Here is a 144,179-nt window from a genome sequence, read left to right on the forward strand (position 1 = left end):
AGTCTCCACCTTGCCTCACATTTATGTTCCTTTATCGAGTTGATTTATCCAGTGGTTCTTGCAGAGTAGTTCTATCAGTGCTGTGTTATGGGGTTGGATTGCTCCTCCCAAAGATGTGCTGACCTCCTAAGCCCCGCAGTGCTGTGAACATGACCTTACTTGGAAGTAGGGTCTGTGCAGATGATATAGTTAAGCTGAGGTCATTACTCTGGGTCCCTTATCCAGTAGGTCTGGTGTCCCCAAGAGAATGGGAAATCTGGGTGCAGACATATGCATGGGGAGGATGTCATGCAAAGATTGGAGCTCGGCAGCCACGAGTCAGGGGACCCCACGGGTGGCCAGCAACCCAGCAGAAGCCAGAGTGGGGACAGGTCCTCACAGAGCCTTCAGCCCGCACGGCCTGTGGGCACCCTGACCTGGGACTGTGGCCCCTAGAACTACGAGAGGATAAGCTTATGTGGGACTTGTTAACAACCCCCCAGGAAACAACTGTCACCCTGCTTGAGAAAACTCACTTCCGGCATTAGACGGCTTCGCCCTGTGAGGACAGGGTCCATGGGACACCCCGGCTGCTTTGGCCTGCTGACTGTGATCTGCGCCCAGGATGGGAGCGGAAACTCAATGGGCTGATCGACCCTGTCCTGGGGCGTGTGCTCAGTCACTTTAGTTGTGTCCAACTCTTTGCGGCCCTGTGGACAGTAGCCTGCCAGGCTCCTCTGTCCACAGGATTCTCCAGGCACGAATACTGGAGTGGGTCGCCATGCCCTCCTCCACGCGGTCTTGGGATCACTGGTCAAACCCCTCAATTTCCCAGAAAGTCTGTATTGGACAGAATCCAGAAAGAGCTCTTAATGGCCTCAGCATCCTTCACCTTCCAAGCGCCGGGGGCACCAGCCTCTTGAGAAACTCAGTCCCCCCATTAGATCCTAAGAGAAGGAGGGCTTCCATTTGCTGAAAAGTACTGCCAGCTTGTGAAAGGTCACTGTTCCTCTGTCACCTTCAACGGGTGGTCGAGTGTCATAAGCAGCGAGGACACTGGTTGGGGGCCGGTTCTCGGGGAGCTGCAGGACTTTCACCGCGGGGGCTTTTCTTAAACTTCAGGATGCACGCACGGCATTCCTTCTGGCAGGGAATTTGCCAACAATGTCTGTGACAGGCAAGCTGGGAGGTCTCGCCTCATTCATAATTGAGGGTTGCTTGACTGTAAAGTCATGTTTGAGACTCACACACGAGAGGCTGGGTTCCAAAGCTCTGAGTCCCATTAGGGCGCCATCTCTGACTGTCGTGAGCCGGGGAGCTGCGTGGGACGTCTGTAAACTTGGGGGTGCACAGGTGTCCATTCACAGGAATGTCAGGGTGTGGGACGCTCTCGCTGCCCCATAATCAGGGCTTGTCAACCAGGCCCTTACTCCGTGGGGTCTTGTACGTAGGGAGGGAATCAGAGATGAGGAGAATAAATTCCAGGGCTTTCTGTGTAAGAACAATATAGATTTTGTTAAAAAAATTACCTTTAAAGGCAGAATGTGAGTCTCTTGCATTTTGCAAATAAGATGTCACGCCCATGTAACAGTAGCTAAGAAGCCCTCCTGGCGGGGTAGCTCAGATGGAAAATCGGCCTCGCTGATTGCTCTTGCAGCTACCTAGCCGAAAGAACTAAATTCAATTTTCTTAAAACCTACTGTCTGGGGTTGATCACCTCTCTCATATTTTAAAAATGTTCATGAACTCAAACACTGGGTTCAAGTGAATCTGATCTCACACCACGGAAGGCTGGCTGAGAAGCCAAGATGAGAACATTTCTCCTCCGCCAGCTGTTAGGTGAGACCTGAATAATGAAGGATGAGGTTGGGGCAATGGAGGGCCCCAAGGGGCCAGGTCCTGGCCAGCCCGATGCCGGGTTCACTCTACTGCCTGCAGTTCCTCTCCCCCTTCTCTGTCTGTTATCCGTCCCACCCAGTCTGTCTTTCTAGATCACCTGCATGGTGCTGAAAAGGGAGAATGCTAGTCACCCAGTGTTGTCTGACTCCTTGTGACCCCATGAACTGTAGCTACCAGGCTCCTCTGTCCATGGGATTCTGCAAGTAAGACTACTGGAGTGGGTGGCCATGCCCTTCTCTGGGGGATCTTTCTGACCCAGGGTTCCAGCCCAGGTCTCTTGCACTGCAGGCAGACTTTTTTTTTAACCATCTGAGCCACCAGGGAAGCCTGCATGAGGCAAAGACACCTCATCAATTCCAAGGACGCTTCCAGAGGATGGAAGGTATTGGCATGACATTCACTGGTTGGTCCGGCATTGCAGGATTCAGTCCTTAAACACTTGGGACTACGTGGCCATCATCCAAATATGCTTCTCTCATCACGTTGACCATTGTGCAGCTCCTATTCTATTTCCAAACCATCCCCTGTGTTGATCTGACTCTGTTGTTCCAAGAAGCAAACGATGAGCTTGGAGAAGCAAAAATCCACCCCACTTTGCAAGATACACACAGTCCCAGGAAGATGGTCTGCAGATGACCAGTTGCCTGTATGGGTTCCACATCCACAAGATGACTCTTGTTTGAAGACAATCTGCATGGGTATCGAGAAGGTCTGGCTTATATGCTTCTCTACTTTTAAAATATTTAACCAAGTGTCCTCTTTTTTTTTTCTTTTGTAAAGTATAAAAAATACACTATTGAAAATGAAAGTCGCTCAGTCATGTCCTACTCTTAGAGATCCCATGGACTGTATGGGATTCTCCATGCCAGAATACTGGAGTGAGTAGCTGCTCACTTCTCCAGGGGATCTTCCCAACCCAGGGATCGAACTGGTGACTCCTGCATTGCAGGTGGATCCTTTCCCATCTGAGCACCAGGGAAGCCTATGTAGTATTAAGTCTATGTATGAATAACTGCCACTTGGTGCCTCTCTTAGTGGAGTCCAGTTAAGTTGCTAAATTAGTAAATTCTTTCCAATTTTGCTTGAAAACAATGCATATTTAAACAAATTTGTAATACATCGTATGTGGGAAACTGCATTTTTTTCTCTTTTCTTGTGTGTCTCCCATTTTCCTTCTCCTCTCCCTTCATTTTTTTCCCTCTAACTAAAGCATTTGTATTATTTTCCTTTACTGTGTAAAAGATAGCACAGAATTTAACTTAGGACTTCCCTTGTGGCTCAGAGGGTAAAGCGTCTGCCTACAACGCGGAAGACCCAGGTTCGATCCCTGGGTGGGGAAGATCCTTTGGAGAAGGAAATGGCAACCCCCTCCACTATTCTTGCCTGGAAAATCCCATGGATGGAGGAGCGTGGTGGGCTACAGTCCATGGGGCCTCAAAGAGTCGGACACGACTGAGCGACTTCACTTCATAGTTTCCATGGGTCAGAAGTCTAGGCATGGCTCAGCTGAGCTCTCTGCTGAGGAAGTGAAGTGAAGTTGCTCAGTCGTGTCTGACTCTTTGCGACCCCGTGGACTGTAGCCTGCCAGGCTTCTCCATCCATAGGACTTTCCAGGCAAGAGTACTAGGGTGGGTTACGATTTCCTTTTCCAGGGGATGTTCCTGACCCAGGAATCAAAGCCAGGTCTTCCTCATTGCAGGCAGATGCTTTACCATCTGCTGAGGAATGTCTCCCAAAATTAGAATCCAGGTGCTGGCTGGGCTGCATTCTCATCCAGAGGCTTGACTAGGGAAGGATCTCCCTCTAAGACCCTCAGGTTCCTGGCAGGGTCCACTTATTTTTGGCTGTAGCATTCATGACAGATGCTTCTTCTAAGCCAGGGAAGGAAAGTCTTCATGGTTTCAAATCTCTCACCTCTGGACCTGCCATAAAAGGATGTATCTGATTAGGCCTGGTCCTCCCGGAATGATCACCTTTTGATTAACATCAAGTCAAAACCAGGGACCTTAATTATGATGCAAACATCCCTTCAGTTGTATCACTGTTGTTGTTGGTCAGTTGCTAATTCATGCCCAACTCTTTGCAGCACCATGGACTTCAGCACAGCAGGCTCCCTTGTCCTTCACTATTTTCCAGAATTGGCTCAAATTCATGTCCATTGAATCAATGATGCTATCTAACCCTCTCATCCTCTACACCCCCCTTCTCCTTTTGCCTTTGATCTTTCCCAGCATCAGGGTCTTCTTCAATGAGTCAGCTCTTCGTATCAGGTGGCCAAATTATCAGAGCTTCAGCCTCAGCATCAGTCCCTTCAATGAATATTCTGGATTGATTTCCTTTAGGATTGACTGGTTTGATCTCCTTTCCATCTAAGGGACTCTCAAGAGTCTTCTCTAGCACTACAGTTTGAAAGAATCAATTCTTTGGCACTGAGCTTTCTTTACAATGCCACTCTCACATCCATATATGACGACTGTAAAAACCATAGTTTTGAATAGATGGACCTTTGTCAGTGAAGTGCTGTCTCTGTTATTTAATGCACTGTCTAGTTTTATCATATGATGTAACATCATCCGGCATGGTAGTCGATTGCTTTGCCATATTTTGTCAGTTAGAAGTGGGTTTGGGGCCCATGCTCACTCAGAGAAAAGGGGTCTCACGAAGACGTGGGACCACCTGCCACATGTGGACTTCTTCCACGTGTCCCGTGTGTTGACCAAATCCCCCGTGCACAGACGTGTAGGCTCATGCACAGGCAACACGCTGGTCAGTCACCAGTGGCAACCACACAACTCAAGGGCTTTTCACTGAAGCACCCATAAACCTTGCCTGAGGACTCGACCCCCAGGCAGGCAGCCAGAAGGGAAGGGGCTTAGGGTTGGCCAGTGCTGACAGGAGCTGGCGGGTGGGTGACCCGGTGCTCGGCACCCCGCCTTTGTTGGCGATGGCACAGGCTTATTCCTCTGTTGTCCAGCTCCCAGCAGGGCCGCGCCCTGTTTCCCAGACGCAGCATCCTTGGCCTTGGTCTTCACTGGCCCTCCCCACCGCTGTGTCACTGCCGTCATGACCGTCTCCCGAATAAGATGCTGCCTCACAGTCCTAACTCAGCTCTGCATCTGGAGCCCGTGCAACACACCTGTTACCTCTCTGCAGCTGGTGCCCAAAGTACACCCTTGGCGTGGGAGTATCGCCTTTCTAGGACTGCCGTAACACGTCACAGACCCGGGCTCAAAGCAGAAACACGTCATCAAACAGCTCGAGAGCCCAGGAGGCCAGGAAGAAGTGCAGGTTCCCTCTGACCCGGCCCAGGAGGCTCTGCTCCGGCCCCTCGGCCAGCAACCTCGGGGTCCAGGCAATCCGCGTGTAGATGCACCTCTGCTTTCGGCTTCGCAGGTATTCTCCCTGTGTGTCTGTGCTCAGATTTCAGTCTCTAAAGCAAAGACAAAACAGCTTACTCAACAAATAGATTGAAAGAAAACTTAGCAAACGTGGCGTCTCCTGACTCTGGCGGTGACGAAGTAACTCAGGCCAAGAGAGCCCTCCCTCAGGAAGCAAGTAGAAAACAGGACAAAATACTTTCCCGCCTTCCTGCCCCTGGAAAATCCCAGTTCTCCAGGTCACCAACAAAGTTACTCCTTTTTTCTTCAAATGTAGGTGCCCAGCCATCCCAGAAGCAAACACCAACCACCCACTAACAGCGGAGCTACCAGAAACAGTCAAGGTTCTCTTTGCTCAGCTTTTGCAAGAAAAGCCACGCTTCTGTGTTTTCCAACCGCTTCATATGATGGTTCAGTCGCTAAGTCATGTCTGACTCTTGTGATCCCGTGGACTGTAGCCCGCCAGGCTCCTCTATCCATAGTGTTTTCCAGGCAGGAATACTGGGGTGGGTTACCATTTCCCTCCCTAGCCACTTCATATGATAGTTTCTCTGTTTTTTGCTGTGCCACCAACTATATACACAGCTGAGTTAGATCTTTGCTCTTTCTTTTGCTTTCTAGGAATTGCTTTATCATTTTGTGAAATATGTTCACGGTTGCGAAGTTGTCTCTAAACAAACATGCCCCTTTCCTCTTCACATTGTGTTTTCACTCACTTTAAACTAACCCTGTGTACTGATTATGATTTACCAGTTCATTATTTTAACATAACAGGTGGATGCATGTATGTGTATTCATACACTATATATAATTTAAGGGAAGCCCAACAATACTGGAGTGGGTAGCCTATTCCTTCTCCAGCGGATCTTCCCAATTCAGGAATCAAACCCAGGTCTCCTGTATTGCAGGCGGATTCTTTACCAGCTGAGTCACAAGGAAAGCCCAAGAATACTGGGGTGGGTAGCCTGTCCCTTCCCCAGCAGATTTTCCTGACCCAGGGATCAAACCGGGGTCTCCTGCATTGCAGGCAGATTCTTTACCAACTGAGCTATCAGGGAAGCCCCATATAATGTATAAAAGTCTACATATTTTTATCAATCTCTCACCTGTCAATAATCTATCTCTGTTTGTTTATCATCTATTATATATCAGTCTACTCCTATCTACCTCTATTATCTATCCATTTGTCTATTGTCTCTCTATAGACAAGGGTTGGTAGTGTAGGAACATTGCTGGACAATACCTGATGTTTCTCCCAGGAGCTGCACCATTTTGCGTTGAATTGGTAATAACTGAAAGTGCCTGTTTCCATAACATTATCATCTGAGCTTGCTGTCAAATTTCTGGAGGCTTGCCAATGTCATAGTGCTAAAGATTTCCACTGCAGTTTTGATTTATGTTTCTCTAATTATGAGTGAAGTTAATGTCTCTCCATAGTACTAAACGCTACCTGCATTCTTTCACTATGATCTGTCTGTTCCTTTTTATAGTCCATTTCTCCAGAGATATTTTTCACACATTTAAGAAGCTCTGTACATATTAGAGTATTCTTGCCCGGAGAATTCCATGGAGAGAGGAGTCTGGCAAGCCCAGAGTCAGGCATGACCATGAATGAGCCTGCACACACAATGCTCACAAATTATTTTCTCCTTTTTAATTTTTTTTCTTTTTACTCTATTCATATATTTTCTACACAGATGTTTTTGCAAGATTTTTTTCTTAATGTCACCAAATATATCAATCATCCACTTTCAAGTTTTATAGAAATTAACCTATTTTTTTTCCCTATTTATATGTTTTATTTTTCTTCATAGATCTCTGGTACATTTAGAATTTATCCTGCTGTATGATGAAGCTGCTGCTATGCTCCTTGGAGGTAAAGCTATGTCAAACCTAGACAGCAAATTAAAAACAGAGACATCACTTTGCCAACAATGCTCTGTATAGTTAAGGCTATGGTTTTGCCACCAGTCATGTATAGATGTCAGAGCTGGACCACAAAGAAGGCTGAGTACTGGGGCACTTACACTTTCAAACTGGGGTGCTTGAGAAGACTGGGGAGTCCCTTGGATTGTAAGGAGATCAAACCAGTCCATCCTAAAGGAAATCAACCCTGCGTATTTATTGGAGGGACTAAAGCTGAAGCTGAAGCTGATACTTTGGTCACCTGATGTGAAGAGCTGACTCATGGGAAAATAACCTGACACTGGGAAAGATTGAAGGCAAAAGGAGAAGGGCACAACAGAGGATGTGATGGTTATGTAGCATCACTGACTCAACAGACATGAGTTTGAGCAAACTCTGGGAGATGGTGAAAGATGTGGAAGCCTGGTGTGCTGCAGTCCATGGGGTCTCAAACAGTTGGACAGGACTTAGCTCCTGATCACCTACAGCTTAATGAGATAAACTGGTCCAATAGAATCTTTTTCAATATGATGGTTTATCCCACTACTATAGTGCCAGTTATGAAAAAGTTCAATTTTTCCTACCAATTTAAAATGACAGCTATACCATATAATTTATTTTGCCACACAATTGTACCCATTTTTGGACATTCCATTATCTTTCATTCATGTGTTTATACATCCATGTGCAGCATCCCTTTTGTTCTCATGTACTGAGGATTTTTCTTTTAATAGGAGTAAGTTGGTTTACAATGTCTCAGGTATACAGAAAAGTGATCCAGTTTTATATATATATATATATATACACATATATGTATATATACATATACATATATGTGTATTCTTTTTCATATTTTTTCCATTTAAGTTATTACAAGATGTTGAATACAGTTTCTTGTGCTATAAAGTAGGTTCTTGTTGATTATCTATTATATATGCATATAATATTTTATATATATATATATATATATATATATATATCCTAATCCCAAATTCTCAAGTTATCCCTCCCTGCTTCCCCCTTTGCCAACCATATGCTGGTTTTCTTCGTCTTTGAGTCTGTTTCTGTTTTATAAACAAGCTCATTTGTATCACTTTAAATTTCTGCATATAAGTGATATCAGATGATCCTTGTCTTTGTCTGACATTTCATTTCAGCATGATAATTTCTAGGCCCATTCATGCAGGTGCAAAGGGTGTCACTTCACTCTTTTCGTGGCTGTGTGGTACTCCACTGTGTATATGTGCATCTTATCCATCACCTGTTGATACACTAGGTTGCCGAGTTTCTGAACGTCTACGCTGTATTATAAAAATCATTGCTCTTATTTAATATTGTTTTCCTGGCTCTTCTTTTTTTCTTCTAAATGAACTTTAAAATCAACTTGCTTCCTTCTAGAAGAATGAAACACTTGATATCATAGTTGCAATTAGGTTAAATTCACAAATTCATCTGGAGAGAACCAATACATATGTCTCCGAGATTTCCCAGGTGGAACATGATGTGATGTCAGGTTACTCTAGGTGTCCTTTCCTGTTTTTTTGTTTTTTTTTTTTAATTTTAGTACACTTCTCTTCTTGTCTAATTTCAGCATAGAAGGCAAAGTGAACATTTCAAATATGAATTATGTCTTGGTGTCTCTCTGCTCAAAACTTTCCAATAATAAATTACTCATCTCACTCAGAACAAATGCAAACTCCCCCAGGAGCTCCACGACCATAGTGATTAGTCTGACCACCCCATAAGTTCTAGAACCTCCTTTTGTCCCACCCCCACTGCCTTCCATGTCCCCACCTCAAGCTTCGGGCTTCCCTCTCATTTTCTCAGCATCACCACCCCCCAGCCAGGTACCCACCTCTGAGCCTTGCCAACTGCTGTCTGCTCATGAGGTCTCCCTGCCCATCTGTGTCCAAGGGGAGTCTTCCTCACTCTGAACCACCTGTCTTCCGTCCATGACCTAGTATTTTCTATAACTGATGTCACCTGATAAGTATGTAATTTCACATTTACTGATGAGTCGGTGCTTTATGTTGAATTGAAGTTGTTCTCACTGGTGAACCCCCTGCAGCAGAGCTTCACCTAACACATAGTAAGCGCTCCACCAACGTCCATCACGCCACCAAGCGGACAACTAACCTGGAAGACAGCAACTCTCTGTTCACTTAATCTTTTCTGAGAATCTACTGGAAATACAAAATACCTCTTTGTGGCTCCCTGATGAACACAGGAGGACTTGGCCACTCGAAGGCTGCCGGGGCCTCATGTGTGACTTCTGTTTTCTCTCTCGCTTCTCCCCCACTGCCTCTCCCCAACCTGGGTGTGGAAATTTACGGAAGCTTTAGAGAATAGCATTTCTAAGTTGTTACGTGGAGAATCCCATGCCCTTTGGTCTTGGGCCAGCCCAGGACTGAGAAATGTCACTGTTTAATCTGATAAATGGCAACTCATTCTGGAAATAAATCCAGAATCAGACAAAATAATCAGACCTCCGAGGTGAATTAAAAGTATCTTAATGCTAAGGAAGGCAGATTCAATCTCACTGAAGTTTTTCTTTTGTACTGTGAGAAGGCCATCTACACTCGCCCTCCACTCATGCACACTACACACACCCCACACACATGTGCACACATGTCAGAGACACAGACACCGCATGGACACATAGCACACAGACCCTCACCGTGCCGGCCCGAGCCCCTGCAAGGTGGGACGCGTCCTGTTTGCCTGTTCACCCCACCATCCTCCATGCCCCTTAAAACAATTAGTGTCCTGTTTGAAGAAATCAACTCCACTTACTACTTACTCAGAATCTGAAACATCTGAGCATCATTTGAGTGTGTGCTGTTAAAATTTTATTCCTACAATACAAGGAACTTGTCAGTTTTATGGACACCATTAACTACACAGGAAACAAACAGACGAAGTCCGTTTAGGCAATAGAAAAAGTGCAGATTTATAAACTCCCTGATTTTCTTAGAGAATATCAAAGAAGTTGAAAATCACAGATTGGCGGAGGTTGCAAAGAAAGATCACAGTTATCAGAGATATGTTTTCTGTGCGTGGGGCTCTGACGTCAATGAGAAATACATGTGCTGGCTCCTATTGTTCAACACAAGCTTCTCTGGTTGAAAGGATCAAGTTGGTTCACTTCAAAGCCTCAGATCCTGTCTCCATAACCAAAATCAGAGACAGAAGTTCACATAGGAAGCCATATATTCTCCTTATCATAAATTCTAGTATAAGATATAAAGACCACAAGGCACAATGTGCTTGACCTCTTCATCATCTGCGTCTCACCCACAACTCAAGGTTCTCATGAACCAAACCCGAAGATGATCCTAGGATCACAGAGCATCTCTCTGCTGCCTTTCCCCAACCGCGTACCTGGCATCCTTCCCTGTGCGGAGAGAGAAGGAGGCTGCAGGTGGCCAGAATAACGTGTCTTAGTTCAGCTTCCTCGGTTCTCTCTTCCAGCCTCTTTGAAGAGGGTTTCACGAGATGCATGGCGTTGTCACATGTTCTGATTTTGCTTGTGGCCGTCTGCATATTCAAACCCAGTTCAGGAACTCTTGTATTGACAACCAGGGCCTTGTACTTTGTTCATATCATGGAACCCTGGGGTCCCACGCTCTATGATGTAACATATATTTTCATCTTCTCATGTGCCTTTTCTTGCCAAGACAAGAAAAGCACGTTTCTACTTCCAACTCCAATCCACTCTCTGCCTTGTACTCAATAGAGAGACTGGCATTTAAGACCGGGAATAAATAATAGACCTTCAAGGGAGAGGATTTGCACAAAGCAGCGATGACCTAGCTAACTGACTGGCCTCAGCTGACCAGAACTCACTACACATGTTTGGAGCCGGGTTGGAGGAGGATGGGGGGGGGTGGTCCACTCTATCCCATCTGGAAATGTTAGCTGTGTAGTCTTTGGGTAGCTCTCAGGTTGCCCACATTTCTGCTTTCATAAGAGAGAGGAAGAGAAGTATCCTAAAGATATTGTTGGTCTCGATTTCCAGCTCGAGATTTAGGAGCAACTGTATATTGATGGGGCAGAAATGTGGCAACCTGAGAGCTACCCCAGGACTACACAGCTAACATTTCCAGATGGGATAGAGTGGACCACTCCCCCATCCTCCCCCGACCCAGCTCCAAACATGTGCAGTTGGGTGCCGGGTTCTGAAGCCTTCCTATTCTTATAGCTTTATGCTCTTTTGAAAAGAACGCGTTTGCCATTTACAATAGCCAGCTGCTTAGAGCAGGTCGTCTGTTTGGGGAAGTGCTATTTCAAAGTGAGTCTTAGTTTTGTGTCCACAGTCCTGATGCCCCAGCTAGTGGTGGTCCAGGCGCTTTAATGGAGACCTGATAAGGCTTCCTTCCTAACATGCTTCAGAACAAAAATTAAGATCATGGCATCTGGTCCCATCACTTCATGGAAAATAGATGGGGAACAAATGGAAACAGTGACAGACTTTATTTTCTTGGGCTCCAAAATCACCACAGACAACAATTGCAGCCATGTAATTAAAAAACGCTTGCTCCTTGGAAGATAAATTATGACAAACCCAGACAGCATAATAAAGAGCAGAGACATCACTTTGCCAACAAATGTCTGTCAAAGCTATGATTTTTCCAGTGGTCATGCATGGATGTGAGAGTTGGACCATAAAGAAGGCTGACTGCTGAAGAATTAATGCTTTTGAACTGTGGTGTTGAAGAAGACTCTTGAAAGTCCCTTGGACAGAAAGGGGATCAAGCCAGTCAATCCCAAAGGAAATTAACCCTGAATATTCACTGGAAGGACTGATGCAGAAGCTGAAGCTCCAAAACTTTGGCCACCTGATGTGAAAAGCACACTCATTGGAAAAGACCCTGATGCTGGGAAAGATTGAGGACAGGAAGAGCAGGGGATGACAGAGGATGAGATGTTGGATGCCATCACTGACTCAATGGGCGTGAATCTGAGTAAACTCTAGGAGACAGTGAAGGACCGGGAAGTCTGGTGTGGTACAGTCCATGGGGCCACAAAGAGTCAGAAGTAACCTAGTGACTGAACAACAGAGGCTGGCGCTGCTTGCAGGGCAGCCAAGAACTCCTTGGAGGAGAGAGTCTCCCCAGTCCCCTGCTTCCTTCGTTCAGGATTCTACGGCTGGACTGGTGGTCTGTGGTGTCTGTGCAGGCTTCCCTTGTGGCTCAAATGGTAAAGAATCCACCTGCAATGCAGGAGACCCAGGTTCAAATCCCTGGGTCTGGAAGATCTCCTGGAAAAGGAAATGGCAATCCCCGCCAGTATTCTGGCCTGGGGAATCCCATGGACAGTGGAGACTGGCAGGACACAGTCCATGGGGTCACAGAGATGGACACAACTGAATGACTAACATAATTTCTGGTGACCTGTGAAGGTGCGGTTGGGACTATATTTCAAGAAAGGCCTCCAGTCCTGGAGCTTCCCAGTGGAACCTGATCTGCTGACTTGGACTCACTACGAACCTGGATGGTGAGGAGGTGACCCCAGCTGGGTGGTGCCCCCTCTCCCCTCTACTCCTGGGGTTATGACCTGGGGGGCACCCACTGGCTCTATCTGGAAACTGAGTGTGGTGCCCACAAGGCCCTATCCAGGGTCCTGAAAACCCGACCAGCGTGAGTCAGTGGCCAGCAGAGACCCCACTAGGCGGGTCAGCTGAGGACTCAGGGAGAGCCTGTGTTGCAGGCAATGTGCCTGCTGCACCCAAATACTGCGAGCATGCTGTTCCTTCAGACTGAGCAGATCCCCCAGACCTCCACACCTTCTGAAGCAGAATGTGACCCCCTCCTTGGAGAGTGGTATTACCCGCCCCCTCTAATCCACCAGTGACACCGAACATCCAGTTACAGCCCATTTGCCAGATCGCTAGCCTGAGTCTCAGCCCCCTCCTCCCAGTACACATGTCAACCTGTCTTGCAATTTCTGAGTTCCTAATGGGAATCATGTTTTCAAAGAGCACCCCTCAATCATTCCTTCCTGGTTTTCTACAGAGTGGTCAGCACATGTGTCTCCCATTTTCCTGTTTGTGTTTCTGACAGGGGTCCTCTCTGCTGTGAGGTGAGCCCCCAAGGGAAAGCACACAGGTGACCCAGATAACTCAGGGGCCTGTGGAGCGGATGGGAGCTTCCAGATCCTGCAAGACGAGCAGAATTTCCCACAAGTGGGCGATGCCCTGGAGCATTTTTGATTGATTCTTTTGCCTACTCACGGCCCTAGAGCTGGCTGCAGAATTTGTCTTATGAGGCTGGCATTAATGTGCTATTAGGTGTATTTCATCACCTCTAATAGAAAGTGACCACCCAGTGACTCTACACCACACCAGCCTGACACAGGCGCACGTTGATTTTGATGTGTTTTCTTACAAACACCTGGTTTTCATGAATGAATGGATATAATGGTGGCCAGGAGGCCTGGTGTGGGGGACTGCCTGCCCTTGCAGCTCTGTGAACACGTGTCTCCTGCCGGGAGGTCAGACCCCTTCAGGTGAGGGCGCCCTACCTGTCAGCACAGACACAATTCATCTTTTTTCAAGGGCTATCCAGAATTAGGTGATTTGACTTTTTTTAAAGCACAAAATGGAACCGTCACAGATTTAGGGTAGAGAGGACCTGATCGTTTCCTTATGAAGACTGGTCGGTGCTATCAACGCAGGTAAGATGAAGTCAGATCAAAGGAGCTCAGGGTTTTGCTATTTGTTATGCCCTCCTACACCCGCAGGCTGTGAGCCTTGGGCCTCTTCAAATGCTCCTGTCAGTAGGGCGTCACAGCCAGTGTGGTGCAGACATGGTGGACTTTCTGCTCTGTTTTGCTTCTTCTTCTTTTCCCCTTTGCTTACAGATGCCTCGTTTGTAGGTTTCCATCCCTCTTGGGGGAACACGGTGCATACCAGCAGACCCCAGAGAGACTGAACCAGGCCTGCCTGTGAGTGCTGGTCTCATGTGGAGGCACGGGTCAGCAGTGGCCTGCTGCAGGGACAGGGGCTCTGGGTGTAGCAGACCTGGGTGTGGCAGAAGCCTTCTTGGATGTGGTCGTCATTAACCCCACCATAGAGCTGCCAGAACTTACAAAGTACTGGGGAAACAGACTCTTGCAGGGCACAAAAAATAAAACGCTGTGCGACCAGGACCCAGGAGAAAGGAGCAGCGACCCCACAAGACTGATCCAGACTTGCCTGTGAGTGTCCAGGAGTCTCCTGTGGAGGTGTGGGTCAGTGGTGGCCAGCTGCAGGGTTGGGGGCCCTGAGTTGGGGGCTCTGCATGCATGGGACCTTCTGAAGGAGGTTGCCATTTTTTTCATTACCTTCACCATATTTGCACTCAGGTCAAAAAACAGGGAGGGAACACAGCCCTGCCCATCAATAGAAAATTGGATTAAAGATTTACTGAGCATGGCCCCACCCATCAGAACAAGATCCAGTTTCCTCCAGTCAGTCTGTCCCATCAGAAAACTTCTATAAGCCTCTTACCCATATATGTCAGAAGGCAGACAGAATGAAAACCACAATCACAGCAAACTAATCAAACTGATCACATGGGACACAGCCTTGTCTAACTCAATGAAAATATGAGCCATGTTGTGTAGGGCCACCCAAGATGGATGGGTCATGGTGGAGAGTTCTGACAAAAGGTGGTCCACTGGAGAAGGGACTGGCAAACCACTTCAGTATTCTTGCTTTGAGAACCCCACGAACAATATGAAAAGGCAAAAGGACAGGACACTGAAAGAGGAACTCCTCAGGTCGGTAGGTGCTCAATATGCTACTGGAGAAGAGTGGAGAAGTAATTGCAGAAAGAATGGAGAGACAGAGCCAAAGCAAAAACAATGTTCAGTTGTTGATGTGACTAGTGATGGAAGTAAAGTCTGATGCTCTAAAGAACAATACTGCATAGGAACCAGGAATGTTAGGTCTATGAATCAAGGTAAATTAGAAGTGGTCAAACAGGAGATGGCAAGAGATAACATGGACATTTTAGGAATCAGTGAACTAAAATGGACTGGAAAGGGCGAATTTAACTCAGATGGCCATTACATAGATGACCATTATATCTACTACCGTGGGGAGGAATCATTTGCAGAAATGGAGTAGCCCTCATACTCAACAAAAGCATCTGAAATGCAGTTCTTGGGTGTAATCTCAAAAATGGCAGGATGATCTCTATTAGTTTCCAAAGGAAACCATTCAATATCACGGTAACCCAAGTCTATGCCCCAACCAGTAATGCTGAAGAAGTTGAAGTTGAATTGTTCTATGAAGACCTACAAAACCTTCTAGAAATAACACCCCCAAAAAATGTCCTTTTCACCATAGGGGACTGAAATGCAAAAGTAGGAAGTCAAAAGATATATGGAGTAACAGGCAAATTTGGCCTTGGAGTACAGAATGAAGCAGGGCAAAAGCTAACAGAGTGTTGCCGAGAGTGTGAACTGGTCATAGCAAACACGCTTTTCCAACAACACAAGAGAAGACTCTACACATAGAGTCATCAGATGGTCAATACCAAAATCAGATTGGTTATATTCTTTGCAGCCAAAGATGGAGAAGCTCTATACAGTCAGCAAAAACAAGACTGGGAGCTGACTGTGGCTCAGATCATGAACTCTTTAATGCCAAATTCAGACTTAAACTGAAGAAAGTAGGGGAAATCACTAGACCATTCAGGTGTGACCTAAATCAAATCCCTTATGATTATACAGTGGAAATGGCAAATAGATTCAAGGGATTAGATTAGATCTGATAGACAGAGTGCTAGGTGAACTATGGACAGAGGCTCATGTCATTGTACAGGAGTCAGTGATCAAGACCATCCTCAAGAAAAAGAAATACAAAAAAGCAAAATGGTTATCTGATGAGGGCTTACAAATACCTGAGAAAAGAAGAAAAGCTAAAGGAAAAGGAGAAAAGCAAAGTTATATTCAGTTGAATGCAGATTCCAAAGAATCACAAGGAGGGATAAAAGAGCCTTCCTCAGTGATCAGTTCAAAGAAATAGAAGAAAACAATAGAATGGAAAAGAATAGAGATATCTTCAGGAAAATTTGAGATAACAAGGGAACATTTCATGCAAAGATGGGCACAATAAAGGTCAGAAAATGTATGGACCTAAGAGAAGCAGAAGATATTAAGAAGAGGTGGCAAGAATACACAGAAGAACTAACTATACAGAAAAAATCTTCATGACCCAGATAACCACAACAGTGTGATCACCCACCTAGGGCCAGATATCCTGGAGTGCGAAGTCAAGTGGGCCTTAGGAAGCATCACTGTGAACAAAGCTACGGGAGGTGATGGAATTCCAGTTGAGTTATTTCAAATCGTAGAAGATGATGCTGTGAAAGTGCTGCGGTCAATACCCCAGCAAATTTGGAAAACTCAGCAAGTGGCCACAGGACTGGAAAAGGTCAGTTCTAATTTCCAATCCCAAAGAAAGGCAATGCCAAAGAATGTTCAAACTACTGCACAATTGCACTCATCTCGTAAGCTAGCAAAATAATTCTCAAGATTCTCCAAGTCAGGTTTCAACAGTACATGAACCATGAACTTCCAGATGTTCAAGTTGGACTTAGAAAAGGCAGAGGAACAAGAGATCAAATTGCCAACATCCGTTAGATCATCAAGAAAGCAAGAGAGTTCCAGAAAAACACCCACTTCTGTTTTATTGACTATGCCAAAGCCTTTGACTGTGTGGATCACAATAAACTGTGGAAAATTCTGAAAGAGATGGGAATACCAGACCATCTGACCTGCCTCCTGAGAAATCTGTATGCAGGTATAGAAGAACCAGACCTGGACATGGAACAACATTCTGCTTCCAAATAGGGAAAGGATACGTTAAGTCTGTATATTGTCACCTTGCTTATTTAACTTATATGCAGAGTGCATTAGGCAAAAAACCAGGCTGGATGAAGCATAAGCTGGAATCAAGTTTTCCTGGAAAAATATCAATAACCTCAGATATGCAGATGGCACCACCCTTATGGCAGAAAGTGAAGAGGAACTAAAGAGCCTCTTAATGAGAGTGAAAGAGAAGAGTGAAAAAGTTGGCTTAAAACTCAACATTCAGAAAACTAAAATCATGACATCTGGTGCCATCACTTCATGGCAAATAGATGGGGGAACAGTGGAAACAGTGGCTGACTTTATTTTTGGGGGGCTCCAAAATCACTGCAGATAGTGACTGCAGCAATGAAACTAAAAGAGACTTGCTCCATGGAAGAAAAACTATGACAAAGCTAGAGAGTGTATAAAAAACCAGAGACATTATTTTGCTGACAAAGGTCTGTCTGGTCAAAGCTATGGTTTTCCATTAGTCATGTATGGATGTGAGAGTTGGACCTTCAAGAAACCTGAGCCCCTCAAAATTAATACTTTTGAACTGTGGTGCTGGAGAAGACTCTTGAGAGTCCCTTGGACTGCAAGGAGATCAAACAAATTCATCCTAAAGGAAATCAGTACTGAACATTCATTGGAAGGACTGAAGCTGAAACTTCAATACTTTGGCCACCTGATGTGAAGAACTGATTCATTTGAAAAGATCCTGATGCTGGGAAAGATTGAAGGTGGGAGGAGAAGGGGATGACAGAGGATGAGATGGTTAGATAGCATCACTAATTCAATGGACATGAGTTTGAGCAAGCTCCAGGAGTTGGTGATCAACAGGGAGGCCTGGAGTCCTGCAGTCCATAGGGTTACAAAGAGTCAGACACGACTGAGTAACTGAACTGAGCTGAAAATATCACAGGCTTTCTTGGGGCCCAGGTCCTGCCTCTATGGTCATGTGTTCAGTGAACGGAGAAAGATGAGCCTAATGAAGGGTTTTCATGATTGAACTAACAACTTAGACTCCTTAATCTCACTTATGTTTTACAACAACTAGTTATCCTAGCAAGCACCAACCATTGTGCATGTTTCAAAGTCTAAACCTGCTATTTGGAAGATGACTATTCGAATAATTGAATAGTCTGGAAGAATTAGAGCCCAGATAACTGTCATTCTGGCGGCTTTGCTTGTGAACCTGCCATGAAATCCCCCTTGCTTCTTGCTGAGGGCAGACCATGCAGTAGGCATGGGCACGTGATCTGAATTCTGATTCCAGATTTTCCTGTATTTGTGGAGGTGGGTCAGTCATTAACTTGTTCACTTTCTCAATATGTTGACCTTTAAATTGGGTAATAAAATGTTTGGCTATAGGTTACCTGTGTGAACTAAATGGAGAAGAAATATAAAACTCTTAGCACAATTCCTGGTGTCTGCAGGATAAATGGTAACTGCTACTGTGATAATCATAATTGCTGTGTTAATCTTGGGATTTTTTTCTTCCTTTTCCTTTCCTCTTGTTTCCAGTATGCAGAGTAGAATCTGGAAAGAGTGAGGGGGAAGGACTTTTCCCATTTGATTTGGAACCCAGAATGCCATACGATCTTCATTTTACCTCTGCTCAACCGTTACAGAAAAGTGTTCTCGTTCAGCAGAGTCTAAAGGAAGAAAGTAACCTTTCTATAGAAGAGATGAGAGTCTGATGTTAGGTCAAAGGTGCTGGAGAAAAGGAGTTTCTCCTACTTATTTCCTGAAATAAAAGAGTGTGGACTTGCAGGTAACAATTAAAGGTCAACATCATTCCTTTTCAGTATAAGAACATGTTTAACTTGAAGGTCTCCAGGTGCTTCTGAGTGAGCACTTAGGGACCCCTGCCCAGCCCGTGGGGATGACCGGGTGCCACGTCCACCTGGCTGGATTCTGCTGGGTCAGGGTAGCCTCAAGTAGCTCGGCCTTAGCAGGGGCCCTGAGCCTGCCACACGCAGGTCCCCGGATTCACACCAAGGTCCAGCGGAGGCTGGAAAAATCTTAGGAGAGTCTTCGTTTTCCTCTTCGTTGACCTTGAGCATCTCATGCCCACCCAGCACTTCTGATATTTCGTGGGAGAATGTCGGACTATCTTTTCTGCAGTTTCTTGGAGAGCATGAACTTAGAGCAAATTGGAGGATTTTTTGCTCTTCATGTCAACACTTGTTTGACTCTTTTAATACGCTTTGTGGTGAAGTCTCATGTTCCCAGTCCCTGCAACATTTTATATCTCTGGACCCAGAGAAAAGCCATGATCTAGAATTTAGTTCATTGTATGTTTAATTTATAATAAGGGTAGGGGATAGCCCTGATGTTCTTCCATCCCTTTTTCTTTTTTTGTAAATATGCTTTTATTTTTGGCTGTGCTGGGTCTTTGCTGCTCACAGGTTTTCCTACCTGCAGTGAGTGGGGGCTGCTCTTCACTGTGGTGTGCAGGCTTAGTTGTGCAGAAGCTTGTGGCATCTTCCCAGACCAGGGCTCCAGTCTGTGTCCCCTGCGTTTGCAAGCAGATTCTTAACCACTGGACTGCCATGGAAGTCCGCATCACTTTTCTTCGACAGACGTTCTCTGTCATAGTCTGGAGCACAAGTCCATGCAGGCACGAGGCCGTGCTTTTCAGTCCTCTGCACAGAGGGCGTGGGCCAGAGCACTGCACCATGACCCAGCTCGCAGCCTGCAGGGCGTTGCCTTGCTTCTGCATCTGAGCTTCTGCTCCAGGCTGGGTGAGCAAAGACAGACATGGAAGGCCTTTTGAAGAGGCCACCGTGGCCACATTTGAGTCCATCTATGATTCCAGATTGCCTCTTGGCTATGACAAACCTAAACAACATACTAAAAGGCAGAGATATCACTTTGCTGACAAAGATCCATCTTGTCCAAGTTATGGTTTTTCCAGTCGTCATGTACGGATGTGAGAGCAGGACCATAAAGAAGGCAGAGCATCAGAGAATTGATGCTTTTGAACTGTGGTGTTGGAGAAGACTCTTGAGAGTCCGCTGAATTGCAAGGAGATCCAACCAGTCAATCTTAAGGGAAATCAATCCTGAATATTCCTTGAGAGGATTGATGCTGATGTTCCAATACTTCGGCCACCTGATGCAAAGAGCTGACTCTTTGGAAAGACCCTGATGCTGGGAGAGATTGAAGGCAGGATGAGAAGGGGGTGACAGAGAATGAGATGGTTAGATAGCATCACCGATTCAATGGACATGAACTTGGGCAAATTCTGGGAGCCAGTGAGGGACAGGGAAGCCTGGCTTGCTGCAGTTCATGGGTCACAAAGAGTCAATCATGACTTGGCAACTGGACAACAACAAATGATTCCAGAAACCGGTGTAAAGAAAATATCCTGTCTTATTGAAAGATGAAGATAATGATCAATTAGCAAATATGCAGTAAATTAAAATAATTGTTAGGATATCTCAGAAAACCAATACCTCATCAGGGCAAAAAGGAAGACATTACCAATGTCTCCAAACTCCAGCCTGTGGGTCTGACCTCCATTCCTTCTGCTCACTCAGTGGAGAGATGATCAAGACAACTGCTCTTGAGTCGGAGACCAAGGATGCTGCTGCCGAGGCCTCAGCCAGGGAACCTGGCGGCTGAAGAGTTCTTGCAAAGTGGTGGCAGCAGCCTCCTGTTGTCCCTGGGTCCTTGTGCCGCAGAAGCTGCTTGTTTGGCTTGAAGGTGGCAGAGCTATAGGCCACAAAGATCTTGGGACCTTTGTTCTGGGTGCCAAACAGCACATAGCTAACCAGTGGTCTGTGGAGTTGAAGATGTCCCTGACCTCTGTCTGTCGAGTAGGTGTCTTTCTCTCCTTCATTATGGATCTTCATTTGCATCAGAAAGACACAGGCAGACAGAAAAACCTGAAGCACTGAGGAAGTTAAAGGCATTCAGTCGTGTCTGAATCTTTGAGACCTGATGGGCTGTAGCACTCCATGCTCCTCTATCCTTTGGATTCTTCCAGGGAAGAATATTATAGAGTGGGTAACCATTCCTTTCTCCAGTGCATCTTCCTGACCCATTGATCAAACCCTGGTCTCCTGCAATGCAGGCAGATTCTTTACCATCTAAGCTACTGGGTAAGCCCAACATTGTTCAAATTCAAGAATTTCACCCTTTAATTTAGGGTCATCTGAGGAGGACATGAGGACATTTCGGATCTCACATCTGTACAAGCGCAGGGCATGCATTGGAGCTTCTTATTTAACTGCTGGCATGATTTAAAACGTGGGTCTTTTTGAACCACCTTCTTTCTGCTGCATCCTGCTTTGGTGTGTGTGTTTTCCCATATAAAGCAGGTTTGTCCGGCTCCAGCTCAAGTTGTCAGGGATGACACAAAGTGAGGGGAGGCTGGAGCAGTCCTGTGCTACTTCCTGCAAAAGCCCTTATACATATATATGTATAAGAGCTTTATTGCTTTAATTGATCAGGCTTCAATGTCTAAAAACAACTCTGCACTTAAAAACATCCATTGTATAAAATACATTCATCCTTTTCTATTGTATTGGCATTTCTCTTGAATTGGTCATCCAGACCCACTTGCCTTGCTGGGCTTCTCCTGACCAATTCTGAGTAGCAATTCTGCTTACCAACTTCTTCTGCACATAGGGTCTTAGAGAAGACACCCTGAAATTAATAAGAGAGACACACAGACAGATGAAAACTCTAAAGCACTGAACCTTGCTATAAATTAGCTCTGAGTTCCAAACCAGCTCTTGGTTTTCCTGTACTCATCCTGGAGTGCCAGTTTCCTATGAAAGAAAAGAATCAAATCACTACCTTCCTATTTTCAATGGACTCGGAAGCTAGCAATGTCTTCTAATTTCTGGGGAAATTGACATGCTGGCATTTGGAGGGCTTTGCATATAGGACGAACTTGGTCTAGAGATGTCTACAGATGACTCATCATTACCTGAGCTCCGGACTCATTATCCTGGCTTTAATCACCCCCCCACCCAATTCTGAGAGTACAATAATAACAGTCATAATTATCTCATAGGCTTAACTGAAATGGTCTACATACACTGCTGAGCACAATGCCCGTCTTGTAGAAAACACCCTAAACGTAAGGGTAAAAATAAAATGAATCTTAAAAGACATGACTTATTACTTTCCTTAATCCAGTTAAATCTGGCTCAAGCTGCATTCTCCAGGGTGGCCCTGAACCTGGTTTTTCTCCTGAGAGCATCCTCCCCTTTTTAAGGTGACACAGGAGGTCTTGAGATGCATGGAATATTCCAGAAGGAGGCCCCTCTCCCACTGTTTCTCTGCTTTGTGAGCACATCATGCCTCTGATGGACTCCAAGAGGAGTCAGGAAGTAGAACCTCTGCTCCCTTACATGAAAGGACAGCCAGGCTCTCATGAGTGAAGATCAGCCAGTGATCCTGAGTCTGAAGCCTGGCTTGTGGCCAACACCACAAGCCTGCAGACAGTGGATGTTGGATGTTGGATTTTGGATTGAAGAGAGAAGGCAGTGGTGCATTTGACTGGCTGGAGTCTCTTGATGGACAGAGTGGGAAACTTAACGTACTTTTTCTATTAGAAAGATGAGAAAGGTAAGGACTCAGAAGAGTTTGATATTCTTGACACCAGTTGAGTGATGGTTCTGCTCTGCACGTCACCTGCTGTTTTGCTAAACCTGCCCTCTATGAGATCATGTGAACCATTCATTGAGATGTTGAGGGGTTGGGGACAGGAAAGAAACTTTAGGTTGGGAAGAGCTCAGACTAGATGTTGGGAGGCAAATGTGGGGTCAGGAACAGGTGAGGTGTTGACTTTGAATAAAGGGAAAGCCCCAGAGGCCAAAAATTTCTGTTCAGCCAGAAAGACATTTCTCTTGAGGCCTGGATCTGGAAGCATTTACTTCCCCTCTGACACCCCCTCCAAGCTTCTCAGAAGGAACAGCTTTGTGCAGCCCAGCAGGGCCAGAAGAATGGAAAGAAACGCCGCCAGGAGGAACAGGCAGACCCCACGCGAGCCCCTGTCCTTGCTGGGAGATATCCGCGGGGTCTGTCGCCACAGCTGCAGGAGCAAGTCACAGGGAGCAGGGGCCAGGGCCGCCTTGGGAGAAGTCTCTGCGTAAGAAGCGAATGCTGGCTGGGGCGCGTCCCTGAGACACCCAGGACGCTTCGCTGCTGGAAAACCAGCCACCGGCGTGTGGATGAATGCTGACGCTCGGGAAGCCAGGGCAAGGAGGCGAAAGGAGAGGACACAGGCAGACCTAGAGCAGAAACTTTCTTCTCGCCTGAGTGCCTCTTCGTGGAGAGTTGTGCTGATTTCTAAGAGAAAAGACGCTTACAGCTTTTATCGCTGCTTCCCTGTGGCTGAGGATTTCCGTGTACTAGTCTTCGAGCCCCTGAGAGTGAGCACCCTTCTCCCAGCTTTGGTTTCAGCCCACCCTTTAACATGCTCGACTCTGATCCATTCTGCAGATAAGCCTGAGCATCCTCAAATATACTTTTTAAGAAGCTTGCTGAAGCGTGGTTGATTCAAACATACTTTTTATTATTGGCGTCTCCTCTAACCCTGTCTGTTAGAGCTGGTACTCAAGAAGCTGCCTAGGTTTTCTGAGCAGACGCCTGTACGGAGCGGGTACTGTATGTGTGGTCCTGGGGCAGACTCGGAGATGCCCCCCGTTGCCCTGGGGTGGCTCCAGGTCCACGGCACTGGCAGCACCGCCCCCCCCACCCCAGCTCTGGAGCTGTTCGTTGCCCAGTGTGCTGGTCTGGACTCCTGTTGCCCAATCACATCTGCCTTTCCTGAAGAGTGAAAGTGTTAGTCAGTCAGTCGTGTCCAACTCTTTGCAACCCCATAGACTGTAGCCTGCCAGGCTCCTCTGTCCATGGGATTCTCCAGGCAAGAATATGAGAGTGGGCTGCCATTGCCTTCTCTTCGGGAACTTCTTGACCCTGGAGAGATTGACCCTGGGTCTCCTAAATTGCAGATTTTTTTTTTTTTTTTTTTTTACTATCTGTGCCACCAGGGAAACCCTCCTTCCATTAAAAATATCCTTCTGTACTTCCAGTAAAAAAGAAAAAAAAAAGCCGCTCACTAAATAGGTGAGTAGTGTTTATATTTCAGAGCTAAAACACAGACTATGGCTAAAATATGAGGAAACAACACACCCCAGCTCTAAAAGGCTGGGTACCAAAAGGAGAACTTAGTGAAAGTATCTACTGGATGAAAAGATGGATGTAAGGCAGCAGCGCCGTGTGTGCAAAGCATACAGTGCAGTGTTTGCACATGAAGTGTGCAGAGCTTCTATACCGAGTGTATGTTCTACGTTGGAAGAAAAGCACTGCAGCCCATGAGGAATATAAGAGATTTGGGGTGAAACAACCAGGGTCACACAGGGGCCACGACAAAGACAAACACACAGGGAAGCCCTTTCTGACGTGTATCCCGGCTGGCCAGTGGCCCAGGGGGCCCTTGATCTCCATTTTGGTCACACAGAGTCACCTTGGACTCAGCTGGCCAAGAGAAACATACCACGCTTCACTCTCTCGTAGATGTCCAGGTGAGTCCTCACCAAGACTCCCCGTCCAGCTGCCGGTTGTTCACATGCGCTTCCTTCTCTCCACCTTCTCTCCCCGTTTACTGCCCAAGTTCAGCTTCCTCCCATCCTTTAGCCGGGTTCATAGCACCAGCCTCTCTGGTCTTCCTGACTCCAGCCTTGCTCCTCCCTGCACCCGCCAGTGTGGCCAAGGTGATATTTACCTGCAACAATATCCCTGCCCTGCTGATGTCCTCACATGGACCACCCTCACCTGCCGGGGTTTGAAGTCTCCCACTTGGGTTACAGGACCCTTCATTATCTGAACTGAACTTGCTTTCCCAATCTCAACTCTGAACTCTGACTGCTGACCCCTCCCTAGTCCCTACACTCGGCTGGCCATCTCCTCCCCATCCTTAGATGCCCAGCTTCTCTGGTCCTTACCCACACCTGTGTGCTCCATGCACATGCGTGTATCCCAGCCCCTCACGTCTCACCAAGTGACGACTCTCCATTCATTCCAACCCCACCAGACACCAGTCCTGGAGAACGGGGGATGTGTGTTGCTGATGACCTAAACAGGGAGAAAAGCAGATGTGGACAGCTATGCAGGGTTGGGTCCAGTTGGAAAGCTCGTCATCAAGGGAGGACTAAGTCTGGAAGGGAGACCGAGAGTCCTAGGGGAAGGTGGATGCAGACCGTCTCCACATCCAGGATGGATCAGGAACGACGAGCAAAGCCCCCAACGGGAGCAGCAGCAACAACGGAAAGACCGTGAGGATCTTCTCAGCCTAAACTTCCCCGAGTGAAGTGCCATTGGGTCTTATCACAAAGAATCGAGTAGACCTAAACTTTCTGGGTTGAGATCCTTAACACACGTTTTCTCTTCCCAAAGCAGCACACACATGTGTAAATGCACACATGTGCATTCACACATAAACACACAGACGCTTATGTACAAACATCACATGCTTACGTGTGCATGAGTGTCCTCAGTCGTGTCTGACTCTTTGCGACCCCATGGACTGCAGCTGCCAGGCTCCTCTGTCCATGGGCTTCTCCAGGCAAGAACACTGGAGTGCATTGCCATTCCTCCTCCAGGGGATCTTCTCAACCCAGGGATCGAACCCGGGTCGCCTGCATTTGAAGGCAGACTCTTTACCACTGAGCAACCAGGGAAGCCCGCAGGCTCACACACAATTGCCCTAATAGTAGAGAGATGTCACTACTGGAAACAAAGCTTCACATTCTGAAAGAAAGAGCTCGCTAGCCTCACAGTTCCCCACATAGAGACCTTGTCTACACGGCTACTTATGGGCTGAAGTCCTCTGCCCGTGTGCTCTGAGCTCAGTTGAAGTGACATCCATGTGATCTCATTGAATACCGCGGTGATCTTATATTTCTGATATTATCATCCAGTTTTCAAATGACACATTGCCAATTGGGAAGCATGCAATACCCTCAAGCACGGAAGTTCACCCTGCAAATTCCAGTGACCTATTAAAAGGCATATTCTAGGGGAGCTGGTTCTCAGAGCAATTCAACAGTGAGTGTGTCCCTCACATGGCACAGGTGTGATGTAACAGGTTCAGGTGTCCGCTTGCAGAGAAAGGCAGGTTGAATCACAGAAGCACAATGTCCACTCTGCACTGGACACAGCCTCTCCTGAAGCCTGGAGCTCAGTTTTCTGCACCAGAACACGAGCAGTGATGAATGAGTTGGCAAGGGTTCTAAGAGGGGGTGGGGGAAGCCGGGCCTGCTTATTACAAGGGCGAGATGCTGAGAATGATGCTCAGGGCTGCAAGCCTGCTCCTCTGAGGACGAGGGCAGCTGCTCCTGTCTTCAGGGGGTGAAAGGGAGACAGCGGCGGAAATGGGCTTTAACTCCATCATAAGGTAATAATTTGAGATATAAAGCACTTCCGCAGCTGGAAGGGGTTACCAAGGAAAGGGATAGAATCTTCTTTCCTCAAGGTCTTTAGAAATAAGTTCTGTCCAACTTTGTTAAGGTTTGGGTGTTTCTCTGAGCTCAGAGCAGAGGATCTAGCCCAGAAATTCACCTTGTCCATTTCCATGAATGTCAATCTGAATTCTCACATAGTATTTTCTTTTTCTTCCCCTTCCTCTCCCACATCCTTCCTTGTTTTTTTCACTTTTTATTTACAAAACTAAAATATATTCTTTCAGTGTAGAGCTCTGTGTCCTGACAAATGTATTCAATCATGTAACTGCTATCACAACAGGACTATGGAACATCTCTCCTTCTGATTTTACATTATTTTCCCTACTAATACTGGTTTCCACTTCCTCTATACAGACATGCAAAGGTTTAATAAAATCTGTAAGAGATTATCACCAAATTGCCTTCTCCAACCCTATTTTTCAAATAAACAATATACCGTGTAACACTATTGTTGTTTCTCAGTCACTAAATCATATCTGACTCTTTGTGACCCCATGGGCTGCAATATGCCAGCCTTCCCTGTCCTTCACTGTCTCTTGGAGCTTGCTCAAGAGACACCATCGAGTCGATGATGCCATCTAGCCACCTCATCCTCCATCACCTTTTTCTCCTCTTGCTTTCACTCTTTCCTAGCATCAGGTTCTTTTCTTATGAGTCAGCTCTTTGAATAAGGTGGCCAAAGTATTGGATCTTCAGTTTCAGTGCTTGCGATGTATATTCAGGGTTGATTTCCTTTAGACTGACTAGTTTGATCTCCTTTCTATGCAAATATAATATAATATAATATAATATAAAAATCAAATATATATATATATGATATCTACTTATGATTTATTGACTATGCTAAAGGCTTTGACTGTGTGGATCACAACAAACTGGAAAATTCTGAGAGATGGGAATAACAGACCACCTGAGCTGCCTCCTGAGAAATCTGTATGCAGGTCAAGAAACAACAGTTAAAACTGGACATGGAACAACAGACTGGTTCCAAATTGGGGAAGGAGTACATCAAGGCTGTATGTTGTCACCCTGCTTATTTGACTTATATGCAGATTACATCATAAGAAATGCTGGACTGGATGAAACACAAACTGGAATCAAGATTGCCAGGAAAAATATCAATAATCTCAGATACACAGATGACACCACACTTGTGGCAGAAAGTGAAGAAGAACTAAAGAGCCTCTTGATGAAAGTGAAAGAGGAGAGTGAAAAGCTTGGCTTAAGACTCAACATTCAGAAAACTAAGATCATGGCATCTGGTCCCATCACTTCATGGAAAATAGATGGGGAAACAGTGGAAACAGGGACAGACTTTAGTTTTTTGGGTTCCAAAATCACTGATGATGGTTACTGCAGCCATGAAATTAAAAGATGCTTGCTCCATGGAAGAAAATCTATGACAAAGCTAGGCAGCATAATAAAAAGCAGAGACATTACTTTGCCAACAAAGGTCCATCTAGTCAAGGCTGCAGTTTTTCCTGTAGTCATGTATGGATGTGAGAGTTGGACTATAAAGAAAGTTGAATGCAGAAGAATTGATGCTTTTGAACTGTGGTGTTGGAGAAGACTCTTGAGAGTCCCTTGGACTGCAGGGAGATCCAACCAGTCCATCCTAAAGGAAATCAGTCCTGTGTGTTCATTGGAAGTAGTGATGCTGAAGCTGAAACTCTAATACTTTGGCCACCTGATGCAAAGAAATGACTCATTTGAAAAGACCCTGATGCTGGGAAAGATTGAAGGTAGGAGGAGAAGGGGACACCAGGGGATGAGATGGTTGGGTGGCATCACCGCCTCAATGGATATGAGTTTGAGTAAACTCTGGGAGTTGGTGATGGACAGGGAAGCTTGGCGTGCTGCAGTCCATGGGGTTGCAAAGAGTCAGACATGACTGAGCAACTGAACTGAACTGAAATATACAAAATATATGTATATCTTATATATATTTATAGAGAATTTATTTTTGTATATCTGTATACAGAGAGAGAGCTTCCCTGATAGTTCAGTTGATAAAGAATCTGCCTTCAATGCAAGAGACCCGGTTCAATTCCTGGATTGGGAAGATTCACTGGAGAAGGGACAGGCAACCCACTCCAGTATTCCTGGGCTTCCCTGGTGGCTCAGCTGGTAAAGAATCTGCCTGCAGTGAGGGAGACCTGGGTTCGATCCCTGGGTTGGGAAGATCCCCTGGCCTGGAGAATTCCATGGATAGTCCATGGGTTCCAAAGAGTTGAACATGAATGAGCGACTTTCACTATATATAAAGAGAAAGAGACAAAGACATACAGAGACAGAGAGATGCTTCCATTGGTCTCATTTTCTCTGGATTTGAGGTGCAAAGCAATAATTTAGAACGAAGCTGGTAAGTCTGCTTTGCTCACGTTCTGTGACAGAAAATACTAAGCTGACTTGACTGGGAAAGATAGGGATGGGAAATGAAAAAGAATCCTGGAGGAACCACCTTCCAAATGGAATGCATTCAGATTAGAATGCTAAAGGTGTAGGGCAGTGACCACAGAGACAGCAGACCCCTGCGGCCATCTGAGACTCAAGGCATTTTTTTTTTAAGCACACTTTCTCCATCTCCCCTGCCCCAGTGAGTGGGAAGCCCTTCTTGACTTATGAGAATGGTGGTTACAGCCTGGAATGATGACAACCTCTGACTCCAGGAGTAGACTTTGAGAATTGTGTGTCTTTGAGGGTGAGGCTTTGTGTTGTTGGAATCAGGAACTCACAGATGAATTCCAAGGAGCTTGAGTTCACACAATGAGAAAGTGTGCAGTGTGGGTTCCCAGGAGGACGGACCCCTGTTTGGTCAAAGGCTGGGGCTCAGAGAGACAGGAAGGAGCTGAGAACTGGCCATGGGCCCGGCCCCTGGCCTTCCTGTACTGAATCCAGAAGGGCTGCAGGAGATTCACCTGTCAGTACAAGATAGCAACACAACAGAAACGTGAGCAGATCCAGAGGAAACAGGTCCTTGTCCTTGACGAGAGGAACAGAGTTCCCGGAGGACACGGGCATCTTGAGAAGGTTCATCACAAGCAGGACTCCAGAGGAGGCTGGAAGCACCAGCTGGAGACTCAGCGTCCTGCGTGGGCCCCAGGCAAGCTGGCCAGATGCCACAGTTTTCACACTTCCTGGTCAAGAGAAGGCTCAGTGTGGGGCGACTGGACAAGGGTGTCCAGCCAGGTTGAGTGGTCTTTATCAACAGGTATTGAGTAAGACCCTGGGAGACCCTGGTTCTCAGAACAAGTTCCACGGGGACAGAGGCTGCCCCAAAACCAGGAAGGAAGGACTCATGCCCCAGCAGGGCCAGAGGCCACAGAGGGGCCGACAGGCCGCAGAGCCACCATGCAGGTTGGGGTGATGCACCGCTGGAGAAGCGAGATGCGCGCAGCAGGGGTCAGCGGTGGAGAAGGGCCAGGGCAGCCTCGTGTGCAGTGAGGCACTCTGGGGCTCTGCTGAGTTCTGAGCCTGCGCGTCTGACTTCCGAACATTGGGGTTCACAGGCTCAATAAGGGTAGGTTAGACAAGGCTGCTGCTGCCGCCGCCAAGTCATTTCAGTCGTGACCAACCCCGTGCGACCCCATAGACGGCAGCCCACCAGGCTCCTCCGTCCCTGGGATTCTCCAGGCAAGAACACTGACAAGGCTAGGCGTATGCAAAGTAGATACGTGATCGGGTTCAGACATCTGGTCCTTGGCTTGACTATTATGATCCACACTCAGAAACCCATGGCTCTAATCACAGTCACTATGATTCAAAAGCCTTCTCCCCTCCCTCCTGTCTTTCTTCAGAAAAGGGAGTTCTGAGTCCATTAGAAGGACTAAAATCTTTCCTCCCCTATCCTCTCCTCTTCTGTGCCTGGACCATTTCTTCTTTATCTTATTCTTCTCATACTATATCTCCCTATCTTCTTTTTTTAACTATGAAATTCCAGTCATAGCCCATTTTGCCAAAGTCAGAAGAGCAAATACATATTTATACACACACACTTATATATGAAGCACACATAAATGCAAAGATACACATTACATGTGTTATTTTATAAAGATAGGTTTTAGTGGCAAGAAAATGAATGCGTTGAGCTTAAGTCTTTCTTTGGAAAACACATTTCTCAAAGGGCTATCGTTCAGTTTTGCAGACCATCCTCCATACCTTCCAGGCTCAGCCCTGGGCCCTGGAGAGCCCGCTGCCTGGGGTGGCTCAGAGCCCCGACTGCCAGCGCCTTCTGCATCCCCTGGCCCTCCCCAGGGGTTCCCATGCTGCGGTCTGCACAGTTCCCTGTCCTCACGATGAGGAGGTTAAGGACCTCCTGACAGCTGAAGCTCCGCGCTCACACTGGGATTTCCCTGCTCAGACACCTTGGTTTTCTTTGGCTCAGCCTGTCATTCTCAGATTAGACCTTGAACTGCACGGGGTGGGTTTCTGCGCAGGGTGGGTGCTAAGAAAGCCCCCCTCCCCCTGTGGAATGTGCTACCTGCAGTTCTGGTTGCAGTTGGTGAGCCACGGAGGTGGAGACTAGAATCCCAGATCTTTGCTCCATCTCCCAGGGCTTGGCCGTTTAAGGGAAAGGTTCTTCTTGCCCCAAGCGAGGCCACATTTTCTCAGACCCTGCCTGGTCCAGGTGAATAGGGAATCTGAGAAGGGAGAGGGGGGATTAGTCTGGTGTGGAGTCAGTGTTGATCATTCCTCACCTGCCCTTAACTAGTCTTTGCCTCGCTGAAATACATTTTTATTAAAATTTAATCAAAAGCACAAACATATTGTTTATCACAGGAAAGACTAAAGCTTACTGTACGCTTTCCTTGCCAGGCTGATCTGAGTGATGCTAGCAACTTGAGATAAGTGGGATTCCTTGAGGAACATAGAACTTCAAGAGGGCTAGTGTCATCTACAGACAAGAAGTTGTCATCTACAGGGCTGAAGAGGGTGAACTCATTTCACCGTTATTAGGGCCCTTCTGCAAGGGTTTACTGACGAGCTCCTGCCCGCTTCCTGGTGGCTGTATCCACACATTTCATGGGAAGGGAGCTGGCTGATAGCAAGAGCTCTAAAATCTGCGTTTGGTCTTCTCTGGACGGGCTTCCCATGGTGGTCCAGTGGTAAGGAATCCAGCTGCAGGAGGTGAGAGTTGGGTCCCTGGGTCAAGAAGGTGCCCTGGAGGAGGGAATGGTAACCCACTCCAGTATTCCTGCCTGGAGAATCCCATGGACAGAGGAGCCTGGTGAGCTACAGTCCATGGAATGGCAAGAGCGTCAGACACAACTGAAGCTACTGAACACAGGTGCTTCTCCGGGTGGTCTTACATGGTCATTCTGAAGTTTTCAGGGCAGGTAACATTAAACAGCATGCACAATGCACTTCTGGCTTCAGGTGACCCAGTGATATAAGTTCCTGGCTTATTTTCATGGAGGGTAAACAAATATCCAATGTGGGTTGACGCAGTTACCTTTTAAATAGATATTTCAAGAAACATCCCATGTCTGTGCACTGGGCCGGTTATTCCATCCTCAATGGTTTCTTCTCCAAGCTCAAGCTTTCCACTTCTCATTCTTATCCTCAGAGATGCTCCAAAATTGCTGAGTGATTGAAGGCTACTAACATCATAGCCTAAGAGTAGTTAGAAAACAGTGAAATAGGGAAGGATATATTACCTCTTGTGGGATTATAAAAGACAAAATTTTATTTATTTTAAAGCAATAAATTGTTCTTTTTAAAAATGCATTCTTATTTTCTACTTCACAATATCTATTATACAATAATTTTATAAGAAAATGATGAATACATATTTTTATTTTTGTACTTAGCAAGACTGGGGAAATGATCAAGGCTTCTATTTCTCTGACCTTGGATATTCCTCTCAACTTGAACTATTATTCATAGATCTCTAAAACCAGCTTTCTGCTTGGTCTTCACTGTACACAAGTATGCGTCCCTTCAGAAACAGTAGGACAAATACAATAAAAAAGAACATTTTAAGTGTAAGGGCTAGAAAAAGGAGACATAAGGGATAATCACTTTTAAATTTGTAAACATTTTCCAGCCCCTGTGATGATTTTCTGCAGCTGGTTTGGAGCACAAGTCCAGTAGAGTCCGTGGCATTCAAGCTTCTTTAGTGCTACCATCTAGATTTCTGAAAAATATTCCCTTCTGCTTTTTAATTACTTTACTTCTAAATTAATTTACTTTAATTGCTATCAGGTGACAGATTATCAAGATCTTTGGGATTATTCTTAATTTCAAGTAAGTGTTTTCATTTTCTGGACAAAACTACATCGATTTTTGTTCTAAGTGAGAAACAGATCTAGAGAGAGAGGAAAAACAAATAAGGGTAGAAAGAATTGCTTTAAATCTTTCCTGTGGGAACAAGGTCAAGCTTCACTGGTCCATGGGCCACAGACAAAGCCTCATTTCTCCTCAGTGATGCTGTAGTTTTAATTTGGGCTCTCAGATCACAGTGTCAGACCAGGAGCATCCCAAGGGGCATCAGAAATGTGCCCAGGTCTGTGGCATCCAAAAGTGGAGAGGGCTGGTCCAGCAAGCGTTATGTGTGCCCCAATGGGAAGAACCTGTCTCACAGGTAAGGAGGTGTTATGGGCTCCAGGTATCCCCCACATTCGCAGGTTCCATCCTGACCACAGCACCTCAGAAGGTGACTATGTTTGGAGACAGGGTCTTGAAAGAGGTGAGCATGCTTAGTAAAGGTCGGTCAGGTGGGTCTTCAGCCAACAGGACTGGTGTCCCTATAAGCAGAGGAGATTAGGACACAAGCGTGCATAGAGGGATGGCCTCATGAGGATGCAGGGAGGCGATGGCCCCTACATGCGAAGTAGGGAGTCCTCCAAGGGAATCAACTCTGCCCTCGACTCCATCTTCTGCTGTCATCCTCCAGATTGTGAGAAATAAATTTCTCCAGTTTATGGTACTTTGTTACAGAGACTGTAGGAAACTAATACAATCATGAAGGTAACGAAGTTAAAAAAGAAAAAAACAAAGAAAGAAAGAAAAACATACACACAATCCAGGTGAGTGTTTGTCAGCTCACGTGAACAATATTCCAGGAAAAATATCTGGATAGGGTTTCCTGCCACCCTAGGTCACCAAAAACACACCATGTAGATGACACATGTGCTTCTCTATGTGCAGAGTAGAATACTGAATTCTTTGTTGTTTAGTTGCAAAGTCATCCTGACTCTTTGTGACCCCATGGACTGTAGCCTGCCAGGCTCCTCTGTCCATGGGATTTCCCAGACAAGAATACTGGAGAGGTTTGCCATTTCCTTCTCCAGGGGCTCTTCCTGACCCAAGGATTAAACCTGTGTCTCCTGCGTTGTAGGCATATTCTTTATCAGTGATTGGGCTGCAGTCACTCCATCTAGGGTGTGAGTGTGTGTGTGTGTGTGTGTGTGTGTAGGCGGGGGTGGGGCCTGTGAGGGGAGAGTCCATGGGAAATCTGTGTTGTGTTCACGTGTGTGGGTCTACCTCCCACGTGGGAAGCCCAGTTGAATTCTTACTAGACTAGTAACAAACTACTACAATTTTCACATAGTAAATAATGTTCTTGATGATTTGTAGTGATTGTGTAGAACATCTTTGGCCGCTACATCACCTGTGGCACCTCTCTTATGATGTGAGAGATGATTGGAGGGACAGGGTACCCCAGAGCTTCTTCTACCCCAGTTCCCACATTAATCTGAGTTTTGGTTCATTTTAGACAAAGGAGAATCTGTGGTTCCATTAGAACCTGTGCTCAGGCTGCCTGAAGACAGAATGTAATTCATCCACCCTTCTAAGCAATCCCCCCTCCACCTTCCACACCCACTCCCATCACACACACCTTCCAGCACTGACAGGTACACCCACACACATACACACAACACAGATTTCCCATGCCTCTCCACTCACACGCCCCGCCCCCACCTGCACACACACACACACACACACACGCGCGCGCGCGCGCGCGCGTACGCGCGCGCTCACGCGGGCCAGGTGGAGTGATTGGAGCCCAACCCTGCTGTCCATCAGAACCTAGAGCCCAGTGCTTTCCCGGGGCTCCTCTCTCCCTCACCGAGGTTTTTGATAGAAGTGCAAACATAGCAACCAACCCTTACGTTCACACATGTGACTTTCAAAAAGGATATTTAGAAAACATTCCAAGACTTGAGTCTGCATGGTTGTCCGCGGAGACCTCCTTAGATGGTGTGGATTTGAGTGGTTCCCACTTGCCTGAGTTCTGGAACTCTTTGGGATATTCCGATAGGAATCCAAGGCCAGGGGACACCTCCACAATAGCATCTTCATTTATAGACACAGTTGAGCCTCCCCCGAAAGTGGCCAAGATGAGTTCTGCATTATAGTTGTTAAGTTACTTCTTGTAGGTTTAAAAATATTTATGTGTGTGTTATCCATAGGCCTGAAAACTTTGCAGGGCAAATATTGGTATCTCTCTTATGGCAAATTAATTCCCAGTGAAATTAAGTAAATTTCCCAAGGCCACACAGCTGGAGGTGTTAATTCAGGACTCAGATCTGTGTCTGTTTGATCCTCCCATGGACCTACCCTTGTTATTCCAGAGCCTCAGGATGACCTAATACACAGTGCTAGAAGCGCTCAACAGCACTTGTGAAATCCCCCGACAGAATCCTACAACTTGGCAAATTCTGAGTCAGAATGTTTGAAGGACTGATTCACTGTTTAGAAAACAAAGACATAAAGACACAGATTCTTATCTTCTTAAGAGTTCATTTTGGAAACTCAGTGGCTCAGGCTGGATGCTGTTAACTTAAGAGGGTTTCCCCCCACCTCTCAAATTGCGGCTGTAACATTAGTCAAATTCCTTAATAACCTGCTTAGTAACTCTTTAAGGTGGAAAGAAAAAAAAAGCTTTTCATGTTGCTAATTATGATCCCTGTACATTTCTGATTCATGCAGAAGATTTTATGGCTAAACCGACCCAAGAGTAATGTAGATAATAAGACCTGAGGTCCATTGTTCACATGTTTGTAACTTTCATAGTCTGAGATTGTTGGTAAATTGCCCAAAAAGAGGGAAATGCTTTTAAGTGGAATGGCAGGAGGATAAAGTCAGGCCATTTATATTCATGTTATCTTTTTCCTTCCGGACTCAGTTCAAGATGGGTGAATTGGACACATGCCAAGATACTTGAAATTCAAAGTTTTTTTTTAAATAAAAGTAGCTCTTATTTGGATTGGGTTTACAGTGGACTCTTGATCTAATCCTCTGCCTGCTTCTGAAATCTGTCAGAACAAAAGCTCACGTTTTCCTAACTCAGGGCTGTTGGTCTGTCTTCATAACTCTAATACATTATTTTACTTCCTCTCCACAGCCTCACCGAGCAAAGTAAATACAAATAAACAAATAGGCAAAACACACTGAGTTTATTTGGGCTTATCTTGGTTCACTGAAAATTGCATTCAGAAGGGGCTGTTCCACCTGGGCACAGTGCTTCGGGTGTGGGAAACCACAGGTTCCCATGTAAGGGGATCTCCCAGCTCAGCATCATGCATCCATCAGCACCTTTTCATGCTGCTCTATGGAACCCGAGAGACACGTAATAGTACCTGTTGGCTGTGGGATGCATGCCCCCAGGAGGGCTGGCTGATGGGGTTTCAGGTTTGGGCCGAGGGGAATCACTCATTCCCAGGTCAGTGGAGAGAATCCCAACAGGAGATACAGAAGAGGGGGAAACACGCCCCGAGGCCACGTCTGTCGCCGACCTTCACCAAATTCAGATCTGTTCAAAGGTTGAGTCTGGAGTTAAACACCTAGCCATCCTAACAAAGACTAAATCTAGCTGATTTCCTGTTTCTTGATTTTGAACAGACAGGGGAAAAAATGAAGCAACTTCATCTTAAGGGAGAATAAACAAACAGAGGCTTTATTTTACTCAAGTTAAAAGAGTCCTAGACCCCTGGAGAAACACCACTGTCCCAGAAAGGGCTCCTTGGAAACTCTCGGTGATGCCAAAATGTCTTTCTCCTGCGTCTTGCAGTTAAAATTCTAGAATGGAAGGATACAGGATCATATTTCATGGCTGTGGGGATTATTGTAATCACGTCCCTTTGGATTGAGCTCCCCTTAAGCAGCCCCACAAACGCAACCTACTCAGTGTCTCTGTGCTCCCCGGCAACCCTCGCGTTGCCTCAGGACTTACCCAGGTCTGCGATTGTTCCAAGTGCTGCCTCAGGGTTTCCCAGGCGAGAAGCCTGGAGGAACGGAACGGGCGGGTCTTCCAGAAAGTCCTGTGACCATTGACTCTCATTTCTCGTTGACTCCCGTTTCAGCACAAGAAACCATCTGGTGAGCCACGCAATTCCACCTGTTGCTGTAAAACTGACCCATCTGCGGAGAAATGGGGACTTTTCCTTTAAAACCGACTGGTCGTGACGCGTGCCTGGATACTTGTGTATTAAACCTTCAGAGAACCCGATCTTCCTGGTAACGTATCCTCATGAGTCATGACTCAGCGTTAGAAGGCCGCCCTCCTTACCCAAGCTGACCCCTCCCGCCGTCACCCGAGCCCGTCTCTCCTGCTGCGCTTGGTCACATCAAGAACGCCAGCTGGCCCCCATCGACCCCTAGGGGACTGTTCGGATTTTTGTTTTTTGGTTTTTTGAGACATAGACTTTCATTTAGCTTTTCGCTTCCTTATTTTATTTATTAACTTAAGTAACTAATTTTGTGGACGTATGGCTGCTGCCCAATCCTATGTACGTTACAGACACCACCTGACAGGATGCGATAAGGACACAGCCTCGCTTCTGAAGTTTTGGGGTGTTTTTTGGTGGCTAATTTTCTAAGGGCTGCTTTTATAACTAGCTGATTTTTATAACCAAGTTTATCTCTAATGGAAGGATAATCGCTTTACAACATTGCACTGGTTTCTGCCAAACATTCACATGAACCAGCCATGGGTAAACCTGCGTCCCCTGTGTGTGTTAGATGAAGGTGCTAAAGCTCTCTCATCCCTCGTCTTCATGGGAACTGCCTGCCCTCGGTAACGCTCTTCCCGGTGAGACAGAGACGGCCTCAGGATGATGCCCTGGGTGCTCCGTACATCGGGGCTACAGGCCCGGGAGACTCCTAGGCAGCAGTCAGCAGAACTGCAGACCACGCACACAGTTTGAGCCACTGAGTTAGGACTTTAGAGAGAGTGAAGATGAGTAGAATTCAGACCTTAAGCGGATCCAGGGATGAGGGGGTGCTGTCCGCAAGGGCGGGGTCTCCTGCCTTAAGAGAGCAGCTGGAATGCTCCATGCCTGGGGGGAGGTCGGCGCGCTCCACCCCGGCGGCCCTCCCCACCGCTACTGATGGACAGACTCCTCCCTGGGTTCACCCAGCATCACGGCAGGGAGACGGGATCCAGCTCTCCAGGCTCGAAGAGCTGGTGTGGACACGGTAGTGTCTCTTTGGCCGGTCTTGGCTGTTAGCAGAGGGCCCACAAGGGCAGGCTTCCCTGGACCCCCGAAAGGGAGATGGGCCGGACCCCCGTCCCAGAAGGGCTCCTGAGAGCGCTCCGCAGAAGAACAGCTTCTGGGGAGCTGGGGGGTGGCCGGGACAGTGGCAGTTCCTGGGAGGGAAGGGAGAGGGATGGCTTAAGTTTTAACATGTGCTGTGCTAAGTCACTTCAGTCGTGTACGACTCTTTGTGACCCGTACACTGCAGCCCTCCAGGATCCTCTGTCCGTGGGATTCTCCAGGCAAGAATGCTGGAGTGGGTTGCCATGGCCTTCTCCAGGGGATCTTCCCGACCCAGGGATCAAACCCACGCTGGATCTTTATATATTTATATTATAGATATGTTATATTACATATAGCTTTACCATAGATATATTTATATTATAGATATGTTGTATTACACATATCTTTAACATAGATACATACTATATCATATATTATATAGTCTATATTTTATGTATTATGTAGTGTTTTATATCATATAGAATACAATTATATATAATGTGTGTATTATATATAGAATATTTATAGCTTGTTTCATGCTTTTTTTTTTTTTTTTTTTTTTTTACAGTTTTTTAGATTACAAAAAGTTCCTGGACTTTGGTTTAGAATAAGGTAAGCAGTCTTGGACATCAAGATCGTCTAGAAAGTGTCAGGCAGGTGGTACCAGAGGACCAGGGTCATCGAGTGTGGGCGCTGGTCCCCAGGCAGGAGAAACTCACACTCCAGTCTTGTCCACATCCCCAGGATGCTGTCGAGACAGGATGTCACAGCTGTGTCACGACTTCTGTTCAAAACAGCATAGGTGAAAAGCCCTGTTCTCGCTGATAACATCCAGGCCAAAATTCAGCACTACAGAAGACAAATTGGAAGCCCGAAGAATTGATTTCTAAACTAGCAAGCAAAGGGTTGGGCTGAGGATCAGGACTTGTAACCCTGTTTCTGGCCACATCTGCCATTTCTGGATACTACGAGGAAAGCAGTGAGAACTGTGTACACATCTAGACATATAGAAGAGTGAGAAAAGGTGATCAACTCCAGGGTAGGGCTTTTAGAGTTCAGAGAATTTTGCTGATGAAATATCTTCCATGGAGTGAACACCCTTTCTGAAGACTGGGAGGCATGGATTGAACCAGCCATAACCCTGCATTTTTCAGCAGCAGACAGCAGTGGGATCCCCCCTGATTATAGGCTCAAGACACTGGAGCATCTCCAAGACACAGTGAATAGGGAGGGTTCCAGAATCAGGGGCTGATGACTCCCAACTCTCATTATCCTTGTCTGATCTTAACTTGCCTGTGCCCTGAAAACCTTAAAGAGAATATTTTTAAATAGTCTACTTGGCACTGCTTCTATAAAGCTTCCTAAGCACCCATTACAATATGTATGAAAGCACATAAAACCTACCACTATTAAAGACAATTATTGATGATCTACTTGTATTTTGACTATCTCCCACCTTCCCCTCCAAGAAAAAGGAACATTTGAGATAAAGATCTGTGTGCAAGTGACTTTTAGATAAATATCCCAGGAGCGATCAAAACCAATAGAGTGCTCTTTGTCCCAAGGACCCAGTCTCGACCCTTCATCTGCCAAATCCTGTTGCAGCAAGGCACAGAAAGCCAGAGGTGATCATGCAAACAGCTCCTGGCTCAGACGGGTCAGTCTCAGTGGTGGTGCCGGGGCGATGATGCTCTTCACAGCACGGGATGTTAGGGGGGCTCTCAAACCTCAGCGGTTTCTTCCCCAGCCTTCCGGTCCCCGCTACAAGCCCTGAGAGACAGTCCCCAGGCCAGAGTCCGCTCAGTGACAGTGGGACCCCAGGGGGCGGTGTCAGGGCTTACATCTGGAGATAGTTACTGTCCTTATCGGCCAAGACACATTTTGGGCAAATCAGATAGTGAAACAAACCTTGTTCTGTTGAAACCGAAAGTGTTAGTCACTCAGTCATGTCAGATTCTGTGTGGCCCCATAGACTGCAACCCTCTGGGCTCCTCTGTCCATGGGATTCTCCGGGTAAGAAGACTGGAGTGGGTAGCCATTCCCTTCTTCAGTGGATCTTCCCAAACCAGGGATTGGGTCTTCTGCATTGCAAGCAGATTCTTTACCATCTGAGGCACCAGGGAAGCCCCTTGTTCTGTTGAGTATTTGTCAAGTGATGAGGTCATGTTCGTTTGCTAAGGCTGCCGTAACAAAGCACCATGGACCATTAGCACTATTAAACAACAGAAATGGACTCCCAGTTCTGGAGGCCAGAGAGCAAGGTGTCAGCAAGACCACTTCCTTCTGAGTCTCTGCTGGCTGTCAGTGGTTCACCAGCAATCCTTGGGGCTCCTTGCTATATAGATGCGTCTCTGGCTTCAAGTGCTCACGGCATTCTCCCTCCACGCATGTCTGTATTCAAATCTCCCCTCTTTATAAGGATACCTGTCCTACTGAATGAAGCCCCCAGAATGATCCCATCTTAATTACTTACACCTGCAGTGATCCTATTTCCAAATAAAGGCCCATTTTTAGGTGCTGGCAATAAGGACCTGAATCTGGAGGCACTCGACTGCACCTGTGCTAGAGGCACGGGTGAGACCCCTGAGGTCTCTGTGCAGACACAGTGAGCTGGTTTCCAGGGCAGGGGGCACGGAACTAGTGCCAGGTAAGAGCTGCTTGGAGTTGTCCGTCGCACAGAGGAGCCCCTTCTGGACCTTTTACACGCGAACCTTTCTGTGTGCTTTTAGTTGATTTCCTAGACTCAGGCAGGACTTAGTATCTGAGGACAGTGAGCTATTCATTAATTATTAAATTAAATTACTCTGACTCTTGAGCATCCCTTGGACAGCAAGGCGATCCAACCAGTCCATCCTAAAGGAAATCAGTCCTGAATATTCATTGGAAGGACTGATGCTGAAGCTGAAGCTCCAGTCCTTTGGCTATCTGATGCAAAGAACTGACTCATTAGAAAAGACCCTGGTGCTGGGAAAGACTGAAGGCAGGAGGAGAAGGGGGTGACAGAGAATGAGATGGTTGGATGGCATCATGGACCCAATGGACATGAGTTTGAGCGAGCTCTCAGAGGTGGTGAAGGACAGGGAAGCCTCCTGTGCTACAGCCCATGGGGTTGCGAAGAGTCAGATACGACTGACAACTGAATAACAGCAACAAGACTAAATTACTTGATCAAAGGTGTTGAATTATAGACTTGTATCCAATTTAGTTTCTACATCTTTCCTTCAATGTATCCATGAAGCATCTGAAAACACACGCATAAATGAGAACTTGAAGAAAACATTGGTGAATTCCAAACGGCAGAAGCTTTTCAGCAGCTCTTCTTCACCTCATGGCTATGAAACTAGAATCCATTTTAAATGAATAAACCACTAACAGGAGAATTTACAATCATGCTTCTGAGAATCTTATTGATTGACCGTGATTTTTACTGTTGCCGTTTATTTATTTTTGGTTTCTCTGGGTCTTCATTGCTGGGCACAAGCTTTCTTTCGTTTCAGCGAGCACAATCTAATCTCTTGGTGCGGCGCGTGGGTTTCTCACCGCTGTGGTTTCTCTCGTGGTTGCGGAGCTCAGGGCCCAGGTGTGTGGGTTCTCACTGCTGTGGTTTCTCTCATGGTTGTGGAGCTTAGGGCCCAGGCTTGCGGGTTTCAGGAGTTGTGGTGCATGGGCTTCGTTCCCTGGCATGTGGAATCTTCCCCGACCAGGGACAGAACCCACGTCCCCTGCATTGTTTGGCACTGGACCACCAGGGAAGTGGTGGTCATTTGAACATGTTTAACGGCCTTAAAGCACAAGCCTGGTGAATAACCAGGGGAACTCTTTAGGGAAATGAAGGGACCCTGTGCAGGAAGGTGGGGCAAGTAGCTGAGATGTTGGTTGTGTAGCAAAGCAATGTTCCCAGGATGTGGACCCCAGAGAGTGAAACCTCCTGCCTTGTTCAGAGACCAAGTCACATGTGAATGGGAGAAATGCTTGGCCTCAACTTTATTGCAAAATAAAGACATGCAGCTGGATTTATTTAAGATTCTTTCTGGGGCTCCGAATCTCTCAAGCCTTGACTCAGAACCAGCCGGGGCCAAGGAGGGCAAACACAGGGCTAATCTCGGTCTTTTCTACACAATTGCCCCTACGATTGAGCAGGGGGCACCCTTTAGGTATATACGTTTTCCATTGCCTCAGGTGCTGACCATGATCAAGGAAAGATTTCTTATAAACAGAACACCAGGAAGAGAAGCAGATTGCTCTCTGGTCAGAATAAAACCAGCTGATGTCGAGTGGTTTAGGTAGGGTTCAGGAAGCAGAAAAGTTCAGGAAAGAGTTTGCTTTTAGACTCGATTCAGGGGCTTTTCCTTAAAGAGGCTGAGTTAGTACATTCAAAGCACTTGTGAGTCTGGAATTCAGATTGCATTACAAAATGAAAATAATGAAAACGATACCTGTGTCAGACAAATTAAGCGTTCCTATCAAAATATCAACTCAAGTTTAAAACACCACGTAGTACGTTCCCTGTTGACATACTCAAAGAAAAACCAATATCCATTCACTTATGTTTTATTAAATTTTAAGTTATTAAATTGTGGATACATATCATTTTACCACTTATCAAAGGTCCTGTGAAACAGCAAATTAAACAGTGTGCACTGTTCCGCCAGCTCCTGAGGTCGAAGCAGCAAAAAAAAAGTTGAAAAATAGTTTCTTGTGCATAAGATTCAGCATCCGGATCAAGCTAAGGCATTGCAATGATTGTTGACTTAGAAGCAGGTCATATTACAGGCACGTTCCTCCAGAAATGAAACAGGGAAGCACTCTTTGATGCCAAGGGGAAACATGGCCCTGGGTTCCTTTCTGTTTCTCCAGAACTGTATTTGGAGGGATTGAGAGAATACTATATGAGAGGCAGGGGGTGGTAACAAATAAAAAGATAAACATGTACTTACTCATCGAAATACGGCTTTGATACAGTCTGTATTCACGATGCATTGAGTATTAACATATGAGAAAAATATTACAGCAAGGTATTTATTAGAAGAAATATAAATAAAACAGCAACAAGTTGTTCACTCCAAGTTAGCTACAAGCAATTTAGCCTTGTTGCCCTGCACACAAAAATAACATGAAAGAAATGTAGTCTTTGTGTTAAACAAATGTCAATAGTATAAAGGAAGCTGAAAGTTCATGGAGAGAGATTAAAAATATCCCTCTTATGCTGATGAAAAAAGCACATGGATAGTCCTGCCTGAAGCTAAGATACGATCTCACAATGTGTTCACCATACATTTTCCACATGCAAGAGAAAAGGATACATATTTCAGAGTGAGCTTTAAAAGAAAGGGAACAGAATCAAGCAACTCCTTTTAGGGTAACAAAACCAAAGATGACCTTGGCCAGAACAGTTAGGCTGTTTTTTACATATTGTCATTAATTAGGGGATAAATTTGACTAATTTGACACTATGGGAAGACATGCATACTGAGATCAAAAGATTTTAAATATTTTTTAAGGGCTTCTTTTTAAAATGAATAGCTTGAGTTTAAATAACTTTTAAAACAAACAAACTGTCTTTGTGTGCTAAGTCGATTCATTCATGCCCGACTCTTTGTGACCCCATGGACTGTAGCCCACCAGGCTCCTCTGTCCGAGGATCCTCCAGGCAAGAATGCTGGAGTGGGCTGTCATGCCCTCCTCCACGGGATCTTCCTGACCCAAGGATCGAACCTGCTTCTCCTGCATTGCGGGCAGGTTCTTTACCACTGAGTCACCAGGAAAATCCCAAAGTGCCCTTATAGACCATCTTTTTAAAGACTTTTCTCCTTATCCTAATCAGCTCAGGCTGCTCTAACGAAGTATCACAGTCTGAGCAGCTCAAGCAGCAGACCTGACATTCTCGGCTCTGGAGGCTGAAGTCTGGAGCTGAACAGGGTCAGGTTCTGGGGAGGGCTCTCACTGTGTCCGCTTACCTTGGAGAGGCTACAGTAAGTAACAGAAGTTACCAATTACAGTAAGTCCCCTAATGCGAATGAGTTCTGTTCTGAAAGCGCGCTTCTAAGTCCGACAGTTAGCCTAGACACCCAACACAAAGCCGGCTACAGAGTACTGTACTGCAATAGGTTTATAATACTTCTCACACAAATAATATGTACAAAACAACCACATGCAAAAAAATAACTAAAAAAATCTTACAGTGCAGTGAACTTAAAACGTACAGTATTAATTACAACAGCGGGCACGCAGGGGCTGGCATCCGTGAACAGGCAAGAAGAGTGACTGACTGGGGAGGGGAGGAGGTGGGAGATGGCAGAGCCGAAGGGTCGTCAGCAGCGGGAGACGCAGGGCTGGCTGCAGCGCCACGCATGCCCGACGCGGATGGACCGCGTTCACGTCTTTAAAAGGCCGCAACTTGAAGGCTCTTCTGTCGGAGACTTACTTTCTAAGGGCATTAGTCCTGTCAAAGGGGCCCCACTCTCGTGACCTCATCTAACCTGGTCACCTCCCAAAGCCCCCACCTCCCAAATCCATCACACTGGGGGTTAGGGCTTCAAAATATGGATTTGGGGAGGACGCACTGAAGTGCATAACGTGATTACATCAGAATTTGGGAAACTGAAACAAAACATAGTTTTAGTCTATACCACTGATTGGTATTGGTCAAGAATGGGATTCTAGCTTGGTTTGGTCACCTTGGGGGTTTGCATCCTGCAGCCCAAGTCCAGCCCACCACCTGATCTTATGAATGGACTTCGAGGAGAGCCCAGCCCTGCCCTCTCGTTTACATGATGCAGGCTGCTTGCTCCTTACAGCTGCGGAGTCAAGCAGAGGCCACAGGGCCAGTGAAGTCTATAGTAGTCACCCTATGGGTTTCACAAGAAATGTCTGCTGACCCTGGAGAGTTTTACTGTCCAGTCCAGCACTAGCCGCGTGTTCTTGAGCACTTGAAATGTGGCCAGTCCATTGAGGTGAACACTCAAGACAAAATACACAACGGATTTCTAAGACTTAGTGCAGAAAAGCATGTAAAATCATGTTAATAAGGTTCTGTGTCAACTGCATCTTGAAATGATGATATATTGGCTATATTTGTTTCTATAATATACTATTAAACTAAGTCTCACCCATTCACTTTTACTTTTTAAGCAGCTTCAAGAAAAATGAACACAGCACACGTGGCTTGCATTTGCAGCTCCTGTTACATTTCTAACCCTGGTCCAGAGAACCGGGACTGTTTTTAATCAGGAAGATTGCATTCTGAGCTCTCCTTCCAGAATTAGCTCTTGAGTTATAAAAATTGGGAAACGTTTTCATTTTCTGTTCTTGGACAAAATTGTTTAATCTTGCTGAATCTGAATATAGATAATTGGATCACTGTAAATATCGATTTGGTGATATTAAATTGGGGATTTTTCACACTGGCCCTTGAATCAGTGCAGTTCAGTTCAGTCGCTCAGCCGTGTCCGACTCTTTGTGACCCCATGGACTGTAGCACACCAGGCTTCCCTGTCCATCACCAACTCCTGGAGTTTACCCAAACTCATGTCCATTGAGTTGGTGGTGCCATCCAACCATCTCATCTTCTGCTGTCCCCTTCTCCTCCAGCCTTCAATCTTTCCCAGCATCAGGGTGTTTTCAAATGAGTCAGCTTTTCGCATCAGGTGGCCAAAGTATTGGAGTTTCAGCTTCAGCATCAGTCCTTCCAATGAATATTCAGAACTGATTCCCTTTAGGATTGACTAGCTTGATCTCTTTGCAGTCCAAGGGACTCTCAAGTGTCTTTTCCAACACCATAGTTCAAAATCATCAATTCTTCAGTGCTCAGCTTTTTTTATAATCAAACTCTCACATCCAAACATGACTACCAGAAAAACTATAGCCTTGATAAGATGGACCCTTTTTGGCAAAGTAACATCTCTGCTTTTTAATATGCTGTCTATGTTGGTCATAACTTTTCTCCCAAGCAGTAAGCGTCTTTTAATTTCATGGCTGCAATCATCATCTGCAGTGATTTTGGAGCCTCCCAAAAATAAAGTCAGCCACTATTTCCACTGTTTCTCCATCTATTTGCCATGAAGTGATGGGACCCAATGCCATGATCTTTGTTTCTGAATGTTTAGCTTTAAGCCAAGTTTCTCTCTCTCCTCTTTTACGGTCATCAAGAGGTTCTTTTGTTCTTCTGTACTTGAAAGGTATTGTCCCTATAAGTGAGCCCATCCTGAACTGTCAGTGTTTCCTCCTGGGACCCACTGCTTGTCGCCTCCCGATGTTTAGGCCTCCTGCTCTCCCTTCTCCGTCTGTCCACGGTGGGGGTAGGGGGTGCTCCTTTACTGTTTGGATAACTGGAAGGTCGCCTCTGCCCCCCTCCTCACCCGCTTCCTCTCCACCCACCACGGGGAGGAGGGGCGGCCCAGCCCCGACATTGAGTGTGATCTGGCTTTGCTTCCCTGCAGCACCCCCCCACCCCCCACCACAACGGCCCTCATCGGGCCCCCAGTGAAGCCCAGGAAGTGATAGAGCCACAGGGCAGAGAAGTAGGGGCGCCCATGGGGCCCCCGGGAACAAGGCGCCCCCGCGCTGGGTGGCTTAGGCACCACTTGCAGTGTGAGACCATTCACACGCTTCTCTTGCCTCTGGATCATCTGCAGGCCTGGGTGGCTTCCCAGGGCCACTCCGGCTGAGAAAGAAAGCAGGCAGGACTGGAGAAAAGCAAGAGGCATGATGAGGGATGGAAACTGGACGTGTCTGCCGAGGCGCCATCCCAAGGGGGTCAGGCGGGCTCCAGTCCCACTGAGGATGGGGGGCAGTGTGGGGACCCGAGGCGGACCGAGCACCTGGACTCTGAGATGCGAAGGCAGGGGCTGAATCCTGCCCCCAGTGTCGCAGAGGCAAGACCTCGCACAGAGGCCACACAAGCGGAGCCCAGAACCAAGGTCAGCTCTGAAGCTGGCTGAGCCCCTTGGTATCCTTGCCAAAAGCCGCTGATCATCACTACCAAGCTTCCTGACCCCAGTTAGACAATACGCCCACTCCAGGGCTCACCCTATAGTGTTCCAATCACCTAACACCAAGCTTCCAGCAGGAATTTTCTTTGTCTTGAGGCTGTAAAGATTAGCTATTAACCCAAGAAAACTATCAATTCTCCTTGGTCTGTCAGGAGATCAGCCTGCTGCACTCACAGTGCCCGCTTTATCTCTGCCCTTTGTTCTTAATAAAATCACTCCCTTCTGAAATGCTCTGTCTGGAAATTCTTTTCCTATCCACACTCAAACTGCCTCAGCGGGTGGGAGGGATGAAGAACAGGCAGATGGTGGATGAGATGGACATTTAACAAGCTACATAAACTCTTTGAAGACCTGAATAGTGCATGATTGGATTTTCATTTGTGCGAATTAGGTTCCCCACCCAACAGTGGATGCTCTGACTATATTCCTTCCAGCCTCTCTTCATTGTTGATGTGTAGACTCTGGCCTAAGACCCTGTGTAAAGTGAAAGTGAAAGTCTAGTCGCTCAGTCGTGTCTGACTCTTTGGGACCCCATGGACTAGAGCCCGCCAGGTTCCTCTTCCCAAGGAACTCTCCAGGCAAGAATACTGGAGTGGGTAGCCTATCCCTTCTCCAGGGGGTCTTTCCAAGTCAGGGATCGAACCCAGGTCTCCCTCATGGCAGATGGATTCTTTACTGTCTGAGCTACCAGGGAGACTAAGACCCTGTGGGAGCTTCTTTAAACGTGTTCTGACTTCGTATTCTGTCCTCAGCTTAGAAACGTGGGATAATTTGAAAAATGTGCGCAGCATCCAGTTGTGGGTCCTGCCAAACACTTCAGCCTCTGCAAAGCTGCTCTGGGAGGGACGGCATCACTGTCACCAAAATATCGGAGTTTCAGCTTCAGCATCAGTCCTTCCAGTGAACACCCAGGACTGATCTCCTCTATGATGGACTGGTTGGATCTCCTTGCAGTCCAAGGGACTCTCAAGAGTCTTCTCCAACACCACAGTTCAAAAGCATCAATTCTTTGGCGCTCAGCTTTCTGTATAGTCCAACTCTCACATCCATACATGACCACTGGAAAAATCATAGCCTTGACTGAATGGACCTTTGTTGGCAAAGTAATGTCTCTGCTTTTTAATATGCTGTCTAGGTTGGTCATAACTTTCCTTCCAAGGAGTAAGAGTCTTTTAATTTCATGGCTGCAATCATCATCTGCAGTGATTTTGGAGCCCCCAAAAATAAAGTCAGCCATTGTTTCCACTGTTTCCCCATCTACTTGCTTCAAAATTTCCAAATGTGTAGAAAAGATAATTCAAGTGGAAAATGTCTGTGTTGATGATGTCCTGTTTCAGAGGTTGCTGCGGTGCTTGGTCTCCTGGGCTCTCCTTGACTTACCTGGGGCGGGTGGATGCCTAGGGAAAGCAGGCCTGGCAGAATGCCTCCATCCTCCCACCTGGGGTCCTTCACTTCCTATCTTCCTTTCAAAACTGAAGATCTTTGAGTGTGAAGCTTTTGCCTGGCTACTCTGACATTGCTCCAGGCACAACTGCAGACCCCAGGAAATCGTGCTCAAGGACACCGCCCAGTGAGAGCAAAGGTGTGCCCTGCCCCATGAGAAAGGAATGACAGTGAACGTAGCTAAGACGGCCAAGTAATACAGACACACTGACAAGAAAACTATGAGAATAGAAAAGCGGTAAACAAATAAATCAGGCCAAGTGCAGAAAAACAGATATAAATTGGGTCTAATATCAAAAAGATGTGCAACCTCGCAGGTGATCCAAAACATGCAACATCCAGCAGCAAGGAGATACACACTATTGCCCTTCACCTGCGCAAAATTTTAAATTGCCACCCTGTCTATAGGTGATGCAAAAGTGGGGAAATGTACAGGGTTGTATATATATGGCTAAAAACCTGACAGCAATGTGTTAATGCAGAATCTGGCAGCAACCATCAAAATGTAACACGAACGTGCCCAGAGGCCCCTCTTCCTGGAATCTGCCTTATATAACTTTCGACACATGTACAAAGGTACTGATACAGTGGCAAGGATGGCCATTGTTGGAACTCTTGTAATTACCAAGAACATAGAAGAAAGAGAATAACTGATGATCCAAAGGGAATTAAATAAACTTTATTTCACTCTCAATTACAGCTATTGGGAAAAGAAAAATATGTGGCCAGGAAAGGGGTCCGATAATACTGCCACACCTTTAAAAAACAAATAGAAAGGAAACAGTACACTATTATATGTGTCCAGTGTACTTGCCGGCTATTGGCAGGGGAGCCGTGTACTCATTTTGGGGGAACAGAACTACAGCTCTCTCCCCAGCAAGTGACGACACAGGCACCTGTTGTTGGAGGACTCTGCCCTTTGGCAATTCTGAAAGTGCCCTCCTGACATTTTCCCTGTGAGTATTAAATGCTTAAAACTCAGTGTGTGAAAATCTTTTGGGGCAAAAATGCACATTCGGACTTACTGAAGCATCCTTGCTATTTTTACCTACAGTCCCTGCTACCTCATTCCAAGAGGGATTTTGTTAACCCTTTCAGTCTCCGAAGGCATCTGTCACCTGTAATGAATACTGCAATTGTGCTTGAGATTCAGTTTGGGAGCGTGCATGCTCAGTTGTGTCCAAGTCTGCGACCCCACTCTGCAAGTGCCATTTTCAAGAGTAAACGTAGGATTTTTCCATAATAGTCACACACATGTAAAACAAGGCAATGTCCAAAGATCCTGTATGTTACCTAACATATGTCAGAGTCAGAACACATTTAATAATTGGCCCAGTCTACCAGTAGCAAACTCTGCAATTTTTCCTCTTTTATTTCCATCATCCTCCTGTAACTTGAGCTTCTCTCAGCTATGTCTGCTTTGGCCGAATGTAGGCGAGTTCACACTTCCCACCCCCAGCTGCTGGGCTGTGGACAGGTTTCTCTTCCAGCCTCTGCACAGCCGTGTTCTTCACCTTGATGGCCATGCTGCGGCCTGAACCCCAGTCAATGTGCGATGGGCAGAATCATCGTCCAGACAGACCAGTAACTTTATCAAAATGAAAATCCTTTCTCATCTGGGGAAAGTCCTTTTATTTTAGGAATTGCCTTCTATTTCTGGCTTCTGTCTTCCCAGTTGCAATCTGTGTTCGTGAATTCCTCTTCCCGTGTAAGTTGGTGAGAGATGAAATGCCCTTGGGGAATCTGTCTCATCTACAGAAGGGAAGCGAAGCGTGGGGAAGGGGGAGCCACTTCGGCTTTGGAGTCAGGACACACTCGGCTTGAGGCCCAGAGGGACCACTTTGTGGCTGAGGGAAGCCCAGCAGCTCGGCAACCTGCCCGCTCCCTGGCTTCCGTCTTTGGACGTGTTGCGATGCCGGCTCTGCACACTGTGAGAAGTCCAGTAGTGCTGAGAAATGTCTGATGAAGCCCGGCACGCAGGAGGTACTCAGATAGTGGTAGTACTGGATTCTGCTGCAGATGGAAACAATAGCATGTTATTTTGATCTTAAAACCGAGCTTGAAAAGCTCCTTCTTCTCACCCTGCTGCCTACTGTACCTGTGGATGGATGGCTGTACAATGCAGAGGGCAGGCTTCAGAGAGAGATGAATAAACCGGTTTGAAGAGGGTCCTGCTGTGTGTTGTCTGGGGCAGGACAGGCAAGCTCTGCACTTGTCTTCTCTTATCAAAAAGGGATCGTATGGACACTGAGCTTCCTGGGGTTTTGCCACAATGGACCGAACACCTGATGTGTTCCCTTCTCAGGGTGTCTCAGGTCTTCTGTTCTCAGTCAGAACCTGACTTTGTAAATTAGGGTTCTTTACCACTAGTTTACAGACAAGGGACAGGAAACCCAGTCTTGGCTGTGTGATCATTTTGGCCTCCAGATCCAAGGAGGAGATTGTAGGGGTGCTGGAAAAGAGGCTGCCAGGGCCTGGGATGGAGACTTGTGCCCCACAAAAGGGGTACAGGCAGACAAATCAGGACATTTATGCAGGGCCTCCCCACAACCTCCAGGGCGGGCTGGCTGCTTCTGGTTCATGGGGTTCGCATCCTGCAGCTTCAGCTACTAGAAGAAGATGCAGTGGGCATCTCCCGTGAACACTCATTTCTAGGAGGACAGCATCCCCAGTCCAGCAGGGGCTCAGCACCTGCCTCTGGATGACGCCTCTGGGAACACAGAACCCTCTGGATGTGCTCCACGGAGGCACTTCTGGGCAGGGTCACATCTCAGAAGCTGCCCTTCTCTTTGCCAATGTCTCTGGGCACCAAAATGTTGCCTGAAGCTAGAAGCCGAGGTCTCCTAAGCTCAGCCATCCTCCTCCTCACAGTCTCCAAGGAAGATTCAACTGGCATTCACGAAGACAATGAAAACAGGCTTTGAGAATGACTGAGTTGACACAATGGGAAGAGCAATGCAACATTTACTGTTCAGGAAAAAAAGTGTAATTAAATACAACAAGTGTTTGGGGGTGTTTAACTTTCCGAACATTCTATCAGGAAACGCTGTTACTGCTGTTCAGTCGCTCAGTCATGCCTCACTCTTGGACCTCATGGACTGCAACACACAGGCCCCTCTGTCCTCTGCTCTCTCTTGGAGTTTGCTCCAACTCATGTCCATTGAGTCTGTGATGCAAACCAACCTCCTCATCTTTTGTCGTCCCCTTCTCCTCCTGCCCTCAGTCTTTCCCAGCATCAGGGTCTTTTCCAATGAGTTGATTCTTCACATCAGGTGGCCAAAGGATTGGAGCTTCAGCTTCAGCATCAGTCCTTCCAATGAATATTCAGGGTTGAATACTTAAAGGTGCCAACTTCCATCTCTTCAACCACTGCCTGGATAAAAGAATCTATATTTGCCTAAAAATCCTGTGAAAATGAACATTCATGAGACAATACCTGAAATTCCATATATAACTCTCTTTGCTGTACACTTGAAGTTAGCACAATATTGTAAACCAGCTATACTCCAATATAGAGTAAAAGTTTACCAACGAGCTTGATGCTTAGGAGAAAAACATCTAGATGAATTGGAACCATACAGAGTATATTCTTTGACCATAATGTATTTAAATTAGAAAACAATGACAAAAGATTTTTGGAAAATTTACAAACATTCCTTCATTAGACTGTCAATTCTACGTAAACCATCAATGAGGAAAAATAAACTGATAATATTTAAAATTAAAAAAAAAGAAATGGCAAGAAGCATTATTTTCAATCACTGTACTATAAAGAGAAATGGACCAAAGAAAATCACTATTTGTATAATTATCAGGAGCAATTAAACTTCCATGTGTGGCATTGCTCTGTTTAGTGCATTTATAAAACCATGTATATACCACAATATATTTTACCCAGAAATCAGCAAAGTTGCTATATTACAAATAGAATTTCCAGAGCCAGTAGTTCCAATCAAATGTGGCACTAGCCAAAGTCAATTTTCATTTGGGGTTTCCTGGGTGGCTCAGTGGTAAAAAATCCACATACAATTCAGAAGATTCAAGAGATGCTAGTTGGATACCTAGTTTAGGAATATCCCCTACAGGAGGAAATGGAAACCCACTCCAGTATTCTTGCCAGGGAAATCCCATGGAGAGGAGCCTGGTGGGCCACAATCCTTGGAGTCACAAAGAGTTGGACACAACTAACCACACACCCACAATTTTTATTGATGGAATATATCTTTAATTTGATGTAAGAGTTTTGAGATAATTTTGGACATCTTTTGGTGGGGGGCTGGTGCAACCAGTATGTAAAAATCATCATAATTCTGATTCCATTGTGTTACACCCCATGTGTCTAATTTGTATAGTTGCACATCCGATACAAAAAACATTCAAAAATGTTTTGTAGGAAATATGCCCTTCACTGTATCGATTTCTATCAAAACAATCTAAAACATTGCAAGCTTGACCTTTTCTTCTTTAAAGACAAAATAGTTCCCCAAAGTGACAACATCAAAATGTTATCATGTAGAAAACCCTTTGGTAAGGCATGTATGTGTCACCAGGAAATAACGGATGAGAGTACCGCCTCAGGAGGCAGAGGCGGCCTCTTGCCCTGAAAGGTGATGGATCCCTGGATGGGAGAAGGTAGATTTCATGGGCCCGTTCCCGCCGTGACCAGCAGCCCCACTTGTGAATTCCTGGAGATCAGAGTGTCCTCTGATGAAGGCTATGCCTCCACGTTTTGCCAGCCTTTACTGAAGCTTTTCAAGGACTTTCTTTTGTCAGCAGAATTATTGGTTTTCAGCCTTAATCACTAATATGGCAGACTGTGACGCGGAGACACAGAGTAAAGGTTAGAAACATTGGAATGGCTGAGGTCTGTGACTGTCAGCTAAGTCATTTAGTAAAAGAGAAACCTGCCACGCCAACGTCCACGTTGACTGTGGCTTCTTTGAGCATGGAACACGCACTGCTCATTTACAGGACTGGGATTGAGTAAAGGGAAGGAGTGACCTGAGCTAGAACATGGCAGTCAGGGACTGTGAAAAACCAGTCATCCAGGAAAGTGCTATTTTAACAGAAACTTTAAAATCAAAATTATGCACAGTATCCATGATGCATTAGGTACAGAACTGTAAGTAAAGACAAGGTCCCCATCGCTGCTCTCTCCTGTTACGGCAAGCTCCAGTGTGGCTTGATACTGCGTGGTCTGCCAGACACGGGCTGGTACGTTCTTGAGGACAGATCCTCTGGGACAGGGTCGTCTGGGTCAGAGTCACCATCTCCCTGTGATCATGGCAGAGAGAACAGAGCAAGGGGGAGAGGGAGGGGGGGAGACATGTATACAATTAGGTGCTAAGCTGCTCATTCGGGTCCAGCTCTTCGTGATCCCATGGGCTATAGCCCACCAGGCTCCTCTGTCCATGGGACTTCCCAGGCAAGAATGCTGGAGTGGGCTGCCATCACCTTCTCCAGATCTTCCCAACTCAGGGATTGAACCCAAGTCTCCTGTGCCTCCTAAACTGGCAGGGGCATTCTTTACCACTAGCACCACCCGGGAAGCCCATATACCATACAATTATTCATATGTATACATATATTAATTTATTATATCAAAGATAACTGCATTATTATTCATATCATTATTATATTGTAATATGGGCTTCCCTAATGTCTCTGATGGTGATGAATCTGTCTGTAGTGTGGGAAACCTGGTTTTACTACCTGGGTTGGGAAGATGCCCTGGAGAAAGGAATGGCTACCCATTCCAGTATTCTTGCCTGGAGAATTTCATGGACAGAGGAGCCTGGTGGGCTACAGTCCATGAGGTCACAAAGAGTCAGACATGACTAAGCGAGTTTCAGTTTCTCTTCACCTATAATGTATCTTTATAATAATTTTATTATAATCTATTATAATTGATAATAAAATAAGTTACTGTAATAAGTGATTGATTTATTATTTATCATTGATAGACAATAGGATATCATTTCTAAAATATATACAGATATGTAATGTGTACACACATATGCACATGCACATACATGCAGGCATGCACGTGTACATATATGTATTGTCTGTTTTTATTTCTGGTACAAGTTTTGCAAAGCAAAAGTTAGCTTATGCACATTTTTATGCAATTTCTTTCAGATAATGGATTGGTTTCTCTGGTCCTGAGCATCACAGCTCTTAAAAAGCTTCCTGGCCTGGTCCCAACCCCCACCATGTAAATCAGGGTAAGCTACTCAGACTGAGCTCCGTGTGCACACGCGTCCACCCACCCTGTGTGCAGAGGGCCTCAAGCTCAGGCAGTTTTCCAGGCAGATGTAAGTGCGTGGGAATGTGATTTTCAAAAAGCCAAAGAACTGAGGTGAATCTTCATATCAGACATCAGGAAATGAGTATGGGGAAGTACTCCTAAGGGGCGGGCATGTACCTTTCAGATGAGAAGCAGCGTGACTTATCCACAGACCAAGAAAAGAAGTGTTGGGATGCAGACAGGCTCAGCCTGGGGGTCACATCGCAGAAGTGCTTAGACCCCGATCCAGCTGGGAAGGGGACTTGGTGTCTCAGCGCATGGATGAACCGAGATTTATGAACAGCGCTGGACCCCAGATGAGCTATTTGTAGGAAAGACCTCACGCATGTGTGGCAAAAAGAACTCTCCCAGAAACAGGGCAGATGAGTTCTGCATGTCAGAAAAGTTACACTATTGCAGGGCAATTCCTAAAACCTAAGTGAGGCCCCACTTGAGAGGATGTGTCTAAAAATAAAAAAGTTTAAAGAGAACCCACCTTGTGTTTGGGGAACACAACAGAAGAGAAGGACAATTCCCATTGTGGCTCAGTCACGCTAATGACACGGGAAAAAGGACACCGCTCATGGTCGGTGGCTGGAGATCCCACTTCCAGGCTTCCGCTGGAAGCCTTATTCAGCTGAAACACTGTATCTGATAACTCTCAGCTCGCTCTGCTGACAGTGTCATCGCCCAGGAACTAGAGAGGGAATCAAAGGCAACTGTGGCTCTGGAACCAGAGCAGAGCAGCGGCAATCGGATGCTGACTGCAGGGGAAGAGGCAGAAATCTGGGGGGAGCTGCTTTGCATCCTGGTGTCTGCTGTCCTGCGGGCAGACTCCCCGGGGATGAGACGTGATCTCGCCAAGGGTAGTTCAGCAGGTCTCAGGAGGATGAGCAGGTTGAAAGGTGCTCAAAAGTGTGATTGTGATGTACTGTGTGGTTATTTTTAAGAGGGAGAGGGGAAAGGGAGAGAGAAAGAGAGAAGGAGAGAGAGAGAGAGAGCATCCATAATGGACTTTCTGATGAACTCATCTTTCACAAGGACATGTGGAAAAGATTAAAGGGAGGGTTTGTGTATAAGGAACAGTGAGAAAGTTAAGATCACATACTTGAAAAATTTTGACAGGAAAATGAATGTTTAGAATGACCCATGGCTTTCAAAGTTGATAAAGACAAAACTTAGCTTCTTAGTCCATATTTCAAATCATAAAAAGAAAAGCAAGGAAGATCTAGACACACTGCTGGGAGGAGACGCTCTGAAAATGGAATTTTCTAAAACTGTATCAGTGACCTGCAGGGGACACTATCCTTTAAATATAGCTAATTATAGCGGACACTTTACACAAGAAGGCACAAAAATGGTCACTGAGCACATGCAAAAATGCTCTATTCTGTTAGTCATCAGGGAAATGCAAATTAACATACTCCACCCATCAGAATGGCTTTTTTTTTTTTCCATGATAGCACCAAATGTTTCTGTGGAGTAACTGGAACTCTTGTATGTTACTGGTGGAGATGTAAAAAGTACAGCCACTGTACTTGAAAATGTTTGCCTGTTTCTAATAAAATAAAGCATGCACTGATCCTGTGGTTCAGGAATCCTAACCTTAGGCATCTCCTCAAAAGAAATGAAAACATATCCACAGAATATGTGTACAAGAAGGTCCGTGGCAGCTTTAACCATCATAGCAAGAAAACTAGACAGACAACGGGTTCATCAGCAGGAAACTGGCTCAACGGTGAGGTGTCAACAATGGAATATCCTGGAGGAATGAAAACAGATGAGCGTGAGTATCAAGTTCCAAATCAGGTAAATGTAAATCCAATCAATGGTCAAAAAAGAGGAAAGAGAAAGGACAGAGGCTGCCCTGGAGGATGTGGGGATGGAGGCTGACTGGAAATGGACTTGAGGGTACTTTCTGAGACTGTGTAATTTCTGTATCTTTATAGGGACTTGGTGACACAGGCGCATACATTTTCCAAAAACTCAGTGAGTAAACACTTAGGATTTGTACTTTTTATTCTACCTGAGTTTTGTATCTTAAACAAAAATCTGTCAATAAATATTAAACTCTAAATGCTGAATTCTGCCACTTACTGTAAAATGCACTGGAAAAAAAAGCATAGATGAATGGATGGATAAAGACATACGAAACAAGCATAGTAAAGTGGTCTTGGCAGACCGTACCTTGTGAACATATTGGTATTAAAACATTCAACTTTGCTGGATGTTGAGCATTATAATAAAATGTTGGAAAATATTTATATGAAGGAATGAAGAAGATATGTGATAATTCTTTATCAAAGTAACCTGAAGTGCTCTATGCTGGTGTAATGTTTTCTAGCCTAGATACATCATGTTCAATGAGCTGAGAATTTGTGGATGAAGTCAGGGTCAAGATTAAGAAACGCTAGAGATTCAAATATAGTTCTGGTTGCAAAACAGGATATGAAAGTTTTACTGAAGTCATATACTATTTAAATTGGCATTTGCCCTGAGTAAAGCGATCCTCTAACTTCTCATTATCTGTTCCTGAAAAATGAAGACCGTGGCATGGCAAACTCTGAGGTTGGAGTGAACATTGAAAGAGATGATGTGAGTGAATGATTGCGCTGTGCTTGGTAGTGTCAATTCTGCGAGCTCATGGACTGTAGCCCGCCAGGCTCCCCTGTCCCTGGGATTTTCCAGACAAGCATACTGGAGTGGGTTGCCATTTCCTTCTCCAGGGGATCTTTCCGACCCAGGGATTGAACTCACTTCTCTTATGTCTCCTGGATTGGCAAGCGATTCTTCACTGCTAATGTCACCCGGGAATGCTTAAACATGTACACGTAACACAGCAAATAAACACTGTTTGTCGTCATTACTATTGCTGTGGATCTGATTTGTTTAGAACACAAAAGAAAACAGGGTCAGGAGCTGCCCTGGCCAGCCGGTGGAGACTACCCAGGTCCAGGCACTCCCACACTTCTCACAGTAGTCCTCGTGAAGCCTCCTGCTATCTGCCAGCACATGCCCAGCAGGGAGCAGAGGGAGGTACACATGAATACTTTACGTTTAAATTGGCAATAAAGAGGTTAACTTGGTGTCTTGACATTGAATTTTACAGAAATGAAAATGTCTATTGAAATAGCTCCTGAGAGACAGTTTAATAGAAGTGGTGGGTAAAGGATTGGTAATTAAGATGAAATACAATGCAAACATGCAAATAAAGTCTGCAGAGAGGGATCACTGGTCAGAATGGCTGTCATCAAAAATTCTACAAATGGTACATTCTGGAGAGGGTGTGGAGAAAAGAGAACCCTCTCGCACTGTTGATGGGCATGCAAATTGATAGAGCCACTTTGGAGAACATCATGGAGATTGCTTAAAGCACTAGGAACAAAACTACCACAAGACCCAGCAATCCCACTGCTAGGCATATACGGTGAGAAAGTCATAATTGCAAAAGACACATCACCCCAGTGTTCATAGTGGCATTATTTACAGTAACTAGGACTGGAGAAAACCTAGATGTCTGTTGATAGCTGAATGGATAAGGGGTGTTTGGTATATATGTGTATATATGTATACACACACACACACACAATGGAATATTACTCAACCTTATAAAGAATGCATTTGAGTCAGCGCCAGTGAGGTGAGTGAATCTAGAGCTTGTTACACAGAGTAAAGTGTCAGAAAGAGAAAATGATGGTCTATTAGCACACATACACAGAATCTAGAAAGATGGCACTGATGAATCTATTGGCAGGGCGTGCACAGAGACTCAGACGTAGAGAACACAGCCGGGGGAGGAGAGGGTGGGCCAAACCGAGGGAGAGAGAGAGTGGCACTGCCTTAGATACGCCACCACGCATAAGGTGGATCCTCAGTGGGAAGCTGCTGCATAACGCAGCCTGGGGCTCGTGACAGCCTGCAGGGGCAGGATGGTATGCGGGTGTAGGAGGGAGGAGTTCAAGAGGGAGGGGACATATGTACACTTATCTGCTGGTTCACATTGTTATATGGCAGAAACCAATACAACATTGCATAGCAATTATCCTCCAATATAAAAAAAAAAAGCAGAAGATGCGATTCAGAGGTTTAGTGCAATCAGTGAGACCACATCTCCGACAGAGGCTCGTTTCAGATGAGCGTGCGTCCTCAGGTGTGGAGAACGGCCGCTTCATTTCCAGCGAAACGGAGCAGGACCGTGGTCCTGGCCCTGACCCACCCCCGTGTCCTCTGTCGCTGTTTGCCCGTGGAGAACATCGGCCAAAGAATAAGGTCAGAGAAGTGAGAAATGCTGCAACAGACGAAAACAGTCAAAGGAGACTAGCTATACTCACGTAGTCCTTACACTTGGTCCAGGAGGACCTTAGCTCTTTCTCAAAGACTATAGATAGTATTCTGAGCCATATCCTGTGAGCCGTCTTATAGACACTAGGACACCAGGCGGAGAAGCTGACTACATGCTGGCCAGCCTGTACCCACCCAGGACTTGCATTGCCGCAATTTCAAGAACTGACTGCAAAGAACTAGGAAGGAATGGGTCCCGGAACTGAAGATTAACTGTACCTAAAACAACGCAGAGGATGCTGGTCAGACCACTGCTGACTAATCTGAAGATGACCGTCAGAGCTGACTGCGCCGTTCTGCATGTAACCCGCCACCCCCAGCTCTGTCTGCAGACGCTCTCACCCGCTGCTTGTCAGCGTGTGAGGGGAGCCGGCCTTTGGACGGATGTCCATCACCTTTCCCCTCCCAGTTGCCGGCATCTGAAATAAAGCAAACTTGCCTTTCCACCAACCTGGCCGGTTTAACGGCTTCTGGGCGGCAAGCAAGAGGAACCACACACTCCTGGTAACACCAGCATCTGCTGACCCACGTCTGACCCCCAAGTAGGGACACACGAGGAAACTCTCCATACTGGTCCTCTCGTGAACTCAATCTAAATAAGGTGATCGGTGTGTGAACGGCAGTGGATTGGCTCCGTTAATACAAATGAGCCTTGTCTAGTCTACTTTTTAAAATATTTGTGGTCTAAGTCATATCTTCTTTAATATGAATTTTTGCATTTGTTCTCTGCACAACAAATCATTTTTAAGTTATCAGTTCAAGAAAAATGTGTCATTTCCCATTCTCTCAAACCATCCAGGTGCTTAATTTTAAAAAGTGTTTTCCCCTTAGAAGGAAAGATGCTCATACAAATGATACAACTTTGCCAATGACGGTCTCACTAAGGAGGGCGTCTGTACCATCCAGTTAACAGACTGCCCCCTGCTTAACAATGGGGTCTCTTGACTTGGGGCCCCACTGTCTTCCTTCAAGAATGTTCTCGGGCTGTTGCAACGAGGAACCTGGGCTGATATCCCTATTCCCAACCAGAAGAGTTTGAAGAAAGCTGTCTCAGTGGGGTGACTCTCCCCACTTAGATGGCAGAGGGTATTTGAGGCACTGGAGGCGTTGGGTTGTCAGGACGAGGGGGCGGGAGGGAGCCTTCCACCGCCTATCTAGGGGGAAGGTTCCCGGGAAGCTGCTGCGGGCGTCCCAGCCAGCTCTAGCCCAACGTGTGAACAGTCCAGGGTGGAGAGAGAGACCCTGGGCTGGAGCAAGACCAAGCTGCTATCTGAAGGGGCAGCAGACGATTTTGGATAGGACTTCTGGTTTTAGGGACTGTTCCTGGAATCAATGAGGATCCTGAGACTGGAATAAAGGTGGTCTCTCCATCACCTTTCCCCCACCTCTCAGCTCACAGTACATATCTTTCTCTTGACAACACGCTTTCACAAATTGGGTCAAAATTCCCACTTCCTTTGCCTTGCTGTGTATGTGTCAACTCATCATATTTATTGACTAAAATGACGTTGTAACTGTTATGACAAGGGAAAGGCAGCATCCTCTTGGTCTATGTAAAGAGTGTGATTTGAGGTTTTTACCTGTGAACATGCTTTCCTGAAACCTGACCTTTGGTGCTGACCCCGGCTCTCTGTCTTTCCTCTGGGTTGTCTTCCTTTCAAACTGACTCAAAGAATCATTTTTCCTCCTTTGGAGTTTTCATTAAAACCTTTCATTTTTTAAAATTCTGTGCATTTTCTCTGACATTTATTTGTGTTGTATTACTTTTCACCAACAACTTCCTTGTGATTATTACCTCTTGGGAAAAATGGGGAGGCAGATCTTTTTGAACAAAAGCCTCCGCTAGAATACTACATTGCAAAGATAAATTATCCATACATATACCTATGTATATGTGTCAGTTACATGTATGTGTGTGTACATAGACATGTACACACACATGCACACATGGATCCTTAACTTATATGTTTAAAAATATGTCTTCCTCTTACTTTGAAGATGCATCACTAGAAGAAATAGCTCAGCAGTATAGCTGGAGTTCAACATATTTGAGGGAATGTTTTCAGGGATTTCAAATCAGTGGTAACAATTTCTGATGAAACCCTGCAGGGCATCTGAGTTCAGCTACCAAGAGAAAGATGAACAAATCATCTCCACCGGGGTGAAGAACAGAACGCACGTGTTACCCAGGAGGCCACAAGGAGAGTGGGTGGAGCCTGCCTCCACGCACAGCGAGCTCGTCTGCAGCCCGCGGATGCTGTGGGACGACTCCCGGTCTTGCTCCCTCATCCAAGGGCAGGTGTCTGGTCCCTCGTACGGGAGCTGTGCCTGGGCTGGCAGCTTCCCCTTTGGCTCAGCCCCACACTTAGAAGATTCCTTAGAGGCATAGAGTTTTAAGAGCTGGAAGAACTCACAGATGCCAGTTCCTTGGGTTTACAGATAAAAGACTTGCTGTGAATTGAAAGGACATGACTTGCCCAAGGACCACTGCTAGGCAGTGACAGAAATGTGCTCTACCCTCAGATGGGCTAGGTTTCAGTCGAGACTTCTTTACACTACACTAGTCAGCAGAAAATTTACATTTTTTCTCCAGCACTTTAAGATTTCAATTGTTATCACCTCTCCTCCCGCTGCACAATCATCAAAATGAGTGCAAGCCTCTCCTCTCCCCTACACAGAATTTTCTCTCTGCCTTGGTTGTAGATGGGTGTCTCTCTTCTCTGAATTCTTGTTGCTGTTAAGTCATGTCTAAATCTTTGCGACCCATGGGTTACAGCACGCCAGGCTGCCTTTCATCATCTCCCAGAGTTTGCAAAAACTCATGTCCATTAAGTCTGTGATGCCATCCAACCACCTCATCCTCTGTTGTCCCCTTCTCCTCCTGCCTTCAATCTTTTCCAGCATCAGGTTTTTTCTAATGAGTAAGCTCTTTGCATCAGTGGCCAAAGTATTGGAGCTTCAGCATCAGTTTTTCCAATGAATATTCAGGGTTGGTTTCTTTTAGGATTGACTGGTTTGATGTCCTTGCTGTCCAAAGGACTCTCAAGAGTCTTCTCCAGCACCCCAATTCAAAGACATAAATTCTTTGGTGCTTAGCCTTTTTTTATTGTCCAGCTCTCACATCTATACATGACCACTGGAAAAACCATAGCTTTGACTAGATGGACCTTTATTGACAAAGTAATGTCTCTGCTTTTTAATATGCTCTCTAGGTTTGTCATAGACTTTATTCCAAAGAGCAAACATCTTTTAATTTCAGGGCTGCAGTCACCATCCACAGTGATTTTGGAGCCCAAGAAAATAAAGCCTGTCATTGCCCCCATTGTTTCCCCATCTGTTTTCCATGAAGTGATGGGCCCGGATGCTGTGATCTTAGCTTTCTGAGTGTTGAGCTTTAAGCCAGCTCTTTCACTCTCCTCTGTCCACTCTCTTCATTCTCTTTTTCCACTCTCCTGAATTCTTGTAGCATCACCCAATTGTTTAGGTGATCGTAAACATATATTCTGTACACTGTCTTCCGAAAAATATCCTTGTGAAAAGGATTCTTAAGCTTCTTTTAGCTTCAGTATAATTTCTAGGTGCCTCAGCAGTAAAAAGTATATAAATATGGCAGTCAAAGAGTATGTAAACGTATTTGTAACTTTCACATAAAAATCTCAGTTAAGGGACTTCTTTCATGGCCCAGTGGTTAACAATCTGCCTTGCAAGCAGGGAATGAGCGTTCCATTCCAGATTGGGAAACTAAGACACTTCTTTGCTGCTGGCAACTAAGCCCGTGAGTTACATCTGCTGAGCCCTCAGGCCACTACTACAGTCCGTGCACCACAGTGAAGGATCCTACATAATAAAACCAAGATCCTACACACTGCAATTAAGGTCTAGTGTAACCAGATAAATAAATAAAAAACAAAGTTTAAAAATAAAATCTCAGTTAATAGACTGTTGATTTTTCTTTTTTTTTTCTTTTTGGTTATTTTCAAACTTAAAGCAGACATTGACAATCTAGATTTGTGACTATAATAGTTGCTCTTTTATGAAAATTTCTAGAGATTATTAATAAACCTATATAATTCTCTTTAGTTCATTTACTATTTTAACCTATACAGACCCTCCTTTATAGTTCTTTCTATTTTAAGAGAATCTGCCTTTACATGGAAAATTCTATTTCTTATCAACTATCTGTGTCTTTATGTACAAGTGATAAGCTTTCTTTTGTAAGAAGGAGGGGTCCTTAAGATGCCAGAAGTTTTCTACATTCTGTATATATACATATAACTACAAGATTTTTAAGAGGTTGTTTTGTATATTTTCAGAAAATACTTCCTAGATTTAAATTTAGAGTTAATAAATCTGCCATAACTCTGCACACCCACAGGTACCTAAGGAACAATTGTACAGAGTTGAATGTCATCACAGTGCTTGGACTCAGTTATGAAACCCTCATAGAATCAATCTTAAATGGCAAAAGTTGGAATGAATTTTCATCAAATATAGATTTTAGAATTTAACACAACACTTATTAATATCTTGGGATTATGTACTAGTCAATAAAAATAAGCAATGCAATTATAGAGACAATTAGAAAATCAGTCAGTAATGCCATTAAAAAGTAACTGTGCATTTAATTTTAAAAAGGCAAAGCATTTCAAAGAAGGGAAGGGGCCTCTCAGAAAAGTCTTTCCAAAATTCAAGATGCATTAAAGCTTTGAAAATAAAATTAGTATTATTATCATACTCAGTTGACTATAAAATATCATTAACTGATTTCATTAGTAGAATAGCGGTGTTTTAGAATGAATAAAAACCACTGCCTTCTAGATACACAGGTTGATAGAGCAAAGCCTGAACTCAGAACCATTGAAATGTGTAAAACCAGCCAACAAGCAGAGGACTAGAGAAGCCACGTGCTATGGACACGGGAAGTCGTGTAGAAGCACATTTTGCTGACAGCTCTTACACATCCGTGGGATCCACGTCAACACTCACGGAGCAGGTGGACATTACAAGTGAGCGGGAAGAAAGGTGTGTTCGGGAGGCTGCGAGACTGCATTAGTGTCATGAGAACAACAATGAAGCTGCAATATAAAAACACTGAACTTAACTTTACCCAAACCCTATTGGAAAACCGAGGCACAGAAGCACCCAGGGCCAACCAGCTAATACAGGGTGAGTGGGGTTGAACACTCACCCCTCATTCCACAGAGCGGTTCTGTGATTCGACCCCCGAGGAAGAGCCTTTGATGAAGAACCTCAGATGTGTTTGTACTTTTTGTTTTTTTCATTTATTTTTATTAGTTGGAGGCTAATTATTTTACAGTATTGTAGTGGGTTTTGCCATACATTGACATGAATCAGCCGTGGATTTACATGTGTTCTCCATCCCGATCCCCCCTCCCGCCTCCCTCCCCATCCCATCCCTCTGGGTCTTCCCAGTGCACCAGCCCTGAGCACTTGTCTCATGCATACAACCTGGGCTAGCGATCTGTTTCACACTTGATAGTATACTTGTTTCAATACTATTCTCTCAGAACTTCCCACCCTCGCCTTCTCCCACAGATTCCAAAAGTCTGTTCTGTACATCTGTGTCTCTTTTTCTGTTTTGCATATAGGGTTATTGTTACCATCTTTTTAAATTCCATATATATGCGTTAGTATACTGTATTGGTGTTGATCTTTCTGTCTTACTTCCCTCTGTATAATGGGCTTTCTTTGCTGATTAACCCAAAGTGAAAATATTAGTCATTCAGTCATGTCTGACTCTTTGTGACCCCATGGACTGCAGTCCACCAGGCTCCTCTGTCCACAGGATTCTCCAGGCAAGAGTACTGGACTGGGTTGCATGCCCTCCTCCAGGGGATCTTCCCACCCCACAGATCGAACCTGAGTCTCCAGCACTGCAGGTGGATTCTTAATCATTTAAGCCACCAGGGAAGCCCAAATTAATCCAAAGACATAACCAGTTTGATAAATATAGAATATGACTATATGCGTCATTGTACTTTGTAAGTGTTCATGTTGGAGTTTTGCTTTTTTCACTGCTGTTTTCATCCAACAGGCAAGTTTTTCATTTCCACACAGGTGACTGGCCAGGGTATTTATGTGGTTGCTGAAACTAGAGTATCTGAGCTGGATTGGGGTCCACAGGGACCTCACAGTTTAGTGGATGTTCATCTCCATGAGAGCGGGCGAGGTCCCCCCGAAGCCAGCTCCTGCTGTCCTTGGCCCTGCTGCTGCAGCCCTGCAGTCCCAGGCTCCCTCTCAAGGTGCAGCGACAGACGTGTCACTGACACAGACTGTGGGCTGGCCCCCACCACTCAGAGACGAGCCATAAATAAACAGCCTGTGAAAACATTCGAGAGATTTATAAAACGTCCGCTTATGTGATTTCATCGACTGGATAATTGAGGGCAGAGCGCACGGACATACTTGGAAGTCTGAGTGATCCTCTTGGAATATTTATACTGATTAAACAAACCAGATAGCTTAAAAATCCCTTCTATAGTTCATATTTTTATATACAATCTCATTTCTTGAGACACATAAAAGTCTACTTACAGTGACAATGATTTTGTGAGTTGAAAAAACACATTCAATGGTAAAAAAATGTTTGTAACAGCTCAGTCAATAGACTGTTGAAAGTCAAAGATGAATGGTATTTTGGGGAAAGAATTGGCTTGAACTTAGAAGTGCAACTTTGTCAAATAACCAATTAATATGATGATTTGACAAAGTTTAGGGGAAGTCATGTGCAGTTGTGTATGGTACAGTCCTCCCACCCAAGAGAAGGAAATTTGTACTCTAATGAGAAAAGAAGACCAATTAAAAAGAAAGGAAAGCTTTCAAGACCCAAAATGTTTAGTCTACATACTGATGTTTAGGCTCCACGGTGCCCAAGCAAATGTGTCTCCTCCAAGGGAATCAATCTTGGGAATGGCCCTCCCACCAGTCAGTGGGGCACAGACTATGAGAACCTCTTTAATTTATGGGGAGAAATGATTGTCCTTCCAAGTTTGCATGAGACAGCATGACAAGGATAGTAAATGCATGACGGGGAGGAAATCCACGGGGTGGGCACGGGGGTTCTATGCCCCTTGGCCATGGACCAGGGGCCATGGACAGGGACCAGATCTCTCACGGGCACAACGACAGGGACCCTGAAGCTCATTTTTCTGAACAACTTGGGGCCAGGCTCACCTCTTCCTCCCTCTGTTTCCTTATTCCCATGACCCTGTAGATGTGTCTTTCTGGTTCAGAAGGAAGAGAATCAATTCTTGGTGGGGAGAGAGGTGCAGTGTCAGAGGTTATCAACTCCTCCCCAGACCATCATTTGCTTGTTCTCTAGTAAACACTTCTGCAAAGGGCTGTTTATAAGTGGCCTTGTATAATATGCTGATCCTTAATTCCTTTTCTGAAACAAGGTTTTTGTTTTTCTAACTTTTTATTTTGTATTGAGGTGTAGCTGATTAACAATGTTGTGATAGTTTCAGGTGAATGGTGAAGGGACTCAAACATACATATACATACATGTATCCATTCTCCCCTAAACTCCCCTCCCATTCAGACTGCTGCACAACATGGACCAGAGTTCCTTGTGCTATACAGCAGGTCTTTGTTGGTTATCCATTTTAAATATAGCAGTTTGTACACTTCTGTCCCAAATTCCCCAACTATCTGGTACCCACTCCAAAACCATAAGCTCATTCTCAAAATCTGTGTGTCTATTGCTGCTTCCTAAGTTCATCTGCAATATTTCTTTTCAGATTCCACATATATGGGATGTCATAATAAAGGACAGACATGTTATGGACCTAACAGAAGCAGAAGATATTAAGAAGAGGTGGCAAGAAAACACAGAAGAACTGTACAATAAAGATCTTCATGGCCCAGATAATTACGATGGGGTGATCACTCACCTAGAGCCAGACATCCTGGAATGTGAAGTCAAGTGGGCCTTAGGAAGCATCACAATGAACAAAGCTAGTGGAGGTGATGGAATTCCAGTTGAGCTATTTCAAATCCTAAAAGATGATGCTGTGAAAGTGCTGCTCTCAATATGCCAGCAAACTTGGAAAACTCAGCCGTGGCAACATGACTGGAAAAAGTCAGCTTTTATTCCAGTCCCAAAGAAAGGCAATGCCAAAGAATGCTCAAATGACCACACAATTACACTCATCTCACACACTAGTAAAGTAATGCTCAAAATTCTCCAAGCCAAGATTCAACAGTACATGAACTGTGAACTTCCAGATGTTTAAGCTGAATTTAGAAAAGGCAGAGGAACCAGGGATCAAATTGTCAATATCTGGTTGATCATTGAAAAAGCAAGAGAGTTCCAGAAAAATATCTATTTCTGCTTTATTGACTATGCCAAAACCTTTGACTGTGTGGATCACAACAAACTGGAAAATTCTTCAAGAGATGGGAATACCAGACCACCTGACCTGCCTCCTGAAAAATCTGTATACAGGTCAGGAAGCAACAGTTAGAACTGGGTATGGAACAACAGACTGGTTCCAAATAGGGAAAGGAGTGCACTGAGGCTGTAATTGTCACCCTGCTTATTTAACATACGTTATTTAACATACTCTCATGATGCAGAGTACATCATGAGAAACGCTGGGCTGGATGATGCACAAGCTGGAATCAAGATTGCTGGGAGAAATATCAATATCCTCAGATGTGCAGATGACACCACCCTTATGGCAGAAAGTGAAGAAGAACTAAAGAGCCTCTTGATGAAAGTGAAAGAGGAGACTGAAAAAGTTGGCTTAAAACTTAACATTCAGAAAATTAAGATCAAGGCATCCGGTCCTACCACTTCATGGCAAATAGATAGGGCAACAGTGGAAATAGTGACAGACTTTATTTTGGGGGGCTCCAAAGGCACTGCATATGGTGATTGCAGCCATGAAATTAATAGACACGTACTCCTCAGAAGAAAATTTATGACCAACCTAGACAGCATGTTAAAAACAGAGGCATTACTTTGCCAACAAAGGTCCGTCTAGTCAAGGCTATGGCTTTTCCAATAGTCGTGTATGGATGTGAGAGTTGGACTATAAAGAAAGCTAAGTGCTAAAGAATTGATGCTTTTGAACTGTCGTGTTGGAGAAGACTCTTGAGAGGCCCTTGGACTGCGAGGAATCCAACCAGTCCATCCTAAAGGAAATCAGTTCTGAGTATTCATTGGAAGGACTGATGCTGAAGCTGAAACTCCAATACTTTGGTCACCTGAAGTGAAGAACTGACTCTAACTGACTCATTTGAAAAGACCCTGATGCTGGGAAAGATCGAAGGCAGAAAGAGAAGTGAATGACAGAGGATAAGATGGTTGGATGGCATCACCAACTCAGTGGAGATGAGTTTGAGTTGGCTCTGGGAGTTGGTGATGGACAGGGAGGCCTGGTGTGCTGCGGTCATGGGGTCGCAAAAAGTCCCAGGCACAACTGAGCAACTGAACTGAACTGAGTACGATATTTCTCCTTCTCTGTCTGACTTACTTCACTCAATATGATACTCTCTACATCCATCCATGTCTCTGTAAATGGCATTTTTCATTCTTTTTAATGGCTGAGTGATATTTCATTATATAGATTGAAATATGTTTTATTAGCATATATTATACCATATATATATATATATATATATGTATTTATACACCATATCTACTTTATCTATTCCTTTTGATGGAAATCAAGGTTGTTTTCATGGAATATTTGGGTGCATGCATCTTTTCAGATCAAGTTTTACCCCAGATATAAGCCCAGGGTTGGGACTGCTGGTCATATTGTAGCTCTCTTTTTAGTTCTTTAAGGAAACTCCATACTTTTCTCCATAGTGTCTGCACCAATTTACTTTCCTACCAGCAGTGTAGGAAGGTTTCCTTCTTGCCACACTCTCTCCAGCATTAATCATTTGTGGATTTTTTGATGATGGTCATTCTGATTGGTGTGAGGCAATGTCTTTTCTGAAATAAGTTTCTGATGTACTTCTCACTGCAATTTGGGTTTTCTTTTCAAAAAAGCAAATAAGAACTTAATCTTTAATCAGTCTTGTCTTTTCTTCTTCATTGAGATACAGCATTTACAAGTGGAATTTACCCTAAAATGTGGCTACATCTCAGTGATGAAGGACATGGAAGCCCATGAGTGCATTAAAGAGTCAGCACGTGTTTATCAAGGGCCAAAATCGTGAACCTGATTTCGAGTGCTGCTCACAACTGATTCCTTTCCCCAGGTGGCAATTGTAACACAGCACAGCAAACTCCTGGTTTCTCCCCTCCGGAAGAGAAACCCAGCAGGGGGACCTGGGGAACATGGATTATGGAGGAAAGAGAATGGTGCTTAGTCACTCAGCCATGTCTGACACTTTGCAACCCCCTGGACTGTGGCCTGCCAGACTCCTCTGTCCATGAGATTTCCAGGCAAGAATACTGGAATGGGTAGCTATTCCTTTCTCCGGGGCATCTTCCCAATCCAGGGATCGAACACATGTCTCCTGTGGCTTCTGCGTTGGCAGGCAGATATTTTACCACTAGCGCCACCTGGGAAAGCTCTGGAAGCCAGTGAGTGAAAGTCACTCTGTCGTGTCTGACTCTTTGCAACCCCATGAACTACACAGTGCACGGAATTCTCCAGGCCCGAATACTGGAGTGGGCAGCCTTCTCCTTCTCCAGGGGACCTCCCCAACCAGGGATCGAACCCGGGTCTCCCACACTACAGGCGGATTCTTAACCAGCTGAACCACCAGGGAAGCCCCTGGAAGCGAAGGTCGGGACATCAAACCCAGGCTCTGCCGTCTGGTCCCATGTGACTCTGGCCAAGTAGCACAATCGCTTTTCTCCAGTCTTCTCGTCTGTATATTGGGTGTAAGAGTAGACCATCGGTAGGACCCCATGGGAGGAAAGCACGCGAATTAGCGCTTCCTGGCACAGCAGCTGCACCTTGACCATCACAGACATCTATCAACAATCTGACCTGGGAGAAGGGAGGGAGCGAGGAAGAGAAGGGAAAATTCACACAGAAGTTGGAGCCTGAGGCCTTGCCCTAAAAGGCGAGCAGAAGTGAGCTTGTACAGGGCGGGGTGAGGGGCAGGAGGGGTAAAAAGCCAGGCTCGAACAGTGAGTGTGACGGAAGGGCAGGGACTCCGGCACTGCTGTGTCCACTGTGGCTGCGAGGGGGCAGCCTCGCCCCCCGCCGCCCGCAGTCCACACAGAGAGGGCAGGCAGAGCCCCGTCACGACATCAGTAATGCCAGGTCATTGAGGGAGATGCTTTCCTTCTTGGATCTCTTAACTGAGAATAAACGGTAACAACGAATGGCCGCCAGGAATCCAGCAATACTTTCAAATATGTTGTAATTAATTACCGAAGCATCTTTGTGCAGTATTCAAGTTGAATGTTTCGTAAAGTGAAAACAACATGCTCTCACACAGAGTCACGTGTCTCTGGACACATGTGTGTCCCCGATGAGATGCAGAGGTGAGGAGGGATTTTAAACAGAGGTGTGTGACCTGGTGGGTTTTATATTTCAGGTGGATGACCCTGGCTGTTTGCGGTCAAATGTGCGGACAGAACCTGGGCTAGTGCACCTCCTGGGATTCAGCAGGGGTGCGGGGTGGGGGGGGGCGCGGGCTGTAGATCACTGGACAGAGCTTGGATGGGTGGAAGAGTGTGAGACACGTCTAAAGTGATGCGTGACGTCTCCACCCTCTTCCCTGACACCTCCAGCGTGCTCTTATCTAGAGCACAGCGTGGGGACTCCAGGGAATGCAGGCATCTCTCCAACGCCATCCCCTCAAGGAAGGTCTCCCAGGGATCCCAGCTACCAGTGTCCCGCTGGTCCTCACCCCAGCCCCCAGGCCCTGCCAGACTTTCCTTCAAGTCCCTTCTCTGTGTCTGGGACGTCCTGCATGTGACAGATTTGCTCTGTTGCTCTCAGCTTACCCACTTCATTGTCCACCAGGGAGCCTCTTTGTCTGTCTTGCTCACAGACGTTCTGGGCTGCGTTGTGTCCTGCAAGTTCACAGGCTGAAGGCCTCACGCCCAGCATCTCAGCACATGACTGTATTTGGAGACGGAGGCTCTAGAGAGGTAAAGACGGTGAAATGAGGTCAATGGGAGGGCGGTGAGTCCAATCTGACCAGTGTCCCTGTAAGAAGAAATCAGGACGCAGACAGGCGCAGAGGGCAGACCCCGTGAGGACGTGGGGAGAAGACAAACACCCGCAGGCCAAGAAGGGAGCCCTCAGAGGAAGCTAACGCTGCTGGCACCTTGAGCCCAGACTTCCAGCTTCGGGGTCTGAAACACAATACGCTTCTGCTGTTTAAGCCTGTGATAAGGTTCCTCCGCAGGGAAAACTCTGGGATTGGAACAGGGTGACCACACCTGCCATGAACGTGGCAAAGACTTGTTTTTCCCACATTTAAATAGATTATTAAGAGGTGAAAAAAAAGAGAAACTTCAGATTGAGATATTTAAAAAAATCTAACCCTCTCGAAAATTTAATGAGGGGATTATGTTCTTATTTTTTTAAATTTATTTATTTATTTATTTATTTTTTCCATTTTTTTTTTTTATTAGTTGGAGGCTAATTACTTTACATCATTACAGTAGTTTTTGTCATACATTGAAATGAATTAGCCATGGATTTACATGTATTCCGCATCCCGGTCCCCCCTCCCACCTCCCTCTCCACCCGATCCCTCTGGGTCTTCCCAGTGCACCAGGCCCGAGCACTTGTCTCATGCACCCAACCTGGGCTGGTGATCTGTTTCACCCTAGATAATATACATGTTTCAATGCTGTTCTCTTGAAATGAGGGGATTATGTTCTTTTTAAAAATAAGTAGCACAGTTGTCAAGCGGACATACACACACACAGATACATTGGTATGTTCTTTGTCACTTTTTACTGATACATTTTAATTTATTTCTTTTCTAGATAATTCTCAAATTTGTCTTTATTTTTTTTCCCACCACCTGCACTGCATTGTTTTTCTTCCTCAGAGGCAAATATATCATATATAATCAATTCAAGTGTGATATCTTCAACATACATAAAATGAGGCAGGGACTGTCTGCACAAATTGCATCATACCCTCTATGTTAATGAAGAGAAGGGAGGGTGTCCCAAGCATACGCAACACATGGGAGCTGTTGTTAGTTTTGAACAAGTGGCGCTAAAGAATGCAAACCATTCCCATGAGATGAAGTGTAGAAAGCAAGCAGTCAAAAATACATATGATTGTTAAACTCAAAGAAAGCAACAAACCTTTCATAATATTAAAGTCATCTAACCCAGAAAAATCACTTCAAATATTAAATGTCATCACAGTCTTACTAAATCTGGAAGCTATCCATAGGTGCCCGCGGAGAATATTGGCAGAGTCACAGCTCCTGAATTTTGCTGGTGTTGGTGTAAATTGTGACCAGCTCTTGGTTGACACTCGATTCCCAGGACCCTGTCTGGTAGTAACCCATGCCTTTGCGAGAGTGGCCTTGCTCCAGCGGTGATCAGGGTTTGTGGATTAAGAGCTGTGGGTTCCAGGTGTGCTCTAGTGGCTGAAAGAGCAGACTCCTCCTTCCTTTCTTCAGTCAAACCTGTGTGACCACCATCTGGCCTCCTTTCTGCTTTCTGACACCTCAGCAAGTGAGCCAGGGGCCAGGTAAATGGACAGCATTTGTCAAAGCAGCGACTGACCAGCCTCCTTCTGCTGCGGGCGTCTGTGCCTCTGTTCTCTAGAACATCCTGCCTGTCCTCTCACCCCCGACCCTGGTTCCCCAGCCCCTGGAGATCATCTGAGTCCCCCAGGTCTGTCCAATCCATGTGTTTCTCAAGTTAGCCAGGACCAGTCTCTGTGGCTTCCAGCCAAGAAAGCCAATTGAAAAATAGATGTAGATGAAGAGCAGTAGAAATGCCTGTGACTTTACAAGAACCTCCTCCCAGGAGTCTCTGTAATGGGTTATTTCTCGGTCTTAAAACCTGGCTTCCTTGCTGCCCACCTCCTGCCCAGCTCTCCCCTTCCCACCACCCCATCCTGGGAACTGGGAATAGCCGCCCCGTGGCTCAATGGTGATCTCAGGATCACGTGCGAGCCTCCTAAGAGTGAACACTCACACTTGGGGCTTGTTGTTCGGGGGAAGGGGGTGGGTCTGTGCAGGAATCCTTTGGGTGCATCCATCATGCTCTTCCTGCCAAACTGTGCCATGTGATCACCCTTGTCTGGCAGCCGCGTCTGCCCTCTGTTCAGGACTTTCTTCAGACCAGCTGACTCTTCTCAAGCATCAGTCAGAGCTCTCTGGGTTCCAAGTTACACAGACACACCATAAATTAGTTTAAGGGGGGAACGGTTGTGTGTTTTTGGTAGGGGAGGCTCGTTTAGTCTCAGATTACTAGGAAATCCGAAGGGGAAACAGACTAGGTCTCAGCATGATGCTGAAGTCCCCGTGGGGATGGGCAACCTGGACTTTTTCCTGCCCCAACCCGAGCCCTGCTCTCCCTAAATCTCCTTCCTGTCAGGCAGCAGTTTTGCACCTGGCTGATGGGCCCCACAGTCGCCCATTTCTGAAGGACCCACTTCCCTCCATCCTCAGTTATAATAATGTAGATTGTGAGCTCAAAGCTGGTGGTGAACACTGGTATATGGACTGATTTTCATTAAAAAAAAATTATTCAAACATCATTAGATGATTTCACCTTCTAAGAAAAATCAAGTTTATATTTAACTGTTCACAGTACTGATTTATGGGCAAAAGTCTTTGCTATTTGTTAAGGTTTTTGGTTCAATTTCATGGAAATATTTTAAACCAGAGAAATGCCAGAAGAAAGGGACTTGTTATTCATTTATTGTTTACTTTTTGCTTTTGGTTTAGTTTCATCTGTGTAAAAAGAAAGAATCCTAAGTCAAACCACAACTTTGTTTTGTTTTGTTTTTCTTTTCCCAATGCCTAGGATTTGAAGATTCTTGATAAAACGCTATCTTTTATTGAATGGTGCATTTCTCCTTGCAGAAAGAAAAAAATGAATTGATGTTCTCAGTTTTCGTCTGTGTGGTTATTCTTCCTGCCCCTATAGGGGCAAAGAGTTTCTCAACAGGGGATCACATCCGTGTGATACTTCAAGGCCCTCGGGCCCATCCACGACCCTCCGGATGATGCTGCAGGTCTGGATGTGCCATGTGCACCGGAGACTGTCTCTGGACCGATGAGGAACCCAGACTGGGAGAGCAGGGACCCCTTGGGAAGGGCCGCCGTGTGGTCATCACTGAGGCTGTGATTCGGAGCACGGCTGCAGCGCCACCCAGGCCAGGCTCACACACAAGGCTGAAATGTAGGACCTGAAAAATGCCAGGAGTCTGTGTAGAGCAGCACACTTCTCCAAACCTCACCGGCTTCAACTGCTTAACAAGTCCCAGTGGCAACAAGAAAGGACCAGAGTCCTCACTCGAGCATAAGCTCAGCAGAGGGTCCTCTAGGGAGTACCCGGCTGTCCCCGCCACCTCTCCGTAGACAGAGGGCAAGGTCGATTACCATCTGCCCCTTAGAAAGGAACTGCAGTCTCGTGGTGAGTGCTATTAACGACCTAAACAACATCAGCAACAAACACACCTAGGCATTACTTTGTAAGGCCTTTACTTAATTGGAAGTGCTATATTTTATGCCAAAGATTTGTGTAGAGTCGCCAAAAATGCCCCCTTCTTGGGTGCTGTGGGTCCGCAGACATTCAGGCAGACACTTCAAGGAGAAACACGTGTGCCCTAGACAGTGTGCCCTCATGTGCTTAGCGAAACTGCAGCAGGCCAGAGCCAGTGAGTTTCATGTGATAAATATTTGTCACAGCTTGCATGCTAAGTCACTATAGCCCACTAGGCTCCTCTGTTCGTGAGGCTTTCAAGCCAGAATACTGGAGTGGGCTGCCGCGATGTGGTACAGCATACAATGGGGTATTACTCTCCCGTAAAAAAGAATGAAATAACACCATCTGCAGCAACACAAATGGACACAGATAGTATTATGCTAAGTGAAGTAAGTCAGACAGACAAAGACAAATATCATATTAACCATATGTGGAATCTAATTTTTCAAAAAAAAAAAGAAATAAAAATGAGCCTGTCTATAAAAAGGACATCTAAATATAGAAAACAAACTTGTGGTAGCCAAAATGTTAATATGGGGGGTATAGAGCAAGAACTTGGGATGAACACACATACCACTATATATAAAATAGATATCCAATACAGTCTGGCACAGTCAACTCTGCTCAGTATTCTGTGATAGCCTATGTGAGAAAAGAATCTAAAAAAAGAATCAATATGCTATACACCTGAAATTAAGACAGCATGGTACATTAACTGTACCTCAATGAAATTAAAACATGAAAAAAGAACTATTCAAATTTGAGCAGTGCTGTGAAGTACAGGTGAGTTGGAAGAAGTTTGGCTGCTGTCAGTATCTTTCTAAATGTAACTCCATTGAGCATGCTTGCCACGGCTCTCCAGTCCTGACAGTTAGCGTCTCTGGTTCCATCACGGACAGTATGTGTGCACACGTCTGTGATGTCAAGATATGAATATCCTTGAATCCAAATTGCATAAAATCGTAATTATATGTCTTCTGTGTATAACTGTTTTTACTTGCTTCCAAACTCTTAACTAAGTGATTCCTAATTCCTACACTTTGGATTTGAGACCTGATGAAAGAAATATTTCATTGTATGCAGTGGTTTTGAAAAATGTCTATTTAAGCCCTCTTACCAGACTCAGATTTGCACAAACACCACTTTTCTCCCTCTTTTTCTGTCAAGTGAGTCTCCCTTTGTAGGTTACTTCTAGTTTTTAAATCATCTTCACATGTCTATTCCCTTTATTTTTAACTCAGATAATACTCTTTTAAGTACAAAAAAATTCAAAGAATGAGATTACCAAAAGCATTGTTTCCACTACTCAGAATTAATGACACTGCCTGCTACGTTTCTTTCCTTAAATCTTTTAAGCAAAAACTTGGACTGAAAGATAGAAACCCACAAATCGTTCCTGCCTTTCCATGATGACAGTGAGGGGTGGGAGGAGGCACTGGGAATGAAAGGAAGGAGGAAAGAAAACTGAACTCTGATCAACTCCTGGACACATCCACCTGTCCTCTTCTCCTTCACTCTGCCTCGGGCATAATGGTGTTCTCCTAAAGCTTTCAGACCAGGCGGGGGCGGAGGCAGTGATGAGTGTGTTGGAGGCTTGGGGGCAGAGCTCAGCTTTCCCCTTGCCCCACCGCTGGTGCCCAGAGACCACCGCGATCACAGCTTAAATGAGTCTGGAGAGAACCATCCAAAACATGAAACTCAGATTTATTTCCCTTTGGTTTCTCTTTATTTTCAGCAGTCAGTATTCTCACCTGGGAAATCCCCTGGACAGAGGAGCCTGGTAGGTTACCGTCCCTGGGGTCCAAAGAGCTGCAGATGGCTGAAACAAATTAGCAGTCACACACAGGGATTCCTTAATGTATTCCAACTCCTAAATGTACCAGAAAGAGGGGCGCGCACCCCTCGTTCCCCCACATGTCTGTAGATCGAAATCTGAGAAAGGGCCATGGAGTCCACTGTGGGAATAATGCCCGAGAGTCTGGAAGGCGGAGGAACACTTAGCCCCAGCCGTGGGTGTCGCCGGGAATGTGGCCTCCGGTGAGAATTCGTCAGGCTGTCCTCCAAGACGTGACGGTCATTTTCCCCAGTGAGCTCAGCAAAGAAAAGAGAGAAGTGATGAGAGCCAGCCTTCCCGGGGAGACAGCTCCTCCTGCCGAACGCACGTTGCAGACCCAGCCGTCAGGTGGGCGGGAGGTGGCGGGGAGCAGAGATTTCTGACACAGGAGATGGTGGAAGGTTTGTGAATTTGAGCCCGTGTTCATGTGTTCTGCTCACCGCAATGGGCTGATGTTTTGAGACCTCGGTGACGCCCACGAAGGGGAGGAAGGGGCCGGCAGGGCGTCTGGGGCCTCCCCGCCTCAGCCCTAAACGGTGGGCATAGTGCTCATGTGCCTGGCCCTGGACTAAACCGTAGATGCCCACTCCCACCACTCAGAGCAGCCACACTCATCTCAGGACGACAGCAAAAACATGCTTCCGTCCCTGGAAGCGGGGCTTAAAGTCGCACGGTCTGCCCCGCCGATCCTTCACAGATGCGGTTTGCTGACCTTCTATCTCGGCTGATTACTCTCACTTCTGTGGTTCCTCTAAGCACCAACAATGTCAGGACTGACGTCTGTCTCTGTTTCCTCAAAATCTGAGTGAGTAATTGAAACGGGCCCTACTGTTTTTAACTTTCTGTGGGGAGCCCAGCCCAGCAGCCCATCTGGTGTGGAAATTTTTGAAAGACACGGAAGGTACATTACTCTTAGCCAAAGGATTTCTCTTGGAATTTGAAATTGCTCTCAGTCTTTCATCCTGTCTTCCTGCGGCCTCCCCGGTCCCCATGTTGTGACCAGATGCCCCAGAGATACTCAGAGACCGTTTCCCCTAGGCTTCACGTTGGGGCCACAGAAAGGCTTCAGTAACACATGGAGCTTATTCGTAATAACATTCCAGCCTATCGTATACAGTAAAAATGAAGTGGAAATTGGTAGATGGCAGATTCAATTATTTCACTATCCACACACAGTGCTGTTGTTTGGCCCCTAAGTACTGTCTGACTCTTTGTGACCCCATGGGCTGTAGCCTGCCAGGCTCCTCTGTCCATGGAATTTCCCAGGCAAGAATACTGAAGTGGGTTGCCAGTTCCTTCTCCAAGGGATCTTCCCAACCTAGGCATAGAACCAGAGTCTCCTGCATTGCAGGGAAATTCTTTACCACTGAGCCACCAGTGGCGCTAAAGAGAGAGTTGACAGAAATATCTCAGGCACAAACATCTCAATTGTTGTAAGTGGGGACCCAACTCACCTTGGCCACCCCCAGAGCAGTCATATGTGAAAGCTGGTGTTTACATCTACGGCTCTTCATGATGAGGATGATGCACTCTATGAGATCACCCCTCTATGGTTTGTGTGAGAGAGGTTTTGCTTTCTCTTATCAACCTCAGAATTCCTGCTGGCTCAGACGGTAAGAGCGTCTGCCTACAATGAGGGAGACCCAGGTTCGATCCCTGGGTCGGGAAGATCCCCTGGAGAAGGAAATGGCAGCCCACTCCAGTACTCTTGCCTTGAAAATCCCATGGACTGAGGAGCCATGGATGGAGGCTACAGTTCATGGGGTCGCAAAGAGTCGGACACAACTGAGCCACTTCACTTTCACTTTCATCAACCTCATTGCCTGTGTTTCTTTGCCTCTCAGATTCGATTCTAAATTTTAATAAGGCTAATTATGTGTTATGAGTTCATTTGATGACATACGTCATATATGTGCAGATTCTTTTCATAAATTTCCTACAGTTGAAAAAATCAGAATCTATATAGTATCACATAGCATGATAAAAATTATGATCATTTATAACTTAAGTGTTGGGACGGACAAAAACATTTTATAGACATTAATAACCATTATTAAAGATGTTTTACCTGTTATATTTCTGAAAATAATCTGATAGCGTTATCTGATTATAATCACTGTAGATACTCCACGTATAAATCCAGCACTGATTCTTTAATCGGATTGTTATTCAAACTGTGTACAAAGCTTTCTGTTAATGAGGAGAATTTTAAATGCTGAAGTTTTACTTTATATACAGTGTCTTCCTGACTTAAATAGTAGTAACATTGAGTTCAGGTCGTTCTGATGATGCTTTTGACTGTGACCCTCCACCTCTGTGACTCTCCACCTACAGAAAGATCTTGGAAGATTTGAGTGAGCCACAGTCATCCGTGACTTGTGTAAGGCTCTGAAGTGGACAGCACACACCATCTCCAGCAGCCGGCAGAGCCTGAGGAAAGATCTGGCCTTGGCCCTTCCTTACCTTTCAATCCCATAAGCATGTACTGAATCCCCATCCACTGTTGGGTACCATGATGAAGTTCGGTGAATTCCAAGTCCAGGGCCTGACACCTCCTCTGGGGCACATCTTCCAGGATATGCTTTCTCCTTCTTCTCACCCTTCCCTGTCAATCCATCTCCACTTAGTTCTGCTGCTGCTGCTTGCTCACGTCACCTTTTCCCAGGATATCTTTCACATCCCAAAGCCTCCATGAGATTATACACAGCATTTCACATATCCACAGCTGCGCCTGACAAGGAGAAACGGAAAATAGAAACAAGTATCATCCATAACTAAGTCTGACTTAGAGTGAGTCATGAATGTATCTATTAGGTTTCTTCAGAGTGAATTTGCAGTAGATAAAAGTCTTCACTTGGTCATACGTGAGCAGTTGTTGTGGCCAAAAACATTTGAAAACAGATGAGAAACTATTTTGTAAGAATGGTGTCATTTCAACATATCAATGCAATTGTTTTTGTATTAGAGCCACTACTGGTTACTTCCCTATTAGTTAGCAAATATTATTAACGTTTTACTAAATCAGCACTTTTCTGTATTTGTTGATTGATTGATTTTTATTAATTTATTTTCAGTCAGTCAATTCAGTCCTTCCATCATGTCCGGCTCTTTGTGACCCCCATGGACTGCACCATGTCAGGCTTTCCTGTCCATCACCAACTCCCAGGACTTGCTCAGGTTCATGTCCATCGAGTCAGTGATGCCATCCAACCATCTCATCCTCTGTTGTCCCCTTCTCCTCCCACCTTCAATCTTTCCCAGCATCAGGGTCTTTTCCAATGTGCTAGCCAAAGTATTGCAGCAGCTTCAGCATCAGTCCTTCCAATGAATATTCAGGACTGATTTCCCTTAGAATGGACTGGTTGGATCTCCTTGCAGCCCAAGGGACTCTCAAGAGTCTTCTCTAACACCACAGTTCAAAAGCATCAATTCTTTGATGTTCAGCTTTGTTTATAGTCCAACTCTCACATCCATACATGACCACTGGAAAAACTGTAGCCTTGACTAGAGGGACCTTTGTTGGCAAAGTAATGTCTCTGCTTTTTAACATGCTGTCTAAGTTGGTCATAGCTTTTCTTCCAAGGAGCAAGTGTCCTTTAATTTCATGGCTGCAGTCACCAAACTGCAGTGATTTTGAAGCCCCCCAAAATAAAGTCTGTCACTGTTTCCATTATTTCCCCATCTATTTTCCATGAAGTGATTGGACTGGATGCCATGATCTTAGTTTTCTGAATGTTGAGTTTTAAGCCAGCTTTTTCACTCTCCTCCTTCACTTTCACCAAGAGGCTTTTTAGTTCTTCTTTGCTTTCTGCCATAAGAGTGGTGTCATCTGTGTGTCTGAGGTTATTGATATTTCTCCCAGCAATCTTGATTCCAGCTTTACTTCATCCAGCCTGGCATTTCGCATGATGTACTCTGCATATAAGCTAAATAAGCAGAGTGACAATATACACCCTTGACATACTCCTTTCCCAATTTGGAACAAGTCTATTGTTTCATGTCCGATTCTAACTGTTGCTTCTTGACCTGAGTACAGATTTCTCAGGAGACAGGTCAGGTGGTCTGGTATTCCCATCTCTTTTAGAATCTTCCACAGTTTGTTGTAATTCTCACAGTCAAAGGCTTTGGCTTGCATAGTCAATAAAGCAGAAATAGATGTTTTTCTAGAACTCTCATGCTTTTTAGATGATCCAACAGATGTTGGCAATTTGATCTCTGGTCCTTTTGCCTTTTCTAAGTCAAGCTTGAACATCTGGAAGTTCTAGGTTCATGTACTTTTAAAGCCTGGCTTGGAGAATTTTGAGCATCACTTTGCCAGCATGTGAGGCGAGTGCAATTGCGGGGTAGTTGGAGCATTCTTTGGCCTTGCCTTTCTTTGGAATTAGAATGAAAACTGACCTTTTCCAATCCTGTGGCCACTGCTGAGTTTTCCAAATTTGCTGGGGTATTGAGTGCAGCACTTTCAGAGCATCATCTTTTATGTTGGTATTTTTGTATATGGTACAACCATATGTGTATGGTTGGTATTTTGGTATGTTGGTATATTTATATTTTGGTATTTAGTGATCTGGCTGTGCTGGGTCTTAGCTACGTGACATGGGGTCTGTCCTTGGGCTGCATGGACTCTCTAGTTGGGGCACCTGGGCTCAGTAGTTGTGGGACACAGGCTTAATTTCTCCTCGGCGTGAGGGACCGCAATTCCCTGACTAGGGATTGAACCTGTGTCCTTTGCATTACAAGGTGCATTCTTAACCACTGGACTGTGTGGGAAGTCCCCTGGATTTTGTGGATGCCAATTCCCCACACATGATGTTGGCTCAGTTCAGTTCAGTTCAGTTGCTCAGTCATGTCTAACTCTTTCTGAACTCATGAACCGCAGCATGACAGGCCTCCCCGTCCATCACTAACTCCTGGAGTCCACCCAAACCCATGTCCATTGAGTTGGTGATGCCATCCAACCATCTTATCCTCTGTCGTCCCCTTCTCCTCTTGCCTTCAATCTTTCCCAGAATCCGGGGATTTTCAAATGAGTCAGCTCTTCGCATCAGGGGGCCAAAGTGTTGGAGTTCCAGCTTCAACATCAGTCCTTCCAATGAACACCCAGGACTGATCTCCTTTAGGATGGACTGGTTGGATCTCCTTGCAGTCCAAGGGACTCTCAAGAGTCTTCTCCAACACCACAGTTCAAAAGCATCAATTCTTCGGTGCTCAGTTCTCTTCACAGTCCAACTCTCACATCCATACATGACCACTGGAAAAACCATAGCCTTGACTAGATGGGCCTTTGTTGATAAAGTAATGTCTCTGCTTTTTAATACGCTGTCTAGGATACTCATAACTTTCCCTCCAACGAGTAAGCATCTTTTAATTTGATGTTGGCTGGAGGATCTCAATCTCCATTTATCACTCCTCCATGCTTCAGCTGGAGACCCTGGCGCCTTGGCAGTCATGGTTTGGGGATGCAGAGTGAAACAACCTGTCTAAGTGACGCTCCCACTTCCCCACCTCAAGACCTGCCTTCTGCTGCACACTGAGAAAAGACTAAGTTGACAGTTACCAGGGAATGTGAGCAGTTTGAATGTGATCAGAAGAAATGGCAAGTATATCCAAAACCCAGGCCACTTTTGCTCATGAATGACCTGTGTGGACTCCCAAGCCACCGCCATAGACCAGGGTTTTGTCACTTCACTGTTAACATTTTTAGCCTGGTCATTTGTGGATCTGACTGTGTGATGATCCCAGTGTCCTCCAGGGTGTAATGGCGCCTACGCCAATGACAGTGATGGTGACTGGACCTGTATGAGGGCCAGGAGTTCTGCAGCCTCTTGCCTGCGGGTCACATCAGTCTTGGCTGGAGACATCGTCACCATCTCCGTCTCAGAGGCCAACAATAAAAACTTAGTGTCTGCTCATCTTATTAGGCACATCCAGCCTCCAACAAATCAATGCTGAACATTAATTGGAAGGACTGATGCTGAAGCTGAAGCTCCAATATTTTGGCCACCTAATGCAAAGAGTTGACTCATTGGAAAAGACCCCGATGCTGGGAAAGATGTTAAGGCAAAGGAGAAGGGGGCCGCAGAGGATAAGATGGTGAGATAGCATCACTGTCTCAATGAACATGAATTTGAGCAAACTCCAGGAGAGGGTGGAGGACAGAGGAGCCTGGCACGCAAGGGGTTGCAAAGAGTTGGACATGACTTAGTGACTGAACAACAGCAACAGTCTCCAAAGAAGCTCAGCAAGAGAAATCATTGTTATTTTCCACCACTTTGTCTAATACATTTTAAGTGGCTGATTCTCCCTGGTCGTGTGACCTTCAGAGGGAACGGCCCATCCATCACACTTTGAACTTTTCATCCTGTCCCACGCTCATTTCATCTTTGCAAGGAAACCTTTGTCCACAGCCCTGTTTACGACTCACGAGGGAGCTGCAACCTGTGTACCTCCGAAACTCGTGCGACGCTCAGGTTTGGGAGGAAAGAGCACCGGCTAAGCACCTCCAGAATCAAGTGCACGTGGTTGTGGAGGAAATACATCTGCCGCTTTCTCCATCATCATCTTGGGTGATGAGAACTCTCTGCTTTCAATAGAAATCAAATACTGCGTGTGCGATAGTGACTTTCTAATAGGGATCTGAGAAATGTCCTTAAGACTGTACAGACTGCATTTCTTTACATCAGTGGAGTAGAGTGAAATCAGACCTGAGAATTTTGTTTGGTTTAATGTAAAGCCTGGCTTGTAGACACTGTCACCAGCTTGTCTAAGCTTCTAAGTGGACAAGAAAGTCCTCAGGGTTTTCCTGCTGGGGAAATAATCTTTGAGCAAATTCTTGCAGCTTCCTTGTGTCTTCCAGAAGCAGGAAGTAAAAGCATTTAGTAACAGACAAATAACCAAACATGCAAAGATCTTGTCCAAATGCTGGAGTAAAATAAATGTCCTAATCATGCACCATTTTTAAAATTAATTACTGACTTGGAAATGCATTTTTCTGAAGGTCTGACTATAAAGGGCAGGTGTTCAAATACTCAGCCCAAAGTCGGTGCTGGAGATGGTTGTTCCCTGAGGGAACGTGGGCCTCAGCTGATAACTCCGTCTTGTCTGTTGCACTTTACAAATGGAACAAAATTACTCTGGAAAATATTTCTTTTTCTTCAAATTAGTGCAAAAATGTGGATAGAAAATGGGCCTAAAAGAATACCTACAATCTTATTTAATATGATTGTCACAGGCTGGTAAGATTATGTGCCATTTCTAATTCGTTGTGAAATATTTCTATTTGTAAATAAAATTTCATGTCACTGATAAAAATTGCAGAAATGGCTAATAGAACACTTACACTGTATGTTCATTAACTCATTTTTAGTGCCAGCCTTTTGGGGAATTAGATCTAGTTCTTTCCCCAAAGTTCAGTACAGTACCACCATAAAAAATATCTATGGCCAAGTGATTTCCAATTGACTTATGAACATCCCAGTTTCATGCATTAAGCAAGAAGCAAGGAGTACATTTTCACACAGAATCTAGGGAGAATAGGAATGACAGAGCCAATAAAATCAAGTAGGATGTGTCTGAGAAAGTTCTTCTCAGGAAAACAGCTTCTCTGAATTTCAGCAAATAGTCTCCCTGGAGAGGTGTGTATATATGGAAAGTGTGACTCTCTGGAGCACTTTGGGATATCTGCCCTGGCCTGGCCTAGCCTCACAGAGGGCAAGCAGAGCCTTCAGAAGGGGACCAGCTGCCTCTGAAGCCCTGAGATAGGAGGAGCTTGGCTTGAGCGTGTCATCGAAAGACCAAAGGACCACAGGTCAGCGAGGTTGGGCAGAGCGGAGGGGAGGGGAGTGAAGTCAGGGAGGTGAGCAGGGCCATGCCCCCAGTGGATTCCTTTGACACAACAGTGTCTATTTTATCCTGAAAAGGGGTTGGAAAGGAGAAAGCACAAATTCTCCCAAAGTAGGAGGATTCCTGGGGCTTCCCAGGTGGCACTAGTGGCAAAGAACTTGCTTGCCAATGCAGGAGATATTAGAGACACCAGTTCGATCCCTGGGTTGGGAAGGTCCCCTGGAGGAGGGCGTGGCAACCCCTCCAGTATTCCTGCCTGGAGAATGCCATGGACGGAGGAGCCTGGAGGGCTGCAACCCATGGGGTCCCAGAGTCGGACCCGACTGTGCACACACACACACAAGAGGACTCCCTCTAATCTGTGTACGCACCCCGCTCTCAGAAGCTGGAGCATCAGCCCGGCTCCCTAAGTGATGATGCCCTTTGTGACTCAGCTGCAAAGACTGCAGGATGAGAACTTGACAGCAGCTCGACCGACAAGACCTCAGTCAGGCGATCAAGGTCAGCACCAGCCGTGAAAAGTCACAGGGAGAGCACAGACCCCTGATATGGCGTGATGAGGTGGCACTTTGCCTCCCTGGTTTAAAGCCCATAACCCCAGACTAATCATGAGAAAACATCAGACAAATCCCCACTGAGAGGCGCTCTATAAAACATGTGACCATTGCTCCTCAAGACTGTCAAGGTCGTGGAGACTCTGAGAAACTGCCACAGCCCAGGAGAGCCTAGGGAGACCAGATGCCTGAATGTTATGTGTATGGGATGTGGGAAAATGCTTTGTGATTTCTACTATTTCATTAAAATGGAGAGTGATTTATAAAAATGGTTATGTGACCTTTCATCACAAAGAGCGCTGGGAAGAAGTGATTCAGGATTCCAGGAGAGTGGCCGTGGAGTGGGAGCTTCAGCACCACCGCCGTTGCTGGACCAGGCAGTTGTCTCCCGTGGCCCTGGCCAGTGTGTTCTGGGGTCCTCATTCCAGCACCATCCTGGTGAGGTGGCCGGGAGCAGGCGTGCCTCCTGATTCAGTGAGCCTCCTGCTGCTTTGAAGCAAACCTTTCTTCCAGAGGCAAAGTGAGTTCCTGGGATTAAAGTAAAATCCAGGAGAATTGCAAGGGACTTAGATGCCCACTTGTGAAAACAAGTCGAGGAGAGAAGGGTTCTCTGGGTCCCCCAAGGTCTGCAGCATAAGTCCATCAGAACCTTCCAACACCTGAACGCAAAAACGCCAGTAATTTCAAAGTTCAGAAATCTCTTCCCTAAATCCTCTAACGAGCAGACATATTTCCATTTTTATGCCCATCCCAATGAGGAAACTGAGAAGGTCATCAGATGTTTTCAAGATCACACAATGAGTGCATTTCAGGATGGCCTGAGAGCTTAGATTTTTCAGGCTCAAAAGACAGTTTTAAAAGCTATGCTGCCCTGCCCCCTCTCGCTGAAAAGGGATCCTGTATCTGTGACTTGATGGTGTTCTTGGGTTTCTGTCAATTTAAATTTAACTTTGTTCTGGCTTCTAAAGTACTCAGACAGACACTTGCCAGATGGGCAATATAAAAATAAAAGCAGAACTAGCTAGAAAACTGTGATAGGTCCCTTTGTGGAATAAAGACTATAATCTTTTATTTATTAAGATGTTATGTTAAATATTTGAAGAGATCAACATTTAATTTTTAAAAATCTGTTGAGTTTGAAATGAGCTCCTGGTTTGTGAATATCTAAGGAAATAACATCAGAACATCTACTGTATCTTTTGGAGAGAATGATAACTTACCTATTACTTGTAAAAGAGTTTTTCATAGAAATTAAATGTAGTAAGCTGAATGTGATGGAATTCCAGCTGAGCTATTTCAATCCTAAAAGATGATGCTGTTAAAGTGCTGTACTCAATATGCCAGCAAATTTGGAAAACTCAGCAGTGGCCACAGGACTGGAAAATGTAAGTTTTCAATCCAATTCCAAAGAAAGACAATGCCAAAGAATGTTCAAACTACTGCACAATTGCACTCTTCTCACACACTAGCAAAGTAATGCTCAAAATTCTCCAAGCTAGGCTTCAACAGTATATGAACCAAGAACTTCCAAATGTTCAAGTTGGATTTTAAAAGGCAGAGGAACCAGAAATCAAACTGCTAACATCCATAGGAGCATAGAAAAAGCCAGATAATTCCAGAAGAACATCCACTTTTGCTTGGTTGACTACGCCAAAGTCTTTGTGGGTCACAACAAACTGTGGAAAATTCTTAAAGAGATAGGAATACCAGACCACCCTACCTGCCTCCTGAGAAATCTGTATGCAGGTCAAGAAGAAACAGTTAGAAATATACATGGAACAATGGACTGTTTCCAAATTGAGAAAGGAGGATGTCAAGACTGTATATTGTCTTATTGAACTTGCTTATTTAACTTCTATGCAGAGTGCATCATGTGAAATGCCAGATTGAATGAAGCACAACCTGGAATCAAGATTGCAGGGAGAATAGCAATAACCTCAGATATGTAGATAACACCATTCTTATGGCAGAAAGCAAAGAGGAACTAAAGAGTGTCTTGATGAAAGTGAAAGAGGAGAGTGAGAAAGCTGGCTTAAAATTCAACATTCAAAAAACAAAGATCATGGCATCCAGTCCCATTACTTCAAGGCAAATAGATGGAGAAATGATAGAAACAGTGACAGACTTTATGTTCTTGGGCTCTGAATCATTGCAGATGGTGACTGCAGCCATGAAATTAAAAGACATTCACTCATTGGGTGAAAAGCTATGACCAACCTAGACAGCATATTAGAAATAAGAGATATTATACTTTACTGACAAAGGTCTGTATAGTCAAGGTACAGTTTTCCAGTGGTCATGTATGGATGTGAGAGTCAGACTATAAAGAAAGTTGAGTGCTAAAGACTTGATGCTTTTGAACTGTGATCTTTAAGAAGACTCTTGAGAGTCTCTTGGACTGCAAGGAGATCAAACCAGTCTATCCTAAAGGAAATCAACCCTGAATATTCATTGGAAGGTCTGATGCTGAAGCTGAAGCTCCAATACCTTGGCCACTTGATGCAAAGAACTGACTCATTGGAAAAGACCCTGATACTGGGAAAGATTGAAGGCAGGAGGAAAAGGGGACGACAGAGGATGAGATGGTTGGCTGGCATGACTGACTCCATGGACATGAGTTTGAGCAAGCTCCAGGAGTGGGTGATGGACCGGGAGGCCTGGCAGGCTACAGTCTATGGAGCTGCAGAGGGTCAGACATGACATTGAGCACCTGAGCACAGAGCAACATAACATAAAGAAGCAGTCTATAGTCTCAGCTCCTGAACCAAGTCTAGACTTTGGAGGTGGGAGGGACGTTACGTAACCACCAAGCACAGGCATCAGCAGTCCTTGCAGCTTCTGGCTCTTGAAGCCAGGCTGCCACAAAAGGAAGTCCAGGCTATTCTCCAGGTGTCGCCTGCTCCATCAACCCTGACAGGTGAGCGAGCCGTCCTGAGCCGTCTAGTCTCAGACGAGCCACCAGATGTGTGACCCCAGGCAACGTCAGCCAACAGACTCTCCAGCCAACCCCAGCCCAAATTACTAACCTAAAAACCCATGCACAAATAAAGTAGCCATTTTTAACTAATTTCTTTTTGATGCGTTACAGAGCAATGGATAGCTGATACATGAAGAGGCCATGACAGTGTGTAAGGTGTGCATTTGTAAGTTGTGATTATTGACTGATACGTGCAGAAGTAGAAAGGTATCAGAATTTACAAAGGCTCTAACTTTTAACAGCAGGATAATCTTGCTTTGTTCTATCTTAAGTGCAACCTTCCTGTGAGCCGTGAGTCTGGTGTCCTTGCCTGGACCGTGAGTACATGTCACCAATAAACCACCATCATCCTTACCCATCCAGTATTGAGTGCGGTATGTTTATCCATTCCCCTATTTTATGCCTTATTTCTTCACCAATAAATGAGACTCAGATGGATAGAATGATCGACTTAGTTGTTTAATCCTTCTCTAGTGAGAGAAATGCAAAAAAAAAAAAAAAAAGAAAATTTTCACTCTTGAATTTGGTCATGTCAGAAGGGTAGTTGTGGACCTTTTGAAATCAAATGAGGAAAATTCAAATCACATGGGTTGATACGGTGGTGGCCTCAAGACAGATGAATGGAGTCCCGCAAAGTAATTGACAACAGTGGGTTAGGGTCCCATGATTTGAAAAAGAGGAATTTGAGATATTTCATGTTTTAAAAGAAGTGCTTCCCAAGGCACAAGAAGTATGTAGATTGGAGGGAAGGAAACACAGATTTTAGGTCAGCAAGATGATGAAAATGAGAATTACTCCCGGCTGAACTTGGCAAGATGGTTTGTTACTCCTGAAACCTCGGGCACCTGTGATGTAAGACATAAAAGAGAAGGCCCGCATTCTGTGCTGTCTTGATCTCTGGTACCCCTGACTTGACTGTTCTTGACAGCAAGTCCTTCCTCACCTATTCGAGTGGGTACGCTTCCAGCCAGACCACCCTGCCTACCAAGAGGACCAGGAGTGCCTCCTGTTTGTCCGCGAGCAGCGGCATCAGTACCCGTCACTCGTGGGATTGTCCAACAAGTCACCCACGAGGGCACCCCACCCCTTTGCGACTGGTACAGCTGCCTCCTGCAGCTCTTACTGCTTCGTTGTGTCCCAAGCGCAACCTTCCTGTGGGCTGTGAGACTGGCGTCCTTCCCTGGACCGCGAGTACACGTCACCAACAAACCACCGTCATTCTCACCCGGCCAGGACTGAGTGTGGAGTGTTCATCCATTCCTCCATTTCTCTAGGGTGGGGAGCCTTCCCTCATCAGGGTGGTAAAGGACAGGCGATAAACCAGGGCCCCAAACAGAGGACTGATAAAAGGATTATGTTCCCATCCAGGCACCTGGAAGGCCGATGCCCTTGGGAGTCAAGCTGCTTGACACTGAAATGGCACAACCCAAACTGTTGGTGCAGGCAGGCGGTCCCTTCGAGCCCACATGACGGGCGCAGATCAGAACCTGGTGCCCTCACTGCTTGAGAGTCCATACAAAGAAACACCGCTTTTTCTGGACTATGTAAGTTCTCTGGGATCTTGGAGAATTTGGGGTGAAGAATGTGATCTAAGTCGTTGCTTGGATTTCTGCTCACCATACAATTTGGTAAGAAAATAATGTCCAGACCATGAATGTGCTGCTGCTGCTGCTGCTGAGTCACTTCAGTCGTGTCCGACTCTGTGCGACCCCAGAGACGGCAGCCCACCAGGCTCCCCCGTCCCTGGGATTCTCCAGGCAAGAACACTGGAGTGGGTTGCCATGTCCTTCTCCAATGCATGAAAGTGAAAAGTGAAAGTGAAGTCTCTCAGTCGTGTCCGACTCTGTGCGACCCCATGGACTGCAGCCCACCAGGCTCCTCCGTCCATGGGGTTTTCCAGGCAAGAGTACTGGAGTGGGGTGCCAGTGCCTTCTCTGATGAATGCACTGAGGAGCTGTTTCGTAAATGTGGAGGTGACCTGCTCTGTTCCTCTAGGCAGGCTTTACACCGACCTCCAGGAGCCCCCAGGGGCCTCCTGCGTACCTGTCCATCATCTTGGCTCCTCTGCCTGACTGGATTTCTCATATGGGCTCATGATAAATGCCTATGGAAAATGATTGCAAGTGAATGCAAGCATTGCTTATTCCTGGGGGTAGGGGGCAACTACTCCAAACTAGCATAGCCGGCAGCACTGGGTCTAGGCAGATGCTTCACAACTGTATCTGAGTTCCTGGCCTCCACATAAAAGTGAGACCACCCCTTCCTTCTGTGCCCCAGCAAAGGAAAATAGCCAGTTTGTTTGCCTCTCCTTCGAGGGGTTTGTTTCTCCGTGGGATTCCCATGCCTTGATTGACTCATCAGATCAACTCTCCTATGGCCTAAGTGAAATTTGGGGCTTCTGTAGAACAACTGTCTTCTCCTCCTTAGGTTGGAAACAAAGTTCTGTATTCCTTTCTATGTTATATGTGGAAGTTAAAACCAACCCTGATTTTAATTGACTGCTATAGTGCTAGTACTTAGAACACAGCAGACACCCAATAGATGGATGTTTAATGATAAAAGGAGCAATTAGGAAAAAAAAAACATTTTATGTAAACACGTTGTCATTGAGTTATTCTACTTGATTATTTAGAAATTGAATACTAAGCATGCTCAATATTAGTAAGAGTAAACACCAATATAATACACAGCTTGAACCTTTTATCTTATATTTAAACAAAGGAACCCAACTTTAACTTTAGTTCTGAACAAAAGACAAAGAAGATATAAAACAAAATAGAAAACTGCTACTTATTAAGTTGAGAGCTTTGCAAAGGAGGTAAAATAAAGTCTCTCATTGCCAAGGGTCTGTATAATGGTTGAGACCTTCCAATGGTTCCACATGAAATTCTACAAAGTTTACATGTCTACATATCTTAACCAATGGTACCCACAGAATGGGCTGAGAGAACAGAATGGTGGGAACAGATGGGAACACTCCAGGTGCATGGTGTAAGAAGAAAAAATTAGTGACAAGCTGGATAAAATTATCTAATGTTTTATAAGTGGTTGAGGACATGCATAATTACCATAAGTACCACAAAACTGGCATCCACTAAAATCCACTGTCCTGTTCACACTTTGAAATAATATGTCAAGATTTATTAATTTTTGCCCATATTGTAATAACATGGGTTAAAACATAAGGTGGTGGTTTAGTCACTAAGTCGTGTCTGACTCTTACGACCCCATGGACTGCAGCCAGCCAGGCTCCTCCCTCCATGGGATTTTCCAGGCAAGAATACTGGAGTGGGTTGCCATTTCCTTCTCCAGGGAATCTTCCAGGCCCAGGAATCGAACCCCGGTCTCCTGCATTGCAGATGGACTCCTGCATTGCTGGCAGATTCTTTACCGACTGAGCTACGAGGGAAGCCCTCAAATGTAAGTTAGTTGGTATTAGTGTAAATGTCATGTGTGCTATAGACTTTCCCTTGTGAATTTGCTGTGTTTCAGTCTTAATTATGTCTTCTCTCCTGTATTAACATTTATCTTTTTCCCCTTTATTTTCTCATAGGCCAACTTTCAGAGAGAATATACTTAAGACAGGATCTCCAAAATATTTAAATTGTTGAAAATTCTTAACACATAATGGATGTAACAAAATACTTTTGTCTTTAAAATGTCAGCTTTAAAGAGGCAAGAGCACAAAAAATATGTGTTTACCAATGGATCATACAAAAAATGTTTCTCAGCAAACTGCCTTTGATCTTAGAGGCTCAACTATTTTCATAAAGAATTTTTATATCTTAGATATCTTCTTTATCATTTGGAAGATATTCACAACCCAGGCTTTACATCTGAAATGCAGTGTACCTAGTAAAATGTGTAAATTTTACATGCAATATAAGGCTAGACTGGAAACAAAGGAGAAGAGGATGATAGGGATGAGATGGTTGGGTAGCATCACTGACTCCACAGACATGAACCTAGACATGCTGCAACCCATGGGGGTCGCAAACACTCAGACATGACTGAGCAGCTGAACGACCGTAGAGCTAGCACTTTTTTTTTTCTCCTTTGTGTGGTGCCTGTGAATCCATGAGGGCATGGACTGCACAAGCTTCAGTTCAAGGATACTGGTCTTCGAATTCTTGTGGTCATAGTATTTACTTGCTGTAGAACCATTTCATATTCAGGGTCACCCCCCGCCACGTTCCCTTCTCTTACGTAGGACTGTTGGGAAGGTTAGGAGACACAACACTTGTGAGCACAGTGTGTGGATTGCTATGCAATTTTAGACATGTATTATTAAAATAAAAACGAACAGTACATGGTAGGGAATAAATGCTTATTTTAAAAGAACTCTTTGTTATGTGGCAGTTATAAAATATATCTCTTTTCTTAACCCAGTCCTTTGTTTGAACTCAAGCACATTTCAGTGAGGTTGGTAGTTTGCTTCAGTACTTGATGGGAGAGAAAAGATGGAAATTGGTGAACAGTGCCCTTGTAGTGTGGAGAAGGAAATGGCACCCACTCCAGTGTTCTTGCCTGGAGACTCCCAGGGACGGAGGAGCCTGGTGGGCTGCCGTCTACGGGGTCGCACAGAGTCGGACACGACTGAAGCGACTTAGCAGCAGCAGCAGCAGGCCTTGTAGTGAGACCTATAGAGCATCTGTGTCTGAATGTCTTGCTAATCTATGCAGCCGATAACATCTATCTATCATTTCTTAATTTCTTCATTTATAAGAGGTAAAAGTTTGCTTGTAATTTTTCCCTTTCCCCCCTTCTCTAACCCATTACCCCAAATCAATATCTTCTTTGATGATACTGACCTTTAATCACATTCACCTTGTAGCGTGTCACTCCCCCAAGGAGCCATGCCCATTCCCACGGGTGCCATCTTGCCCAGATGACACCCTTGATGTTAGTCTTTTGGAATTTCTGACCTAGGATGGGAATCTGATACTTATCCCACTCTTAGCTACAGTGCAATGCTCTTTCTTCACTTTCTCACACTATGTTCTTTTTTCTCGAGATTGCTTTGGCAATGCAGAGTCTTTTCTGGTTCCATAGATATTTTAGGATTATTTGTAATATCTCTGTGGAAAAAAAAGCCATGGGTATTTTGATAAGGTTTGCATTGAATCTATAGATTGCTTTGAGTAGTATAGCAATTATAGTAATATTCTTTCAATCCAAGAACATGGATTATCTTTCCATTTTTGGTATCATCTTCAATTCCATCACCAATGTTTTTATAGTTTTCACAGTATAGGTCTTTCACCTCTTTTTAAAAACTGTATTCCTAGGTTTTTACTCTTTTTGATGCAATTTTACAAGGATTTCTTTCTTTTTCTTTGACTTTCTCTTCCTAACAGTTCATTATCAGTGTATAGAAAAGTAACAGATTTCGGTATAGTATCTCGTATCCTTCAAATTTACACAATTCATTTATTTGAATAGATTTCATGTAGAGACTTTAAGTTTCTCTATACAGAGTATCATGTTAATGACAGTTGTATATCTTTCCTTCCATTTTGGATGACTTTTTCTTTTTTTGTCTGATTGTTGTGCTAGGAATTCTGATACTGCATTCAATAGAAGTGGTGGTAGTGGACATCCTTATCTGTGAGTCTTCTCTAAGCGTAAAGGAAGTAAGAATTTGCAGGAAAGGAAAATCCGACTAGAAAATAAATATGTATTAAGGACTAAGGATCAACAACTTAAATAAGTGGTATGATGATTAAAGAAAAAAAATTGTAAAAGCAACTTTAACTATAATAAATATTTAAGGGATAAACATGGAAATATAAAATATAACATCAAAAACACAAAATTTGGGGAGAGATATAAAAACCTAGATCTTTTAGGATATGTCACAACTTAATTGACTACCAATTTAAACCAAGGACATACAGCCGTGGGTCAACATATGTGAATCTCAAAAACCTACACAAGATACAAAAATCTAAGAAGAAAAGAACACAAGCCTATTGCTAAATAAAATTATCAAATCACAAGGGGAGAAGCAAAAAGATAAACAAAAGCATGAATTCTTCTGCCTGGTTATTCAGTGCTCATGCTGGAGAACAGAGAATGGTAAAGAGGGTCATAGAAATCAAATGCTGAGGGTAGGAATCATGTGAAACAAAATCCTGACCTCTTCAGGAGCCGGGGCTGGTGTTGAGTGCATTTCAGCCATGACCATCATTACTGGAGTGGAAACATGCTATTACAGTTTTCATGATGTTGTGTAGTACAAATTGTGTGGCCTCTGTGATGGGGTGTGACCTTAGGCTGCCTCCAGCATCACATGAACACGTGGCTTGATGCAGCCAGAGATGGTAATGGGATCCTCCGTCCTTATTCTCTTCAGCATAGATTTTTTTCTTTTTTTTCAGTCTTGTGTGCTATGGTGTGGGTTTGTGAGCTCAAAGTACCTCCTGATGAAGCCTTCCTCCTTCAAAACTTCCGCTGGTACCAAAGCAACATAAGAAATGCAAACTCAGGACCTATTTTCACATATAATACTGTTACATAAAACTCATCTATAATAAGATATACTTTGAAACTTATGGTAGGTAAATGAAGTAACCTAACACTCAAGGCAAGAGAGTATTTGGTCCCTCAGGGTGGTTAGCAGCGGGAGAAGTTGAATAAATTTAAAGTTAGACATTCTACTTGACACAAATGGGAACGGATATTGATATCTTCTGGGTCATGCTTTGCAAGAAAAAGACAAAGGACCAGAGAGGGCAAAATTCATTTCTGTAATAATTTTCCTGTGATTGTACACATTTTTTGGCATGTTGAGTTTATACTGTAATTTTCCCAAGAATGTGATTTAGAATAAGAAGCAGAAAAGGAAGAGGGTGTGGGGGAGAGGGGAGAAGATGTCATCACCCATGGGATTTATTCAGGGTGGAGGAACTTGAGTTCTTGATCAGAGTCACTCAACAGGTGTGCCATGTAGATGCCTATACATGCAGAAAGCGAAGGTAATGGTCTTGACTTCTTGCCACACTTGTCACAATTGTCCTGTTACTGACTATGCGCATAGTCACACTTTGGCTGGGTCTGACATCCCTCACAGTGACGGAGAGAATCTACCCCAAAGGAAATTAGCCTCCACAGGGCAATGAAAGCAAACACAAACTTGATCCTGTTAGCCGCAGAAAGCCAGGACAGTAGGTGGAAGAAAATGGGTGTGTCCATTTTCTAGGATAACTACTGACCTCTAATCTTGTTTAAAACTGGAAGAGAAAGTAAAGAGACAATGAATTAAATGAAAAACATAGCTGTTATGAAGCAAAAGCATTCTGCCTAAGAGAACATTTTGCCCCAAAGTCTGCTTTAAAATTCCATGCTTTAAAAAGATCAATGAGAGCACCTATCAATTGCTCTATTTCCGGTTCATATTCCCAGTATCTGTGTGTGCTTGCTGAATCAGTTCTAGTCAATTTATTAATCTTCCCTACTGCCCTATTTTATATTCTCTTTGGGGTCTGTTCTTATGAGATTGTACACACATCTGCTATAAACAATCCCCATGAGGAGGAGAAGGTCTTATATCTGAGCATCTGACTACACTCAGAGAGAGAAGACATACAGAGATGCTCACTCATCTACAGCATCAACCCCCTCCCCTGCCCCCCGCCCCGGGAGCTGGGGATCCATTGCTTTTATAACATTAATTGTGGAAAGAAAAAAAATCATCCTTATGAAGCATATTTCTAAGAAAAATCACAATTCATGTAGACAGCTCCTATTAACTAAGTTGCCATTAATAGCACTTGCCCATTTAGCAGTACAAAATTGTCATATGTGATTATTGTAAAGTGTTTTATAACATACTGTAGGTTTCTAATTAATCACTGCAGCCCCCTCTACACCTTAGTAAGCAGTTCGTTATCTCCCCTATGACTTACCATATTCCCTGAATTTTGAAGGGCTCTGGGGGTTTTAGCAAAAACCCAAGGAGAGAACGTTGGGTACCATTAACTCATTTGTCAGTGTGACTCTTCAAATTTCTGATATCTCCCATAAGAGTGGGCTCTAAGCAACTTTATGTGTGACTATCCTGAGACTCCTGGGATGCAAGGAGTTATTGTGGTTATTGTTGAAGGAAGATCAATCTTTCTCCAACTTGGCTAAATTGGAAGGACACACTTTAGGTCTGTGCTTGGGCATCAGTGGCTCCATTTCTTAGTGATTTATTTCCAGCTCACAGTCAGTCCAAGAGCCTGGGCTAAAGATGGATCTGGACACTGTTCACTCTGGATCTTGGAATAGAATTTCCATCCTGGAGGGATACCCACCAGGGTTCTCAACCAATTTTAATATTTAAACCCTCAAAAGACAAAATATAAGCTCATGCCCTCTCTCCCCAGACAATAGGCCCAACGCCTGTATGAGAAACACCCGTGGGAGATCCACTAGTCTCTAAGCTCGCTCTCTGGAAGGAGGTGGACCCAGTGACTTTTCGGTGACTTAAGACTCTAGAACATGATTTTCTAAGCATTCACAAAGAGTTTACTGAACCACGCTAATGAGTGCGCTGTGTGTGCTTAGCCACCCAGCTGTGTCTGACTCTTCACGACTCCACGGACTGGAGCCCACCAGACTCCTCTGTCCATGGGATTTCTCAGGCAAGAGTAATGGAGCGGGTTACCGTTTCCTCCAGGAGATTTTCCCCACCCATGGATTGAGCCCGCATCTCCTGTGTCTCCTGCATTGCAGGCAGATTCTTTACCTACTGAGCCAAGCTTTTGAGTTCAGTTCTGTTCGGTCTCTCAGTCATGTCCTACTCTTTGTGACCCCGTGGACCGTAGCACGCCAGGCCTCCCTGTTCATCACCAACTCCCAGACTTCACTCAAACTCATGCCCATTGAATTGGTGATGCCATCCAACCATCTTATCCCCTGTCATCCCCTTCTCCTCCCACAGTCAATCTTTCCCAACATCAGGGTCTTTTTTAAGTGAGTCAGCTCTTTACATCAGGTTGCCCTAATATCGGAGTTTCAGCTTCAGCATCAGTCCTTCCAATGAATATTCAGGGCAGATCTCCTTTTGGATGGACTAGTTGATCTCCTTGCAGTCCAAGGGACTCTCAAGAATCTTCTCCAACACCACAGTTCAAAAGTTATCAATTCTTCAGTGCTCAGCCTTCTTTATGGTCCAACTCTCACATCCATATGTGACCACTGGAAAAACCACAGGCTTGACTAGAGGGACCTTTGTTGGCAAAGTAATGTCTCTGCTTTTTAATATGCTGTCTAAGTTGGTCATAGCTTTTCTTCCAAGAAGTAAGCGTCTTTTAATTTCATGGCTGCAGTCACCATCTGCAGTGAATTTTGGAGATGCTTTTGGAATTTTGGGATGCTTTTGAGAGAAGGAAGCAAATGCACAAGTGTCTAAAAGCACAGTAGGAGGAGAGGGCCGTGCAGATTCAAGGTGGAGAGCTCAGGTGTCCTTGCACTCATCTCACTTGTTGACGAAGTCATCAGGTAGGAATGACTGGCTGCAGGATTTGTGGGATGAAACACTCTATGAGATGGAAGGAAGAAACGTCTAGCACTCTCCTTACTCAAGAGCATGAGCAAAATCTTGAGATAAGGAGGTCATTATAGTCTCTTGTTCTTTTGTTTTCTTTTTTTTTTAAGGAAAAAAGTGAGTGTGGCAGGAACCACCTTCTGAGAGTTTATTACGTGCACGAGGTGCTGGCACTTCGGTGGCTGGAGCCTGACTGGAGAGAGTGTGTGTATCAGAGAAATCAGCAAACGTTAACAATCAGGGCATGCTTTCTTCTTTTTTAGGAAGCAAGGAATGAAACACTTCTCAACATCCTCTGGTTGCTTCCTGCTTACCTAAGATGATTTAGAGTTATGTTTATTGAGTAAATGAATGTGAAAGAAAAGGTAAAAGTAGAGATTTAAGAAGTAAGTCTCTTTATAAAAACTGTAGCAGCATTGACATGTTTATGATTAAGGATACAAGATTCCGAATTAATGCAATTAGACATAAAATAAATCCAGAGATGCTGAAACCTTGACAATTATTTAATGTACAAAAATCGTGTCACAATACTATTCCCAAAAGAACATTTTTTAAAAGACAGTTTCATGAATAACAAGCACTTGCTTGTTTATTTTGAAAGCAAAATTTCTCAGCTGTCTGTGAACATACAACTGATACTCTCAATAGAATTTGTAAATAGAAAACTCTTTGACAAGTTTGTTAAATATCTACTTGATAATGATATTGACTTAAATTGCTCATGTATTCTTACAATAAATTGTAATAAATCAAGAATTGAATTATTAATACTAAAAACAAATATATACATTTCATAAATATATGGAATACAAATGGCTAACTCTTCAGTAGAAGAAGTAGGTATTATGCTGTAATAATATAGCAAGTGACAGATATTAAAGCTGCCTGTCTACACTGCCTCACAATTGTGAGATTAATTTTTAGAAGAATCACATTGGCTGCAAAAAAGAATTATGAGTCATCAGCTTGGCTGGAGTCTTGGTTGCAGGAAGATGACTCAGGAAAAAAGTGATGGTAATATTTGCATTTCCTGAAAGGCTTTTATGCTGTTCCTGTATTCTGGAAATTTTACCTTTTATCCTGAGGTTTTCATGGCAGGAGACAGGGGTATTGTCCTTCTAGGGAACAGGGTCTGTGTGGTTGCTTCACTGGAACCCACCGGCCCTTCCAGGGTCCTGTTCCTCGCAGCTGGTGGGACTCCTCCCCTGCCTTCAAGGATCCAAAATGTTTAGTGTTATCCCACAAATCTCTTCCCTGTTGTTTGTTTGTTTTATACAAATGTTGATGATCCATTAAATTTATGGCTAAAATGATTAGCAAGTAATTTTTTCTAGCTCTGTGGGGCCATAACAAGCCATGTAAAGGTTATTAAGGAGATTAATATTAATAATCATATACATGATTAAAGATGACATAAAGAATTCTACACTTCATTAATTGATGACTTATTTATTGAATGCCTAGTCCCAATTATTTCTATACTATGAGTGGTTTTGTTTTTTAAAACTTTTTATCTTGACAAAAATTGAAGACAGAAAGCATCTGAGTCTACATTATAAATTTGTCATCCTACCCTCGCCCCCTCTGCTAGAAGCTCAACATATTTAAAAGACTTTGCTTCCTTCCCCTTTGCTTCCTTATTATAGACAATTTCCATTTACTCATAGTCAGGTAATGACTTATTTGGATTTTTTTAAGGTAAAGGAGCAAAAAGCATGATGGAGATCCAGCCTTATTCTGCTAGTCATCAAATCCTCGGTGCTCAGATCTGATTGGACAAGGGCTTGGGAGGAGAAAAGTTGACAGGTCCAGCCATTCCTAATGGCCTTGTATGCCTGACCCTATAGCAAGCAAGCTGGGCAGGAGTGTTTGTCAAATTAAACTGGGAAGCACATCAGAATTTTTGAAGGGAATTAGGAGCAGAGGGAAAGCGTCTCTAGTTTGTGAAAGCACAGAGTGGAAAGATGCCCGTGAGCCTCCGGCCTGGGTCTTGCCTCTGTCAGGTCCCCTCACTTGCAGAAAGCAGGGGCCCTCAGAGCAGAAAAGGTCAGCGCCAAGGCAGGGGTGATCTGCACCGCGCCTCCCGCCGTAACTCAACTTTCTCATCCTGCACCTTTTGACAGCCCAGAGGAGTCACAGCTCCAACTCTGCAGCCTGAGGATGAGCTGGACTGGAAAGCAGGGGTCGGGATAGGGGTCGAGGACTGAAGCGCCAAGTCTGGGGATTTTATGCACCGGAGTGCAGCCCAGAGCTGGATCACTTTTCCGGGCTTTCTTGGAATCATCGAACTCCAGCAAGCAACGTCTCCGGTGACCTCTCTGAAAGCCAGGGATGGTGCAAAATTGTACTTGGGACCATGATTCATGTGATTATAAAATATGCAAAAGGAGCCAGGATCCACGCTAAGAGCAAAGGAACCTCTCTTATCCACTGTGGTCGTTTGTTGGAAGTCGGAGGGAAAGACAACAGCTCGTGATAGAATCTGACTGACGGTGACTGGGCGACGGGGGAGCCGCTCGTGGTCCTTCTCTGCTGCAGGATCAGAGGTGGGAAGGCTGTTAAGTGGCTCAGCCCTGGGCTGGGAAGCCTTGCGTGACTCAGAACACTTCTCTGTTTGATTCTGAGCCTGACATCAAATATTCGGCTGATGGAGTGGCTGTAACAGTACACGTCTGGCATGCAGAGGGGCATTTATGATAATTAGAAATAATCAAATCCAGACCACGGAAATAGGTGCAAGAGAATATTAAGTAATTTGTAGCCAAATGACTTTAGGACCTTAAGGTAAAATTTCCAGGTGCTGCTTCTAGGACCCATAAACACTTGATTTAAAGGGGCAATATTAACATGGAGGTTTATGATCAGAGCATTGAAATGAAATTGATTGTGTCTGCTCCGGCTCTAAAAATAAAAATGGAATAATAATTCGGCTCCTAAGTTGAAAGGCTGAAAGCTATGACTCGCATAGCAAGGCAGCATCTGCCGTCAACTAGGAGGCTCGGGACCACAGCTCAGAGCGGCAGGAAAGCTCCCAGCCCAGGTGGGGAGGACACAGGTTTTCACCCACTTCTGTTGTGTTTCTCTGCACCCTCCTGGGACCGAGCAGACACCCAGGGTGTGAGAAGCTGGGAAGGCAACAATGCAGGCAAACACCTACATAGGAACCCGGAATGTGATTGGTTAAAATGCTAACTGCTACAGGGTCTGGGTGAAGCATTGAAATAAGATGTGAACAAGATAGTGAGGTGGTCCAGGGTGCGGAACCTGAGAAAAAATTGAGGCACTGTGAGAGAAACCTGCTTCATAGGAGCTGCAATTACGCTTCCCGCTAGAAGGAGAAAATTGTGTTAGGCTGATTCAGATATCATCCAGGAAGTGGAGAAATGGCAAAATCTCTTGTCCTCTTTCCTTACAGATCTGTTGAAATAATCTATGAGAAAGTAACTTGACATCATCCTGTAGATCACAAAGTGCAGTGCACGTGCAAGGCAGTATCTAACATGCGTGACGGAGTTGATAATTATTTATTGAGTAAACAAAGTCAGTATACACAGGCACCCATGCAAACAAGAAAGACGTCAGCCAGTAATTTGAAAACATGGTTCTTCCTCCCTCCTGAGGGATTTACTGGCCATTCAAAGTGGGTCCCTGGTGGGTCAGGCGGCAAAGAGTCTGCCTGCAATGTGGGAGACCTGGGTTCGATCCCTGAGTCGGGGAGATCTGGAGAATGAGATGGCTACCCACTCCAGTGTTCTTGTCTGGAAAATTCCATGGACAGAGAAGGCTGGTGGGCAAAAAATCCATGGGGTCACAAAGAGTCAGACACAATTTAGGAACTGAAGAACCAATACAAAACCTAGAGAATCTCTTCGTGGTTTTATGAAGATTTTTACCAAGCACTGCAGGGTGAATAAAGGCCAAGATAAACTTCCTGACACGAACTGCATTCCTGTTCAGGTGTAAACTCTGTGAATGAAAAAAACCTACATCTTGTTCCCAGGACCTGGAAATGTAAGGAGACAGTGGCTGACACATAATAAATTCTGTTAAAGGCAAGAACAGAGGTGTGAAACATTGCAAATAGGACAAAATTAGCAATGGGATGTAAACAGTGTTTACAACGACAACAGTTTATAGATTTATTTTGATTTTTGGAAAAAAAATTGCTCTCAAAATTTGTTCTGTGAGATATAACATCACCACTGCAGCTAAATGTTATTGGCAAAATAACTCATTTAGCAACAGACATTGTTAAAATGGAGGTTTCCTATAAAACTGCATCTTTCAGTGAACTGGAATGCTTCTTCTGTCAATTTTTTTCTTCAGTTAAACCATGATGGCATCAATCTGTATGATATATAGTTCACATTTCTTCAGCCTTTTGCATCACAAAGTTTGCCTTTCTTTGATAATTCCTGGTTACTTGAGGTTGTAGTTTGCTAAAATAAGGAGAAAGTTTGGGGTGGTAGGTCGGGATAAAACTTCTGTTAGTTTAGTACGTATTTGATTCTGAAAATGCCCTTTGAGATAGGTTTCTTATTCTAGGCTCATCCATAAGGACAGCAAGGTGATGCAGGTAGAGGGTACTCTCTGAATTCCATATCTATTTCTGCATCATTGATTATCACAAAGTCATCTACCTAAAACCAGAACTGGGGACATTTATTGTCTAGTTTCAGGAGTCTGAATCTTTCCTTCAGGGTCACACAGGCTGCAGTCAGAGTGTTGGCCTGGGGAGAGGGCGTTTCCTTTCTCTGTAGAACTGAGCCTCTGAGGTCCCAAGGGCAGCTGCCACCCCACCACTCTGCTCTCTCCTCTTCTTTAAGGCTAGAGCAGAGCACACCCCTGCCTGGAGGCGGACTCCTCCACACCTTCCTTACAGGGCTCACCCAGAGAGAACAGGTGCCCCAGGACAATCTGCATTTTGAATACCTGCAATCCATCTCATCTTTTTGCCTTTTATACAGTTCAGTTCATTGAATTGAAGCTCCAATACTTTGACCACCTGATGCGAACAGCTGACTCATTGGAAAAGAGCCTGATGCTAGGAAAGATTGAAGGTAGAAGGAGAAGAGGGTGTCAGGATGAGATGGTTGGATGGCATCACCGAGTCAATGGACATGAGCTTGGGCAAACTCCAGGAGACAGTGAAGGACAGGGAAGCTGGGTGTGCGGCAGTCTATGGACAGGACTCGGCTACTGAACAAACAAATGACTCATCTCGTCAAGAGCTTGAATTGAACCTGGAGAGTCCCTTCGCCAGAGAACAGTGCCTGATCACAGGTCCTATTTGTTGAATTTTGTTTTCCACCGCCCCCCCAAAAATGTTCTCAAGTCCTAATGCTTAGTACCTGCAAATGTGACCTTATTTGGGAAGAGGGTCTTTGCAGAGGTCAAACTGAGGTCCTCAGGGTGGACTAATGTCCTTATAAAACAACATCTGGACGCAGACACACACTCAGGGAGAGCGCCATGTGAAGGCAGAGACGGGATGATGCTTCCAGAAGTTGGGGACCCAGAGACCACCACACACCCCCAGGAGGTGGGAGAGAGGCTTGGCGCAGGTTCCCCACACTGGCTTGGGAGGAACCAGCCCTTTGGACGTCTGACCTCCAGAACCGTGAGGTGGTGGATCCCTGATGTTTCAGTCACCCTGTCTACGATGCTGCTTCCAGGAGCCCTGGGAAACCGCAGCAATGGGAGGGCTGTCCCGTCGTATCCACGGCTCTGCCCACCCTCAGAGAGCGGGTATCCTACAGAGCACGTGCCTCACAGAGGGGGCCCCTGGGAGCTCCGTCCAGCCGCACGTCCTCCCAGACCCCCAGCACGGTCTCCCCTTCCTCAGCACCAGCAGCACGGGCAGAACTGCCCCCTGCCCCAGGAGTTTGAAGATGCTGCCCTGGGCTCTTCCAGGGGACCTTCCAGGGGACCCAAACCGTCGCCGTGCGTGCTGGCTGGTAATCCACGTCACATTCCTGGGGCCCAGTTTTCTCATCTTTAAAATTAGAGGCTTGAGGTAAGTGATCCCTAAAGTTCTTTATTTTCTGAGATTCCATACTTGATTCTTTTTGCAGAGTTACGTGCCGGGACTTGGTTAAAGTCGGCCCCCTTGCAGTCCTGAGGCCAGTCTTCCCGCTTTGAGGTTTTGTAGCTGTGTTCTGTGTAACTGGCTTGCCAACATTTGAATTATTGGATAAACAAGACATTACCTCACTTGGTTTTATTGGATGGGGTGTATAATTAACCCTTTTAATAGAAATATAGACAGGCAAGCTTATCTTATGAGCATCTTTGAATAAATTCTCCCAGTGGTTTGAATCTTTGGTTCTGACCTGACTTGCTAGAGAAAATTTTTTTTGAAAATTAATTGAAATCTTTTCAGTGTAAATGTCACTTCAAGCCCATAATTCTCCCACCTCCTTATTATCCCAGCTAATAAAGTACGGCTTACACATTTCCTTTTTTCATTTTTAAAGCCTCGTTCTGTACTAGAAAAAAGTTCTTATTCTGTCCAAAATATAGTTTTCAGCCCATTAAGAAAATATTTCTGGTTTTGGTTATAAATGAATTCAAATGGGTGTGCTTTATAGCAATTAAGTCACCTCCTTAAATATTAAAAAATAAAAAATAAAAGTTTTCCTTTCTGAATATTCTACGTACTCTGATGTTTCTACACACATTTTTAACTTTATTATAAATCTTAGAACACATGAGGAAAACAACTGGAAAATCCAAATCATGAATAACAACAAAGACACATCGATCATTAAGCTTTCATCTATTCAAAGGCCTTGTGAGTAGAATTCATGGGTCACTTTCTAAGAAAAAGATCACACATGTGGGTAAATGATTTTTAAAAAAGTCCAGTCTTTGAAAGGTTGCTTTTAACAGAAGAGTTACCTAAAAACTTTTCATCTTTTTTTTTTTTTCAATTTGAAAACACCATTTGCAGCATCATCTATGAAACATCTTTTAATAAACTGAGGGTGTCTCCTAATAGTTCCATTTTGCTGTATTTTCCAGCCCACAGATACTCAGAAAAAGCTGCTGCAGGGATGAGATGAATATACAGACTTGATGAAGTTGTGCTGGGCTGAGGGGCCTGACATTGTTTCTCCTGTGTTAGAGTATTTCTTTTTCTGGGTCCCCAGAACTTGGAGTTTCTCTTTAAAATGTCCATTAATTCCTATTAGGGAGCCACTAGGAAAGAAAATTGCATGTTAGCTTTTATCAATCTGTATGAATAAATGTTAAGCATTCTCAGTTAAAAGCCTTCCTTTTAGCTCCACTCATGTGAAAACAGCGAAAGCAGGGGGCACATCAGCAAATCATTCCGAAGATTAATGCACTCAGGCCTGCACAAAGACTGGGAGATGTGTATTAGCATTATAGATTTTAATTTGAAATAATGTCAGTCTTTTTGGGCCTGCATTGTAGTGCATGAGCCGCCATCTGCTTATAATAATGAGGCTGACAATCCACGTAAATGTGATTTGCTGCCTCTTTGCCAACATAATGGCTGGGATATTGATCCTAATGGTGGAGCCCTTTCAGGCTTTTCACTCAACAGAAAGAGGCCTGGCCCAGAGCTGAGGTGTGTGGGGATTCAGGTAGAACCACGGTTAACAACCAAACAGAGTCTCCCCTCACTGGTGGCACTACTGTGCACGCTGGCACTGATCATAATTCCGTCCTTTTCTAATAATGCAATATGAATTCACATGTGATCAATCAAATTACGAGGAGACTGGACCTGACCTAAAGATGCTGTCCCCACCATCTGAACCCGTGTCTCCCGCTTTGCAGGCAGATTCTTTACCTCTAGCACCACCCGGGAGCCTATGAATTGATTTGGGGAGTATCATCCCCTCCACCCTATGATTTGGGGAGTATCATCCCCCTCCCCAAATTCTTTTGTTGGGATGGAATATGTGAGATGGAAGTGGCCAAACTCATAACTCGGAGATGCTCCGTGGTCCAGCTACACCTTTGAGATTGCCATCTGAATTTTTGGGACTCCAAAATCAATGCAGATGGTAACTCAGCCATGAAATTAAAAGGCACTTGCTCCTTGGAAGAAAAGCTATGACCAACCTAGGCAGCATGTTATAAAGCAGAGACATTACTTTACCAACAAAGGTCCGTCTCGTCACAGCTATGGTTTTTCCAGTAGTCAGGTATGGATGTGAGAGTTGGACTATAAAAAAAGCTGAGTGCCGAAGAATTGATGCTTTTGAACTGTGGTGTTGGAGAAGACTCTTGAGGGTCCCTTGGACTGCAAGGAGATCCAGCCAGTCCATCCTAAAGGTGATCAGTCCTGGGTGCTCATTGGAAGGACTGATGCTGAAGCTGAAACTCCAATACTTTGGCCACCTGATGGGTAAACTTGAATCATTGGAAAAGACCTTGATGCTGAGAAGGATTGAAGGCAGGAGGAGAAGGGGACAACAGAGGATGAGATGGTTTGATGACATCACCAACTCGATGTACATGAGTTTGAGTAAATTCTGGAGACGGTGAAGGACAGGGAACCCTGGCATGCTGCAGTCTGTGGGGCTGCAAAGAGTCAGACACAACTGAGTGACTGAACGGAACTGAACTGAAGGGTGACCACTGGCCTCATGTGGCTATTTACACTTAAACTGAGAAAGATAAAATTTTATTTCTTCAACTGAAAAGATATGTGTGCACCCATGTCCATAGTAGCATTATTCACAATAGCCCAGAGGAAGCAGCCCCAGTGTCTGTGAACAGATGGATGGATAAACAAAATGCAATGGAATATTATTCAGTATTAAAAAGGAAGGACGTTGTAATACCTGCCACAACCCAGATGATGCCCGAAGATGTGCGTTATTCTGAGTGAAAGAAGCCAGTCTCCAAAGGGCATAGGTTGTGTAATTTCATGTGTCTGAGGTCCTCAGAGCCATCGTTTAATGAGTACAAAGGTTCTGTCTTCCAAGGTGGAGACATTTGTGGAGATGGGGGGTTAGTGATTGCAGTTCAGTCCCTCAGTCGTGTCCAACGCTTTGTGACCCCACGCACTATAGCACTCCAGGCTCTCCGATCCTTCACCATCTCCCTGAGTTGGCTCTAACTCATGTCCATCAAGTTGGTGATGCCATCCAACCATCTTGTCCTTTGATGTCTCCTTCTCCTCCCGCCTTCAATCTTTTCCAGCATCAGGGTTTTATCCAGTGAGTTTGGCTCGTCGGGTAGGGATACAAGTCATAGTTGCACAGAGACAACAAAAGTACTTGATGCCTCTGAGTGGTGCACTTAAAAATAGTTAAAATGATATATTTTAGGTCATGTATACTTTACTCCAATTTAAAAAGCCTTAGTTCCTCATTTGCCCAACAGACACATGGGGATACTGTCCTGGATACCACGAAAATAGACCATGTTCACCATCACAGAAGGTTCGACATCGCTGCTTCAGAGGAGGGTTGCTGGGGTCCAGACTGGTAGCAGGAATGTCTGGGCTGTGGGTTGACTGGTGATGAATGCAGGCATCCCTGACTGCCTCGGGGAACAGAAGCATGGTTCATCAGCTACCACTGACCACGTTCATGCTGCACTGGCTTCACCTTAAATTGCTGTTGTGTTTCATCTGATGCAGTTTTCACTTTGAGAACAATTAACTGTTATAGCCCCAGAGCACTGCATTCTTCACTAGGCTCTTCCCATCTTCCCAAGTGCATGAATTTCTTTTAGTTTTTGTTTTTAGCTGGATTGAAAGGCTCTGAAAGGCACACATTAAATATTGGTACAGACGTGAACCAGAGCTGGCCTGTGTCATTTCAATAATAGAAGCTACCTTTGAATGCAAATTCACCAATAAAGAACCAATTAACATAGGATGTGGGTTAACAAGTAGGAGGCCCAGATGGTGGGCGTGGCCTGGATGGCCAGCCCCTACTGAGCGTGTCAGTCTTACACCCTAAGCTGCCCAACTGTCTTGGTAGTTTACCTGATTGCTCTTTCCTATTCAAATGCTTTCTTTCGCTCTACTGAATCCCATCAGAAAGTCTACTCTAAAATATCGAATTTAAAGTCTGATTTTCTAGAAGAGCAGCATCTCAATGTTAATTACAGATTACATTGATCCTTCTATTCTGTGCAAATTCATTCCTATTAAGGATTTCCTTGACATCCTCCAAGTGCATGTTACAGGCTCTGGGACTGATATTTAATATTCAATCTCTTTAACTCAGTTTCCTCATCTGTAAGTTGGGAGTCGCAATGCCTATTTTGTAAGATTGCCAGGGACAACACGGGGAGAGTTGTGGGCATGAGTCTGACAGGTAGCAGCTTCCATAAGCAAGAGCAGTGGCTGCTAAAGGGCAGAGTGCATTCTGCATCTCAATGTTCGTGAGTAGGAGTGTTGGGGAATTCACTCACACACCCAACCTGCCCCCCAGCTCTGGGGACCTCAGGAGCAGGACTCTGGAATCGGCAGGTCTGGGCAGATACAGAGAGTCCAGAAGCTCAATCTTGCTAGGGGCAAAGGAGCCAGAGTTGGAGCGATGAATGTGGATATGGTGGCAAAGACCGTCCTGGGATTTGAATACTAAGTGGAGAGATATGACCCCAGTTTATCAGGAAACAAAAGCTGGTCAGTGCTGATTCTGGGCTAGATAGGACATAATTATGAAAGTAAAAGTGTTAGTCACTCAGTCATGTCCAACTCTTGGCAATCCCATGGACTGTAGCCCACTAGGCTCCTCTGTCCATGTGATTCTCCAGGTAAGAATACTGGAGTGGGTTGCCATTTCTTTCTCCAGTGGATCTTCCCAATCTAGGGATTGAATCTGGGTCTCCTGCAAGCAGGCAAATTCTTCACGGTCTGAGCCACCAGAGAAGCCATATATATTATGAAATTTAGGAAAATTAATTGCCCAGATATGTGAAGGATGAAGGAGGATGATGAGCAGGAAGTGATTTCCTGGGTTTGGAAGGGAGCCCCCAAGGTCAGCACTGAGCTGAGGCACAGCAATGAAAGGCCATCATGTGGGGTCTTGGGGCGAGCAGGGAGCTGGGCATGGCCACGGAGTTTGAGCATCTGTGCACTCACAGAGGTTAGCTATCTCAGGAATCTAGAAAGTAAAGACTTCAATGGACAGGCTGTGTGTGTGTGTGTGTGTGTGTGTGTGTGTGTGTGTGTGTGTGAGGTTGGAAACCTGGGCAAAATAAAATAAAAATGTTTCAAAGATATTATCTGGCAACTTTGGTAACATAGGAAGTTTCTTCTTTTAATTGTGATTAGATGATCATGGTCAAACTGTTGATTTGCTTCTATTTCCAAGAAAATGTTTCCACATTGAGTAAACTTTGAAGACTCATGAAACTTTAATATAAGGTGTGTTCCCATTAGCAGGAGAGCTCATGCATGCTACTGGGTGAATCTGCTTGGCAAACACAAAAGTCCTGGAGGGGCTTGGAGGGGGCGGGGCGGTCCCCTCTGTCACCCTGCCCTGAGTCTGCACTGACTTTGTGTGATGAGACAGGGCACAGTGGACAGCCTGCAGGTGTTTCCATGACAGAAAAATAAGAAAATGAAACAAAACAGAAGTCCTGGCCCCAAAGTCAGGAAGAATTTCACTGCTATCAAATATATCCCTGATAACTTAGAAATACAGTTGATCTTTGAATGACACAGAAACTAGGGCACCAACCAGCCAGGCCGGCAAAATCTCTGCAAAACTTAATGGCACTTGGTTCCTCCTGGTCTACAGGTACTTGGTAATTTATTTCTTTGTGGGTTAACACTTTATTAAGTACTCATCGAGGTTAACATGTTAGAAACCTTTCAGCTTTATTAATTAACACACACTACATTCACACATAGCCTAAATAAATCCTTTCACAATGAGCTGTGCAATCCTAGCTCAAAAAATAAATTACAAGAATTCAGAAGCATTCTTGATCTTCTAATATAATGGTCTGAGAATTGTGATTCCTATGACTTACAAAAGAGAAGATAATTATTTGGTAAACGTGGATGTATATTAATTGTGTGACCTTTAGGAAAGGGATATCCATACTATTTTGAATAACTGTGACTATGTATTTCAAGCATGTCAACAAATAATCATGACTGTTATTGCTTTTATGAAGACACATCGGAATTTTTCTTGATAATCATCCTTGTTATCCTTACAAAGCAATCGGCGAAGCTGTTTAAAATTGAGAGCGACCCACTGTCTGACTTTAACACAAAGAAAGACTTCCTGAGCACTTAACTGATGGTAACCTGTTAATTTTTGGCTCCGCCGTCTCCTAGGTTTGGCATCCATGGATTCAACCAACCTTGTAGTCCTGTAGAATTTACTTTTGAAAAAAATCCACATGTAGGTGGATCCATGCAGTTCAAGCCTAGCTGGTTCAAGGGGCAACTGTAACATTAAAACAACAGTGGTAACAAAGCAGAAGCCCTTCATCTGAACAGCAGAAGAAAGTGCTGGCGTTCAGCGTGTCCACTTGATTCTTGGCCGTGGGAACCTGCCGTGGAGAACCGCTGCCCGCAGTGTCCACTGAGGCAGTCCTGGACGCTACGCTGCTGCCGCAGGAGGCGCAGGAAGGGGTCGAACTCAGAACTTCTGCTGCTAAATCTTCCTCTCCCAAGTGCAGAATCTTCTGAATGCGCATTCTACATGCAGAGCCAGCGCAAAAGACCTGGGACCTTCTGAGAAGTGGAATTATAAGGAAAACATCATCGGGTATTGTGTTTGCATGATGGAGTTGCCTCACTCGTATACTGTTACCTCGAGGAAAAAAGTAAACCTAGTTAAGTGGCCTTCGGCTCTATCCCTGGGTGAGAATGACAATGTCTGGAGAGAACGTAGATGTGTGTGTGCTGAGTCACTCCATCGTGTCCAGCTCTTCGCAACCCCTTGGACTGTAGCCCACCAGGCTCCTCTGTCCAAGGGATTCCCCAGGCAACAATACTGGAGTGGGTTGCTGTTCTTTCCTCCAGTGGATCTTCTTGACCCAGGGATCGAACCTGGGTCTCCTGTACTGCAGGCTGGGTGCTTACTGCTGTGCCACCTGGAAGCCGAGAATATAGACACGCAGCTTGAAAAGAAAACGCCCCTGGCAACCCCGGGGTCCAGTTCTGAATGTGCTGAGATGCGTTTCGACCATCACATTGTTATACTCTAGGTTACTGTCTTTTCACACTTTGGAGACCATATTTTCTCATGTGAAATAGGCTCGTGTTGTGTCACAATGCAGGAACCCACCTGTCCTTAAACTCGCCAAGCTCAGGGGTCATTTGTGGAGAAACCACCCTGGGCGGAGGAGAGGGCAGAGAAGGCAGGCTGGGCCCTGCTGTCCTTGAGGCTGTGGGAGAGACAGACAGCGGCAGGAGCTGAAGCATCAAGAGGATGCATGAGGGGTGACCGGACCATGACGGGGACCCAGGACCCATGCCTTCAGCATCCTCTTGATGGATTATATAGAGTTGATTCTAGATCAGGCATCAAAAGCCGGGCAGTTGGGGGTGGGCATAGATCTGTGAGGATCCCAGGGCTGAGGAGCCGATCTGCTCTCCACTGACCTGGCTGGGGGCCTGTGATTAGTGACCCCTGCCCCCGTGGGGCCCCCTCTCCCCATGCAGACAGGGAGCGTAGCCCCAGCCCCCAGGCCTTTCCTACACACCCCAGCCCTCTGCCTCTGATCGATACACCAAGCACAGTGAGATTCTTTATCCCAGCCTCTTTTGTCTTGTTTTAGACGCACTTTCCAAGGAGAGATGTATTTCTGGTTTGCTTGTTTTTGCCTAAAGAGACCATAATCCTCTCCCCTTCTAAATAAAAAGCCTATTCAGTAAATGTTACAGCAGAATGCCTTTTATGTTAAATCTTTGTAATGAGTTTGCATAAAGTTTTATATCCAGTGGTCCCAGCCAGTCCTTTTTACAAGAGCATTCTCATTATGGAAATTTTATGGCCAAGAAATGAAAGAAAAAAAAAAAAGGAAATTGTATATATTTAGGAAAAAATTACTTTAAATAATATCAAGTCCTTTTTATAATTGAGATGTCAGAATTTATAATTGAGTTGTGTAATCAGAAGGCCAGATAAAATTTCTATGGGCTCAATTATTGCCGATGCCTGTTTTAAATGTCTCGAATATTCTTGGGAATTATTTTCACCCCCTTGTAAGATTTGTGAGACATTAGCTCACCATAACAGCCAGCCACCTGCCAAGCCGTTTATTAGTCTCCTTCACCACCCAAAATAATAGTCAAGACTTCTTCTGAATAAAACTCTGGGCATTGAATGACAGAAAAGAGTATTAAGTGGGGTGAAGAGAACACTCGAGGTAGCAATGGAGAAACAGACTGGCTGGGCCTGGAGAAGACAGAGGGCGAGAGGAAGTCACCCTCAGGTTGGACACCGCAGTGAATTTTGCACTATTTAACTTAATGCTGGGCACAGCCTGGACGTGGCGAGCGGTGTTCATTCTGCTCGAGGAGACACTGAGATCTGAGACCCCTAAGTGAATTGTGCGGAACCACAGAGCCGCCATTGGTTAGGAGGACGCGGGGCCAACGCCATCTGTCCTCCTGTGCTTACAGTGGTGTCCTCGGCTAGAAAAGTCCTTTCTTGGGGCCAAGCTCACAGAGGCCAGCATGCCTCATGGCTCTGAAAGTTGCCCCAATGAAGAGCTAAGCATTGTGGAACTTCTTTCGTGGTCCAGTGGTTAAGACTCTGCGCTTCCAATGCAGGGGTTGTGGGTTAGATCCCTGGTTGTGGAGCTAAGATCACACATGTCAAATGGGGTGACAAAAAAGAAAAAAGATTAAGAGTTTTGTACAGCAAGTTGTGGGCATGTCAACTCTAACTTCCCCTTCATTCACATACACTGGCGATGCATGCACCCCGGTTTTTCCCATTATTGGAAGTTATTCTAAACTAGAGACCGCAAAGATAAGCCTTCTTACATGGCAATTTACCATGCTGACTGATTCAACCTTCTTGGCTTTTGGTGTTATGCGTGAAGATTGTGAATAATAACTTTTGCTGGTTTTGAATTCCTTATTTCTTCTTTTCATCTAAGTGCTCAGAGCCTAAGCAACCCAGAATCCCTCATAAAAGTGGTCTCAAACTTCACCAAAGAGTGCAGTTATTTATAATATTTTTAAATTCAAACTTTTAAAGCATTGATAAACTAGTCAAAGTGGTTACAGTATTAGTGGCACTGAAGATGTCTTTGCTCATGAATAAAGAAATTATTTTTTATATGGTCTTGCTATTCAAGGTTGTCCATCTTTACTCCTGTAGTTGACCAGACGTGGTTCACCAACTCCACTCAAAATCCCACAGATGGTTTGACTGTATTTGAAACATTTGCCTTTAGTTCAGATATCAGTCCAAACTTCTTTACAATAAAGCCTTATATATCAAATAGCTGGCTACTCCAATATGGTCAGAATATATGGAAAACTAAGATGGATAGCTATTTACTTGGGAGTCGTAAGGTGAAATTCTAGTTACGAAAAGGTTGTATCATTGCCATGTTTCATCAAAGTTGTTTTGTTTCTCAGTACATCAAGTGTAAATGAAGACAGACCATAACTGCTCTTTAAACAATGACCTTCACAAGCTGCTTCTTGTCTGTGCCTATCCCAGCTCTGTGCAAGGTATTAGTATGCACAGTATTAAATCATACGTGTGTGCATGTATGCTAAGTCACTTCAGTCATGGCTCACTCTTTGTGACCCCATGGACTCTAGCCCATGAGGCTCTTCTGCCCACGGGATTCTCCAGGCGGGAATACTGGAGTGGGTTGCTATGACCTTCTCCATGTCAGGGATCAAACCCATGTCTCTTATGCCTCCTGCATTGGCAGGTGGGTTCTTTACCACTGGTGCTACCTGGGAAGCCCATTAAATCATTCATTGCCAAGCAAAGGGCCTAGGGCATTGTGAGCCATTCAATGAGAAATGTTTCATCAGTGCTGTGTAATAAATGCATGGATGCATGAACTAGAAGCCTTGAGAGTGGTGGTACTCCTACTTCTTCCCTGTTTTACAGGTGACAGCAAGACACAGAGAAACGAACCATCTGTCTGAAGCGTGTATCTAGTCAGGATCGCAGTAGGGAGCTAACCTCTGATTGTCCACCTTTAAGTTTAATACTCTGTCTACTTCAAGGAGAATGTTCCTATCAACAATATGCATACCTTTCTATATTTATAAATGATGAATTTTAATCATAATCCATGAAATTCTCCAGACAAGGATACTGGAGTGGGTAGCCATTCCCTTCTCCAGTGGATCTTCCCCACCCAAGGGTCAAACCCGGGTCTCCTGCATTACAGACAGATATTTACCATCTGAGTCACCAGGGAAGCCCCATAATTATATTAAATCACAGTCAAAGTTGGCTTTGAACTCAGTGGTCAGTGTTTTCAAAATCTGTTGAAATAAAAATTCAGATAACATGTATCTAGGTGGCTGACTTTATTTTTCTGGGCTCCAAAATCACTGTAGATGGTGATTGCAGCAATGAAATTGAAAGACACTTACTCCTTGGAAGGAAAGTTATGAACCAACCTAGACAGCATATTAAAAAGCAGAGACATTACTTTGTCAACAAAGGTCTGTCTAGTCAAGGCTATGGTTTTTCCAATGGTCATGTATGGATGTGAGAGTTGGACTATAAAGAAAGCTGAGCACTGAAGAATTGATGCTTTTGAACTATGGTGTTGGAGAAGATTCTTTAGAGTCTCTTGGACTGCAAGGAGATCCAGCTAGTCAATCCTAAAGGAGATTAGTCCTGGGTGTTCATTGGAAGGACTGATGCTGGAGCTGAAACTCCAATACTTTGGCCACCTGATGCGAAAAGCTGACTCATTGGAAAAGACCCCGATGCTGGGAAAGATTGAGGGCAGGAGGAGAAGGGGACGACAGAGGATGAGATGGTTGGATCACATCATCGACTCAATGGACATGGGTTTGGGTGGACTCCAGGAGTTGGTGATGGACAGGGAGGGCTGGCGTGCTGCAGTGCATGGGGTCACAAAGAGTTGGACACAACTGAGCAACTGAACTGAAACTGAAGTGAAGAGTCCTGAGTTAAGTCACTTCTGATTTAGCAGGTCTCGGGCACCTCCTCCAGTCTGAAGTTGCTAGCAGGATTCCTCCTTCCTTTATTCCTTCTTAGGGCTTCCCTGGTAGCTCAGCTGATAAAGAAACAGGCTGCAATGCAGGAGTCACTTGTTTGAGTCCTGGGTCTGGAAGATCCCCTGGAGAAGGGATAGGCTATGCACTCCAGTGTTCTTGGGTTTTCCTGATGGCTCAGCTATAAAGAATATGCCTGCAATGCAGGAGACCTGAGTTCGATCCCTGGGTTGGCAAGATCCCCTGCAGAAAGGAAAAGCTACCCACTCCAGTATTCTGGCCTGGAGAATTGCATGGACTGTATAGTCCATGGGGTCACAAAGAATCAGGTATGACTGCGCAACTCTCACTTCACAGGATCTGAATATGTTGAAATTTCCTTGGGAATTCTGAGCTGTGATGCATCATATATTCAATAAACATAAACCAGGAGACTCTCATGCAGATGATACTATGTACTACATAGTTCTGAATTCTCAGGGATCAGATGTCAGGGATGGTTCTAGACTTTGGTGGCTGGGATCCCAGAACTGTTTTGCTCCTTCTCCAAGTTCCTCTTCCTCAGAACTTGAAGTCCAACATCAAAGAAGCCTGGGATTCTTTGAGGACCTCAGAACTCTTCCTTCAAGCCATCTGTTATGGCTTGGAGGAAGTTAGCACTCCTGAGGCTTAACCTTAATTTCTCATATTGCTCACACGCGCCTGACAGCTGCTGTAACTGGTTCTCTATGTACAAAGAAAATGGGATTAACCTCGAGCTTTGAAGTGGTTCTAGTTCTTCCTGAAGTTGCTCAAAGACAGTGGTTTCAGAGGCGTTTGTTTGTACGCGTGTGAAACCTTTCTTAAGATACAAAGACGTACAAAGACGCTAAATTGCAAACTGGATTATAAGAGAGGGAGGATGGGGAAGAAAAGAAAGAGGAAAAAAAGAGGAGGGAGCAGAGTAAAGAGGAGGAGAAGGGGGAGGGGAGGAGAGGTGGGAGGAGACGGTTTGCCTTTCGCTACGAAGTTGGATGGTTTCCAAAGCCGGAGCCCTGGAACCCTGCCCATTTTAACCCAGCACTGAAGTCATTCCCTTGTTCCCTGAGGTCTTGAAGGGCCTGAGCTTCAGTTCAGTTTAAAACCACCCCCTTAGGCTTCTGAAATGTCCAAGGGGCCCCTTCTTTGTATCTGACACTGGTCTTGATTCTATCAAACAAGTATCACCTAAAGAAAACTGAAACAAAGGAGGCATTTTCCTCCTGCCCTGTTCTTCCAGAATTCACAGTTGTATCAAATAAAAAAAAAATTTTTAAACCCTGACAAGTGGCCAGATTAAGTACCAGATTATAACCATACATTGGATAGAGAAAAGAAAAAAAAAAAAAACCTAAGGATTTTACAATATTTGTTTTGCTGTAATAACAGATGTAGTGATCCAACACTGCTAGTAGTTTTAATTAAATTGTAACTGCCTCACTTGTTTTTTTTTTTTTAGTAAATTAAAACTTTTATTTTATTTTTTATTGAAGTGTAGTTGACTTACAACATTATATTAGTTTCAGGTGTGCAGTATAGTGCTTCAGTGTTTTTATAGATTACACGCCATTAAAAGTTATTATAAAATAATGGCTCTAATTCCGTGTGCTAGGCCACATAGCCCCGTTGCTATCTATTTTATACATACCAGTTTACTTCTCTTGGTCCCACACCCTGGCCTTACCTCTCCCCGCTCTCTCCCCGAGGGTAACCACTAGTTTGTTGTCTATGTCTCTTAGTCTGTTCTCTGTGGCCTTACTTTCTAGTTTGCTATATATATTCCTTTGCCTTATTTTTATTTTTCTAGATTTCACCAATAAGTGACATCATACAGTGTTTGTCTTTCTATGAGTTATTTCACTACGTGTAGTATTCTCTAAGCTTGCCCATGTTGTTGCAGATGCCAGGGGTGTGTATATCTATATATACACAAATACACATGTATATATACACTAGATCATAAAAGATAACATATATATACACTAAATCATAGAAGGTATATGTATATATATATCCATATATTCTTCATCATTCATCTCACTCATCTCGACAGACTCTTGGGCTGTTTCCATATCAATTATGAATATACTATGAACACTGGGGTGCATGAATCTTTTCAAATTAGCGGATCTTTTTTCTGGATATATATCCAGAAGTGGAATTGCTGGATCATGTGGTAGTTCTGTTTTTGAGGATCCTCCTTACTGTTCTTCACAGGGACTGCACCTATTTACACGCTCATCCACAGGGTCCAAGGGTTCTCTTTTCTCTTCATCCTCACCAACATTTTTTGTTTGTAGACTTTTTGATGATAGTCATTCTGACAGGTGTGAGCTGACTTTTCATTGCTGTTTTGATTTCCATTCCCCTGATAATCAGTGATGCTGACATCTCTTCATGTGCCTATTAGCCATCTGTACATCGTCTTTTGAAAAATGTCTACTCAGGTTTTCTGCCCAGTTTCCATCTTGTCGTTTGTTTGATATTAATTTGTATGAGCTATTTATGTGTTTTGGGATATTAATCCCTTCTCGGTCATACCTTTGCAGATATTTTACCCCATTCAGTAGATTGCCTTTTCCTGTTGTCGATGATTCCCTTTGCTGTGCACACGCTTTTGCCTTTAAAGAGGTCCCATTTGTATATTTTAGCTTTATTTATTTGGGCTTAAGAGACAGATCCAAAAAATATTGCTTCTATTTATGTCACAGAATGTTCGGCCTATGTTCTCTGGTGGGAGTTTAAGGGTTTCAGGTCTTACATTTAGGTGTTTAATCCATTTTGAGTTTATTATTGTATATGTATTAGAGAATGTTCTAATTTCATTCTTTTGCAAGTAGCTGTCCAGTTTTCCCAGCACCACTTATTGAAGAGACTGTCTTTTCTCCATTGTATATTCTTTTGTCATATATTAATTGTCATAGATTAAATTAGTAATTTAATAACTTACATATTTTAGATAATAGACATAGATTAAATCTGCTGTCATAGATTAAATGATCATAAGCCTGTGCATTTATTTCTGGGCTCTCTGTTCTGTTTTGTTGATCTTTGTGTGTGTTTTTGGGCCACTAACACACTGTTTCACACTGTAGATTTACTGTATAATTTGAAGGCTAGTCAAGTGATACCTCCAGCTTTATTCTTTTTACCCAAGACTGCTGTGGTGATTCCAGGTATTTTGCCATTCCATATAAAGGTTCTAGTTCTCTGAAAAATGTCATGAGTATTTTGATAGGGACTGAATTAAATCTGTAGATTGCTTTGTGTAGTATTGTCATTGTAACAGTATTATTCCTTCCAATCCAAGGCAAAGGATATCTTTTGTTTTTTAGAGTTTTTGTTTTCAGACTTTAAACATTTTATTAGTTTTTAGTTTGCCTTATCAGCTTTAGCTCATTTTTGTGTGTGTGAATACTAGTTGAAAACAATGTTTGTAATAGACACCTGTCACCAATATCCCAGATATGCACCACTGCTTTTGGTAAAGCGTCATGTGTAGGACACTTTAGCTACATGATGTATTACATAAAGGCAAAACATTAAGCAGGGAATTCCAAGCCTCTTTTTGTTGTTGTTTCCAGTATTTCCTTTAATATTTATCTTGTGCTTAGATTAGTTATGCCTAGTGTATCATTTTTACCTTAAGGAATTTTCATTTGCTGAAGCTCTTGGGCTCCTTATTTGGTGTTTAGCTTGTTGGTCTATCTGAAGACTTGGCAACTGATCTTCACTGATGTGTGTAGCGTGAGCCATTTTCTCAGAGTATCAGAGCATTAGGTATCACTCTCCACTGAAAAATGTGCAGCTATTTCATCAGGCCTAGATTGTGCTGTGTTTAAAGCGTTATTAGAAGAGGATATGGCATCATTTAATTGATGCCCTGTTTTCAGTTATTGTTGTTGCTGCTGTTGTTCAGTCACTAAGTCACGTCCAACTCTTTGTGACCCAGTGAACCACAGTGCGCCAGGCTCCCCCGGCCTTCACCATCTCCCTGAGTTTGCTCAAACTCATTACATCGAGTCAGTGATGCCATTCAACCATCTCATCCTCTGTCACCCACTTCTCCTCTTGCCCTCAATCTTCTCCAGCATCAGGGACTTTTCCAATGAGTCAGTTCTTCTCATCAGGGGGCCAGAGTATTGGGGTTTCAGCATCAGTCTTTCCAACAAATATTCAGGGTTGATTTCCTTTAGGATTGACTGGTTTTCAACTATTAAATATCATATTTAAGTTTTCTTCCCTATCAGGGAGGGAAGTGCTGTGAGTGTGAAGCAGTGAGTTTAGTCAAGAGTTAACAAATATTACCAGGATGTGCAGTGGTCACATGTGCCAATCATCCACTCCCACGTCAGTCTCAGGATCTGCTGGTGAATGTTGAAATCTTCAGTAAATTATTCAAGCTTTAAATCACTTTTAAATGTTTTTCATGTTAGTAATGGTAATGCTCAAAATTCTCCAAACCACGCTTCAGCAATACATGAACCATGAACTTCCAGATGTTCAAGTTGGTTTTAGAAAAGACAGAGGAACCAGAGATCAAATTGGCAGCATCCGCTGGATCATTGAAAAAGCAAGAGAGTTCCAGAAAAACATCTATTTCTGCTTTACAGACTACACCAAAGCCTTTGATTGTGTGGATCACAATAAACTATGGAAAATTCTGAAAGAGATGGGAATACCAGACCACCTGACTTGCCTCTTGAGAAACCTATATGCAGGTCAGGAAGCAACAGTTAGAACTGGACATGGAACAACACACGGCTCCAAACAGGAAAAGGAGTACATCAAGGCTGTATATTGTCACTGTGATTATTTAACTTATATACAGAGTACATCATGAGAAACGCTGGGCTGGAAGAAACAAGCTGGAATCAAGATTGCCGGGAGAAATATCAACAACCTCAGATATGCAGATGACACCACCCTTATGGCAGAAAGTGAAGAGGAACTAAAAAGCCTCTTGATGAAAGTGAAAGAAGAGAGTGAAAAAGTTGGCCTAAAGCTTAACATTGAGAAAACTAAGATCATGGCATCTGGTTCCATCACCTCATGGGAAATAGATGAGGAGACAGTGGAAACAGTGTCAGACTTTATTATTGGGGGCTTCAAAATCACTGCAGATGGTAATTGCAGCCATGAAATTAAAAGACGCTTACTCCTTGGAAGGAAAGTTATGACCAACCTAGATAGCATATTAAAAAGCAGAGACATTACTTTGCCAACAAAGGTCCATCTGGTCAAGGCTATGGTTTTTCCAGTGGTCATGTGTGGATGTGAGAGTTGGACTGTGAAGAAAGCTGAGTGCAGAAGAATTGATGCTTTTGAACTGTGGTGTTGGAGAAGAGTTGAGAGTCCCTTGGACTGCAAGGAGATCCAACCAGTCCATCCTAAAGGAGATCAGTCCTGGGTGTTCATTGGAAAGACTGATGCTGAAGCTGAAACTCCAGTACTTTGGCCACCTGATGTGAAGAACTGACTCAATGGAAAAGATCCTGATGCTGGGAGGGATTGGGGGCAGGAGGAGAAGGGGATGACAGAGTATGAGATGGCTGGATGGCATCACCGACTCGATGGACATGGGTTTGAGTAAACTCTAGGAATTGGTGATGGACAGGGAGGCCTGGCGTGCTGTGATTCATAGGGTCGCAAAGAATTGGACACAACTCAGCGACTGAACTGAACTGAACTGAACTGAATAGTATAAGGGGCAGAACACATATACTTCTGTTGTTGTTTGTTTTTATTCTTTAGGGGGCAGAATCACTCCTATCATAGCAGGAAGTGGGTTTTCTCTGTCTGTAACTATATGTCTGAAAATCCTTAAAGTGACTCTCCTGGTCCCGCTTCTCAGGAGGTGGATAGCTCTGTAGTGAGGACTGGAACAAAGCTGGTGAAGGCATCAGCCAGGAATTCTTCCAGGGCTGAAAATGTTGGTCTCAGAAGTGGAGACAGGTGTGGGCTGAGACCTGGCTCAATTCAGTCTTTTTCTTTACATCCTTAAGGTCTCAAGTGGCCTGCCTGGAACAGGCTTCATTCTCAAGAGCTTTTCCAGGGTTCCCCTTTAAGGAACTTAGGGTCAAAATTCATACTCTAATAGCATTTCTGGCACAGTTTGCGATAACACTAGTGATATGAAATGTGAGCCTACTGCACTGATAGTTTAAATGTTATCTTCTTGCTGATATATAATCGTTATGAACATATGAGGGGCTTCCCAGGCTGTGCTAGTGGTAAAGAACCCGACCGCCAATGCAGAAGACACAAGAACCTTGGGTTTGATCCCTGGGTCAAGAAGATCCCCTGAAAGAGGGCATGGTGACCCACTCAGTATTCTTAGCTGGAGAATCCCACGGATGGAAAAACCTGGCTGGCTAAAGTCCTTCAGGTTGCAAAGAGTCAGACATGACCTGAAGCAGCTTAGCACACACAGCCCATAAACATATATATTTACACGTGTAGTATTAATTTATACACACACCTGCATCTACAGCTACAATATATCTATGGCTGTAGGCGTACCTTTGTTTGCTGCCAAAATGTCTACTGGCTCATAGGAACAAGCATAAAATCAGACTCAGGAAAAGTTTCCCGTGTTTTTTTGCACAGACAGGAGGAGCCAGCGGTCGCGGTCAGGCTAGCAGGCTGCTGATCCTCGCCTCCATCCCCGTAGCTGAGGAGGAAAGAGATGAGCAGCAGCGAGTCTTCCTGGTTCCCTCCAGCTGTGAGGACACGGACAGTGTCCTCAATTAGTAACTGGAAAGAGGCCTTCCCTGGCGACTCAGGGGCAAAAGAAGCCGGCCGGCCAGTGCACGAGACACAGGTTCGATCCTTGGTCTGGGAAGACCCCACACGCCGTGGAGCAACTCGGCCTGGGCAGCACCGCTCTTGAGCCTGCTCTCTAGAGCTGGGAGCTGTAACCTCCGCAGTCCATGTGTCTTAGGCGCCCGTGCTCCTCGACAAGAGCAGCCACGGCAGGCGGACAGAAGCCCCCACTTGCCACAACTGCATAAAGCCCCACGCAGCGATGAGAGCCAGCACAGCCAAGAGTAAGTGAAGAAATAGATAAATACTTAAAGAATAAGTGCATGTTTATATTCAAAACAGGAGTAATTGTGAAGACAAGGGTTTTAATTCACATCTTCACTGCTTTTGTTTCTTTTTTTCAGTGTGTGTGTGTGTGTGTGTGTGTGTGTGTGTGTGTGTGTATGTGGTCCAAAGATGAGAGGGGAAGAACAAGAAAACAGAGTGACAAAGTATTTGGTAAGGATCAGATTTAGAGGAAATGAATCTGATCTCCAGACTCATTTGTACTAAGGAAAGTAGGTTTAGTTTCCCTCTCCTGAAGCTACCAGGAGCATCGCAGACCCTGAGGGCTGCAGGCAGGGATGCAGGCAGCTCTGTATCCCTCCCTCTCCTCCGGGACCACCTCTCCTCCTCCCCGGGCATGGCTGTCAGGAGGCTGAGAGCCCCCATCACGAAGGGGAAATCAGCCCAGAGGAGGCTGGAGAGAGCAATAGAAAGAAGACACACCAAGGAACACTTTCTGCGTTATTTGTTTGAACTTTACCTTCTCCTGCCCAGCTCTTGTGTATCGCAGGGAGAACCCACAACCAGGAGAAGGGCTGCCTGTCATAATACGCAGTTCTCTTGCCTGGTAAAGAGAGTTTTCATTATATTTTTCCGCAGCCGAGATCTTGAGGGAAAACACCCAGGCGTCTGGCGGCTGACCCAGCGCAACAAACTTCCTCTCCTGTCAGTTTCGTTCTCATCTTTCTAAAAACTGAAATTTACCTCTAGCCTTTGCTTCTTCCTGGTGTTTCTTTAATCACAGGGGGAAGCTAAACCTGTCAGGAGGGTGCAGGGGCTGCCTGTCTGAGACGCAGAGAGAGCAGGTCCTGGAGACGTGACATCTGCGCTCCTCCCAGTGACTACTGGACGGAGAGGCAATTTTCCCTGATTCTTTGGGAGGAATCCGGCGCTGGGGTCGGGGGCATGAAGCACGGGGCAGGACGGTTTCTGCTGCTTCATGTCTTTGAAGCCATGGCTGGAGTCCTCCTTGTCCATTCAGAGTAGAAAATGGGCCATCCAGGAAAGAAAGATGAATGTGATGTCCTGCCCGGCTATTCCCTGCATACAGAAGCTATTATCACTGCAGCTGCATGACCGAAGTCAACGGCCACTATGTGGAAGCCAGGCGTTGGTTAAGTAAGACTCCTTCTGCAGAAAACCCTGTACAAACTCGCTTCAAAAGGCTCAGGTGTGTGCTGGACACGTCGGAGGGAAGGGGGCTGAGGATGAAGCCAAGGGCGTCCCGGCAGTGGGCGGCTGACACTATTGTCTGCTTCTAGGACAAGTCTAGCGCCCAGGATTACCAGCTTCTCCATGCAGAGAGCAGCATTTACGGACATCTGCAAATGAATCTGGCTTGAAAAATCACACAAGAGAAGTGGCTACCCACACATCCTGATTATCCATGCCTCCTGAAAGAGTTACATTTTAATGACAGTTTGCAAGCTTTCCCCCTTGGTGCAAGTGGTAAAGAGCCTGCCTGCCAGTGCAGGAGACAGAAGAGATGGGGGTTTGATCCCTGGGGGAGACAATGGGCATGTCTGAATGTAGATGGCTCTTTTTTTCTGTTTTTTTTGTTTTGTTTTGTTTTTTTACTTTTTTCAAGAAGCAACCATACCAGGGGAAGTGTTCCAACAGTGAGTGATAAATTATCCCACTGGAGTGTGTTTTGGATGAAACGGAATCCTCTTCGCAAAGTGCCTTGCCGTGAAGTCCTTCTGAGGTTTGGCCATCACCGCCCTTGGAGGGGTCAGCAGCTCTGCCCCCCTAGGGTTCAGAGACCCTCACGGTCTGGCGCTTGCTCGTCTCCTGACCCTGAAGTGCCCCCCATCCCAGGCAGTGCCCACCCTGGCTGGCTTGCATAAGGTACAAGCACAGATTCACTCCTTCCTGATGATCAGCTCTCTCGAAGCGGGGGTGAGTAGGCAACAACCAAGGGGAATGGAGTCGGGACTTTCAGACACTGGGTCACAGGGTTCATATACTGAAGTAACGAGATCATCGTGCTCTTTTCCAGAAGTCCGCCAACGGAGGCAGCCCCCACATGAACATGGTGGGAGAAAATGGAGTGGGGCCGTCGCATGCTGGCTGTTGATGCCGCTGGCTCTCAAGGTCTCTCTGGTTGCTCCTTAGACACCCCCGACGTGCAGACAGCGTGGGCACAGGAGATGCTCCGATGAACGTCCGTTAGATTCTTCGCAGCTGGTGTGAAATGTATGCGTAGTGACTCCAAGGTAGCCGGTGACTGCAGATGATGCTTTGGGAAGATGAGTCAGATGAAGAGAGGAAATGCATGTGACCTTGTCGACGTGCCTAACTTTTCTCCGCAGGCAGCAGTCACGGTGGAGAGGGTCCTGGGATCAAGGTGGCAGCGACACTGGTCTGGTTTTGAAGGGCCTTCCTTTCATCTCTCAGGTGAGAATTTCAATGTCTGTTTTTCCTCCTTTTCAGATATGCCTGGGTCAGGGAAAAACAACCTCTAATGAATATTTTAGGATGTCTATTTTGAGTAACTTTAGTGATGATCTTAGAAGGATAGATTTAAAAAGGCAAAAGAATCATATGAGTAAAAAGTGAGGATTAAAAAGAGGCACTTTTGTACTTTCCTATACACACACGGATTCATACAGATAACTGAACATCCCCATTACAGTTGGTTTAACACATTACACACCAGGTGTACGCCAGTTCCATAGTGAAGCAGTCTGGCTGGAATGAATATTTGTAGTCTTCCTGTTTTGATCCAATGGAAAAAAAAAAAAAACTAACAAGCAATGAACAAGCCAGAGGACAGGTCTCATTTCTCATTTTAATTAAATTTACATCAGGGAATCTAATGAAAATAAATATGTCATAGGTTACCAGCTGAAGCATCCTAAGTGTTCTCACCACAGAGGCCTATATCATTTCTGAATTCTAACTCACTTGTGCATAATTTGAAATTCTGTTGTTTCTCAGTCACTCAGTCATGTATAACTCTTTGCAACCCCATGGACTGCAGCACACCAGTTTTCCTGTCCTTCATCATCTCCAGAGCTTGCTCAAACTCAGGTCCATTGAGTCTGTGATGCTAGTCACCCGCTTGTCTTCTGTTGTCCCCTTCTCCTCCCGCCTTCAATCTTTCCCAGCATCAGGGTCTTTGCTAATGAGTCAGCTCTTTGCACCAGATGGCCAAAGGATTGGAGCTTCAGCTCCAGCATCAGTCAAATTAGGATTATCTTAATGCCAACGTAGAATTCAAAGAGGAGTTCTAGCTTATCAATATTTTCTCAACCTTATTTACAAACTATGTACTCTACAAGTCATTTTAAGTTGTGTGGGCTTCAAGTCTGGAAAAAAAAAACTTGAGCTGAAAGAATGTATGCTGAAAGAAAGATAGGAGCTTTAAAACGATGGAGAACAGGTAGAATGACAGATGAATGCAGCTTAAAATAGATACGAGCAGTTGTTGATAAGTGTATATGAATACCAGCGCAACCAGGCATGCACTTGGAAGCTTGTCTCAACTTTCCTTGATTTCATGGTTGGATATTCATACAAGAAATGCCAACTGAAATGTGTGCTGTTCTTGATGTTTCCCCAGCAAGATTGTCCTGGCCCCCTGAAAGTGACTCAACTCTTCTCTGAAGCCTGTGGCTCATGCTGGGGGTGACAACCTTGCTCCCCGCTGCCTGTCCTCCTGATGGGCATGAGACGTCCACCTGTGTCCTGCCAACACCCTCTGTATTCCTGTGTGAGGCCAGGGCGAGAATGATGCTCAGGAAGAGGGCTCCCCACTGTGTGAGCATGAAAGAGTATGGGTTTGATGCCCCCAAACCAGGAGCCAAGCCAGTCTGTAAGCCCCAAGAGTCCCTGTGCCCGCCCTTGTGGTCTAGGTGGTCACCGGCCGCTGCCGGAGTGTGGCTGCAGCGAGGTGAGCAGTGGCCGTGGCCACACTCTTCCTTGCACACGGCAGTCGGGCATGGCCTGTAGGGCCACGAGTGACCCAGACCCCTGGATGCCAATCAGGGCGACGAGCCGGAAGAGTAGCTTTTCTCGTGTTCACATACAGGAGGCGGATTCAGGGGCTGTGCTGGTCCACCAGGCTCACGAGAGCCAAACGCTCCACCACCAGAAATCGGCAGGCTTGTTGTTAGACCATGGGGACCTTGAAATCAACCAGGAAAGAAATGTTTACACCTGAAAAATACCTATCCTGGAGAGCTAACTAGTTTCCTAGCCAACTACCACATGTTTTCCAAGCTTTAAAGGGTGAAATGACACCACCATATGCCTGAGAGACGCCCACATTTACATATAAAATTATAGGCTTTGGTTTTAGCATTGGTGTCTAGCCTCACGATGAGCCCACTATTTAGAGGGCACTGATGGAGCCCTGAAGAGGCTGCTTGATGAGTGGAATCAGTGAGGTAGGAGCTGATTTTTCATCACAGCCGCAGGTGGCAGGGGGTGACTTGCCAGATTTACTGGACTTGACGGGGGCTTGCTGTTAAGACCAGGAGAGCCTGGGGTCCTGGTTCTGCAGCAAACCAAGACGTGAAGCACTTTTCCAGACTCAAGCTGCACTGGGCACCTCTTCCACAAATGCTGCGTCACCCAGCTCACCACGTAAGGTGAGAAAGCATGAACTCAGGCCAGCAGGGTTTCCTCATCATCTCCCCTCTCTGTGCCCAGGACACAGGAGGCATTCTGGTGCATCCCCAGAGCTTCTAAACTCCCCTGATCTTTTTGCCAGAAATTCTTGCTTATGATCAGACAAACACAAATCAAATTACCATGAGGTATCACCTCCCACCAGTCAGAATGTCCATCATCAAAAATCCACAAACAATGCTAGATAGGATGTGGAGAAAAGGGAACCCTCCCACACTGTTTGTGGGCTTGTAAGTTGGTGCAGCCACTATGGAGAACAGCATGGAGGTTCCTTAAAAAACAGACAGAACTACAGTAAAATCCAGCAATCGCACTTCTGGTCTTTAATTTGAAAAGATGCATATGTGTACAGAGAACACTCTAATTTGAAAAGTTGCACCCACCTTGGTGTTCATAGCAGCACTATTTACAATAACCAAAACGTGGAAGCAACCTAAATGTCCACTGACACATGAGTGGATAAAGAAGAAGTGATACAAACATACAATGGAGTATCATTCAGCCACAGAAAGTGAAACAATGCCATTTGCATCAACATTAATGGACCCAGAGATTATCATACTAAGTGAAATAAGTTAGAAAGAGAAACACAAATTTTATATGATATTACTTGCTGTGTAATCTAAAATATGATGCGAATGAACTTATCTATGAAACAGAAACAGACTCACAGATGCAGAAACCAAATTTATAATTACCAAAGGTCAAAGGTAGAGAGAGGTAATTTAGGAATTGGCGATTAACAGATGCAAACTGCTATATAAAATTGATAAATGACAAAGTCCTACTGTATAGAACTGTGTTTAATATCCTGTAATAAACCATAATGGAAAAGAATATGAAAAAGAATATAAACATGTATGAATCCCTCTGCTATACACCTGAAACTAACACAATGTTGTAAATCAACCATATCCTTCAATTGAAAGTTAAAAAAACAAAGAAGTTCCTGGGTTTCCCATGAAGACAAGTCCCAGCCCCAATTCATGAAGCTGATTCAGTGTTTGGTGGGGAAAATGAGACTAATCATCATTTGCTACTTTCATGAAAGCACCAGGCTGTGGGTCCAGCAGGGGCTGAGAAGGCTCTGAGCTGGCATGGGTATCCCGAGCCCATGCCAAGACCTCTGCCCGGAAGGGGATGAGGCAGACGTTCCCCACCTGAACGCTTGTCCTGGGCCCTGAAGACATCCACAGCTGGGCGGGAGGCGGGGAGTCCTCTGTGATCTTTGGAGCAGATGATGTACACAGCAATGCTGACACAGGACAGAGACCTCCCGGGGCCTCAGAAGGTGGGGACCGTGCCTGGCACCTCCCAGCCAGCCAGGCTGCAGCCCTCACATTCCAGCATCTGTCTGATCCGATGCCAAGTGACAACCTGGAGAATCTCCGTGCAGCAGGAGGGTTTGAATCAAATTTGTGGAGGCAGTGCCGTAGAGATGGAAGTGCAGAGGACGGATGGGGGAATTTAGGCTGAAGGCCACCAGCGGGTGACAGCCTGTCCCCTGGGCCACGTTGCCCTGGCGGGAAGATCATTCTCAGGTGCCCAGTCGTGCCCCACTCTTTGCCACTCCATAGGCTCTGCCCGCTAGGTTCCTCAGTCCATGGGATTTCCCAGGCAAGAATATTGGGTGGGTTGCCATTTCCTTCTCTAGGGAATCCTCCAGACCTTGGGATCAAACCCAGGTCTCCTACTTTGCAGGCAGATTCTTTATTGCTAGGGATCACAGGTGCATTAAAGGACGACTCTCAGGGTGCACTGCCAGGGCGTCTGCCTGGATACGAGGGTAGCCCACAGAAGCAGAGTTTCAGGGATGGTCCCCCATGTTTCATGCATGGCACAGACTTTGAAGCATGTGGATTTTCAGAGGCTGCTCTTACCTGCATCACTGATGCCTTCCTGCCCCTTGTAAATCCTCTGGCATGTTGGCCTTGCCTTTTTCTTTTCTTTCTTTTTGGCAGCAGCATGGTGCAGCATATGGGGTCTTAGTGTCCCCACCAGGAATTGAACCCATGTCCCTTGCGGTGGAAGTGTGAAGTCTGAACCCATGGACCACCAGGGAAGTCCTAAGCCTTACCTTTTACCTTAAAGTAGCATTTAGTCGGATGGATGATTAGAGAGGATAGCATTGAAACATATACTTTGCTGTTGTTGCTCAGTTGCTAAGTCCTATCCAACTCGTTGCCACCCCATGGACTGCAATAAGCCAGGCTTCCCTGTCCTTCATTATCTCCTGGAATTTGCTCAAGTTCATGTCCATTGAGTCAGTGATGCTAATCTTCTCCAGCACCACAAAACGTATACATCACCATATATAAAATAGATAGCCAGGGGGAGTTTGGTAAATGACACAGGGACCCTGAAGCCAGGGCTCTGCGACAACCTGGGGGGGTGGGGGTGGGGACCGAGGTGGGAGGGGCGTCCAGGAGGAAGGCACACGTGTGCCTGTGGCCGCTTCATGCTGATGTATGGCCAAAGCCATCACAAGACTGTTCAGTAATTATCCTCCAATTAAAATAAATAAATACTAATAAAAGGAAAAAACATTGATTTTTTTTATGTCATTTTTATCCACTAGAAGGAATTAAGTTGGATTTGACCTGGTTGGGGAGGAATATTTGAAGCAGGCAAGAATAGGAAGTTTTCTTCTGCCAGTTAAGTAAATGTAACAATTTCTTTCTTATTCCATCAATGAACACATTTAGTAAATTTCCTTCTAAATATCCCCAGTCAAGTTAGACTTCAAAAAAAATGTATTTTAAGCCTGAATTCCGCCTTACAGGTGATGGAATTTGACAATCACAGAACCTTTTAAGAGGTATAAAGACTTGTCATTAGGCCTTGTTTGTTTATTTCCCCTCTAGCCTTCACCACCCTCAGAAATGGCATCTCTTTCTCAAGGCAGGACTAACCTCATCACAAAGCAATAAGGTCTTTAAATTACAAAGTGGATATTTCGGATATGTGTGTCGTAACTAACTACTGAGAAATCTGTTCGTATGCAGATCAGTGGCAAACAAGTATTTGACTTTAGGTTTTCAACCATAAATTACTCCTAATTTCGGAGTATCCCTTTTCTATTCTGCATCTGTCTTTTAATAATATGTTAGGTTGAATCAACATTTAAGCTTCCTGTTTTCCTCTTTCTTTAATAGGGCTACAAACCCACTCGCAGCTTCCCTGGGGCGTCGTATCAAAGCCTTTGGCCATCACTGCAGCTGCCCGGCCGCCCAGCCTCCCACTGGGTGAACGCGATGGGCTCAGCCCCGTGCCCCGCACAGCACGCCCCGCTGCGACGTGCGGAAGCGGGAGAGGCGAGTCAGAGCCCACAGGACCCCGGGCACGTCCGTGCGCATTCTCGGTGCAGACACCTGCCCGCTGCCGATGGCCTCCGCGTTTCTCGTGATGTTTCCCGAGACAGAAGAGATCTGGTCCCTTGTTCCTTTGCTCATTTGTTTGGCCACGTTGCAGGCCAGAGGCACAGACCAGTTGGCACACATACGGAAGGCAAGGAAGTTTCCCCACCCAGCTTTTGGTTTCAATTCCTCCCATGGGCTTCGCATCGTCGGGGTCAGAGCCCGTGAGCCCATCCCACCCAGGGCTGGTCCAACGGCTCTGAGCTGGCCCCTGCGGTTTCATAAGGCTTTCTCCTTCAGTCTCCTCCCAGATGGCGAGCAGGACAGAAAACTTGTTTAAAAAACTGTTCCGTGGCTAAAGCTGTGAAGCCAAAGCTGGTTTCTCCCTCACCACCGGAGGCCCGGGTTGTGATTTTGTTATTTTTATATTGGGAACAACTAAATTCACTCTTACCTAAAAAACAACAACACAACAGAAGAAGCCATGCCCTAAGTAGCATGGGGTGGACTGTTCTCTTGCAAACCATTGTCAAGTCTGCATTCCTCCTCTAGGAAGTGGGACGTTTATAGATGGAAAAAGCCGCTGTGGAGTCTTTAGAAGCATCACTTCGGCTGTGGCTCTAAATAGAAACCCATGGGTTCAACACCCACCGCACCTCATGTTTTCATGGGCGAGCATGAAATCACATCATTTTCTGGCACTTTTGCAAAAGAGTTGGGTGGGGGGATGCTACATATGCACAGCTCCTTGGGGGGATTCATGGCACCTGCTTTCTGCTCCTTTCCCTCTGTGATTGGGTTTTTCTGAGCCGCACCCCGTGAACCTCCGCTTAGAATGTAGGACAACGGAAAACGAGAACAGCATGTTTCAAACGGACTTCAGAAACACGCTGCTCTGACTTCCTGTCAGGCAGGACGATGCCTGAAATTTGGTTTTCTCCACCAAATTTGGCTCCCAGCTGTGATGTGTCAAGTCAGACAGGAACAAGTAATTGTGTTCAACCCCCAAATCAAGCTCCTGGCTGACACTCTGTTAGCAGTATCAGAAAGCAGGTCTGTCTTTTAAAAACAATTGCTACTCGGGACCTTTGAGTCTCGACCTTGCACGCTGACCTCCTGGTGTGGGCTCTCCTAGAGGAGGACGCAGCCCAGCTCGACTCTAGAGAGCCTGGGGACCACGATGGGGGAAAAGGGTGGGATGCAGGCTTGAACACGGCATTCTCAAAGTGAGTGGGAAGAAAGCCAAACTGGCTTTACACACGCCACACTGAGTGGATCACGTTTATTTCTCTACTGAAGGATACTGAGAGAAACTCCAGGAAAATCTATGGTGAATAACCAGTATGGAATGGAGAGTCCGGATTTACAAGTAGCTCGTCCCCACACGGCTCTCCTGCTTTTACTTCTCCTGACTGTGTGGCCCAAACGGCCTCTCCCGAGGTTTTCTCCTCCAGTTTCCTTCCTTCCTGAGTGCCCGTCACAGGGTGTGAGCGATGGGAAGGCCGCAGATGGAGTCTGTCCACCTGTGGAGGCCTTGCTGAGCTGGACCGTAGGGGAGAAGGCGTCGTCCTCTAAGCATTAGCGGTGCTTGTCTGCAAGAGGGCGGGGTGTCCAAATACGAACAAGAACACAGCGGGGTCCCTGGGTGTGTGTGATGCCGCAGAAACGCGCAGGACAGGGGTCCGGGGCCCACCATCAGGACCGTGCAGGGAGGATTGGAAGGGTCAGATGCTCTCTGGCCCACCTGGGCCTGCAGGCCTGTGTGAGCTGGGACCTGTCAGACCACCATGCGAGGACAGGGCAGGCCAGCCAGGGAGCCCCCTTGCAGGTTTGGTTACTGGAGTAACAGCATGTGGTTCCCAACTACGGGACGCCCCTCCACGGCTGTGGCTCCCCCCACCCACAACTACGGGACCCCCCTCCATGGCTGGTCCTTTAGGAGTGTGGGCTGGACTTTGATTCCATTTTGGTAAAATTAAATCCATGTAAAACTCTATTCTAGCATTTTAAATGCAAATATGTCCAAACTTGACCAAGGTGTTATTCTAAGGGCCTAGTTGCCCCCTCACCATTTCAAACTATCTGTATGCATTCCGTTTCCAAATAGAAATCACAAAGTCACATTACATTCCAATTTGATGGCCTTTTGCTTAAAAAATATATATATAGTTGATCACTTATAAAACTTAAAAATGCTAACTTGAAAACAACATTGGGAGAATGTGATTATGCAAATTACACTGTTAGCAAAATATACACATAAATGAGAACATTTTTTTTCCCATCATAGTTTTTATTATAACAAAACCCTGGGAAGTAAATTATTGGCAGGAGAATACAGTATAAAAATGTATTAAAAGCTCTAAGAACCAAATTGAAATGTCAAATATAGTTATTTATATTAAAACCCAACAAAATAGGTGATGGGCCTTCCTAAGCCATCTGTTGAAATTCGGAGATCCGTTTTGCTCATCTGGGCAATTCGAGCTCCATCATTCTCACTGAGGTTCCTCGCAGGGCAGATCCAGGTCCCCAGTAGCTCATAGTGCTTGCAGTCCAGGGATTTCTTTTCTCGTAGCAAGTTTGGAGGTCTGAATACCAGGGCCAGTGTTGTTAACGGTTTCAGCAGAATGTCCAGACTCTTCTCATCCTAAAAACGTAGATGTGATACCCAAGAGCGTAGAAAGCGTCCAAACACCATTAAAAAGGTGGATCCACGGCATGAAGTCCGCTCCTTATTTGCAAAGTATCGCTTGTTCATGCAGCGTTTCCCTGTCCCCCCTCCCCGCTTCCTGCCGCTTTTTCTCGGCCACTTTGGGGCGCCCGCCCCCGCCCCTGGGGCCAGGACAGCTGCCCCTAGACAAAGGAGCCCCGGGGCAGAAAGCCTGCCGCAGAATGCAGGGCTCCGCCCACCGGAGCTTCTCAGGTTGACGGGAAGCAAGGCCACTTGAGCAGGACATGGCTGGCTTGCTGGGCCCTGACAACGCCCTCTGTGTCCCGAGGGGCGGCCGGCAGCGAGGGGGCTGTTCCGGGACCCCCCACCGCCCTCCCTGCCCGCCCGGGGCGGCACCCGCCGAGCGGCTGCATTGGGAAAGCCAGCTGACCAGAAAGGACTCCCCAGCCCCACCTCTGATTTCTCACATTTAATTACCTGCTTTCCCCTCTCCTGCGGTCATGGAGAAAATGGAATTACACCCCTGCACCGTGTCGCCCCGGAGAAGCATTGAATGTTTCTAATAGAGCCACTGGTGACAGGCACAAAAGGCCTGCCCCTTGTCTCATGTCGGATATTAGCCCCTGCAAACAAGGGTGTGCATTCCCGCTCCGTGGGTCTTCAATAGCAGACAAAGGAGAGCAGGCTTCCTTCCTGTCACTCCTAACACCGTGCAGAAAGAAAAACTTCATTTAGCTGCCCTGGTCTGGCCAAGCCTCCAGGTCCTGGCGGGGCGGCAGGGAGAACTTTTGGAGGCCTGGCCGGTTTCACTATAAATACTGATTTCCTTTAACTCGGGAACGCGCTTCCCCCAGCAAGGGCTGCCATCTGTTACCTTAATCCCTTTAGATGCATTTTCACCTTAAAGCTGACTCAGCTGCCCGCTTGCTTTGAAGCCAATGCATGCGACCCTACAGAACTCAAGGGTGAAACTGTCCTCCCAAACGCTAATGGCAATAACCAAAGGGACACAGTGATTTCTGCACGTTGAGACAAGAGTTGACACTGAAACTGCGCCATCGGCTGTGTTCCATCTGGCACTGTATGATTTAGCTTGACCGATGGAGACTTAGCTCTCAGTGTGAGTTATGTGGCAAGGCTCATCTCAGCCCTTGCCTGGTGTTAAGGTGATTTCAACAGCCAGCATCTTCACCTTGCACGATACTGTTTCAAAACACCTCTTGCTTGAAAGATGAAGATTTGTCTTGAATTTCTAAAAATTAACAACTTAGGAAGATAGCTAAGATCTAATAGCACCTTGTTCAGTTGCTAAGTCATGTCCACTCACTGACCCTACACCTGTGTCCACCCTTCTGCCACACCGCGACCCTCCTGGGCTCTGGGTCACGGGACCTTTGGCTCGTTTAAGCAGAGACCTGGCTGCATTTGCTCCATGAAGCTTCTCCTGTCTCTAGGCCGGTGTGACCCTTCAGCCCCTGAGACCCCAGGAATGCACTCTGTGCCCCTCTAGAGGCCCTTTCCCCACCTTTTGTGGCCTCTTTGTGACCCCATGAATTGCAGCACGCCAGGCTTCCCTGTCCACCACCAACTGCCGGAGTTTACCCAAACTCATGTCCATTGAGTCGGTGGTGCCATCCAGCCATCTCATCCTCTGTCGCTCCGTTCTCCTCCTTCCTTCAGTCTTTCCCAGCATCAAGGTCTACTGATCTGCTATAATGATTGTTTTTTTTTTTCCCCAAAGAATCAGACCATCATTGATGTAATGACGTGCAAACACACTCTGAAACAAACCCAAAAAACAAAAATCAGGATCTGTGTGTCTGTTACCTTCAGATACGGGGTATTAGCAAGGATTCCCAGGGTTTAATCTGACCCATTTTAGCAGACCTGAATTAACCCCTGACAGAGACAGAGGAAGGCTGCCCCTTGGGTTCAAGACCACTGTAGTCGAGTAGAAAAGATAACACACGAGCCAGCAAGAGTTGTACGAAAGGTGGGGACATGCCCCGAGAGGGCACCGAGTGCATTCCTGGGGCCCTAGGGGCCGAAGGGTCACACCGGCCTGGAGAGAAGCTTCCGGGAGCAGGCACAGCCGGCTCTCCGCTCAAGCGCGTCAGGGCTCCCGCGGCCCGGGGCCCGGGAGGGTCGTGGTGCGGCAGAAGAGCGGACACAGGTGTGGGGTCAGCGGGTGGTCAGTGCGCCCTGACGGAGAGGCGGGTGGCCGGGGCCCCGGGGCCGAACGATAGCCACGTACAGCGCTCAGCCTTCTGGCTGGTGAGGCGTGGAGGTAACCAGGAGCGGGGCGTGAAGGAACGGGGTTACAGAACAGAGCGCAGGCAGTCCTGTGGCTCAGGGTCTGGGACATCACTTGAACACAGTGTTCCAGATCGAGCGGAGAGGGCTGAGCTTGAGGACCAGCGCAATCGTCCAGATAAGGAAGCCTGCGAGACGGCAGGGGCAGCGGGGACTGCTGGGAAGAAGACGCAGGTCAGACACGAAGGGCAGGCGGTGTCCTCCGGCTTGGACCCAGACCACACATAGGTGAGGAGGAGGGTGGTCAGAGACGCTGAGGGCCTCAGAGTCTCAGGGCGAGGACTGCAGGCAGGAGGAGCTGGCCTGGGGAAGGTAACCCCCTTGAACTGTGTTTGGGATGTTTTGAGTCTACGACAGAGGTTTGTTACCAGAGTAAAGATTCCCAAGCAGGTGGGTAAAATTTTTAAACTAAAATTTGAAACCAAATTTGAGTCCTCGTGGTAGAGGTTTATAGAAGGGTCGGTTACGCACCGCTAAGGACAGAGACCTTGGCAGAGCTTTCATTTCGATACCAAAGGTGATAAAGTATTAGGCAAATGAGCGAAAATTGAGACCGACAGAAGGAAAGCTGTCAGCAGGGCCAAACCTGGCACGTTGGGCATGAGAGGACTGAAGGTGTTGAAATCAGAGAATTCCCCACTCAGCTTTCAAGAGAAACTCCGGCACTGCCCTTGGCATCATCTAGAAGTAAAGAGTGAGCAGAAAAGGTGTCAGTGAAGATGATGCAGGCTGAAGTTTCTTCTAAGATGCCACATAACAACAGAAAGCTTGGAGACTGTTTATACTCCTTCAGGAATATCAGGGTAGAGAAAAAGATAGGCACACATATTTGTTCCCTTCAGTTCAGTTCAGTCGCTCAGTCATGTCCGACTCTCTGTGACCCCATGGACCGCAGCACGCCAGGCCTCCCTGTCCATCACCAACTCCCGGAGTTTACTCAAACTCATGTCCATCGAGTCAGTGATGCCATCCACCCATCTCATCCTCTGTCGTCCCCTTCTCCTCCTGCCCCCAATCCCTCCCAGCATCAGGGTCTTCTCAAATGAGTCAGCTCATCAGGTGGCCAAAGTACTGGAGTTTCAGCTTCAACATCAGTCCTTTCAATGAACACCCAGGACTGATCTCCTTTAGGATGGACTGGTTGGATCTCCTTGCAGTCCAAGGGACTCTCAGGAGTCTTCTCCAACACCACAGTTCAAAAGCATCAACTCTTCGGCACTCCGCTTTCTTTATGGTCCAGCTCCCACATCCACACGTGACCCCTGGAAAACCGCAGCCTTGACTGTGGATTCTTTTACTGAAGGATTGTCTGCAAGATGCTTTGCGCCCTCCAAGTATTCTGCTGAGCAGCGGGAGTGCTGCACATGAGACAAACCCGACCTTGTCTTTTCTTGCCACTTGCATTGTCCAGAAAGCTAGATAAACGGAGGCTTGGGGATGGAACAGAATACCCGGAGAGTCCCGTTAGACAGGTGTGGTCAAGTGTCTCACCAGAAAGGAATAGTATTTGAGCTGAAAACCGTATTAACACGAGGCTGCCCTATGGGGAAAGGCAGGAAGAGGGCATTTACAACTGAAGGAAGCACACAGGGTCACAAGTTGAATAGGATGGTGATCAGGGGTGACTGGGGGTCTCTGCAGGGACCTGGGTCTCAAGACAGGTCATAAAGGGCTTGAGAGACACGATCTTAGCCCAAGAACAGTGGAAACAACCAGAATGCCTTTGGAGGGGAAAGATGGGCTGGCATTCAGGCTGGCACTCACAAGTGTAACCCCCTCCCAGCTTACACCCAGCACCCTCTTCCGGGAGCCTGGCATCTCCATGGGGCCAGGGCAGAGTAAGCCATGGATAATCTCCTGCTTCGCTGGGAGACCTTGGTGAGCATGGGTCTGTGCTGGAGAGGAGCCTGCAGGGGCCGCACAAAGGGCCTTGGAAGGCTTGCCCCCTGCAGCCCACCTTTGTCCCCTAGGCATGCTGGGGGACCTTGACCTAATGCCTGTTTTTGCCCACCTACTTCCAACTTCCAACCCTCACTTTGGGCGCCCTCTTGGGTTCACCTTTCACTAAAGAACTCCTTCCTCACCTCCACCACTTTCACCCCCAAAGACTTCACAGGTGATGACAAGGATTTTATTTAATTTTTTTAAAAAATTTTTGGCCATACAACATGACATGCAGAATCTTCCCTGACCAGGGATCGAACTTGTGCCCTCTGCACTGGATGTGTGGAGTCTTAACCATGGGAAGTGCCCATGGCAAGGATTTTTAAAAGCCTGAAGGCATGGTAGACTTTCACCCCTTGGATTCCCCCCACCCCAGATTGATGTGAAATCCCTTCTTCAGTAGAAGAACGAAGAGGAGAGATGGGAAAACCTGGAGTTACACCTAGGACAGTTTTTATATATCTTGTACTACCCAGCAAAGGACTTATCTGTCTGGAACTGCTCAGCCCTTATCCCGCATGATCTCAAGTTTCTATAACACTTAAAAAGACTGTGCAGTCCCATGGACTGTAGCCCGCCAGGCTCCTCTGTCCCTGGGATTCTCCAGGCAAGAATTCTGGAGTGGGTTGCCATTCCTTCTCTAGGAGATCTTCCTTACCCAGTGATCAATCCCGTGTCTCTTAAGTCCCCTGCATTTCGCAGGCAGGTTCTTTACTGCTGAGTCACTGGGAGGCCCTGAGAAGGGTAAGGAGGGCGATTCAAAATCTTCAGAAAATAAAGGCAAACTATCAAAGAAGTAAAAACAAAGACGGCAGAAAGGAAACTGGAGAAGCACAGTGCTGGGAAGACCGTTTGTGGATACGGGCATGCCCACATCACCCTGTGGGTTCAAAGAGAGGATTTAAAATAAAAAAGTCACTTCACATTTCCTGCTGAATGGGTTTATTTTGGTTTTTCTTTCCCAGCGTTTTATCTCTGGAATCTTACATTCCAGGAGATGCTTTTCTCACTGGAAACCTCACTGAGTCCCTAGAAGGTAAGATGGCTGGAGGCTGGCCCAGCAGCAGGTACCCAGCAGCTAATTAGGTGATTAAGTCATTAAAGAGAGATGGGGCCAGCCACTCCCATCTCTAGAGGGATGGAGCCCAACCTCCAGCTTTCTTCTCCCTTCAAACTGAAAAGGTGACTAATCCGTTTAACTCAGCCCAGGCTTTTTTGTTTTTTTTCTTTTGAGTAGTAAAAGAGAAACCAAACCCAGGAAACTTTTCCGGAAAAGCCTTTGAACAAGATAGAGTAACAAACGCCTCTGCTTGAGGGCCCCTTGCGAAGAGCAGGCTTTCAGTAAACAAAGGCCAAAGGGCGTGAGTGAATGGTCCAGGCTAGGACTCGGTGGTGGCTTGGATGCGGGGCTTAGCTTCTCAGCGCAGTAGCCTGATTAGTAATCTGACACCTTTTGATGTGGGGCTTCTGGGGCACACCTTTTGTCTTTGCTAAATGGGGAGATGGCAGTTTGTGGTGCTTCCTCCAAGGTGATTCCTTCCTGACTCCACAGAGATGGCGCAAAACCCTCGCACAAAGGGAAACTTCCTGCTTTATCTTCCTCCGGACACAGCAAGCAGTTTTCCGACTCTCAGTCTTTAGAAGGGAGCCTCTTTGCAGAAAGACGAGGAGGGGAAGGAAGACATGGTGGGTGCTTTGTTTTTTTTTTAAAGAAGTAAGTTACATTATGAGAATGAAAACACTAAATATGCCAATAAATCATGCTGCGTTTGATTGCTGCTATGTCTTAACAAGGTGGAAATGAAGAGCATTTAAATATTTATGGATGCACTGATATCCTTGAAAGTGAGGTGACTGTCACAGCATGTGAGAGATTGCTCAAGAGACATCTCACCCTGCGCAGGCAGTGACCCTCAGGGCTTGGACCCTGCAGCCAGCTCCCCTGTTCCCCTCCTCCTGGCAGACGCCCACAGGCTGGTGGTACGTCTGCTCTGTAAGCAAGGACCAAGATGAAAAGATGTGGAGGCATCTCTAAAGCCCCCACAAGCTCAGACCGACACGGTGTTCCTCAGATACACTTTGTTAGCACCTTTGCAGTTGCTCGTGGGTGAGGTCACAGGCCGGCCGGGATGCTGCCCTCGTGCACGCTCAGTCACTTCAGTCCTGTCCAGCCCTTTGCAACCCCATAGACTGTAGCCCACCAGGCTCCTCCGTCCATGGGATTCTCCAGGTAAGAATACTGGAGCGGGTTGTCATGCCCTCCTCCAGGGGATCTCCCCGACCCAGGGATCAAACCCACGTCTCTTAACGTCTCCTGCATCTGCAGTTGAGTTCTTTATCACTAGCACCACCTGGGAAGCCCCTTGAGCATGATGCTAGACAGGAGCAAACAGTGGGGCAGAAGAGCCAGTTGGGGCGTCTATGTAAAAATGGGGCAGGGGGCCCCGCAGTGTCTATGTAAACCACTCCCCCCAGATCATGAATATAAATTCAGAAACAAAAGTATTTGTTTGGGAGGGGGGAGCAGAAATTGTTAACATCGTGAACAAGCCTACACGTGTAACAAGGTTACACAAGCATCTGTCTTTAGATGGCTACAGACACCTCAACATCCAGTTGGCATATTAGCTTCGTTCATTGCTCACTCTTCAAGGTAATTCTGACTCACTTCTGGCCACTGGGGTTATTCACCTTAGCACGATTTTTAGCTGGTTTTCGTAACTGCACTTGCTGTCCTGACTGCCCTACCACAAGATCTGGGGGCGTGTTGAAGAATTCCAGATTTCTGTCTGTGTTTCATAGTTGCCTGTTTTCCCCTTAATTGAATTACTTACTTATGGAGATGATTTCTCTGGAGAGTCAGCTGAGAGCTTTTGACAGAGAGATATTGGGTTTCTGACTGGTCACCTTCCACAACCCGTTAATTAGATGCAGCGCTTTATAGCTGTGGACATTCTGTTATTTCACCTAAGAAACTGGCAGATTTTTGTGTCTTCCGTTGTCTGACCTATGGTGTGACAGGTAGTTTTCTTTGCAATAGTAACTACTTCATATAGTGCTTAATTGTACTGTGACTTTTTTGAAGTCACTTGATGACAATGGAATCAGGAATAAGCTAACCTTTATCTAGGTATGCTACCTGGTACAGAGGCCAAACCGGAGGAGACAGTGGAGAACGATTAAATTCACGTTTGGCCAGCTGGGGACCCAAGCTACGTCTAGTCGCTAGCTCACTGCCTGCGACCTGGCAAGACTTTATTTCAGCTCAGCTGCTCTGTCATGTCTGATTCTTTGCGACCCCGTGGACTGCAGCACACCAGGCATCCCTGTCTATTACCAACTCCTGGATCTTGCTCAAACTCATGACCATCGAGTTGGTGATGCCATCCAAAAATCTCCACCTCTGTCATCCTTCTCTCGCCTTCAATCTTTCCCAGCATCAGGGCCTTTTCAATGAGTCAGTTCTTCACATTAGGTGGCCAAAGTATTGGAGCTTCAGCACCAGTCCTTCCAATGAATATTCAGGACTGATTTTTTTCAGGATTCACTGGTTTGATCTCCTTTCAGTTCCAAGGAACTCTCAAGAGTCTTCTCCAACACCATAGTTCAAAAACATCAAGTCCCTTTTTATTGTGGAGGTTTCACCCATTGGGTGGGGTTGGTTCTAATGAGATGGATGAAACTGGAGCCCATTATACAGAGCGAAGTAAGCCAGAAAGATAAAGAACATTACAGCATACTAACACATATATATGGAATTTAGAAAGATGGTAATGATAACCCTATATGCAAAACAGAAAAAGAGACACAGATGTACAGAACAGACTTTGGGATTCTGTGGGAGAAGGCGAGGGTGGATGTTTCGAGAGAACAGCTTTGAAACATGTATATTATCTAGGGTGAAACAGATCACCAGCCCAGGTTGGATGTATGAGACAAGTGCTCAGGCCTGGTGCACTGGAAAGACCCATAGGGATGGGATGTGGAGGGAGGTGTGAGGGGGGACTGGGATGGGGAATACATGTAAATCCATGGCTGATTCATGTCAATGTATGACAAAACCCACTACAATATTGTAAAGTAATTAGCTTCCAACTAATGAAAATAAATGAAAAAAAAAAAAATAAGGGTCTGACTTTGACAGCCCCTATGCAGGTGCAATAAAAAAAAAAAGTATCAAGTCTTTGGCACTCACCTTTCATGATGGTCCAACTCTCACATCCGTTTGTGACTACAGGTAAAACCATAGCCTTGGCTAGATGGACCTTTGTCGGCAAAGTAATGTCTCTGCTTTTTAATATACTGTCTAGGTTGGTCATAGCGTTTCTTCCAAGGAGCAAGCGTCTTTTAATTTCATGGCTGCAATCACCATCTACAGAGATTTTGGAGCCCAAGAAAATAAAGTCTGTCACTGTTTCCATTGTTTCCCCACGAAGTGATGGGACTGGATGCCATGATCTTCGTTTTTTTGAATGTTGAGTTTTAAGCCGGCTTTTTCTCTCCTCTTTCACTTTCATCAAGAGACTCTTTAGTTCCTCTTTGCTTTCTGCCATAAGGATGGTGTCATATGCATATCTGAGGTTATTGACTCCCAGCAATCTTGATTCCAGCTTGTTCTTCATCCAGCCTGGCATTTCACATGATATACTCTGCATATTAGTTAAATAAGCAGGGTGACAATATACAGACTTGATGTACTCCTTTCCCAATTTGGAACCAGTCTGTTGTTCCATGTCCAGTTCTAACTGTTGCTTCTTGGCTTGCATACAGACTTCTCAAGTGGTCTGGTATTCCCATCTCTAAGAAATTATTTTATTCACTTAATTTTAATTTTGGCCATGTTCTTTAGGCATAGATTCCAAAACATCTTGAATTTTAAAATACTATATTGTGAAGAAGACATAAAATTATTGCCAAGTCAGCTGCATTGAGTGTGATCACTTGGATTGCTAAATTATGAGTTGTCTGTTTTGGAACATGTCAAAAGCTCTGCATGACCTCCTCTACCATCAAGGTGTGTGACAATGACAAAGGTCTTTGGACACCTTCTGCCAAACACAGGACATCCTTTTGGAGCCATTCTTTTTGTCCTCAGGTAAACCACACTTCTACTGTATTGGTGACAAGTAACACATTGTTCCTTCCTGTGCTGTTGGGCAACACTTATGGGGTTGGTTTTAATTGAATACTTCCTGCTGTAGACTTTGCCTGGGAGATGGTACCCAGTGTAGGGTCTGGGACCTGGGGTGGGAGATGGTACCCGGGGTGAGAGATGATACCTGGGGATTGCCAATACACAGAGAGTATGGCTCCAAAGTATATGCATATTTTCAACAAATTAAATGCATGTTTCGCACTCGTGGCCCAAGTGAGTCAGGTGCTGTCGTCATTGGTGGAGGATGAATTCCATTACCTCAGCTCTGCCACCTCCAGAAAAGGCCCTGCCAGTCCAGGTGGCTTTGGCCAGGTGAGTTCAGCCATCCATGGCACACCTTCCAGCAGCAGGTGAGTGAAGATGTGCTGAGCGCTTACGAGCCGTGCAGATCCTGGATGTGCTGTGTGCTTAGTCACTCAGTCGTGTCTGACTCTTTGCAACCCCGTGGACTGTAGTTCACCAGGCTCCTCTGTCCATGGAATTCTCCAGGCCAGAAAACTGGAGTGGGTAGCCTTTCCCTTCTCTAGGGAATCTTGCCAACCCAGGGATCAAACCGAGGTCTCCTGCATTGCAGGTGGATTCTTTAACATCTGAACCACCAGGGAAGCCCAATTTCTTTGTTTTGTTTCATTAATAAATAAGGACAGAATGTTTCAGTTTGTAAATTTGCTTTATGCATTTATTTCCCCTCGGAATTTTTAAGTCGTATCTATCTATGTGTCTGATCTGTTAGAGTTGCTCCAAAGTATGAGTATTTGAATGTACTATTAATTCTATTTTATAAATTGTAGATTTTATTAAAATCATAAGGAAGATGCTTACAGTTTCCGTGTGTCTCCACCAGGGACTTTCCAGATGGCGTCGGTGGTAAAGAATCTGTCTATCAAAGTAGGAGACGCAAGAGATGTCAGTTCAACCCCTGGTCAGGAAGACTCCTGCAGTAGGAAATGGCAACCCACTCCAAAGTTCCTGCCCGGGAGCTCCCACAGACAGAGAAGCCTGGCAGGCTACAGCCTACAGGGTCACAGAGAGTGAGGCACAGCTGGGCACAGCACAACCCGTGTCTCTGTACATGCTGCTGTCGGTATGAGAAAACGACTTTGCCTCTGGGGCTTCAGTCCAGCAGTAGTACATCATGCTGCAGCCCAAGTCGCCTTCCAGCTGAGCTGACATTCCTGGGCAGTGTTCCCGGGAGGGGGGCCCAGGGCCAGTGCCAGAACTCAAGGCTGACCTGTTGCTCCAACAGAATCCTGAGTTAGAAGGTTTTCCTAAGTCTTTGGAAAACTGAATCTCTCATTCTTTTTATTTCATTCTCCTAAATGTGAAAAATGATGCTGAAATACTGTTTTATTTTTTAAAGTACATATAAGCTTCCTCAAATAATAAAATTGAACTTAAAAAAATTTCCCTTTAAAATGTTCACAGTGTTTAGAATTACTCTACATAGAGCAAGGGTTAGCAAATGCAAGCCTGAGTTTGATCTGCAACCTGTTTTTGTAAATAAAGCTTTATTGACAGGGTCAGATCCATTCACTTGTGTATTTTCTGAGGTTACTTTGTTCTGTAATGATGGTGTAGTAGAGTAGTTATGACTGATCACAAGCTCCAACAAAACAAAACAAAAAACAATTGTATTCTAGCCCTTCACACACGTACACACACACACACACACAAGCTTACTGACTCCTGTTTTAGGTTAAATTAAAGCTAACCTACTTATTCACAAATTGCACAGTTTAGCTCTAGAGTTGTTAGCCTCTTTTCCATCTTCTAATAACAAAGTGATATTTTTTCACTGTGGATATTTACATAAGTAAAATGCAGAATATAGACTCTTTGTTATTTGATTTATCTTAATCTTATATTCTGAGATTCATTTGTGATGTCACACACAGTTGTTCTGATTCATTTTTTTCAAGACTTTTTTTTTTTTTTTTGGTATGGACCATTTTTAAGGTTTTTATTGAATTTGTTTACAATATTTCTTCTGCTTTATATTTGGGTTTTTGGCCAAAAGGCATGTGGGATCTTAGTTCCCTGACCGGGGGTCAAACCTACACCCTCTACATTGGAAGGCAAAGTCTTAAACACTGGACCACTAGGGGAGTTCATTTTCGTTAACATACGGATTGTATGAATGAATGCATTATCATGTATTTACTTATTTTACTGTTTATGAACATGGGTCCCTTGCAGTTTGGGACATTACAGATGATGCTGTTGCAAACATTTTTGTTGATGTTTTGAAGTGCATGGTTATTCATGCACATATTTCTGCCCAGTAATATACTCGTTAGCTATTGCCAGATAACAACATACCCCAAACTCTGCAACTCTAAACATCAAGCTCCTCTATGTAAATTTTCCCACAGTTTCAGTGGGTCAGGCATCTGGGGCAGGCTTAGCTGGATGATTCCAGCTCGAGGTCCCTCACGAAATTGCCATAAAGCCCCTGAGCCA

The 144,179-nt window shown here is 45.3% G+C and overlaps 1 non-coding gene across 1 annotated transcript; it reads left to right on the forward strand.

The window, feature by feature from the left end:
* The first annotated feature begins 3,145 nt into the window (after window positions 1–3,145).
* Window positions 3,146–3,217, forward strand: TRNAC-ACA (transfer RNA cysteine (anticodon ACA)). Its single transcript has one exon. It is a non-coding gene; the product is annotated as a tRNA-Cys (tRNA).
* The last annotated feature ends 140,962 nt before the right edge of the window (window positions 3,218–144,179 follow it).

The sequence above is a fragment of the Odocoileus virginianus genome, chromosome 14 (genome assembly GCF_023699985.2).
Source record: "Odocoileus virginianus isolate 20LAN1187 ecotype Illinois chromosome 14, Ovbor_1.2, whole genome shotgun sequence".
NCBI classification, from domain to species: Eukaryota; Metazoa; Chordata; class Mammalia; order Artiodactyla; family Cervidae; genus Odocoileus; species Odocoileus virginianus.